Source organism: Oncorhynchus kisutch, linkage group LG22, assembly GCF_002021735.2.
Source record: "Oncorhynchus kisutch isolate 150728-3 linkage group LG22, Okis_V2, whole genome shotgun sequence".
In the NCBI taxonomy this organism is placed as follows: domain Eukaryota; kingdom Metazoa; phylum Chordata; class Actinopteri; order Salmoniformes; family Salmonidae; genus Oncorhynchus; species Oncorhynchus kisutch.
In genome coordinates this window covers 33,147,833-33,249,371 of record NC_034195.2, presented here as the reverse complement: position 1 = coordinate 33,249,371, position 101,539 = coordinate 33,147,833, and the positions used below count along the sequence as shown (strand labels likewise).

The window sequence follows — 101,539 nt, the reverse complement described above, 5'->3', positions numbered from 1 at the left end:
AGAGACAAACTGATATATTCCCGACAGCTAAGATCTAAACCAGGCTAGAACTTGTCCTTGTTGACCAATTTGGTTTCCCAATCTCTCCAAAAGAATATGTTGATCGAGTATCAAAAGCAGCACTAAGGTCTAAACCACTACAGCCAACGCTTGGCAGTTCTTGTACTGACGTTGCTTCCAGAGGCAGTTTTGAACTCGGTAGTGAGTGTTGCAACCGAGGACAGACGATTTTCACTCGCTACACGCTTCAGCACTCAGAGGTCCCTTTCTATGAGCTTGTGTGGCCTACCACTTCACAGCTGAGCCTTTGTTGCTCCTAGATATTTCCACTACACAATAACAGCACTTACAGTTGACTGGGAAGCAGGGCAGAAATTTGACAAATGGACTTATTGGAAAGGTGGCATCTTATGACAGTGCCACATTGACATTGAAAGTCACTGATCTCTTCAGTAAGGCCATTCTACTGCCAATGTTTGTCTATGGAGATTGCATGGCTGTGTGGTCGATTTTATACACCTGTCAGCAACGGTTTGGGCTGAAATAGCCAAATCCACTCATTTGATGGGGTGTCCACATACTTTTGTATATATAGTGTATCATACTAATTTGAGTGTCCCGGATTTACGTTTACTATGTTATATCTAGTCTATGAGACTAGGCTGGGAGGGTAGGCAGTGTGCCGGATGATGCGTTGGACTGACCGCACCACCACGATGGTGCAGCTGTTGAAGTTTGTGCGGGTCTAAAAGAGTATTTACACTTACCGGAGGCTTTCCGAAATGCGATCCGAAGAGGCTCCGTAAAGTGAGTTTGCACTTGCAGAGCCTCCGGAGGCGCAAATCAAGCTCTGTACCGCATCGCTGTGTGCATCCAAAATGTTTTAACAATGTGGAGGGCTCCGTATAGCTCCGGATTGACATGATTGGTTGATGGTAGATTAAGGTGGAAGGTCCTGTTTAAATACAAATGTACTTCCTTGACAGCTTCCTTCACAACAGCTCTACTCTGTTCGCGAAGAAGTTTGAACGCTCTGGCTTCTGTGGAGGCCGCATCACAGTAAATGCTGTGGCAGTACAGCACTGCAGATGTCAGATTGACCATGCAGAGCCTTTACGCCAATTTATGCCTGCTCCGTTTGCAATCCGGAGACTGTGCAGATGGTTAGACGCAATTGCATAGCCTCTAGAGTTTTGTGGAATCCAAATTTACTCCGTACCGCATCACCATGCACCTCCTAAATGTTGTAACAATGTGGAGGGCTCGCTTCGCATTGACATGATTGGTTGGTGGTGGCGGGAGGTGCTGTATAAACACAAACTCACGTTCTTGACAACTTCCTTCATAGCAGCTCTGCTCCGCAAAGTGCAAAAAGTATGAATGTCCTGCCTTCTGCAGAGGCCATACACAGGAAACACTGTACAGCCACTAGGCGTTGCATAGTCAATCCGATGTCTGCATCGGCCATGCAGCCTTTTTGGGCATTCATACTTACTGCACTTCGCTGAGCAGCTCAGAGCTGTTGTGAAGGAATTTGTCAAGGAAATTAGTTTGTGTTTACACAGGACTTTCCACCCTCACCTACCATCAACCAATCATGTCAATGCGGAGTTATGGCGCCCTCTTCATTGTTACAAAATTTGAGAGGCACATGGTGATGCGGTATGGAGCTCAATTTGGCCTCTGGAGGCTCCGCAATTGCGTTACGCCATCCATATGGTGCCTCTGACCACATTTTCAGATCAAACATAAATTGGCTCTTAGCATAGCCTCGGGAAGTAGGGGAGCTGAGGGTGCTGCAACACCCCCTGAAAAAATCTGAATAATTATAATTTAAAAATCATTGTATTTCTTTCACAAAAGTTGTGCACTGGGCCTTTAATTGTCCTGCATTAGCTGACTAATATAGCAGAGCCAACGCAAGTAAAACATTTCAACCTCCCCAGTCTGCCAAAAAAATCGCGGCGCCCTCACCCTCCAACTACTGACTGTAGCGATGACTCTTACGGACCAAGCCGAATTTCTAAAGCATTCTGAGGTTGAAGAGGCGTTATTTCTCCTTCTTCACAACGATCTCGGTGTGGGGGGAGCTTTTCATGTCCTCGGTGATGTGCACGCCGAAGAGGAACATGAAGCGTTTGACCCTCTCTACTGCGGCCCCATCGATGTGGATGGGGCGTGCTCTCTCTGTTGTCTCTTGTAGTCCACGATCAGCTCCTTTGTTTTGTTGAGGGAGAGGTTTCATTTTGGTCTACACATTAGACCTATATTAAAATTAAAACAAATCTACATTTCTAATTTAACTCCCAGGTTGACTTTATCTAGGATTAGGCTAAATTTAGAGAATAAAAATGCATAAATCACGTGAAGATACTCCGGCATTTGTAATTGTACTGCGATATGCCCACACTGCCGCTTTATATATTTTGCAGTGTTACAGATAGGCCTACCGACCAATGTAATAACGATGGTCAAAACAGGCAACTAAACAGCGGTGTATTCATTACGGAAACAGTTTAAGAACGGAAACAAACAGCAAAAAGAGAGTTTCTATTTAACAATTTCAGGTAAATTCCTCACCGTTTGGTTCTGATTGTTTCCGTTTAAGAAACGTTTTGTTACAGAATCGGCGGAATGAATACACCCCTGTGCTCACTGGGGCGGTTCATACAGGGCTGGGCGTGGGCTCCAACAGACTTGACTTCATCCTCTCGGTCTTCGAAGCACATTGTGCGCTATGACTTAACTTCGCGTACAACATTGAACGAATGCTGTAAAAATTGGGCTGAAAAGTATGAGTTCTGGAATAATAACATATTTATGTTGTCGAACACTGTTGTGAGACATTCGTTGAGAAAACGGGCCTACCATTTGTATTTCTATTCTTGGAACACTCAGAAGCTACTGAGTTGAAACATTGTTTCCAGTAGACCAAGTCACGCTCCTGATTATTGGGTAGAGCTCTGCTTGTTGTAAGTATTGCGTGCACGTTTTTCATCTATTACACAAATATAAGCTATTTGAACTGTCGCTCAATGTTATTTTGTGTGCTTGGTCCAGGGAACCCATACAGGGGACCAAAAGTAGTGTTTACAGCTCGAGCTCGTTCACACGGCCACTGCTGCGGCGCACCTTTTTATTTTTTTTAGGACATTCACACGTACATCAGGCTGAATCTCGTTGGCAAGCACAACATTGGGAGGTGTAGCCTGACGTTTTGGCAGACAAAAACTGCTATTCGCGTGATCATTGACCCAAACCATAGGCATATTGGTAGGCCTATTGAATCAGTTTGTGTATATTATTTTCTCAAATATAGGAATTTAGTTCGTAGGCTAAATCCCCTGGTCAGCCCATAAACTTCACGGACAGGGGGTCATCTGCTGCTGATATATAGGCTAAACTAAACCAAGGAAGGCATACTAGAAAATGAACCCCCTGATATTTTCATTGTCAAGAAATTCAAGTATTAAACTGTTGCCATTTTGTATGGCCAGGCTATTCGATGAGCGCTGCAATAGTGGCTGTAGCTTGAAGACCACACAGACAAGGGTGACGCCCCGTCTTGTAGGCTACACCGAATTGTAGCACTGCGGAAGTTGCATTTAATTACTAGGCAGTTGATTAAGAACCCGATTCTACACTGATATGATTGGTCAAGGACCAGAGACAGCCGACTAGTGTCGGCTCACCAGACCACAACGTCGCAAGTTTGTCTATGTCGCATGCCTTACATTCGAAGCTGATGCTTGGAATAACATGCGATTTTGTTGTTGAGTAGCCTGAAGTAAAAAAAAAAAAAAATTAAGAAGAGCATGGGAGGCCTAGTATTTCCGGTAGAATATCTCACATAAGGCTAAATACAAAGCTAATTCAACAGCATTGCTATTTTAGCTACCGATGCCTACCAAGGTGTAGCGACTCTCATTGCTCCTCAGTGGGCTATGACATCATGCATGCGGTGTTGACCAAGAGACAGATCTATGACCCATGATGTAGCCTAAAAGCATAATATATTCTCAGTCTTTATATGCCTCCATTTCATTCATTGCAGGTCAGTTTCACCCATCGTCAGTCATTAGGTGTTTTGATAACTTCATCTATTTGTTTGTTATGATGATGACCATGATTATTAGTAGTACGTAATAATACAGAATAGACCAGTGCTTAGTAATACAGTAGACTATTATGAGTGTATGCCAAATGGAACAACCTAAGTGAAGCATGATTCATGTCAACAATAGCCCATGAGAGCAATACCGTTTTATACAAAAAGTGATCATGCTGATCAAGGTCTCTACAGATTTACACTCAAGCTAGATATACCATTGATTTGGACACTCTTAGATTTAGAAAGGGTTCTATTCGTGTAAAGGGTGGTGGTATATAACACTTGATAATGGTTAGCTGAAGCTACATGAGGGACACGGCACTTCTCTAATTCTTGGGAAGAGTGGCTTTGCGTTGGGGATTGTTTACTAACAGATTCAATGGATGGTCTTCCAGTTGCTTTCTATTGTCATGGAGCTGAATAGAAATAGTCTTTGTCCACTGATGGTCCTGGCTGTATTGTGTGTTTGTGTGTGTGTGATGTTTTGTCTGCAGGTCTCTTCTCAGCCTGTGTTCTTGGGGAGGACTATAGAGCAGAGGATTCTGGGTGGGTTCTTCCTTGTCCAGGAAGGCCTTTGTTTACGCAGCTCTCAGGGATGGCTCTGATTGTTGGTGGGGGTTGTCTGATGAATCATCTCACCTGATCTCTCTCACACACAAACACAAAAACACACTTATTTACTTACCATGAAATGCTTAGTCAGTGTCACAAACCTGACTGTTAACAATATATGTATCTCATATTTCTTGATCAGTTATTTTTTTTGGTTCTCATTTTATGTTGCATTGACACTTAAGTGGACCCTTCCTGCTGCACAGCCTACATGCCAGTGGCCCACAGGTGTCAGAGGCTATCAGGTTGGCAGTGTTTAGTGTGGACATCTGTCCTTTTCATATCACCACCTGGCTCCATCACCTGATCCCTGGTTAACAACCTGAAAGGACAACCCAATGGAAAAATGTCACATTTTGCTAAGAGGCTGTTTTGAAGCTAGGGCCCTCACCTCTTCTCTCCCTCTACACACAGTGTCACTATTGGCGAGAGCAGACGGAGCACTGCACTTCCACCCTTCCTGCTTTCTGATAAGATGCTACATCTCGATTACAAGTCTCTTAATTAGTTGACAAACTGTTTTGTTCTGTGATCCTATTCATATGATGTGCGGGCTTCTATCTTCACATTGTGTTCTGATGGATGAGCCATGGATGTAATGGGGTTAGTCCTGAAGGCCTCGGTATTTACCTTATCTTGTAAATGGATGGATTTTCTGATGCTGAATTGTGTCAAGGCTGGGCTACATTGTGTTGTAGCATTGCAGCTGAGCCTCATGTAGTGATGGTGCACTGGGGGGGCTTGGTCTAGGCTCCATGATGGTTTCTCAGTGTTCGATTGGGATCTTTCCCTAGAGAGGTTTCTCTTACCATCATCGCTCCATTAAAAATCCATCCCTGCTATGGGCTTGTGGCTCTGCCAATATGGATCCTTTAACCTATTAAGTGTTTTAGTTGAGAGAGTGGCGATGCATGAGGTCCACTCTTAAGTTCTTTAACTTCGACAGAGGATGTGTGGCGCCGAGAGCGGGACAGTTATTTGTGTATTCAGGTGGAAAGGTGGTCTACATTTCCTCAAAAGAGTGGCAGGAGTAGCATACTACTAGCAAGTCAATGCTGAATACAATGAGTTGTGTTCTGCCCCAAGGTACAGTATACACTGAGTGTACAAAAAATTGGGAACACCTGCTCTTTCCATGACTGACCAAGCGAAAGCTATGATCCCATATTGATGTCACTTGTTAAATCCCCTTAAATCAGTGTAGATGAAGGGGGGGGACATGTTAAAGAAGGATTTTTAATCCTTGAAGCAATTGAGACATGGATTGTGTATGTGTGCCGTTCAGTGGGTGAATGGGCAATACAAAAGATTTAAGTGCCTTTGAACAGGGTATGGTAGTAGGTGCACCGGTTTGAGTGTGCAAAGAACTACAACACTGCTGGGTTTTCCAGCCTGCGCCCTCAGTAAGATGTCATGTCAGATTATCCTCATGGTCCAGGCAGAGCTCTAGAGTTTCAAAAGGAACTGTTAATTCCCCAGCTCGAAGTGGCCGTGAGCTATATATAACCCTACACATGTTCATGTACCACCCCTTGAGCAAAAGGGCACAACCACACAGAGATTTAGTGGAGTAGGTCATCAGACAGGGCTGTGGCTGAAGACTGAGATTGTTTAAGACTTTTTTAATATGCGTCACCATTTCAAAAGTGCTTACGCAAGGGGTTGACTCCTCCATTCTTGACCTCTGTTATGTTAGAATTCTGGATCAATTCATTCATCAAAAAAAAAAATCCAGATTATGTGTTTACTGTAGTGGTGGGGTTTTGGAAACTGTGTATGACTGCTGTAGCTGTGTGGTGTGCGTTTTCACCGTATGTGTGCACTGTAACCGTGTGTGTGTGTGTGTGTGTGTGTGTGTGTGTGTGTGTGTGTGTGTGTGTGTGTGTGTACACTTAAGGGGCTAATTAAGACTGGTAGAGAGACTCAATGTGCTCTGGCCCTAATTACCAAACAGAGTCAGAAAGAGAGTAGAGGGTATGGCTGGCACCGTGCACTGCCACAGGGAGAACTCTGCCGTTTGTGTGCATCCCATGTGATTGTGTCCTCCTTCAGTAGTAGCTAGACAAACACCACAGGACTGATCCCTACAGACAACAAGTGGTCCTGGAGTCAGCAGGCAGGGCTGCATCAAATATTCATCTCCCTATGTATGTCTGGATTATTAATCAGCCTCTGACAGTCTAGATTGTCAGTGAATGGCACAGCTATGTCTCCCCAAACCCAAAGAGGAGTGTGTAAAAAGCTCCTCTTACCAATAACAATTCAAATCTGCCTAGACTGCCGCTATTGGCTCTTTCCAATGTGGGCACGTCTCAAGGAGATGTCAGATGATGTGACTTACATGTAATGGCACATTAGAGTTGAACTGTTATTCTCATGATAATTCAACCATCCATGATACAACGTGGAAACTATGTACTGTACTTGGTGGTGCTGTTTGAAGCTATTGTCTCAAAGCATTCCTTTCTGTTGAACCCTGACACCTTTCACTTTCACTTCTTCACCACAGAAACTAGTTTCCCTCCCTGGAATCCCAGGGGTTTTCTTTCAAATTGCTCCTACTCTCTTCTGCCCTTGGCTTTGTCAGAGGAAAAAGATGTCCTAGAATATGCCAATTGTAACTGTAAGATATTGATTGATGGGCAGCTGGTGGGGAGACTGGAGAGTCTGGCTACAGGGTCATTCAGATTAGAGGTCGACCAAATATTATTTTTCAACGCCGATACCGATTTATTGGAGGACCAAAAAAAGCACATACCAATTAGTCGGGTGATGTTAAAAAAAATAATAATAAGAATAAGAATTAAAAAATAAATAATTATATGAACAATTATTTTTAACTTCATATAATACATAAATAAAATAATTTTAGCCTCAAATAAAGGGAATTCTCTTCGATTATAATCACAGCCGTATATATTCCCCCCCCAAGCAGACACATCGATGGCTCTGAACGAACTTTATTTGACTCTTTGCAAACTGGAATCCATTTATCCGGAGGCTGCATTCATTGTGGCTGGGGATTTTAACAAGGCTAATCTGAAAACAAGACTCCCTAAATTTTATCAGCATATCGATTGCGCAACCAGGGCTGGAAAAACCTTGAATCACTGCTATTCTAACTTCCGCGACGCATATAAGGCCCTGCCCCGCCCTCCTTTCGGAAAAGCTGACCACGACTCCATTTTGTTGATCCCTGCCTACAGACAGAAACTAAAACAAGAAGCTCCCGCGCTGAGGTCTGTTCAACGCTGGTCCGACCAATCTGATTCCACACTCCAAGACTGCTTCCATCACGTGGACTGGGATATGTTTCGTATTGCGTCAGACAACAACATTGACGAATACGCTGATTCGGTGAGCGAGTTCATTAGAACGTGCGTTGAAGATGTTCCCATAGCAACGATTAAAACATTCCCAAACCAGAAACCGTGGATTGATGGCAGCATTCGCGTGAAACTGAAAGCCCGAACCACTGCTTTTAATCAGGGCAAGGTGACCGGAAACATGACCGAATACAAACAGTGTAACTATTCTCTCTGCAAGGCAATCAAACAAGCTAAGCGTCAGTATAGAGACAAAGTAGAATCTCAATTCAACGGCTCAGACACAAGAGGTATGTGGCAGGGTTTACAGTCAATCACGGATTACAAAAAGAAAACCAGCCCAGTCACGGACCAGGATGTCTTGCTCCCAGGCAGACTAAATAACTTTTTTGCCCGCTTTGAGGACAATACAGTGCCACTGACACGGCCCGCAACTAGAACATGCGGACTCTCCTTCACTGCAGCCGATGTGAGGAAAACATTTAAACGTGTCAACCCTCGCAAGGCTGCAGGCCCAGACGACATCCCCAGCCGCGCCCTCAGAGCATGCGCAGACCAGCTGGCTGGTGTGTTTACGGACAAATTCAATCAATCCCTATCCCAGTCTGTTGTTCCCACATGCTTCAAGAGGGCCACCATTGTTCCTGTTCCCAAGAAAGCTAAGGTAACTGAGCTAAACGACTACCGCCCCGTAGCACTCACTTCCGTCATCATGAAGTGCTTTGAAAGACTAGTCAAGGACCATATCACCTCCACCCTACCTGACACCCTAGACCCACTCCAATTTGCTTACTGCCCAAATAGGTCCACAGACGATGCAATCTCAACCACACTGCATACTTCCCTAACCCATCTGGAATACCTATGTGAGAATGCTGTTCATCGACTACAGCTTGGCATTTAACACCATAGTGCCCTCCAAGCTCGTCATCAAGCTCGAGACCCTGGGTCTCGACCCCGCCCTGTGCAACTGGGTACTGGACTTCCTGACGGGCCGCCCCCAGGTGGTGAGGGTAGGCAACATTTCCACTCCGCTGATCCTCAACACTGGGGCCCCACAAGGGTGCGTTCTGAGCCCTCTCCTGTACTCCCTGTTCACCCACGACTGCGTGGCCACGCACGCCTCCAACTCAATCATCAAGTTTGCGGACGACACAACAGTGGTAGGCTTGATTACCAACAACGACGAGACGGCCTACAGGGAGGAGGTGAGGGCCCTCGGAGTGTGGTGTCAGGAAAATAACCTCACACTCAACGTCAACAAAACTAAGGAGATGATTGTGGACTTCAGGAAACAGTAGAGGGAACACCCCCCTATCCACATTGATGGAACAGTAGTGGAGAGGGTAGTAAGTTTTAAGTTCCTCGGCGTACACATCACAGACGAACTGAATTGGTCCACCCACACAGACAGCATCGTGAAGAAGGCGCAGCAGTGCCTCTTCAACCTCAGGAGTCTGAAGAAATTCGGCTTGTCACCAAAAGCACTCACAAACTTCTACAGATGCACAATCGAGAGCATCCTGTCGGGCTGTATCACCGCCTGGTACGGCAACTGCTCCGCCCACAACCGTAAGGCTCTCCAGAGGGTAGTGAGGTCAGCACAACGCATCACCAGGGGCAAACTACCTGCCCTCCAGGACACCTACACCACCCGATGTCACAGGAAGGCCATAAAGATCATCAAGGACAACAACCACCCGAGCCACTGCCTGTTCACCCCGCTATCATCCAGAAGGCGAGGTCAGTATAGGTGCATCAAAGCTGGGACCGAGAGACAGAAGCTGTTTTTCAATCTCAAGGCCATCAGACTGTTAAACAGCCACCACTAACACACTGACTCAACTCCAGCCACTTTAATAATGGGAATTGATGGGAAATGATGTCAAATATATCACTAGCCACTTTAAACAATGCTACCTAATATAATGTTTACATACCCTACACTATTCATCTCATATCTATATGTATATACTGTACTCTGTATCATCTACTGCATCTTTATGTAATACATGTATCACTAGCCACTTTAACTATGCCACTTTGTTTACATACTCATCTCATATGTATATACTGCACTCAATACTATCTACTGTATCTTGCCTATGCCGCTCTGTACCATCACTCACTCATATATCTTTATGTACATATTCTTTATCCCCTTACACTTGTATCTATAAGGTAGTAGTTTTGGAATTGTTAGCTAGATTACTTGTTGGTTATTACTGCATTGTCGGAACTAGAAACACAAGCATTTCGCTACACTCGCATTAACATCTGCTAACCATGTGTATGTGACAAATAATATTTGATTTGATAATGAAACATGTTCAATTTGGTTTAAATAATGCAAAAACGAAGTGTTGGAGAAGAGAGTAAAAGTGCAATATGTGCCATGTAAGAACGCTATCGTTTAAGTTCCTTGCTCAGAACATGAGAACATATGAAAGCTGGTGGTTCCTTTTAACATGAGTCTTCAATATTCCCAGGTAAGAAGTTTTAGGTTGTAGAATAACTACAGGACTATTTCCCTCTATATCATTTGTATTTCATTAATCTTTGACTATTGGATGTTCTTATAGGCACTTTAGTATTGCCAGTGTAACAGTATAGCCTCAGTCCCGCTCCTCGCTGGGCTCGAACCAGCAACACAAGGACAACAGCCATCACATCGAAGCAGCGTTACCCATGCAGAGCAAGGGAAACAACCACCCAAGGCTCAGAGCGAGTGAAGTTTGAAATGCTATTAGCGCGCGCTAACTAGCCAGCCATTTCACTTCGGTCACACCAGCCTCATCTCGGGAGTTGATAGGCTTGAAGTCATAAACAGTGCAATGCTTGTTGCACAACGAAGAGCTGATGGCAAAATGCACGAAACTTACCTTGGCTTACTGCATTTGCGTAACAGGCAGTCTCCTTGTGGAGTGCAACGAGAGAGAGGCAGGTCGTTATTGCGTTGGACTAGTTAACTGTAAGGTTGCAAGATTAGATCCACGAGCTGATAAGGTGAAAATCTGTCATTCTGCTCCTAAACGAGGTAGTTAACCCACTGTTTCTAAGCCGTCATTGAAAATAAGAATTTTGTTCTTAACTGACTTGCCTCGTTAAATAAAGGTGTAAAAAAAAAAAATGGCCAAATCGGTGTCCTTAAATACCGATTTCCGATTGTTATGAAAAACTTGATATCGGCCCTAATTAATCAGCCATTCCGATTCATCGGTCGACCTCTAATTCAATAGATGGGGAGGTGAAACAGGAGAGGAGGCGCACCAAGGGGATGGAATGGTTTGGACAGGGGAGGAGTAATCGTCACTGTCTCCCGGATTGGCTCACCTTGAGCTGGGCGATATATCGTTTCCAGGTATGGATCCAAATCCCGCCTTTAATTTATATTTTGATACAGTGCTAAATTATAAGTTCTACAGATTGTACTAATTCACTGTCTGTTTTGTTCTAGTTTGGTTGAGTATAAAGCCCTTTGAAACCACTTAGAACTAATTTGTTGCCATTCAAGGGTCATGCTCTATATATTTAGAACTTGAATTATTCAGTAGCAGAAAATACCGCCATACTGTCAAAACATTTGAGAAATATTGTGATATCGCTTCAGCCCACCCTGTCCATTCTGTTGATTTGGTTGTGCCTCTCATTTCCTTTTGATGTTGTCCACCTTTCTTCCAGGACACACAGCCCAGTAAAAATGATCTGCCCCCCACTAAATCTCCATGTTGAAAAGGCAACAACGACCTGTGTGCAAAAAGTCATCTCTCCTGTTTACACAGAGGGATAGAGCAAAGCTGCAGCTTTTCTCTCTCAGACCTCCATCACTGTAGAATGTATCACTGCTTTTTATTCTGTTACAGCCTTCTGCTGCAGGAGATAACACTACAGTAGCCCAGGGTATGTCCAGGCTCAGCCAAGAGACACCTAAAAACATGACCTCTACCTCAGCTGCTCTATTAGCTAGTATATGCCCAGTGTCTGGCTATGTTAGAGCACAGTGTGTGCATAAACGAGAAGTGTGTTTTTTTTTTTTACTGAATTCATTTACTTGGAAGAAGGAAGCTAAATGTTTGCCCACATGATTGAGAGGTTGTGGTAATCCCCTCCTGTAGTGTTAGAATTATAGCCATCGGGTTGTTTTTGACAAGCCTGTGTGTTGACATTGGCGATGGTCTAGCCGATCTAGAGAGCTACCTGTTTCCATGAAACCCCTTGGCAGTCTGGTATAGAGCCTGTTGGAACAGCTGTGCAGGAGAAGCCTTGAGGGGTTTGGAGCGGTGGAGAACAGACCAGAGGGCAGTTGCTCTGTCAGCAAGCAAGAAGCCTTCCTTCAATCATTAACATCAGTGACCCAACAGTCCACTCATCAACAAGGCACTCTGGTCTCTCTCTCTCTCACACACACAGACACACACACACACACACACACACACACACACACACACACACACACACAGGGGCTCTAGATTAGCAGGGGTGCATGCCGTTCAATTAATACACCACCACACCGAGAGACAAATATAGGAGTTTACTTGGAGTGTTTCTGTTGCCTTTGACTCCCTGCCACTGCATTAGCCTTGTAAATGGGGTGGTTTTTTGATGGTGTGTATCCTGCTGTCATCAAACTGTCAAGAGTCCAGTTTGGTGTCACTAGTTACTCCTCTCGGAACACTGCAGCACCTGTGCAGGCATATTAGTGTGTGTGTGTGTGGACTGTACACACAGGGCGTGTGTGTGTACAGTTTTTTTTGTTTTTTTTAGCACATTAAGGAGTAACAGGGCTTCATGGAGCTAAAACGGTAAAGGGGGACAGGAGGTTAGTGTAAGCTAGGGGATGCTGTGTTTGACTGTGTCAGGGAATACAAAAAGCACCTGACCTGTAAGGGATATTTCTGAGAGCAGTGAAGAGGTAGGGTGGGTCAGTCCAGTGGTTGTTTGGTCAAGAAGGTTGTGGTGTAGTGTATTAAAGGAGTAGGATGCTTATATCCGGTAGAAGATCCAGGGTCTGTTTGTTAGCAAGTCATCTGTGTGGGCAATGTTCCCCCTCATTTTTTTTTCCCGGCACTGAGCAAATTTCAGGTCCGCTAAGCGCAAACTTGAACATTGTGACAGTCGCCAAGTAGGTTGCTGTGGCTATTTGATCATGATGTAGGCCTACCACAAACAATGGAGACGAATGCATCCCATAACATTTTAACATGGAAATAGCTGTTCTGTCAGTAGCAGCAAATGTGTGGTGTAAAATGTAAACCTTTATTCCATGAAACATTTGGAAAAAAACATGCAGGGATTGATATTAACTGGTTTATCCACTTGTCCTTCAGACAAGGAGACGACTGAAAATGTTGTGGTGGTTGATGCAAGAAATCACTTTACAAAATAAAGTCGTTATTATTTGCATACCATTATTAGAAACAGACAAGTTATGCCACCCTCTGCCTATTGGCTACTTAGCTTATTTAAGACTGTCTCAATGCAACACTGCCCCTTTAAGACAAAAAAAAGCTCTTTACCTGACTCGCTTTTCAAAGATAGTTAGAAATGCACACATTTTGTGCTCCAGTTGGAAGCAACCAATTGTTGACAAGAAAATGGCTAACTGGACTAATAACTCACTAATTAGCAAACAATTTGAACAAATGTGCACAGGTGTCTACATTCAGCTCTCACTTTATCAATAAAGGTCATCTACTCGTGACCGCTAATGCTTTAAATACAGTCCAGTTCAAAGTGAATGGCACAGATCCATATATGGCCATGGCTATTTGCAAATAGGCCTACTACAGCTCTGATTGGTTATGGTCTGTATAGAGTACGGCAATGCAATACACTCCTCCTCCAATGTGCTCTCTTTGCACAGATAGTTTTGCATACTAAACCTTGTATAGTTTGTTTTCTTTTGGTATGTTACATTGAAAGTGGCTAATATTGTGTTGATACAAGCACAATTCCCACAGTAGAGTGAAATGTTGATCGTCTTAACTAAAGTGGAAAATTCTAGAAAGTTGAGTGAAGTTCATTCTCGTGCTTTTCTGCATTGTCTGATATTTCTTCTGCACAGCAGTCTGAGGGGAGCTGTGCATGCGCGTAGCTTAGAGGAATGTGTGTGTGGGTACAGTAGAAGATAAAGGGTAGGGCAGATCCATACACTGGGTTGCAGTGGGAGGAGGTGTGAGTTGGTTGGCTGTCCCGTATCTTAAAAAAAAAAAAATCTGTTGAGCTATTGGACAAGGGAGGCTCTTCTATAAACCTGTCATGATAAATCACAGGGGCAAAGAATAGTCCTTATTGCGGTCAGTTTACCCCTTCACTGACTCTTCATCACGGTGTCCTGCCGTGGAGAAGTGGTCATGAGAAGGATATGTAGGCTAACTGACTGATGGTAAGCTGCGGAGTGTATACCAACAACATCGCCCTTATGACTCCCCACTGCTGCTGTTTGGCTCATGTCCTTTGTCATTTCACGGGCCATTGTGTGTGGGTGAGTATGTATGGTTCGTGCAGCTTACTTGACAGTTGACACCCTGACCCAGCCTGTCAGCCATGAGAGCGAGAGTACAGTGGCTGGACTTCAGCTGGGTGTCTCTTTTAGCCACGCAACACTACCCAGTTCACTGGGGTAGGGGGTTTTAGCTTGTCAAATCAGAAGCCTACTGGTTGGCTTAGTTTACTGAGGCTATGCATGTGCTGAGATCATATGGGAAAAAGACAAGTTGATAGCTTTCTGTTAGCTGTTTTTGTTTTAGGGCACTGATGTCCTATGAGTGAACCACTGTAGTCTGACACTGTTCTGTAGGTTCAGGTGACACACTAACTGTGTGTTGTGACACATGGAGCAATACCATCACCAGTATGTCCTCTGTGTCATCTAGGCTACATTCAAATCTGATGATCTGTTGGAATAACTTAGTGTCCATGGTTATCTCTGAATCTCTGTCAGACACGCTCCATTCTGCAATCTGTTGCAGTGAGAGACTGGATGTGTCCATACCGTTCAACCCGACACCTTACTGTGTCAGGGTCTCAATACTCTTACATTGCTCCCTCCCTCTCCTTCATCACTGATCGGTGAATGGATTGGAGACAGTAGATTTCCACCATATAGCTCTCACCTGTCATGTTCTGGCCTCTCAGATCAGTGGTCAAAACTGGCTGAAGGATGCATTCTAAAGGATTCACACACACCGCCTGTGTGTTTTGAGTCCCTCTCTCTCCAGTCATGTCAGATACGTGATTTTTATTTTATTTACATGTAACCTTTATTTAGTTAGGCAAGTCCGTTAAGAACAAATTCTTATTTGCAATGACGGTCTACCCCGACCAAACCAGGATGATGCTGGGCCAATTGTTCGCCACCCTGTGGGACTCCCAATCACGGCCAGGTGTGATACAGCTGGGATGGGATGAGGAAAGGATGTGTTCTGGAAGAGAACAGGGCCTGGTCCAACTGGATCATATTCCCTAGGAGACATGTATAAGCAGGCAGGAAAAACAGGGAGGGACCTACCTTGTCCAATAACAAGTGCTCGGTTTTTGTTGAAAACATTTTCCGTTGCAAAACTAATGAATGCGGCCCGAGTTGTTTAATGAGAGCCCCTGATTTATGACAGTAGCCCTGTGTAATTTCTGCGCCGGACCCAACCACTGAGGGGGGTGACTAGGTACACCTGGGAGTCCAAAAACCCTCTGACTGCACTTCTTCCCCTTCTCTGTCCTCTCCTCTGAACTCACTGACCCCAGTGGCTATCACTGCTGCAGTGTCACAAAGTACACTCAACACGGTGTGCAGATATCTATTTTCTATGGGACATATCAGAGAAATTATCAATGTTAGATTTTTGGCATTTGTTTGCCATTAATGCGTCTAGAATTGTTATTTTATTAGGATCCCTATTGGCCGCTGCAAAAGAACCAGCAACTCTTACTGGGGTTCATTGACGTCACCAGGTGCGGGCTTTCAGGGCTTTAACCCAATTGTTCTGATTGTGACATCATGTTGTAAAATTTCTGTGTGAAAATGTTCCTAGTTCAATAATTGCACGTGCGTCTCTTTATGTGGATGGCTGAGCTCGTGTGGATGTTTCATGATTTTCAATCATGTTAGGTGCCTGTATTTGTACATATGCAAAACATAAATTTGTGGTCTAGGCTGACACCCTTTGGATTGTTTTGGAACTGCACAGTGCGCGCAGCATGACTAGCTACACAAACGGGCACTCTTAAGGAGACATTTTATATATTTTGTATTGTAATATGCACTGATTGTATTTGACCTAGATATTGTCTGTATGTACGAATATGTAGGCTGTGTGACATTTAAAATGTATGTAGTTCTGTCCTTGAGCTGTTCTTGTCTATTAATGTTCTGTATTATATAATGTTTCATATTTTGTGTGGATCCCAGCAGGGATGTAACAGAACCTCCGGGGCTCAGCCCTGAAGACCCGGGGCTGACTCTGGGGAAGGGGGGAGTTTGATCCCCGCGCGACCGAAATGAAGCGCCCCCGCATTGCAGGCTAGCCATGAACTAGGCTTGCCATTTCCAGAAACAGAACAATATTGCATATCGCACTGCTTTCTTCCATGCGCTGTGCTCTCCCGATGCCAAATAAACATCACTTAATATTAATTCAATGGGTTGTGGTCAGTAAACCCATTTTAATAATATTTATAAAAATCTATTCTATTAGCAAGTACAAAATACAAGTGCATAACTATATGGTAATTTTCAAGCCTCGTTGTCGGTCACATTACTGCTAACTAATGTGTAGTAAGGTGTTTTATCTGTTTTTATTGCTATCTTGTCTTACATGGGATGGCAGAGTTCCATGTAGTCATGGCTCTATTTAATACTGTGTGTTTCTCAGTCTGTTCTGGACCTGAAGAGACCTCTGGTTGCATGTGATGAGTGTCCAAACTGTGTGCTAAATTTTTGAACAGACAGTTCAGTACCTTCGACACCCCGCACAAAGACCAATTTGAGATGCAGTCATTCTCTCCTCAACTTTCAGGCAGGAGAGGTTGAGATGCAGTCATTCTCTCCTCAACTTTCAGGCAGGAGAGGTTGAGATGCAGTCATTCTCTCCTCAACTTTGAGGCAGGAGAGGTTGAGATGCATGTCGAAGTGCAATACGTGCCGTTTTGTTACGGGCCAACTGCAAATGACCTATGTCCCTCTCCCGCACATGGCCACACAGCTGGGAAGTAGTCCAGGTGCAACAAAACTAAGTCCCGTAGGACATGTCTGGTCGACTGAGATGTGAAGAAGGCAGAGCAATGTCCTATCATGGACAGACCTCTTCCCATTTTAGCAACCGCTGAGTCTATCATTTTTGACCATGACAGCTTGCTATCTAGGGTTACACCCAGCAGTTTAGTCTCTTCAACTTGCTCAATCACAACATTTATTCAAGAATAAATTAGGTTGAGTGAGTGAATTGTCAAAAAAACAATGCCTTTTATTTTTTTTAAATAAATGTAGCACCAGCCTATTGCTAGTTAGCTCTATGTTATGGGTTTCATTTTACTGTTGCAGCCGACGTGTATACTGTTGAGTCGTCAGCGTACATAGACGCCCAGGCTTTATTCAAGGTCAGTGGAAGGTCTTTAGTAAAAACAGAAAACAATAATGGCCCTAGCCAGCTGCCCCGTGGTACACTAGAACAATATTAAAATGTTCGTAATAAAACAAAAGTATTTGCAAGCAAAACTAGCCAAGATTACCGTTTGTACAACAACCGCATTCTCACACATCATGCAACAGACGTCATCAGCACACGCAACAGATCAGTGTACAGTCATGGCCAAAAGTTTTGAGAATGACACAAATATGAATTTCCATGAAGTTTGCTGCTTCAGTGTCTTTAGATATTTTTGCCAGATGTTACTATGGAATACTGAAGTATAATTACAAGCATTTCACAAGTGTCAATGGCTTTTGACAATTACATGAAGTTGATGCAAAGAGTTATTATTTGCAGTGTTGACCCTTCTTTTTCAAGACCTCTGCAATCCACCCTGGCATGCTGTCAATTAACTTCTGGGCCACATCCTGACTGATGGCAGCCCATTCTTGCATTATCAATGCTTGGAGTTTGTCAGAAATTGTGGGTTTTTGTTTGTCCACCCGCCTCTTGAGGATTGATCACAAGTTCTCCATGGGATTAAGGTCTGGGGAGTTTCCTGGCCATGGACCCAAAATATCGATGTTTTGTTCCCCGAGACACTTAGTTATTATCACTTTTGACTTATGGCAAGGTGCTCCATCATGCTGGAAAAGGCATTGTTAATCAACAAACTCTTCCTGGATGGTTGGGAGAAGTTGCTCTCAAAGGATGTGTTGGTACCATTCTTTATTCTTTATTCATGGCTGTGTTCTTAACGAGAGAATCACTGACATGTCAGCTGGTCCTTTTGTGGCAGGGCTGGCAGGTCTGAAATGCAGTGTAAATGTTTTTTGGGGATTCAGTTCATTTGCATGGCTAAGAGGCAGTTAGCTTTTTTTAGCTGGACTGCATGTTTGTGTCCTGGATTCCTGCAAAAAAACACAATAGTTAGCATAATTGCTAACTCCTAGCAGTGCTAGAGTCAACACCGGTGGTATGTGTCTATGTCTGGGCTCAAATGTGCTAGGTGTGAGATCTATGTAAGAGAAACAAAATAAGGTGGAATTGATATATTTTGGAACAGACAATTTGTTAATTTATCATCAAGCAGATTTGGGAAGAGATTCTCTGGCTGCTAGCTGAGCTGTGGGAAAAACAAGATGTACTTTGATGCAGACCAGGCACACACAATTTCAGTTCTGAATGCCTCCAACAGCCAAGGGGTCGATGAGTTGGGCGATACTGACCTACTCCAATCCACTGGACAGATGGTAAGCTCAACTCCGAGGCCAGTGGGAGACTGGACACTGGCAAGGTGGAGGTTGGGTGGGAGGCAGTCTGGTCGGCCTCCATATATTCTAGAAGATCACATCCCGCTATTAAACAGCTTTGCTCTGCTGGTGGCGGACATACCTGCTCCGGGAGTCAGTGCTGATCCTGGGAGTACACCAGCAGCCATCCAGGGGTGCTGACCAAAGGAAACAAGGTCCTTCATCTCCCCGACGATTCCGAAGCCATCCGCTGGTACATGTGTGGTGAGTCAAGCTGGCATGAGGCGAAGCACACCTCCTCCTCCTTGCCCGGGGCAGGCCCGTTCTGTTCCCCTTCTTCCTTCCCCATCGGATTCAATCACGACCACCATCATTGTGGGCAGCTCAATGGTGTGATTTGTTGTTTTTTGGCCTGCTTGTGGGCCCACCAGGGTCTACTGTCACTGCCATTCTTGGGTAGTGGAATGACCTTTGTCTCCCTCCATGTCTGAGGGCACACACTGTTTATCGAGGCTTAAATTGAATATGTGGCAAACAGGAGTCACAATGTATTCCGCTACCAACCTCCGCAATTTACCATCCAGGTTGTTGGTATCAGGTAGTTTTCACCTCTTCCACACCCACTTTGTGGAACTCGACTATAGTGCTCGTCTTTCGTTATTTGGTTCGTTATGCAGGAATATGAAGGCTCAGTATTTGTTGTTTGTATGTCATGCATAAGATAATTTTTTTTTTTGATAGTTGAGAAGTTTGCTAAAGTGGTTGGCAATATGAAAGGGTTTTGTTATCAACAAGCCATCTGCCTCAATGATGACAGTTGGAGCGTAGCTAGGTTTTTTTTTGCCTGGAATTTCATGTGAAGTACTCCAGAGCGTTTTACAATCATTATTTTATATCATTTACCTTTGTTCCATAGTATAGTTTCTTCTTATTTTTGTTTAGTTACATGATTTCTCAATTTACTGTATGTTTGCCAGGCCTCTGTCAGACCTATTTGCTATTCCCTATGCATCATCCCTCTCAGCCATACAGTTTCAACTAATCATCTATCCATGGGTGAATTTGGCAGTTCTAACAGTCAGGCTTGCGCCCATCAAGAAACTATCAGTAACCAGAAGAAGCATCATGCTCAACTGACATTAAGGGGCTATTCAAATGCTCTGCTCACGCGCTACACACATGCTTTCAGAGAAACAGCACCTCTATGCTGTATAAAAAAAAACATGAGGCTTCTGATTTGTGAGGTAGGCATCAATGAGGAGCACTCGGTGTCAAACCTCTCCCTCTCTCACTGTGTCTCTCTCGTGTTGTGTGGGAGTGGATTGGAACATTGAGTACCTTCAGCACATTTGACATTCCTCTGATGGGAACTCAAACTCAGCCGCCCTACATACACATCTCACCTCTGGGCAGAGGTGGTGGTAAACAAAATAGTGAGGTAGGGGTTCGGGGAAGCTAATGTCAAACAGAACACGTGTGAATAAATAGACATCTAAGAACAGAAAACATTGTGAAATGTATGAACCTTTCTCTCCCCCTCCTATCTGCTGCTCTCCTCTCTCTCTCTCTCACAGCAGTGTGTGTGTGGGGAGCAGTGAGGATGACTGAGTACAAGTTGGTGGTGGTGGGGGCTGGAGGTGTGGGGAAGAGTGCACTCACCATCCAGCTCATCCAGAACCACTTTGTGGATGAATATGACCCCACCATAGAGGTATGTACTGTTAATTTTTAAATTTTAACTCGGCAAGTCAGTTGAGAACAAATTCTTATTTACAATGACCGCCTAACCTGGCCAAACCTTATCCCAGACGACGCTGGGCTAATTTTGTGCCACCCTATGGGACTCCCAATCACGGGACTGTTGTGATACACCCTGAAATCAAACCAGGGTCTGTAGTAGGGATTCACCGACATTACATTTTTATTACATAATATTCTCCTTGCCAAAAAAAACAATACCGGTAACCAATATTTCAAATTTTAGTGCCGTTTTTAAGCATTATAGTACAGTTAAATTGTTGAAACACACACACACACACACTGACCAAAAAGTAATTTTGTTGGCATTTACATATGTCCCCATTACAAGTAAAACATAATCAAAACCGATTTCTTTCACTTACTTGCTGTGCTGTTTCGTTGTTCAACAGTTTAATTCTCAACCAAGATTTCATCATACATGTCAAGCAGTGAAGTTTCAGCTCTGTCTGTCCGTAGTCTCGCTTCCCCGGTGCGCACTGTCACTGTCCGTTTCTATCTTGTCCAGCTGTGTCTAACATTTCACGTAATCCACGTTTCTTGTCTGCATCGAAGTAGCAGTCCTTGTACCCAACGACTCGCTGGTTCACAGCCTCTAGTCGAGTACTTTTTCAAGTTTTAACTGCCGACACAGACTGGGTCTTTGTTGAGCAGATGTTTCAATGCCATGACAGAGGGTATCACGCCTGCTGCAGACGCAGTTGAGTAGCTTATTTCTTGAGTCAGTTGTTCAAATAGCGCTAGGAGTGTGTTCATGTTTCAAACATGTTCTCAAATGCCATTGAAATGGCAGCAGTGGTATGAGAACCAGCACATTCTTGAGCATGCAATACTGCTTTCCTCAGTACGAAATCCTCGTAGACCCACTGTGCTGTCAGACTCAGCATGCTCGTGGGGCTGACGTCGCTGGTCCAAATGTCAGTCGGGAAGCTAATAGCAGTGACGCCCATAGCAAGTAGTTCAAGGATGTGCGTTTCTCCGGTAGGGCAACATCTGAAAGATAACGCCTACTAGTGGTAGTGTGTACCGGGGCTCAAGGTGCTCGACCAGTCGGCGAAAGCCAACATCATCCACGACAGAGGACTGTTGATCGTCAAGGGCAATGAATTCCATTATCTTGGTGTTAATGTATTTCGCCTTTGAGTTGTCTCGCTGAAATGTTCTTACTCTTTCAAATGACTGCTTGACTTGAACTTGTTTAGTTGTTGGAAGTGTGCGCTTAGTTTTTTTTCTGCTTTTGTTCTAAGTAGTCGCTGAACGTCTGGGGGTGATGCACTTTCAAATGAGTAATTAGGTTTGTGGTATTGAAAGATTTCACTTTCTCCCCTCTGGAAATAACAGCAGCACAAACATTGCATATGGCCTTTTAGTTATGTTCCTCTGAAACTTCCAGATAGATCCACACAGCAGACATTGTGGGCCAGGTTAGGAATGCTGTGTTGCACGTGTACCTCTGTATTTTTCGTGCCGTCATTGCGTTATATAGGTGTGCACATCAGCTTTGACAGCTTTGGCACGTTGACGTTAAATTAGCCATCGGGCCGATGTTGGCATTTTTAGTTAATATCATCCTATTCCAATATGCTTACCGATATAGCGTGCATCCCTAGTCTAGTGACGCTAGTAGCAGTGATATGCAGTGCCATAGACCACTGCGCTTCTCGGGAGCCCAAGTGCGTTTCCAGAGCTTCTGTCCACATCTGTAGCTGATCACTGTGGTTGATGTCATATGGATGTGGCCTCTCCCCTGGTCTGTAGTTAACGGAGTGAAGTAGGCTAGTGTGACTACTGGCTCACTGGAGAGACCACTTAACTACCAGATCTCATTACCAAACAGGCTACTCATTATCAATTAAATTCTCCAAATGTCAAGTTAAAAATATATATATATATATTTGTAAAAAAAAAACCGCTACTCCTAATTGAGTTCCTCTCAGTTCACTATAAAAGATTTTTAGAGACTGAGAGGGAACAAGAGTCTGCTTTCTCTTCCCTCCCCCTCTCTTTGTCACCACGCCTACCTCTGGCCAGACAATGTCCTTTTTGTGTGTGCATTCCTGGCCCCTATGCACTAGCACAGAAAGACCCTGCACCCTGTGTCTGTGTGTTGGGACGCTAAACCTTGGCCCTGCACTCTGCCCCTTTTGATACCACTACCTCTTCTCTGGCCAGTCACACAGCATGGCCAGTCACACAGCATGGCTAGTCACACAGCACGCATGTGTGCCTGTGTATGAGAGAGACTATCAATCAGGTCCCAGATCCAGACTCCTGCTTTAAGCCTAGTCAAGAGACATGTGTAAATGGTTGGTTAGTATACTGAACACGCATCAATGGATTTCAGCTTATACTTCATTAGCGCATTCGTTACAGATTGTAGGGTGTCCACCCGTAAAAGGATTAATTCATTCAAGGTTCATACAAATGTGTCCATTCCACAGGGAATTCAGAAAATAAATCATCCAAAACCCATGTCTACCTTATGGTTCAAACGCTACAGAAGTTTTACTCTGAGAATATAGCATGTTTAGAGTGAATATAATGTTCTCACTGGAATGATCATGAAGTGCTGACTGCTCAATAGAATGCTGACTGCTCAACAATGACCAGACCGCACACGCGCAATTTGTCCCCCCACACCAGACGTAATCAGGACACAGGTTGAAATATCAAAACAAACTCTGAACCAATTATATTAACTTGGGGACAGGTCGAAAAGCATTAAACATTTATGGCAATTTAGCTAGCTTGCTGTTGCTAGCTAGCTTGCTGTCTAAATTGGATATAAACATTGGGTTGTTATTTTACTTGAAATGCAGAAGGTCTTCAACTCTGACAATTAATCCACAGATAAAAGGATAATCCAACTGTTTCTAGCAAATTCTCCTCCTTCAGGCTGCTTCTTCTTTGGACTTTTATATGGTGGTCGGCAACCAACTTTTCTTTAAGGTGCATTACCACCACAAACTAGACTGTGGACCTCAGTTCATCTTTCATTCACCCACGTGGATATACGCTCCAAAAAACCAATGAGGAGATGGAAGAGGCATGACTTACGTCACAAATAGAAGCAAGTTCTATTTTAGATCCTGGCAACGCAGACGCTCACGAGCAGTGTGGGTGCAATGATTGGATAACGTGTAAAAAAAAAAAAGTATAATAATCTACACTCGTGCATGCGACCCGAGCAGTGTGGCCAGCTTGTAAATGCGCTCAGCTTGTTAGTTGAAGTTACATGCCAACTAGTGGCTGCAGGTTCGCATGTGAAAACAGGCACTTTTTCTAAATGAAATCCGCTGAATAAAAAACAAAATAAGGACTAAATATATATTTAGTTACAATACTAAGAGGCTGAATTTCAGTATCCACCCTCCGCGAAGACAATCTTTTCCTGTTTTTGTCTCTCCCTTTAAATGGCCATCGAAACAACCTCTCTCAACGTAGTTTGATCGCCAATATAGGCAATGAAAGCTGTTGCAGTTGAAAATGACAAGGGTATCAAGTTGATTTTTGATTGGACCAACCAGTGGAAACACCTCCAAATGGTACCACCTCACAACGCCAAATATGGACGAGATACAACCAAGAGCAGCACAGTCTAAACTAGCAACGGTCACAGCAAGTTGACGTTCAAGTTGACGTTCAAGTTGACGTTCAAGTTGACGTTCATTTCATCAACACGGTCAAGTACAAGTATATTAGGTTTATAATATTGTAGAGCACAATCTAATGATTTAGTTCTGTGTAATTTATGACATTGGGCAAAGTAAAATATGTTTTGACATTCATTTCATAGCACCCTCTTGAATTGTCCCGTTTTTCTCTACATTGTACAGCAGGTAGTGCATGACCTACAGATGGTTTGTATGTTAATTTAGTGCACCAGGGGTTGAGTTTGTTAAATTGGTCCACAGCCACAGTTCCCTTTAACTTAACTCACATCCTTACACATCACTTGCTCACTTAAACAGGAGTGAGCAAGTGCACACTTGGGTAGAGAATCAGTCGGCAGTCTGTCTGTAGCAGTGTAACTGGAGGATGTCCCCCCCCTTCAGGACTCATACAGGAAGCAGGTGGTGATTGATGGGGAGACGTGTCTGCTGGACATCCTGGACACTGCAGGTCAGGAGGAGTACAGCGCTATGAGGGACCAGTACATGAGGACAGGGGAGGGCTTCCTCTGTGTCTTCGCCATCAACAACACCAAGTCCTTTGAGGACATCCACCAGTACAGGTGTGTGTGTGTCTGACCGGCCAGGGGGCTGTATGTGACGGTGGGGGGGTCATGGCTGTCTTGTGTGAAAGCTCTCTGCAGCAGCTAGCTGGGTGATGTCATGCCTTAGCATTTAACACAGCTATAGAAAGCTTAGCCTTCCGCCTTGGAGTGATTACAGCACGCTGCCAATGAGATCGATCCTGCCTCAATTAGACCAGAGGAGAGAAGAGCAGAGGAGGAACACTCCCAATGACATGGAGGGAGGAGAGAAGTGCAGGAACACTCCCAATGACATGGAGGGAGGGAGGAGAGTAGAGCAGGAACACTCTCAATGACATGGAGGGAGGGAGGAGAGCAGAGGAGGAACACTCCCAATGACATGGAGGGAGAGAAGAGAGTAGAGCAGGAACACTCCCAATGACATGGAGGGAGGAGAGTAGAGCAGAGGAGGAACACTCCCAATGACATGGAGGGAGAGTAGAGCAGAGGAGGAACACTCCCAATGACATGGAGGGAGAGAGGAGAGTAGAGCAGAGGAGGAACACTCCCAATGACATGGAGGGAGGGAGGAGAGTAGAGCAGAGGAGGAACACTCCCAATGACATGGATGGAGGAGAGTAGAGCAGGGGAGGAACACTCCCAATGACATGGATGGAGGAGAGTAGAGCAGGGGAGGAACACTCCCAATGACGAGAGGGAGGGAGAGAGTAGAGCAGAGGAGGAACACTCCCAATGACATGGAGGGAGGGAGGGGAGCAGAGGAAGAACACTCCCAATGACATGGAGGGAGGGAGGGGAACAGAGGAGGAACACTCCCAGTGACATGGAGGAGGCAAGAATTCCAGACGGAGATGATGGTAATCTATTGTGTCTCCACTCCATTTCTTCACTCCCCGTCTCTCTCTCTCCACTTCCCGCCTCTACTCCCCGTCTCTCTCCATTTCTCCACTAGGCTTGCATTGGGTATATTGAGGGGTTGATGTATAGATCTGACCCAGTCCATTTGGTCCCGTCACAGTCATCTGACTGGCTGCTTGCTTAAGTGATTAGCTCATTCTGTTTGCTGTCTTCCCATCCATCTCCTCATATACACGGCCATAGACATTGGGCATGCACATGCCAGGCACGACAACCTGGAATGCCACCGCTAGAAATCATCTATCCGGTTAACTGTCCTGCTTGACTGTGCTGAGCTCCAAACAGATCTGACCCTCTCCCCTCACACACGCACACTCCCCTGGCCTGCTGGCTATAGATGGATGCTGGAGAGATGAGATCATGCAGTTTGCTGCCCCATCCTTCCTCCAGCAGTACAGCACAGCCATTAGTGTCTGACTGTGGTGTTGTTTATGAAGAGAAGGGGAGGGAGGTAGGATCCTAATACATAAGGCTGAAATGACCCACGAACACCCTGTTCCTTCATTGGGAATTGATCGTGACAACGCTTTACAAAATGCATTAGTTGTGGTATGATGGTGTAACAGGTGGATATGTGCAGAGAAAGCTTATTATAGTTTCTTGTTATTTACATAAATTTTCTGATTGTTATTTGAAGTTCATTTGTTTCCATTTGTTTTCAGACCTGATTTGCTCGTTTTTATTTAGTTGTATAGCAATATTTCTATGTTTTACTGTTTGGGACAGAAAGCATGTGAGGGAGACTAGGAACCATTTGTGCTGTATTGTTTTTTGAGATGTTACTTCTTGCAACTGGGGGGCAGTAATGCATAAGGTGCAAATGGGTCAGGCTATAGGTTAGGTTTAATTTATACATTAAACCATCTCAATGTGACTTGGATTTAAAAGGAATAGCGCTGAGACTTGTGCGAAAAAATATGGTAGAAAGAAGTTATCTTGTCCAGGATTACACCAATCCAATGCTTTTTAACTTTTTTGTGCAAGAATTAAGCTAGATACCTAGCCAATTTTTCCATTTAGCTAGTGATGGTGATGCACAAACTAGGCCTATTTGAAACATCACCACCAATGACCTACTGTATTTACCCACCAGATTCAGGATCTTGAAAGCCCCCTCCAAAGGCTTGAAAATCCCATTTCGTTTTTTAATTCATGTTGTTTTTTATTTTATTTTGGAGTCAGAGATAATAGTTTCAGTACAGTTTTAGTTTTTCAAATGTTTGTTAATTATTTTAATTCAGTTTACTGAATTGTTTGTTCATGATTCGTTTCAATTTACTATAATAAACTTGATGTAGTGGAGGGTAAACGCACTTTGTGAGAAAATTCATTGAAACTATAGTGAGCGTAACTTTTTTTCACAGCGATCAGAGTTTACCCACCTATTTTCACCACCACATCACTGGGTATGTGTACAAGCAGTTACATACTACTACAGTTATTCCAAATGATAGTTACTGTAGTTTAAGGCCCATGTAATGTCGAGTATGGTCCTCATATTTGAAGAAATGGGTTAAACCAAGCAGGGAACTGACCAGTGTCTTTCTGTCCTCCTGTAGGGAACAGATTAAGCGTGTGAAAGACTCTGACGACGTGCCCATGGTCCTGGTGGGTAATAAATGTGACCTCCCATCGCGTACCGTGGACACTCGGCAAGCACAGGAACTAGCCCGCAGCTACGGAATTCCCTACATCGAGACCTCTGCCAAGACACGACAGGTACTCTTACACACACACAAACACACACACAGGGAGAGCAGTGCGTGTCCCTCAGTGCTATGTATGTGTGTGTATATATGTATGTGTGTATATATGTATGTGTGTATATATGTATGTGTGTATATATGTATGTGTGGATATATGTATGTGTGGATATATGTATATGTGTGTATGTATATATATATATGTATGTGTGTATGTATATATATGTATATGTGTATGTATGTATATATATGTGTATGTATGTGTATGTATATATGTGTGTGTGTATATATGTATATGTATATATATATGTGTGTGTGTGTGTATATATGTATATATGTATATATGTATATACGTATGTATGTATATACGTATGTATGTATATATATATATATATATATATATATATATATATATATATATATATATATATATATATATATATATATATATATATATATATATATATACGTATGTGTGTGTGCGTGCAGTGCTGGGAACATTTTCTACAAATACACAGAAGTTAAATTGTTGATGGCCATCAAGTTTACAAACTTGTAAATATGTAATGCACACCTTTTTGCCGATTGTTCTGACTGTGTGTTTGGTTTATTTGCAGGGGGTAGAGGACGCCTTCTACACGCTAGTGAGAGAGATCAGGCAGCACAAGCTGAGGAAGCTCAACCCTCCGGACGAGAGTGGACAGGACTGCATGAGCTGCCGCTGTGTGGTGTCGTGATGGAGGTCGTTCAGAAACTCAGCCCATTATCAACTTTATCCCAAGCATAATTGACAACATCGTTCACAGCAGAGAGACACTGAATCCTTACACAATGTCTTAATCATGTCTGCTTCTCTCCCACAGGTTACCAGTTCGGGGTGAGGAGTGGACCTAGTGGCAGAATGGACTTAAAGAATGATGGTGGAGGATGAAACAACAACTAACTTTGAAACGGAAGAGTACAGTCTAAGAAAAGCAGACGCACCACCAGGCTGACTGTACCATAGACATTTGGGAGAGGGGGATCTTGCCCCTGTCAGGCCAGGCCATACCAGGCTAGACTAGGCTGTCTGTCCCCTCTTTGAGTCCGCCTGCCAGAGCAACACCACTAATGACTGTTTCTCACCAGTGTGATCATGCTGGGCAGCTCCAATAAGTTCCTGCTAAGTTATTGTTTTACAGTCTCAACACTGGTCTTAAAGGGAGGTGTCACCAATCTAATCCCTGGTGAGTCCCCTTCACCAACACCTCAAAACCCTGATTCTACATTTGACCCCCTGGAAAGACTGGACAGTAGTAGCCTAAATCCCCATCCCTAATTTAACCTCCCCCAGCCTCCTTGTTCCTCTCTAGAGGGGCTCTGCAGTAACCTCATTATTACAGATACAAGTATGAGGATGGAGCATGACAAAAGACACGCCAGATAGGATTTCTTTTTTTTACGGTTAGTCTAGCTGTCAAACCTAACTTTCTTTTTTTTAAATACTTTTTTGTGATCGAAGGTTTTGAAGGTGATCATACTTGGCACTGTAAAGTAAGCCAGGATGTTTATTTTGTGTGATGGGCTGTTGCTATTTTAAGACCTGTCACCGTGAGGAAGTCCTTATTCGGGGTCCTTACGTGGGCATGGCTGTGGATCAGACCGATGGACTCATTTTCCCAGAGTGCCATTGCCTTCCCCCACAGAAGTGTGTGTGCGCGCACATGTCAGTGTGCTAAAGAGTTCTCTTTGTGGAGTAATATAGTACTAGATATTGTAGGTTCTGGTGCAATAGGAATGTTTACTGTCTTACTAGGTTTAAGAATTGGGAATAAACCATCTCTCTCATCCCTATTTATTATTTGCTTGTATTTCTTGGGTGGAGAAGGGAGGGGTACATGAGTGATGTTTTACTTGCTGTTGCCTTCAAGGTTTGGCTGAATGTTAGTCTCCCATCCTTCCAACTATCGTCATTCCTTGGTCCATGCAGTGACATTATTTACCATGGGATGGTTATGTAGTGAAAGATTATTCTTGCACAGCCTTTCAGGGAAGTGGAACAAAATACCCTTTGAGATTGTGCTATTTTAAGACACTGGTGGCATCCATTTCTTTCCGATTCCTTTGCTTCGACAACAGTATGTTGCTTAGTATAGTTTGACATTTCTAGATTGCAAGTATCGGTCCTCACTGTGTTTTTAAGGCTCAGGAAACAGGAATGTCTAGAAATGTCTCGCCTTTGTATCTTTATGTTCCAGGATGAAATTGAAATTCTAATGCACAAGACCTGCCTTAAATTACTGGTAATATGTGGGATAAAACTGTTTTGGCCTCATAAAATAACCTTCTCTCTCATTCTACTCGCTACTGCCTCAGTTGGATCTTTGGTTCCCTGAGAAGATAATTTAATTCAAGCTGGTCATGTACGAGCCAACTTAATTTGCAAGAAAAGTCAGAGGAAAACGTTCTTCACTTTAGGGGTTCGCTTGTGATATTTCTCAATGACATTTTAATCATTTAGCAGATGCTCTTATCCAGATATGTCTGGATATTGAATGGTGTAGATAGACCTACTACCTTTTGCGCTCTCTACAACACTAACTGCAGCATAGGGCTGCCAATACAAATGAACACTGCTTGGTCCTGTTTAACTTGCCTTGTTATTTGTTAGCTAGTACTTCATGCCTTAGAGTAGTAAGTTTGCTTGAAGCAGGTGTTTCTGTGGTGGTCTGTCTGCTTTCCTCTGTGGATAACTGTTGTGAATCACTGGTGGTGATTGGAGATCTGCTCCTTCTGGGATTTGTTTATCTTTCCCTTGACTAACAGACATGAGGAAAAACGAACTCTGAAACAGTCCAACCAGATGAGATTCTGTACAGCATGCCCCGTCTGATTAGCTAATGGTTTTTGTGTGTGTTAGTCCAAACTAAGTTTGCCATAATTAAACAATCTTAATTCAATAAGTGTTTTTTTTACCTTATAAGAGCCGCTGGCTTTTTATTTCCCCCTCCTGTTTTTGAAGGTACTTACCCCCACAGTTCAGCCACAGTGACCCATATACTGTCGTACATTGTGATGCCTCATTAGACTTCAGTCAAAGCCAACACCTTGACCTCTTGTCTAGAAGATAGACCTTAACATTGGAAAATAATCACTTTATTCTGTCGCTAGAAATGCTTAATTTCACAGACTTTTTGCTGCTACCATACATGCGAGTGGTGTTCCTTAGTATACGTACAATACGTGCTCTTGTATGTGGTTTTCCAGGAGCTGCCCCCCTCCAAACACTCTTCTGAATTACCCCCATCTTACCTGAACACAATTACACTAGTTGGCATGTAAGAGATTTTTTGACCTGCTCCCTCCACCATGAGGGCCCTGCAGTCAGACAATACTCCCCAAGATCATCTCACCTTTCCTGGGTTGCTACCCCTTCATATGTTGGACCCAGGGGATGAAGGGGTCTGAATATGAAGACACTGCACACAGGCTTGACCGTTACCTCTGACAACAGCCACTATACCTCTTCTGGCTCTGTCTGGGTAGAACACCTCTACTGTGTTGTGTGGACCACAGATTATATTCTGGAGCTCTGAGGGATTCAGGGATGATGTTGGTCTTCTGTGTGTTTTATTCTCAATTTATTGTTGATGATTTTGGGGTCTTAACTGTGAAAAAGTGTGTTTTTAACAGAAAATATTATTTGTGTTGTATTATAGGGCACTCCATAACCATAAAGTAAAGATACTCTGTACCTTGAAAAATAAATAGTCAATCTTAAACAAATGTAGATCTTTGTCCCCATAATGATCTACTGTGTAATGTTAAACAAATCAGACCTGCTATGTAATTTGTTTATCAAGTAGACCTCTGGTGTTAGATGTGAACTGTACAGTTGTCTGAACTATAGTTGGCTGTTATATTCTACATCTCACACAATGTCCCTTGTCTGTCTATACTCTGTGCTTTGACTGACTGACAGTTATGAGCACACATCTAAAGGTAAATGCTTAGAAATTGGACATCAGTTGTCATTGAGGAATATAAGGCCAGCAGGCCATGTCTGAAGGGAGGGGAGACTTTTTTGGGGGTCAAAAACATGGACATTGGGGGTGTTTTCCCCAAGGACTGAAACCAAAAAGGGCTTACTTCTCCCTTGTAAAACTGTAGTGTGAACATGTGAGCGAGGATGTGGGTTTGGAAGTTTGATTGTGAAAATAAACTATTTAAGATGTATTTACTCTTTAACAAAATGGCAAATGTGCAGCAGGGCAGGAATAAAGGTGTCAAGATGAACTTATTCACCTGACTGACTGCAGTTATTTTAGCTACCATCTCTCCCTCAGTCCAGCCCTCTCCAGGCTAAAATATGAATGAATAGTAACAACCCTACATGATTCATTAGAACAGTTAACTATTTATCCAGATAAGTGAGAATGTTTAGTGTTCAGCAGATGAAAATCAGTAACAAACTGAATTGATGGCAAAGTTCATATTTAAAATGCACAAACATATACTACACCATCACAAAAGATATGTCAACTAGATAAATTACAAACTTAATCACCCATGACCACTATTTCTCCACAAGGGGGAGAAGTCCACAGAAGTGGCAATCAGAACTACACAATTTATACACATTGAAACAGTGGTAGCCAGAATATTTAATTTATACAAAACTATCAATTTACATTGGTTTATTGACTATGAACAGCAGTGACGCATTGCATCAAATGGATTTTCAGTGAAAATAATGAGTTAACTTCTCATTGAACACAGACAACTTAAGAGTTGATGGAAGAAATTGAGCTGTTAGCAACAGTGACTTCTTTATCCATTTCTTCCACAGAGGGCCTTTTACCAAAAGAAAGAACATGTCTAACATTTTGTTTTCATTATAGTTCTACAATTAGACTAAATGTTGAGTGACTTAAATTAAAAGGCAACAAAAGAAACCAATCAATCCACAAGAGTCTTGAACTCTTGACCTAATAGTTACAGTGCCTTGCGAAAGTATTCGGCCCCCTTGAACTTTGCGACCTTTTGCCACATTTCAGGCTTCAAACATAAATATATAAAACTGTATTTTTTTGTGGAGAATCAACAACAAGTGGGACACAATCATGAAGTGGAACGACATTTATTGGATATTTCTAACTTTTTTAACAAATCAAAAACTGAAAAATTGGGCGTGCAAAATTATTCAGCCCCCTTAAGTTAATACTTTGTAGCGCCACCTTTTGCTGCGATAACAGCTGTAAATCGCTTGGGGTATGTCTCTATCAGTTTTGCACATCGAGAGACTGACATTTTTTCCCATTCCTCCTTGCAAAACAGCTCGAGCTCAGTGAGGTTGGATGGAGAGCATTTGTGAACAGCAGTTTTCAGTTCTTTCCACAGATTCTCGATTGGATTCAGGTCTGGACTTTGACTTGGCCATTCTAACACCTGGATATGTTTATTTTTGAACCATTCCATTGTAGATTTTGCTTTATGTTTTGGATCATTGTCTTGTTGGAAGACAAATCTCCGTCCCAGTCTCAGGTCTTTTGCAGACTCCATCAGGTTTTCTTCCAGAATGGTCCTGTATTTGGCTCCCTCCATCTTCCCATTAATTTTAACCATCTTCCCTGTCCCTGCTGAAGAAAAGCAGGCCCAAACCATGATGCTGCCACCACCATGTTTGACAGTGGGGATAGGGTGTTCAGGGTGATGGGCTGTGTGGCTTTTACGCCAAACATAACGTTTTGCATTGTTGCCAAAAAGTTCAATTTTGGTTTCATCTGACCAGAGCACCTTCTTCCACATGTTTGGTGTCTCTCCCAGGTGGCTTGTGGCAAACTTTAAACAACACTTTTTATGGATATCTTTAAGAAATGGCTTTCTTCTTGCCACTCTTCCATAAAGGCCAGATTTGTGCAATATACGACTGATTGTTGTCCTATGGACAGAGTCTCCCACCTCAGGTGTAGATCTCTGCAGTTCATCCAGAGTGATCATGGGCCTCTTGGCTGCATCTCTGATCAGTCTTCTCCTTGTATGAGCTGAAAGTTTAGAGGGACGGCCAGGTCTTGGTAAATTTGCAGTGGTCTGATACTCCTTCCATTTCAATATTATCGCTTGCACAGTGCTCCTTGGGATGTTTAAAGCTTGGGAAATCTTTTTGTATCCTCATCCGGCTTTAAACTTCTTCACAACAGTATCTCGGACCTGCCTGGTGTGTTCCTTGTTCTTCATGATGCTCTCTGCGCTTTTAACGGACCTCTGAGACTATCAAGGTGCAGGTGCATTTATACGGAGACTTGATTACACACAGGTGGATTGTATTTATCATCATTAGTCATTTAGGTCAACATTGGATCATTCAGAGATCCTCACTGAACTTCTGGAGAGAGTTTGCTGCACTGAAAGTAAAGGGGCTGAATAATTTTGCACGCCCAATTTTTCAGTTTTTGATTTGTTAAAAAAGTTTGAAATATCCAATAAATGTCGTTCCACTTCATGATTGTGTCCCACTTGTTGTTGATTCTTCACAAAAAAATACAGTTTTATATCTTTGTGTTTGAAGCCTGAAATGTGGCAAAAGGTCGCAAAGTTCAAGGGGGCCGAATACTTTCGCAAGGCACTGTAATTGTACCACAAAAAATTGAACATTGTTATAGTACATTTCAGTGTCGCAAATAACTGTCTGTCCAATTTTGAGTGCAAATGTAAATAAAAGTGTAAAGTCGACAATACTCCATCCAAAATAATGTGCTCTCCTAAACCAGTCCTGGTTCTGTTTCATATGCCCTTCACACAGCACTGTGATTGTTTGCCAGGACTTCGTACTTGATGAGGTAGTAGGGGTAGCACTGGCTGCTGTCAAACACAACAAATACGGTAGGATGCTTCTGATCCGCACTGGAATCGTAGTGATGCCGTCCTGACTTAGTGGGGTTGGGGAGTCGAGGGGGACGGACATAGTCAGGCTTTACCCACAAGCACCTTAGCCAGGAACATGAACCCACAGTCTGTAAAGTCTCCCCCCGGCCCTCTGATGGAGTAGAGGCGGAACCGAAAAGCTTCACAGGTGAAGTGAACGCCACGGCCATAATGATTAGTGGTTTTCGCCACGCAAGGGTCGAAGTTCTGTCGGCAGATGTCCATGGCGGCGCTCTCGCATGTTCCATGGAATAGGTGTCTCTCCAGGACCACGCTACAATTGTCATGCGTGTCCTCCATGTGCTTCTTCTGCCTGGAAAACACAACACAACCCTCCATTGGAATCAATTTGATGTATTTTCGATGTATTTGAAGTTCCGAATGTTATGAGGAAAGTCTTACATTCTATACTTGTCTCAATGGAAGGTGTTCTGGACCTGCTGGTGATCTGGACCTGGCTCTCTGGCATGGTTCTGTGGAACAGGTCGTGAACCGTCCTGTAAACCAGCATCCCAGGAGGAACCTCCAGCATGGAAAAGGGGTTCCCTGGACTCAGGTTCTACATCGGTGGGTACCGGCAGCTGAAATTCTCCATAGGGTCCACCTCAAGACTGGGGAGGGTTACCTGTCCAACTGGGAGTGTCCTAGGAGATTCACATTGTCTTGTTAACACTAAAATTTATTTTCACATCTCAAGGCAATGAAAATAAAAGACAGTATGAACAACATCCACATTGAAATCCAATGCAACGTGTAATGGACTGCATGCTTGTACCTGAGGTGTTGTCTTAGGGAGTCTGGCGAGCGGAAGGTGAGTCTGCATCTGATACGGTGGGTGGAGTCTGATGAAGTTTCTCTCTGTAAGCATCTTGAGATTTACACAGGCCCAGTCTTTAGCCAGCCAGCAACTGTCCTGACCCTTACTAAGACAGTCCAGCATGAGCTCACGGTTCTCCTAGGTGGTACAGGGGAGGAGGATGAAGTCAGCCCCAAACCACAGATCTAGAAACAGATTTCCCTAGCCCTGAATTTAACCAGTAGACATTTGCTTAAATAGCTGATCCAGTATCCATTATTAGAGTCAATCTACTCCAAAGGAGTCATAGGTCACTTCAAAGGTCAGGACATGTTCTAGCAATCCATTTCATCTATCAAGGAAAGGAGGAGAGGAAAGCCATCTACAGACTGAGGGCTAAGAACAACTTCTCTAAACAAATGAAAATTGCTTTGTCAAAATTGAGATGGCCAGTAGGCTTTCACTTCCTCACACCAAACATGAAGTAAAATCCCCACAGTTTGGTGGGTGGGACACACTTCTCCATAGGCTTCCCAGCCATAGTCAGATTCCCAGAAGCGCCACTGTGTTGGGAAGTGAGGGTTCAGCTCTGGGCCAGTGGTGTTGGACAGCCTCCTGACTTGGCTGTACACAGTGGAATTCTCTACCATCAGTGAGACAAAGTTCAGGCAGAGTTGGTCCTTGAGAGTCCTAGAAGAAGAGCTGTCTGAGGGAGTAGTTATTTTCTTTCAAATGTAAATGATTATTAAGAGAGGAAAAACTTCCATTACTTCACATAATATTACCATTACCCATCAGACCTGGGTCAAATACTTCAGCTAGCCATTTTAAAAGGAACCAATGGAATAATCCTAAAGCTGCAAGCTCCAACCCCAAGTAATTAACCCAAGTCTTAACTATACCCACTCTGATAAGGTAGAAGTTGCCCCTTACCATTGATACAGGGTCAGACATTTTCTCATGGTTAGAAATCGGGATATAGGCCAGGGTCATCTGAAGATCTGTGGTGGGGGGCAACATCTATCTCGTGCCACTCACTCACCCATGTGTCAGGTAGACCCTTTCCTTATCAGGGTCACAGAACCAACGTTCTGCTTTCAGCTGGGAGCTGGGTTCCAGGCTGACCCATTCCGGGATGTCAGTCCTCTTCACCTGCCAGTGGAAGGGGTACTGCATGTGGTACAGGTGGCACCTCTCCCTCTTGGGGCAGTACCCCAGCAGGAAGTGATCACAGATCATATTGTTCTCATAGGACTGGGGGGGGGCAAGGAGTCTGGGGGTGGTATCATGGGGGCGGTATCATGGGGGCATGTTTCAGGCTTTGTGCCGGAAATTAGGTTGGCAGTTTTGGGCAAATTAGATTTAGGTGGAATGGAAGGCTTAGGTTTGGTTGAAGGGCAGGTGGGAGTCTTGGTGGAGGATCGAGTTTTGATGGAATAGGGCTGTGGACACTGGGCCAATGGCTGGTGTCTGTGCTGGGACCGTGTATATGGTCTCTGGGGCTGGGATCTCAGTTGGGGCTTGACATTAATGGTCACGGGTTGGACAGAGCCCCCAGGCTTGGGTACTCTGGGCTGCTTCTGCTGGGCACAGGAGGATTTAAGGCATTTAACCTTATGTGGACTGGAAGCCCTCTGGTTCATAGATATGTTTTTGGTTGTTGGAGCCATCTTTGGTTGCCGGACCTGCCTTGTTGTGGGAGACGTATTTGGTTGCCAGACCTGCCTGATTTTTGGAGACGTTTTTGGAGGTCGGACCTGCCTGGTGTTGAGTGGAGGCTGCTGGGAGGATGGAGCCATAGCTGTTTGGGGTCTCCTGGGATAAGCTCTGGTCTTAGGATGGTGGGGTGTCCTGCTTTGGGTATGGAGCCATGTGCTGGGCTGGTGGGAGTTGCCTGGCTGAGGGAGGACAGACATGGATCTGGGGTTTGACCGCTGGGCTATGGTCCCCCCCTTCCTTGGCAGATCACCTGATTGATGGTCTTCCATTAGGCCTGCTTCAATAAGAAACACACTGTCAAAATAGAAAATCATGCAATGGCGGTCATGAAGACATTTCATTTACAGTCGCATTGTTTTATTAAAATACAAAACTAAATTGAGAAAATTGCACTGTCAAAACAGGGATAGCTGTAGCTTTATGACGCACATCCATAAACACACATCCTCATGTTCCTAGGCAACCTCAAATAACACCACAATTAAATAGATGAGTAAGAACGCTAGCAAGCTTAACGTTACCTGACACGTTATCTACGCATAAACAATAAGTAGTAGCACAACAGCATCCATGCGCATTAATATTCACTCAATTCTAGCTACTGGGGGAAATTGTTTTGTTTACATAACATTGAGCGATGTAGTGTAGGCTAAAGTAGCCTACTACATAAAACAATAACACAAACAAATTATAGACATATTACAAACAACAACCTATACCAAATTTGTATCAAATCAACATCACGTGTCTGTCTTTCGGGCAGGTGTTATCAAAAAGACGAGATCCTTTTTGGGGGGTTGAAACGGCGGGAAATTGTCCGAAACAGGGTTGCAATTTCGGCAGTTTTTCTGAAATTGGGCTACATTGAAAACATTGTCGCGGTTGAAAATGTATTGGTTGCGGCCTACTTCTAAGTCACATCACGGCCACCATAGCATTTAACATAAATATATATATATTTCACCGTGACTGTCTGCTGCTGACAATCACTCAGTGAGGCAGGCTGTTGCTAAGAGAGCGAGTGGTGGGGCGGGCCTAAGCCTGCAGTTTATGTCGACCAGGTAGCAGGTCGGAAGTTTCCTAGTTCTGACAAGCATTTGAACGCTGCAAGAGTCCACTGTTTGGTCACGTGAGTGTGGAGACAGCGAAGCACGCGTGCAGGTCTTGGCAACTTTTAAACATTTTTGGCAAGTGATTCTCAACTTCGGGCTCTTTGGCCCTACATGCTTTGATTTGTCTAGAAATAATTTTGGATAATGGCTGCGATCGTACTATTCAGGAATTTATATATTTTTCTCAGACAGCCATAGACACATTTAATTTACATCACGTCATAAACATCAGTGTTAGTTGAAAATGAAATATCATACAACTAATTTATAACACGTCTTATACATTTGTACATTAACTTGCATTGAGTATTATTTTAGTGCTTTTTAAGGTTTTTCGAAAATTAATAATTCAACACAACGACTGAATGTATAAACTTGCCTTTGTGACAGCTGAAAACATTTATTTATCATAAAAAATAAGATATTTCCACCCAGCCTTTTTGAGCGATTATGATAACAACAATATGATTTCCCTATCTAAAATCAATCAATCAATGTAAATGATACATAATATACTAATTTACCTAAAAAATATGGGTGTGGTGGAAATTACATTTATGTATAAAAAAAAACGTATGAAAACAATATTTTATTGCAAACATTTTGAACAACAACCATTGTTAAACATTTCATTAATTAAAGACAAAGTAAAACTCCGAAAGTAGCCGATGGGCAGAGCTCACGGTAGTCTAAGGTTTTTGAGAGAGGTGTCATCCGCCCAGATTGCAGAGGGGTCATCCGCATAGAAGAGCTCAGAGAGCGAAGTGAAACGGCGTTATTTGTGGTATACCCAACTCAGGTGTGGAGGGTCACCTGCTTGTGAGAATCACCAAAGTGCAACTTTATTATAATTTGTTTTATTCAGTCAGATAAACACTCCAAACAGCCTATCCGAACACTCAGAGGCGTCTTCATGGTCCTAAAGCACACCGCTGACATATTTTGTTTCACATTCCAATGATAAAACTGGAGGGGAACAAAAATGCAATTTCAGAATGTGGGGGAGACATCCCCAGCAAAAGTTGCACCCGAGTTCTATGCAAAGTCGATATGCACGATGATCTCCTCTTTCTGCAGATTCTCTTTTAATTCTCTCAGTTTGGAATATTGGTGTCGAATGTTGTACACGTGTTTCCCTAACTTCTCTTTCAATCCTTTGGAGAAGTCCTCCAGTAGAATATGCAGTGTGCCACACACCTTTTCACCGTCAAATGTACAGTGAACTTCTCCACGTTTCCCTCTTTGTTTTCCCTTCTCTCTCTCTTCAGCTTCGTTTTTCCACTCAAACCACCATGTCTGCTCACCAGCATCAAACAATAAACAATAAAATCCTTCTCAAGTTCTTTAGAGTTCCCTTCATTTTCTGTTATGTATTTGTCTTTGGGGAATATTGTCTCTCCATTTTCTTCATCTGTTGATCATACCTTTTTTTTGTATTTCTCAGTTTTCCGTCAAGCTTTATCAAGTTTGACATTTGTCATGCAAAGATCCCTATGTTTTTAAGTGACTTCTTCCAACCTTTTTCCTTCCAACAAGTATTCGACTTCTCATTCCTGTTGCAGATGATGAGGAAGGGGTAACAGGATATGCATCAGGGGCAGGTATGTTAGGGGCAGGTATGATGGCCTCATGTTCTGGCTGCAAGTCCTCTGGTGACTAAGGTGTTGTGTTGCCTGATAGGTAGGTCTCCATTGCAACTCTTTAAAGTCTGTCTTCTATTCCATTGGTTGCATTTCCATTGCCATCTCTTGCTTATTTGTTCTCGCTTTGTAAGCTCAGAGAGATTTCACTTCTCCCTTCTCCCAGTATCTCTCCCTGAACTTTTTGCAGATGTTCCTGGTATCATATAGGATCATGTTTTATTTTGTTTCTTTCTGTGACCTCTGTGCTGTTTCATGTGGCATCTTCTAAAAACCAAGAAAATTGCAAATGGTCTGGGTAGCCATTTGACTAGATGTTCAGGAGTCTTATGGCTTGGGGTAGAAGCTGTTCAGAAGCCTCTTGGACCTAGACTTGATGCTCCGGTACCACATGCCATGCGGTAGCAGAGACAATAGTCTATGACTAGGGTGGCTGGAGTCTTTGACAACTTTTAAGGCCTTCCTCTGACACTGCCTGGTATAGAGGTCCTGGATAGCAGGAAGCTTGGCCCCAGAGATGTACTGGGCTGTACGCACTACCTTCTGTAGTGCCCTGCGGTCGGAAGCCGTGCAGTTGCCATACCAGGCAGTGATGCAACCAGTAAGGATGCTCTCGATGGTGCAGCTGTAGAACCTTTTGAGGATCTGAGGACCCATGCCAAATATTTTCAGTCTCCTGAGGGGGAATAGGTTTTGTCGTGCCCTCTTCACGGCTGTCTTGGTGTGATTGGACCATGTTAGTTTGTTGGTGATGTGGACACCAAGGAATTTGAAGCTCTCAACCTGCTCCACTGCAGCCCTGTCGATGGGAATGGACGTGCTCGGTCCTCCTTTTCCTGTAGTCCACAATCATCTCCTTTGTCTTGATAACGTTGAGGGAGAGGTTGTTATCCTGGCACCACACGGCCAGGTCTCTGACATCCTCCCTATAGACTGTCTCATCGTTGTCGGTGATCAGGCCTACAGCTGTTGTGTCATCAGCAAATTTAATGATGGTGTTGGAGTCGTTCCTGGCCATGCAGGCATGAGTAAACAGGTTGTACAGGAGGGTACTGAGCGCACACACACCTGACGGGCCCCTGTGTTGAGGATTAGCATGGTGGATGTGTTGTTACCTACCTTTACAACCCGGGGGCAGCCCGTCAGGAAGTCCAGGATCCAGTTGCAGAGGGAGGTGTTTAGTCACAGGGTCCTTAGCTTATTGATGAGTTTTGAGGGCACTATGGTGTTGAATGCTGAGCTGTAGTCAATGAATAGCGTTCTCACATAGGTATTCCTTTTTCCTTTTGGTGGGAAAGGGCAGTGTGGAGTGCAGTAGAGATCAAATCATCTGTGGTTCTGTTGGGGCGGTATGCAAATTATGGTGGGTCTAGGGTTTCTGGGATAATAGTGTTGATGTGAGCCATGACCAGCCTTTCAACGCATTTCATGGCTACAGACGTGAGTGCTGCGGGTCGGTTACCTTAGTGTTCTTGGGCACAGGAACTATGGTGGTCTGCTTAAAACATGTTGGTATTACAGACTCGGACAGAGAGAGGTTGGAAATGTCAGTGAAGACACTTGCCAGTTTGTCAGCGCATGCTCGCAGTATACGTCATGGTAATCCATCTGGCCCTGCGGCCTTATGAATGGTAACCTGTTTAAAGGTCTTTCTCACGTCGGCTGTGGAGAGCGTGATCACAAAGTCTTCCGGAACAGCTGATATTCTCTTGCATGTTTCAGTGTTATTTACCTCGAAGCGAGCATAGAAGTAGTTTAGCTCGTCTGGTAGGTTCATGTCACTGGGCAGCTCTCGGCTCTGCTGCCCTTTGTAGTCTGTAATGGTTTGCAAGCCCTGCCACATCCGACGAGCGTCAGAGCCGGTGTAGTTCGATCCGCTCTTAGTCCTGTATTGACGCTTTGCCTGTTTGATGGTTCGTCGGGGGACATTGCGGGACTTCTTATCAGCTTCCGGGTTAGAGTCCCGCTCCTTGAAAGAGACAGCTCAAGCCTTTAGCTCAGTGCGGATGCTGCCTGTAATCCATGGCTTCTAGTTGGGGTATGTATGTACGGTCACTGTGGGGATGACGTCATCGATGATGAAGCCAATGACTGATGTGGTGTTCTCCTCAATGCCATCGGAGGAATCCCGGAACATGTTCCACTCCGTGCTAGCAAAACAGTCCTGTAGCTTTTCATCTGCTTCCTCTGACCACTTTTTTTTATTGATCTAGTCACTGGTGCTTCCTGCTTTAATTTTTGCTTGTAAACTGGAATCAGGAGGATAGAATTATGGTCAGATTTTCCAAATGGAGGGTGAGGGAGAGCTTTGTATGCCTCTCTGTGTGTGGAGTATAGGTGGTATATCTTTTTCCTCTGGTTGCACAATGAACATGCTGATAGAAATTTGTTAAAATGGATTTAAGTTTCCCTGCATTAAAGGCCCTGGCTACTAGGAGCGCCGCCTCTGGGTGAGCGTTTTCTTGTTTGCTTCTGGCGGAATACAGCTCATTCAATGCTGTCTTAGTGCCAGCCTCTGACTGTGGTGGTATGTAAACAGCGACAAAGAATACAGATGAAAACTCTCTCAGCAGGTAGTGTGGTCTCAAATCAAATCGTATTGGTCACATACAATTGGTTAGCAGATGTTAATGCGAGTGTAGTGAAATTCTTGTGCTTCTAGGTCCGACTATGCAGTAATATCTAACAAGTAATCTAACAAATTCACAACAACTACCTTATACACACAAATACACACAATGTAAAGGGATGAATAAGAATATTTGCATATAAATATATGGATGAGCGATGGCGTGCGGCACAGGCAAGATGCAGTAGATGGTGTAGAATACAGTATATACAGTGGGGAGAACAAGTATTTGATACACTGCCGATTTTGCAAGTTTTCCTACTTACAAAGCACGTAGAGGTCTATAATTTTTATCATAGGTACACTTCAACTGTGAGAGACCGAATCTTAAACAAAAATCCAGAAAATCACATTTTTAAGTAATTAATTTGCATTTTATTGCATGACATAAGTATTTGATACATCAGAAAAGCAGAACTTAATATTTGTTATAGAAACCTTTGCTTGCAATTACAGAGATCATACGTTTCCTGTAGTTCTTGACCAGGTTTGCACACACTGCAGCAGGGATTTTGGCCCACTCCTCCATACAGACCTTCTCCAGATCCTTCAGGTTTCGGGGCTGTCACTGGGCAATACAGACTTTCAGCTCCCTCCAAAGAGTTTCTATTGGGTTCAGGTCTGGAGACTGGCTGGGCCACTCCAGGACCTTGAGATGCTTCTTACGGAGCCACTCCTTAGTTGCCCTGGCTGTGTGTTTCGGGTTGTTGTCATGCTGGAAGACCCAGCCACGACCCATCTTCAATGCTCTTACTGAGGGAAGGAGGTTGTTGGCCAAGATCTCGTGATACATGGCCCCATCCATCCTCCCCTCAAAACGGTGCAGTCGTCCTGTCCCCTTTGCAGAAAAGCATCCCCAAATAATGATGTTTCCACCTCCATGCTTCACAGTTGGGATGGTGTTTTTGGTGTTCTACTCATCCTTCTTCTTCCTCCAAACACGGCGAGTGGAGTTTAGACCAAAAAGCTATATTTTTGTCTCATCAGACCACATGACCTTCTCCCATTCCTCCTCTGGATCATCCAGATGGTCATTGGCAAACTTCAGACGGGCCTGGACATGCGCTGGCTTGCGCTGCAGGATTTTAATCCATGACGGCGTAGTGTGTTACTAATGGTTTTCTTTGAGACTGTGGTCCCAGCTCTCTTCAGGTCATTGACCAGGTCCTGCCGTGTAGTTCTGGTCTGATCCCTCACCTTCCTCATGATCATTGATGCCCCACGAGGCAAGATCTTGCATGGAGCCCCAGACCGAGGCTGATTGACCGTCATCTTGAACTTCTTCCATTTTCTAATAATTGCGCCAACAGTTGTTGTCTTCTCACCATGCTGCTTGCCTATTGTCCTGTAGCCCATCCCAGCCTTATGCAGGTCTACAATTTTATCCCTGATGTCCTTACACCCTCTCTGGTCTTGGCCATTGTGGAGAGGTTGGAGTCTGTTTGATTGAGTGTGTGGACAGTTGTCTTTTATACAGGTAACAAGTTCAAATAGGTGCAGTTAATACAGGTAATGAGTGGAGAACAGGAGGGCTTCTTAAAGAAAAACTAACAGGTCTGTGAGAGACGGAATTCTTACTGGTTGGTAGGTGATCAAATACTTATGTCATGCAATAAAATGCAAATTAATTACTTAAAAATCATACAATGGGATTTTCTGGATTTTTAGATTCCGTCTCTCACAGTTGAAGTGTACCTATGATAAAAATGACAGACCTCTACATTCTTTGTAAGTAGGAAAACCTGCAAAATCGGCAGTGTGTCAAATACTTGTTCTCCCCACTGTATATATGAGATGAGTAATGTAGGATGTGTAAACATTCTTTTAAAGTGGTGTTATTTAAAGTGACTAGTGATACCTTTTATTATGTCTCTTTATTTAAGTGGCTAGAGTTGAGTCAGTATGTTGGCAGCAGCCTCTCTATGTTAGTGATGACTGTTTAACAGTCTGATGGCCTTGAGATAGAAGCTGTTTTTCAGTCTCTCGGTCCCAGCGTTGATGCACCTGTACTGACCTCGCCTTCTGGATGATAGTGGGGTGAACAGGCAGTGGCTCGGGTGGTTGTTGTCCTTGATGATCTTTTTGGCCTTCCTGTGACATCGGGTGGTGTAGGTGTCCTGGAGGGCAGGTAGTTTGCCACCGGTTGATGCGTTGTGCAGACCACACTACCTTCTGGAGAGCCTTGCGGTTGAGGGCGGTGCAATTGCCGTACCAGGCGGTGATACAGCCCGACAGGATGCTCTCGATTGTGCATCTGTTTCAGCCTCCTGAGGTTGAAGTGGCGCTGTTACGCCTTCTTCACCACGTTCAGTTTGTCCGTGATTTCAGTTTGTCCGTGATGTGTACGTGATGTGTATGCCGAGGAACTTGTAACTTTCCACCTTCTCCACTACTGTCCCATTGATGTGGATGGGGGGTGCTCCCTCTGTTGTTTCCTTAAGTCCACGATCATCTCCTTTGTTTTGTTGATGTTGAGTGAGTGGTTATTTTCCTGACACCACACTCCGAGGGCCCTCACCTCTTCTCTGTAGGCTGTCTCGTTGTTGTTGGTAATCAGGCCTACCACTGTAGTGTCGTTTGCAAACTTGATGATTTAGTTGGAAGCGTGCATGGCCACGCAGTCATGGGTGAACAGGGAGTACAGGAGAGGGCTGAGAACGCACCCTTGTGGGGCCCCAGTGTTGAGGATCAGCGGGGTGGAGATGTTGTTTCCTACCTTCACCACCAGGGGGCGGCCCGTCAGAAAGTCCAGGACCCAGTTGCACAGGGCGGGGTTGAGACCCAGGGTCTCGAGCTTAATGATGAGTTTGGAGGGTACTATGTTGTTAAATGCTGAGCTGTAGTCAACAAACAGCATTCTTACATAGGTATTCCTCTTGTCCATATGGGATAGGGCAGTGTGCAGTGTAATGGCGATTGCATCATCAGTGGACCTACTGGGGCAGTAAGCAAATTGGAGTGGGTCTAGGGTATCAGGTAGGGTGGAGGGGATATGATCCTTGACTAGTCTCTCAAAGCAATTCATGATGACAGGAGTGAGTGCAATGGGGCGACAGTAATTCAGTTCAGTTACCTTATCTTTTTTGGGAACAGGAACAATGGTGGCCATCTTGAAGCATGTGGGGACAACAGACTGGGATAGGGATTGGTTGAATATGTCCGTGAACACACCAGCCAGCTGGTCTGAGCATTCTCTGAGGACGCGGTAAGGGATGCCGCGTCCCTTCACAGAGTTTGCGCTGTTCTGTGAAGGGAGTAGTACACAGCGTTTGTACAAGATCTTCAGTTGCTTGGCAATTTCCTGCATGGAATAGCTTTAATTTCTCAGAACAAGAATAGACTGATCCATTTCAGAAGAAAGTGCTTTGTTTCTGGCCATTTTGAGCCTGTAATCGAACCCATAAATGCTGATACTCAACTGGTCTAAAGAAGACCCATTTTATTGCTTCTTTAATCAGAACAACAGTTTTCAGCTGTGCTAACATAATTGCAAAAGGGTTTTCTAATGATCAATAAGCCTTTTCAAATAATAAACTCTAAAAGAGTGCAGTGTATAAAGTCAGAACATCTGCTGTCTCAGCCACTGCCTGTCTCCAAGGGTGTACCCCAAGACTCGATCCTAGGCCCCACACTCTTCTCAATTTACATCAACAACATAGATCAGGCAGTAGGAAGCTCTCTCATCCATTTATATGCAGATGATAGTCTTATACTTAGCTGGCCCCTCCTCGGATTTTGTGTTAAACGCTCTACAACAAAGCGTTCTTAGTGTCCAACAAGCTTTCTCTGTCCTTAACCTTGTTCTGAACACCTCCAAAACAAAGGGCATGTGGTTTGGTAAAAAGAATGCCCCGTTTAAAGCTTGAGCTAGTTACCTCATACAAGTACTTGGGAGTATGGCTGGACGGTACACTGTCCTTCTTTCAGCACATATCAAAGCTGCAGGCTTTAGTTAAATCTAGACTTGGTTTCCTCAATCGTAATCGCTCCTCTTTCACCCCAGCTGCCAAACTAACCCTGATTCAGATGACCATCTTACCCATGATAGATTACGGAGACGTAATTTATAGATTGGCAGGTAAGTGTGCTCTCGACCGGCTAGATGTTCTTTACCATTCGGCAATCAGATTTGCATCCAATGCTCCTTATAGGACACATCACTGTACTCTATACTCCTCTGTAAGCTGGTCATCTCTGTATACCCATTGCAAGATCCACTGGTTGATGCTTATTTATAAAACCCTTTTAGGCCTCACACCCCCCTATCTGAGATACCTACTGCAGCCCTCAACCTCCTCACACAACACCCGTTCTGCCAGTCACATTCTGTTAAAAAGTCCCCAAAGCACACACATCCCTGGGTCGCTCATCTTTTCAATTCACTGCATCTAGCGACTGAAACAAGCTGCAACAAACACTCAAACTGGACAGTTTTATCTCAATCTCTTCATTCAAAGACTCAATCATGGACACCCTTACTGACAGTTGTGGTTGCTTTGCGTGATGTATTGTTGTCTCTACCTTCTAGCCCTTTGTGCTGTTGTCTGCCCAATAATGTTTGTAACCTTTTTTGTGCTGCTACAATGTTGTTGTTATGTTGTGTTGCTACCATGCTGTGTTGTCATGTGTTGCTGCATTGTCTTAGGTCTCTCTTTATGTAGTGTTGTATCTCTTGTCGGGATGTGTGTTTTGTCCTATATTTTTATTTAATTTATTTATATTTTTAATCCCAGCCCCAGTCCCCGCAGTAGGCCTTTTGGTCGGCCATCATTGTAAATAATAATTTGTTCTTAACGGAGTTGCCTTGTTGACTTGTCTGATATACCACGGCTGTCAGCCAATCATGATTCAGTCATCTTCTCCTCCAGTCCTAAAGTGCTAAAGGGTGTGTAGGTGTTTGTTTTAGCCCAGCACTAACACACCTTGATTCAACTAATCATCAAGACTTGGGACAATACTGTTCTATCTAATACATTATCTGTCTTGTCTGACTATTCAAGAAAATAAGATGCTGCTGAACCGGAAGCAAATAGCACCACCCTGTGGTTGTGTAGCAAATGGCCGTGATTGAATCTGTATCTTACCTTTATTTAACTAGGCAAGTCAGTTAAGAACAAATTCTTTGCCCATTTTTCCCAGCGATCCCACCACTACTCCGTCAGAGGGTTGAAGGGAGATGAAGACACAGGGTTCCTTGCTAAGGTGATTGTGGGTAAAACCTGCTTAGGCAGGATGGACTACGTCCGTCCCCCTCGAATCTGACACCGAACCAGGTCAGGATGGGATCACTATGATTCCTGTATTATTTTTGTTGTGTATGAGAGCAGCCAGTGCTATCCTTCTACTAAATCATCAAGTAGTAAGTCCAGGCAAACAATGACAGTGCTGTGTGAAGGGCCTAGAAACCAACCAGGACTAGTTTATGAGGGCACATACAATATATATACAAAAGTATGTGGGCACCCCTTCAAATGAGTTGATTCGGCTATTTCAGCAACACTCATTACTGACAAGTTTATTAAATGGAGCACACAGCCATGCAATCTCCATAGATAAACATTGGCAGTACAATGGCCTTATTGAAGATCTCAGTGATTTTTAACGTAGCACCGTCACAGGATTCCACCTTTCCAACAAGAGAGTTCGTAAGATTTCTGCCCTGCTGTTATTGCTGTTATTGTAAAGTGGAAACGTCTAGGAGCATCAATGGCTCAGCCGCGAAGTGGTAGGCCACACAAGTTTACAGAACGGGCCGCCGAGTGCTGAAGCATGTAGTCGAGTGCTGAAGCGTCTACTGTCCTGTAGGTTTTCAGTCCAAGGATGGTAGATCTCCAGGAAGAGGGTTGGGCAGCCCTGGTGTAGCGGGTAAAAATCGTCTGTCCTGGGTTGCAACACTCATTACCGAGTTCCAAACTGCCTCTGGAAGCAACATCAGCACAATAACTGTTTGTTGGGAGCTTCATGAAATGATCAACATGTGCAATGCCAAGTGTCGGATGGAGTGGTGTAAAGCTTGCCTCCATTTGACTCTGGAGCAGTGGAAACGCGTTCTCTGGAGTAATGAATCACGCTTCACCATCTGGCAGTCCGATGGACAAATCTAGGTTTGGTGGATGCCAGGAGAACACTACCTGCCCGAATGCATAGTGCCAATTGTAAAGTTTGGTGGATGAGGAATAATGGTCTGGGGCTCTTTTTCATGGTTCAGGCCAGGCCCCTTAGTTCCAGTGAAGGGTAATCTTAACGCTACAGCATACATTCTAGACAATTCTGTGCTCCCAACTTTGTGGCAACAGTTAGGGGAAGGCCCTTTCCTGTTTTAGCATGACAATGCCACCATGCACAAAGCGAGGTCCATACAGAAATGGTTTGTCAGGATCGGTGTGGAAGAACTTGACTGGCCTGAACAGAGCCCTGACCTCAACCTCATAGAACACCTGTGGGATGAATTGGAACAGCGACTGCGAGCCAGGCCTAATTGCCCAACATCAGTGCCCGACCTCACTAATGCTCTTGTGGCTGAATGGAAGCAAATCCCCGCAGCAATGTTCAAACATTTAGTGGAAAGCCTTCCCAGAAGAGTAGAGGCTGTCATAGCAGCAAGGGGGGGAGCAACGATTTTGAAATTAAATGTTCCACAACAGGTGTCCACATTCTTTTGGTCATGTAGTGTATGAGATGGAGCATCTAGTTTAATTCACTTGTTATTTTCTGCCACACTAGAATATGTAAATGATAATCAACTAGGGGCTATTTGTTCTGTGGAAAATAATGAACGTCGGGGAAGATGTGTTCCATAACTCCCTAGCGGAGTGAGCTAACCTTCCACTGCATTGCATTTTTTTCCAGAGAATGCATAGCGCCCCGAATTGATTACCCCTTTTATTACGCGGCTATAACTTAGCACATTTACCAGTAGAAATGTGTTCATTTGCCGGTAGAAATATGTTCCAGATTCACTGAAGCAGCTAGTAAGTTTAGTAGATAGCGACAGTAGTTGCCTTGGTAAACAAACAAACAGACTTGCTAGTTTAGCTAACCAAACCATTTGTACTAGCTTGCTATTATGAAAGTCGAATTCAGCAATGCCAGTAATATTTCCAATTCGACTTTTGCTTTCAAAAGCAGCTAAACATAGAACATGTAAGAATGAACTACAGCCATTGAATTCTACTGTACAAATATAACCTTTGATTATAGGGAAAAAATGCACGTTTTAAAATGCCATTCAAGTCAATCAGAAACGAGTATACAACAACGCCATGGTATAAACTTAATTAATTATACTGTAATTGTAATAATGTATAATAAACTCTGGCACATTTAGCACCAAGTCCAAATGTTCATTCTTTTAAACGACATTTTCCTGACCTAAAACAAAATATATTCTGAAAAGAATTAATCAATGCCTTGAGTAAGAGACATTTTCTTGGTAAAAGGTGCAAAAGGCCCTCTGTGTGAGGAAGACAGAGATAAAGAAGCCAAACTGAGTTTAACACCGGTTGAGATGCTAACTGCTCAGTTCCTTGCACCATTTATGTTAACTTGTGTCTGTGTTCAATGAGGAGTAATAATCTTCTGAGTCTTTGTTTAATTTAGTGTGCTTTTTCTACAAAAATACGGGCTCTTTTGCATAACATTCTAATTATGTAGGGTATAACGATCTATTCCTGTTACAGTCCATGGCAAGTAGAAAGATAAAAGTTCTAGATTAAAATATGAATTTAAGTTGTCATAGAAAGATGGTTAGAAATATTGAGTTGTGAATTCAATGTAGTCAACAGTTACCATTTTGGAGAGTGCATAATCTATTGCTCTCATCTGCCTCCAGCAATAAGGGAATTAGTGAATATGGACAGGAAAACAAACCATCAACATAAATCAGTCCAACTTTATTTTAATAATAGCTCAAAATAGAATTTAATACATCTCAATCCTATTTGAAAGAGAAGTGGCACACTGGGTAGGAAAACAAGGTAATGTTATGTAAAGGCAATAGGATAGAAGAATAACGCAAGGTGACAGGAAGCCGATGGAATTAGGCGGAGTGAGAAAGGGCTGGTCACATTAACCACTTAGATTTACAAAACCTCAAAGAAGGCAGGGATAGGCTACAATAAAATGACACTTTTTGGAAAATGCCTGTCCCCTTGTGTAAGTGAAGAATACTTCTCTCCTGTAATAGTCCATTTATTTTCTCTATGGCAAGTACCACAGTTTGAGTGTCCTCTTTATACAAACTCAAACCATGTCAATGTGTAGGCCTATGCATACAGTGCACTCGGAAAGTATTCAGACCCCTTCCCTTTTTCCACATTTTGTGGAAAATGTCCGCATCAGTCTATACACAATACCCCATAATGACAAAACAAAAACAGACACTTTTGATAATATATTCTACATAAGGTCCCACAGTTAACAGTGCACGTCAGAGCAAAAACCAAGCCATGAGGTTGAAGAAATTGTCCGTAGAACTCTGAGACAGGATTGTGTCAAGGCACAGATCTGGAGCGTTGACGTGACAGTCCCCAAGAACAAAGCGGCCTCTATCATTCTTAAAGGGAAGAAGTTTGGAACCACCAAGACTCTTCCTAGAGCTGACCGCCTGGCCAAATTGAGCAATCGGGGACACCAGAGTTCCTCTGCAGAGATGGGATAAACTTCCAGAAGGACAACCATCTCTGCAGCACTCCACCAATCAGGCCTTAATGGTGGCCAGACCAAAGTCACTCCTCAGTATAAGGCACATGGGGAGTTTCTCCCATTCTTCTCTGCAGATTCTCTCAGCCTGCTTGGAGTTTGCCAAAAGGCACCTAAAGGACTCTCAGGCCATGAGAAACAAGATTCTCTGGTCTGATGAAACCAACTCTTTGGCCTGAATGCCAAGAATCACGTCTGAAGGAAACCTTGTACCATCCCTACAGTGAAGCATGATAGTGGCAGCATCATGCTGCGGGGATGTTTTTCAACAGCAGGGACTGGGAGAGTAGTCTGGATCGAGGGAAAGATGAATGGAGCAAAGTACAGAGAGATCCTTGATGAAAACCTGCTCCAGAGCACTCATGTACTCAGATTGGGGTGAAGGTTCACCTTCCAACAGGACAACGAGCCTAAGCAGACAGCCAAGACAATGCAGGAGTGGCTTCGTGACAAGTCTCTGAATGTCCTGGCCCGGACTTGAACCCCATCGAATATCTCTGGAGAGAAAATAGCTGAGCAGCAACTCTCCCCATCCAACCCAACAGAGCCTGAGAGAATTCTCAGAGAAGAATGGGAGAAACTCCCCACATACAGGTGTGCCAAGCTTGTAGCAATTACAGACTCAAGGCTGTAGGTGCTTCAACAATTTTTTTTATTTTTTATTTTACCTTTATTCTACAAGGCAAGTCAGTTAAGAACAAATTCTTATTTTCAATGACGGCCTAGGAACAGTGGGTTAACTGCCTGTTCAGGGGCAGAACGACAGATTTGTACCTTGTCAGCTCGGGGATTCGAACTTGCAACCTTTCAACGCTCTAACCACTAGGCTACCCTGTCGCCCCAAAGTACTGAGTAAAGGGTCTGAATACTTATGTAAATGTCATATTTCAGTTGTTGTTTTAATACCTTTTTAAAACTTTCTAAAAAGCTGTTTTTGTTTTGTCATTATGGAGTATTGTGTGTAGATTGATTAGAGAAAAAAACAGTTTCATCAATTTTAGAACAAGGCTGTAACATAACAAAATGTGAAAAAAGTCAAGGGGTCTTAATACTTTCCAAATGTACTATATATATAAAATATTTACGTATCTGACTGTACAACACTGTCGTATGTACTGCCACTGTGTCATATGTCCTATTTACAGGCCCCAATGCTCCCAACCACTCCCACAAGCATCTCCAGATTCAGCCCTAACATGTCCCAACTGCGGCAGGACATGTGCCTCCTGGATTGGGCTTCACAACCACCTACAACCGCAAACCCGCCAAGAGTGGTAGCCATATCTATCCTATAAATCATCCCTGGAAGCGATGTTATCTTTGGAAACGATGTACTGCAAGTATGTGTGTATGTTGTTATGTGTATAATATCATTCATTATTTATATAGCTAGGCTTTACTCATATGTGTGCTGCTCCTCATGCTTGCTGTCTTGACCCTTTCCCTCATGTGACCTCCCTTCCCTCAAAACCCTCTTCTTTAACCCCTATCCTCTACCCTCCAACATCTGTTGCCTCAACCCCTTCCCTGGCCCCTGCACCCCTACAGTCACACTGTGAGTGTCGGCCCCCAGTGTGTTCTCAGCCACACAGGTGTACAGACCCGAATCCCGGGATGTCACCATGACGATCTCCAATGTTCCCTCTGGCAGGAGCCGGTAGGCAGGGGAGGAGAGGAGGGGGGGAGAGGAAGGAGTGAGGCTGGAAAAGAGGACAGAGGCATTACCAGATGCTGGGCTGGGTAAGTGGGAATGGTAAGAGGAGTAGTTGGATGTCTGGCTGGATGCAGGCTTGGAGTTGAGGCTGGAGATAGGCTTGGAGTAGGGTCTGGATGCAGGCTTGGAGTAGGGTCTGGATGCAGGCTTGGAGTAGGGTCTGGATACAGGCTTGGAGTAGGGTCTGGATGCAGGCTTGGAGTAGGGTCTGGATGCAGGCTTGGAGAAGGGTCTGGATGCAGGCTTGGAGAAGGGTCTGGATGCAGGCTTGGAGAAGGGTCTGGATGCAGGCTTGGAGAAGGGTCTGGATGCAGGCTTGGAGAAGGGTCTGGATGCAGGCTTGGAGAAGGGTCTGGATGCAGGCTTGGAGAAGGGTCTGGATGCAGGCTTGGAGTAGGGTCTGGATGCAGGTTTGGAGTTGAGGCTGGATCGAGGCTTGAAGTAGGGTCTGGATGCAGGCTTGGAGTAGGGTCTGGATGCAGGCTTGGAGAAGGGTCTGGATGCAGGCTTGGAGTAGTGTCTGGATGCAGGCTTGTGGCTGTGGGTGTTGTTGGATGATCCCAGTCTCTGTCCAGAAGGAGTGACCCAGTAGATTGTGGGCTGAGGCTCTGCCAGGGCGCGACAGTGCAGGGCCAGCCTCTCCCCCTCTCTCACCCCCACGTAGGGGGGGAGGATGCCAGGGGGGATGAGGGGGAGGCAGGAGGCTGACATCTCTGTGATTGACACCTCCCTCACCCTGCGAGCCCTCAGCTCTGGAGGCTCAGAACACAATGTGGCCTGGGGCTGGATAAACCTCACAGCCTGTGGCATCTGTGTATCTGTGTGTGCGTCAGCATCTGTGTGAGGGTGCTCCTCAGCCACCCAGCGAAACAGGCAGTCACAGCGGAGGGGGTTGGAGTGCAGGCTGACCTCCCTCAGTCTGGGCAGAGACAGGACAGTGTGTTGGTGCAGAGCAGTCAGAGCGTTGGAGTTCAGCATCAGGCTCTCGAGCCTGCCCAGCTGGAAGAAGGCCTGGGGGTGGATGTAGGACAGCCGGGGGTTGTTGGTGATCTCCAACTTGGTGAGCTCAGGCAGGTTCTCCATGGCTGCCCTCTCGATGGCCACCAGCTCCTCCATGTTGTTCAGACCCAGCTCTGTCAGGTGGACCAGGTCCCTGAAGTCCCCTGTCTGAACCAGACTCAGACGGTTCTTATTCAGGTCCAGGAACTTCAGGCCTGGGAGCCTCCTCAGAGCCTGTGTGGGGACAGTGGTGAGGAGGTTGTCGTAGAAGGACAGGCTCTCCAGGCTGTCCAGCCCCTCCAGGGCCCTCTCAGGCAACCCTTTCAGCCCCATGCCCCCCAGCACCAGGCTGCGTAGAGACGCCAGCGCCTGGAAGCCCCGTTCAGGGAGGACCTCCACTGGGTTTCCCCCCAGCATCAGCACCTGGAGGCAGGGCAGGGTGGTGAACCAGAGGGGGTCAATTGAGGTCAGGTGGTTGTTGTTGAGGTGCAGGCGCAGCAGGGAGCCCAAGCCAGAGAAGGCTCTAGGAGCCAGGGAGGCCAGCTGGTTGTGGCTGAGGAAGAGCTCCTGTAGGGCAGGCAGGGAAGAGAAGGCGGCAGGGGGCAGGGACCGGAGCTGGTTCTCCTCCATGTGCAAGGAGAGTAGGGAGCGCAGGGAGGGAGTCTGGGGCTGGGTTGAGGTTAGTGTCCTAACACTGCTGAAGCGGTTCTGAGACAGATCCAGCTCTGTGAGGTTGGGGAGTGTCTGTAACAGTGGTGTCTCCATGGCAGACAGCAGGTTACTCTGCAGACAGAGGGTGTGTGTGTCTAGGGGGAGAGGGGAGGGGAGCTGGGTCAGGAACAGGTTGTTACAGTCCACAGTTGGAACCTCGCAGGACAATGACTGGGGGGAAAACCAGGGCTTGATCTGACACACACACCCTGCCGGGCAGGAGACGCTCCATGGCAGGGAATGGACCACTAGTGCACTGGACACACACACCCACACACACAGGACCAGCTGCCTCTGCAGTAGGACCATTGACACCCTCAGCATCCTCACAGCAGAGAGGAGTTGATTCAGAGGAGTCGATTCAGTGGTGGCAATTCGATTGAGGTGACTCAAGTGTTGTTGCCAAGTTACAGCGCTGTAGGTATCTGCTGTTGCCAGGTTACAATGTCATAGGAATCTAAAGTGTTGTGGACTGTCTAGGTGATGGTCTCCGTGGTCAGACGGTCGCTGTCACATTGTGGCGACAGGTGTACTGGGCATGGCTCTGTACACACTAAGGAGACCTGGCAGAGAGAGAGAAGGAGTGAGCGAGAGCGGTGGAGAGAGACGGGGAAGATAATGTGTTAAGGACAGGTTTTGTAACACATTTAGATAGCCAGAGGACAGGTTGAGAGAGTACCTCCTGTTCTATCAACTCTCAACCATTCCATTTGATTTCCAGTCTCTTTTCATATGCAATGGATTACATTTGATTTGATTTTTATTATTTATTTACTTAATATTTAATATTTGTGCGTGTGAAGTGTGCACTGATGACGACCAGTCACCACCTGGTGGCAGTGTTTACCAGTTAAGATAACAGAGGAAGTCTGAAATAAAACACATACACACACTCACACAATGGAAAGAAAGGGGTAGAGAGACTACTAGACCATGTGTCAAGGAAATGAGAGGAAGAGGAATATATCAAAAGGAGATAGAGGAGATGAGGATACCTAGTCAGTTGTCCAAATGAATGTATTCAACTGAAATGTGTCTTCTGCATTTAACCCAACTCCTCTGAATCAGAGAGGTGTGAGGGGCTGCCTTAATTGACATCCACATCTTCGGCGCCCAGGGAACAGTGGGAACAGTGCCTTGTTCATGGGCAGAACTACACATTTTTACTTTGTCAGCTCGGGGATTCAATTCAACAACCTTTTGATTACTGATCCAACACTCTATCCACACCTGCTGGTGGGAGAGGATGAAAGGAGGAAGAGGAGGAAAGGTGTGAGAGGAGGAAAGGTGTGAGAGGAGGAAAGGTGGGAGAGGAGGAAAGGTGGGCGAGGAGGAAAGGAGAAGACTAGAGGAGGTTGTCTGGCTGTAGCTGAGACTGCAGTAGGAGGGATAAAGGAGTAATCTGCAGTGGAACTAAGCTATCTGTACTAACAGACAGAGGGAGATGGAGGTATGGGAGAGAGTGAGAGCAAAGAAAATGGAATGACAGGGATAAAAGAGAGGCAGGGTTAGAGAGAGGGTGCTGGATGCTGATGCCTCGATCGCTTCAATACACACAAACATGCGGGCACACACACACACACAAAAACACGACAGAGTCTGAGCAGTTAGCACAAATGAGATGACACCACTGTGGCACATCACAGATGGCACTCTTCTCCTTCTACTGCTCTGATTCTGTGTGTGTGTGTGTGTGTGTGTGTGTGCGCGTGTGTCCATGTGTTTACCTCAGTGCCAGTGTATCTGTGTCTAACCCAGACATATGTCCAAGCGAACACAAACACACACATTTGCATCTCACAAAAAAATAATCCTTACCATCGAATGAACAATAATCCTTACCATCGAATGAACAATAATCCTTACCATCGAATGAGTACGGTTGACTGCATGCATCTCTCGATCCGTCCTCTTTCCTTCTGTCCCTCTTTTCCTATCCCACAATCTTTTCAGAGTTGTTTTTCTCCAGGAATGTTCAGTCAGCTTGTCTTTGTCTCGCTTTGTCAATGGCTTGCTCCACAATAAATCATCCTTCCTCTCTCTCCCCTTAAAACATATGTGTTTCCCATTCTGTATTTCTCTCTTTTTTAAATATTCCTCCTTTTCTCTCTCTGAGGCTGTGGGGAGATCTCTACAGGATGAATCTGCGCTCTCCCCAACCCCACTGTATCTCAGTCAGTATGTGTGAGCCTCTCTCTCTCTCTCTCTCTCTCTGTCTCTCTCTCTGTCTCTTTCTCTCAGTAGCCAGTTGTCTTGAGCAGGAAAGCCAAAGATGATTTAATCTGAGTTTCTGTCCCTCTCTACTCCCCCCTCTCTCTCCAAATAAAAAAATATTTTAATACCTCTGAATTGCAGGCTCAGTGAGTTTCCATTTGGCTCACTGGTTTGCTTTTTAAAAGCTGTCTAGTGGAGCATAGTGCTGGCGACATAGAGAATGAACTATTAAAACCAAAAAAGCTTTCAGAGACATCAGCATCTCTTCCGTGCAGAGGAAGAATCCTGGTAGCTATTGTATAAACTTTAATGCACTGTGTGTGTGTGTGTGTGTGTGTGTGTGTGTGTGTGTGTGTGTGTGTGTGTGTGTGTGTGTGTGTGTGTGTGTGTGTGTAAAGCGGCGGATTCCATCTCCCCTTTCTCTCCAACCGTTCCACATCTCCTTCTCTCCCCATATCTTCTCCCTCTCCCTTCTGCATGTGTATAAAAGAAAATGACTGTGTGTTTGTGTCACTGTGTTTATGCCCTCAGCCATTCCTGTGCCACTGCTGACAATTGAGAAGAAAAGACAAAAGGATTGCACAAAAGTTTCCATTCTCTCCCAACAAACCCTAACAAGTCACCTGCATACATAGTTCAACACGGCTCTGAGTTTGAGCAGCAAAGCCTTGTTGAACTATGTACGGTAGGTGTGTGAGTGTCTATTGTATGATAGAGATGCACATCTATAAATACAAATAAAGATATATAAATATATATTTATTTTAATCATCTAACCTAAATCCTAACCCATCTAACCCTAATCCAAGTCAGGATTGAATGTCATGTTTAGTGTTAAATGTTTAAGTTTACCTAGTCTTACCTAATCACATAACGCACAATATGGACAGCAGAGAGAGAGAAAGAGAGAGAGAAGATTGGATGGACGGAAGGATGGAAGCACTCTGAGGAGAAGTGTAACCATTCCTGTTAGGAAAAGTGAGGGGGTTATGGGAGCTGAGCAACTAAGTTTCAGAAAAGCATGTCACAGAGACACACACTCATGCACGCGCCCTGCAGGCTGAAAGGCAGTGAGAATGAGGGATGAGAGGTAGCACAATGAAAAGGAATCTAGTGGAGAGGTCGTCATAGCAACATTGGGAGAGAAAACATTTGAGAGAGAAAACAAGCACTGCTTCCCGTTCTCTCATATTTTTCTCCTGCGTCTTTCCTTTCTTCATGTCTCTCCTCTCTTCACATCTGCTCTCCTTCATATTTTTTATTCTCGTATCCTTCCCTCTAGTGGTTAGAGCGTTGGGCCAGTAACCGAATGGTTGCTGGATCGAATCCCCAAACTGACAAGGTGTCACGACTTCCGCTGAAGTTGGTCCCTCTCCTTGTTCGGTGTTCGGCGGTCGACTTCGCCGACCTTCTATCCATCGCTGATCCACTTTTCATTTTCCATTGGTTTTGTCTTGTCTTCCATTCACACCTGGTTCCAATCCCATCAATTATATGTTGTGTATTTAACCCTCTGTTCCCCCTCATGTCCTTGTTGGTGATCGTTTATTGTAAGTGTATGTGTACGTGTACGTCTGTACTGGTGTGTGGCAGGTTGTTACCCATTGATTTTTATTATGTTTTCCGGTGGGTTTTTGGTAAATAAACTGCGCCGTTGGAAACACAGTTATTTCTCTCCTGCGTCTGACTTCTCTGCCGCCATTTCACAACCTTACACAAGGTAAAAACATGTTGTGCCCCTGAGCAAGGCAGTTAACCCACTGTTCCCCGGGTGTCGAAGATGTGGATGTTGATTAAGGCAGCCCCCCGCACCTCTCTGATTCAGAGGGGTTGGGTTAAATGTGGAAGACACATTTCAGTTGAAGGCATTCAGTTGTACAACTGACTAGGTATCCCCCTTTCCCTTTCCCCTCTCTGTGTATGTGTGTGGTCTACTCACACTGAATCATGGTTGTGAATCATATGCACTGTTATGATAACCTTCAGTTAGGGCTGAGGTGAAGCATGTTGCAGTGTCACATCCATCTGACTTTCTAGGGTTTAATTTCAGTGTAAGCAAACTGTATGTCAGCATCAGCCAAAAGACAATGCATCTCATATTAATGAATGATATGATACAATGACATGATTGATACCATGATCTGATAATGTAGAATCATGATGGGTCTTTCTCACTCTGTTCTTTATATCCCTGTTTCTCTCTATCTCTGTCTCTCTTTCCATGTCTCTCTCACTTTCTATCTGTGTGTCTCTCAATCTTTCTATTCATGCGTGTCTGTCTCTCTGTGTGTGTCTGCCTCTCTTTCTCTCTGTTTCTCTGTCTCTCTAGCTCTCTCTCTCTCTATGTATATCTCTGTCTCTCTCTCTCTCTCTCTCTCTGTGTTTCTCTGTCTCTCTAGCTCTCTCTCTCTCTCTATGTATATCTCTGTCTCTCTCTCTCTCTGTGTTTCTCTGTCTCTCTAGCTCTCTCTCTCTCTCTATGTATATCTCTGTCTCTCTCTCTCTCGCTTTCTCTGCCTCTGTCTCTCTTTCTGTGTGTCTGTCTCTCTGTGTGTGTGTCTGCCTCTCTCTCTCTCTCTCTCTGTGTTTCTCTGTCTCTAGCTCTCTCTCTGTGTTTATCTATGTATGTATATCTCTGTCTCTCTCTCTCTCTCTCTATGTATATCTCTGTCTGTCTCTCTCTCTCTCTATGTATATCTCTGTCTCTCTCTCTCTCTCTATGTATATCTCTGTCTCTCTCTCTCTCTCTCTGTTTCTCTGTCTCTCTAGCTCTCAATTCAATTCAATTCAAGGGCTTTATTGGCATGGGAAACATGTGTTAACATTGCCAAAGCAAGTGAGGTAGACAACATACAAAGTGAATATATAAAGTGAAAAACAACAAAAATTAACAGTAAACATTACACATACAGAAGTTTCAAAACAGTAAAGACATTACAAATGTCATATTATATATATATACAGTGTTCTAACAATGTACAAATGGCTAAAGGACACAAGATAAAATAAATAAGCATAAATATGGGTTGTATTTACAATGGTGTTTGTTCTTCACTGGTTGCCCTTTTCTCGTGGCAACAGGTCACAAATCTTGCTGCTGTGATGGCACACTGTGGAATTTCACCCAGTAGATATGGGAGTTTTTCAAAATTGGATTTGTTTTTGAATTCTCTCTCTCTATGTATATCTCTGTGTCTCTCTCTCTCTGTTTCTCTGTCTCTCTAGCTCTCTCTCTCTCTCTATGTATATCTCTGTGTCTCTCTCTCTCTCTGTGTTTCTCTGTCTCTCTAGCTCTCTCTCGGTGTCTCACTCCCTCTGTGTTTCTCTGCCTCTGTCTCTCTCTTTCTGTGTGTCTGTCTCTCTGTGTGTCTCTCTGTGTCTCTCTGTGTGTGTGTGTGTGCCTCTCTCATTTGAATTCTGTACACAACAGGTGTTCGCTGGACCGGGGAAGGCTCAAGGACTTATGAAACGCTCCCCACAGCACAGCTAAATGGTGCGGTGTGTGTGTGTTGTAACGCTGCAGAGAGAGTGAGAATCTGCTGCCATGGCGACAGGCCCAGCAGTATCTTATAGCAACAGGTTGCTAGGCAGCCTGCATTGGTAGATGAGTTGGAAGCTTTTGTGTGGGCATTTGCATGTGTGCGTTTTGTAACGGATTGTTGAGTTCAGAGGAGTAAATCAAACGCATCAAGTTACATTGAGTTCTCTTTGGCCTTGTAGATTATGGCTGTTGATGCTATTTGACACAGCATTAAATCCAGTAAGGTTTTAATGTCCATAACATTGCAATGGTAGATTTTTCTCTTTAACCTTTTAATCTGAAACCTTAAACTTTAAACCCTCAGACTGTTGACAGCAAGCCCACCTCAGAAACGTTACAATCGGGTTACTTATATTTGCTTGTTGTTTTCTAGAATTAGAATTACATTATTCCATTTACTCTATATATTTTTCAGTGACAGCTAACAATGACCATGTTGCTATAGGAACAAAGTGACTTCATCAGCCAGCAGCAACAGGTAATTGAACAGGTGTTGCTGTAGCTACAGAGTAGGAGAGTTCAGGCTAGTGTGAGAGGGGTGTTACTGTGCAGCAACATGGAGATGAGGTACCCAGGCTTCAAGCCTCGCCTGCAGCATCGTCTGGTCCTGCAGGGCCCCCCGAGAGGTACCGCCCACAAAGCCCAGGTCACCAACTCATTGGCCACTCCCAGGGAAACATTCTACTTGCCCCTCCCACCAACCCAACCTCGACTGGAGTTCTTGCACTGGGTGCAAGTGGAGAACAGCGAAGAGCAGGAGAAAAGGTGGAGGGATAGGGCTGAGAGGGAGCAGCGTAAGCCCCAGAGGGAGGCCAGCCTACCTCCTCCTTCCAGAATGGGCCCCCATACCTTGGCACGTTTCTTCTTCCAGTGGAGGGGGAGACCCAGGCAAGTTCAGCCCCATCCAGAAACAGCCCCTACCCATAGGCACTTCTTGTAGTATTCAGGGGTAGGGGTCGTTTTTGGATAGTTCCGTCAAGTTTATTTGCCAGTTGTTATAAATACATTGGAAATCTCAATGACGAGCTTTCACATAAAAAGAGTGCAGGACAAATATAGGTGTACATCCACAGGAACTGGAGCGGGGCCAGGGGGAGCCAAGCAGACTCACCCCAGGATGTGGACCCTGAGTGGGTGGAGAGAGAGAGGCTGCTCTGGCTCAGTCACCTGAGGGCTCCACCACTGGACAGCAAGGGCAACATACTGCCCCCTAGTGGCTTTAAACGGTAATCTTTGTAGAGATGTACAGTATATGCTGTTGTATATGTGTGGTTCAGACATGCTCAGTCTTAAAACAGTGAATAATTGTAGAATAGTCACAAATTCCTTTCTATATATGTGACTGAGCGGATCGATTCAGTCTTATTTAGCAAAATTAGAAATTGTGTTTTTTACAATGGATAAAAGAAGAGACTCAGAGCTAGAAAATGGTACATCGTACGCTATGGTTGAGGAACAATGGAAAAGTAATTCTGCTTTGAAAGTTGTAAACTTGTATCCTCACTTTTGAGAAAATGTCCATTGAATGTTTTGGTACCTACTGGAGAGCTCTTCTTTGTCTACACCCATTCAGCAACGTTCACAACCTCTTAAGCTTTAGCCCCATCCATCTCTTTAAGGGTTTATCCGAGCGTTCTGTCCTAACAACAGCAGTCAAGCACCCAAGCTAACTACATAATGTTGGCTAGCTTGCTAGCTACTTCCAGACATAAATGAGAGAACAGCTCACTGACCATTTTACTCACCCTATTGAAATGGATACTTGCATAGTGGAGTATTTTGTTAAAACATGTAGCTAGCTAGCTAAACAATGAACCATAATCCCAACTCATGAAGTTACAACCCTGCATGAATCTGCAGGTAGCTAACAAACCAGGTTCAACGTTAGCTAGCTAACATTAGGCTATAACTAGCAAAGCAAATGGCTCTGATATACAAATAATATTACTACACAGATCACACACATAACATTAGCTAGCTAGCTAGCTAATAATACACTTTAACTTGAAATGAAAACAACTTTCTGTCAAAATTAGAAATGTGTAATAACTGAAAATGTAACTAGCTAGTCTATCTTACCCGTATAGATGGAAAGGATGCTTCTCCCTGTCACGGATGCCACTTACTTGCTCTTACTTACTTGCTCTTACTTATGCAGCTCTACTACACTATATATATATATAATATAATATATAATATATATATATAATATATATGTATAACATATAATATAATATGTTTATATATATATATATATATATATATATATATAACACCTGCGTTAGACAGGATTACCTACACATACTGACCAGCTCAAATAGACAGAAGCTGCTACATGGCAGACCAATCCAAACTCATCTCTCGGCATGTCCATTATCTCAGCCAATAATGGCTAGCGGGAAGGTTGCTCCCCCTTTTTCTGTGGCTAAACCAACTAGGCTCGTAATTGGACAAATGTATTTGTATTTCAAATCAAATTGTATTAGTCACATGGGCCGAATACAGTGAAATGCTTACTTACGAGCCCCTAATTAACAATGCAGTTTAAAAAAATACAGATTAGAATAGGAAATAAAAGTAACAAGTAATTAAAGAACAGTAGTAAAATAACAATAGCCCATTTACAAATGGCATACAATTTGTTATTAAGGCACATGAAAGTTCACATGTTCAAGAAGGCATTTCTGCCCCCAAAAAAACATTTTGATAAAAATGTAAAAGTTTATGTTCTCCTGTGAAGTAGTGACGCGCGACATACGCCTAGTTTCCTGGAACAAGTCACATATGCGTTCGTGTGTGTGTTTGTGTGTTGAAGGCGTGGACGATATGGGCCGCAGACAGAGGACCCTCAGACAGGAATGACACACACCTCCACCACCCAAAGCCTGCCCCTGCCGCCTCTCCTCATGCTCCGCAGACACACCCTCTGCTACCGGTTACCTCGGAAACGACCCCCGGAGCACCTGAGTTGCCCCATGAAGGGCAGAGCAAAGACTTCCTGAACACTCACCCTGACAGTAAAGACTACTGACTATCTACATCATTGTCTGTGTTGCAACCTTCTTTTTGTTTAATAGATGGCAGTCCAGTGAACCTTTTCACTGGACTGCCATCCAGTGAGGGGTTGTTCAATGGAAGTTTCAATGGAAATTCAATGGAAGTTACAAAATAAATGTTTGGGCTGTGGGCCTAAATCCTTCATGTGGATGTAATCTGCCTCTCTGTGTGGCTATCATGACTACAGGGTTTACTGTAAACACATATGTCATTATGCCTTTTTCTTTGTGTGTTATGTGTTGAAAATGAACACATACTGGCAGAGTGAAATGGGTCATCAGGGTCACAAACAGACAGTCAAATCTGTCTTCATTTTGGAATGTGGAAGGTCATCATTTTCAAAGTCACCATAGTCATCACTTTGGGATGTGGAAGGTATGTGGGTCCTTAGCATACTGGACAGACCATACCTCTGCTCAGACCCGCCCTTACCCATGTTTTTTTCATACTTTCAAAAGAAGAGGTTATTTAGTTCAGTCACCACAACACCAGTCCAGTTATGGCAGAGAAATCTGAACAGACTGATGCTCCTTCTCCATATAAAGACCTAACCTTACCGGTCATGTTTCCCGAACTGCATACAGAAGATGAGGGTGGTGCTAATACCTTCTCATCGTCGACATGCAACCCCAACCTGTGGAATATGTTGCATGCAGCCGAGACCAGATGGAGCGAGCAGTCTCAACCGTCCAACGGAAACGGGGCCGAGGTGTCCGTTGGGGCGGGAGAGACAGTGATCGAAGCGCTAAATATGGAGAGGGTGAGGATAAATCAATGACCTAGACTCGTGTCTTATCCTACTTTTACTGTGGGGGTTTGGGTTTTAACTTCAGTAGGCTACTACATGTGCTAGAAGGCTCATTCAACAGTTTGAGTTGCTCAATCAATGCAACTTTAGTTGGATAGTGTCCTACCATCTTGGCTGTGACAGCGAATCAATGTGTGATACGTCAAGGTTTGAAAGATGAAGGCAGTATCTGCTCAGATCTCAATTGCGACGATTAAAAGCATTATCAAATGCAAATTCGTCTGCGCCATGACATGCGCCAGCGTTAGACACCACCACGGCATATAATGTTGATCAAAATAAATGTCGCGACCGCATGTTTCTGCAATGACGCGCGCAGATCCGAACAGAGCGTCTGTAAATCTTGATGGTACTGTGACTGAAGTACATATAATGATAAATGTAAATGAGAAACGCGTTTAATATGTAGGGGGTTAGTTAGGCTATTGCTGGGACTAGAATACAAGGCTGTATACCAGGAGTTTCTAAAGTTATGACCCAAAAGGAACCAATCCACCTTGTGAAATATAGCTTGCAACCTGGTCTCAGCGAATTTAATAATTTTTCTGTACAAAAATCCGAGATACTCCAGTATGATATTATACGTTTCGTATTGGTATGTATTATTTTGTGGATTGTCATCACCATCATTTCGTATGATGTGTTACGAATTACAATTTGTATTATAAATGTATACATATGTTACAAATTAGCAAAACATACAATATGTTACACATTTTCTAAACTATATATGATGAATTCTAGCTATGCCATTAATGTTAGCTAGCTCTATAATGGAAGCTGGGCTAGGGGTTAGGGTTAAGGTTAGGGCTAAATTTAGGAGTTAGATTAAAGGGTTAGGGAAGGGTTAGCTAACATGGTAAGTAGTTGCAAAGTAACTGAAAAGTAGCAAGTAGTTGAAAAGTTGCTAATTAGCTGAAGTTGTCTGTGATGAGATTCAAACTCACAACCTTTGGGTTGCTAGACATTTGTCATAAGCCCATCCATCTAACCAAACCAGACCTAATTTAGTTTTTGCCTTAAGTAACCATCTGTCTTTTGTAACCTTACCGAACATAACATATCATATTAAATGGAGAATCTTGGCTTTATGTACAGAATAATATGAAATGCTCAGAGACCAGGTTGATATCAAGAATATTATGAATGGGGTGGCCAAGGTGGGGCACAGAACCAGTTTAGGGGGCCCATAGCATTTGGAACCTTAATCGATGCAAGGTGGATTTGTTCAATATGTACTGAACAAAAATATAAATACAACATGCAAATAATTTCAAAGATTTTACTGAGTTACAGTTCATATAAGGAAATCAGTCAATAGAAATAAATAAATTAGGCCCTAAATCTATGGATATCACATGACTGGGAATACAGATATGCATCGGTTGGTCACAGATACCTTTTTTTTTAAAGGTAGGGGCGTGGATCAGAAAACCAGTCAATATCTGGTTTGATCACCATTTGCCTCATGCAGCGCGACACATCTCCTTTGGATGGAGTTGGTCAGGCTGTAATTTGTGGCCTGTGGAATATTGTCGAGCTCCTCTTCAATGGCTGTGTGAAGTTTCTGGATATTGGTGGGAACTGGAACACGCTGTCAAACACGTTGATCCAGAGCATCCCTAACATGCTCAATGGGTGACATAACTAGTGAGTTTGCAGGCCATGGAAGAACTGGGACATTTTCAGCTTCCAGAAATTGTGTACAGATCCTTGCGACATGGGGCTGTGCATTACCATGCTGAAACATGAGGTGATGGCAGCAGATGAATGGCACGACAACTGGTCTCAGGATCTCGTCACAGTGTCTCTGTGCTTTCAAATGGCCATCAATAAAACACAATTGAGTTTGTTGTCAATAACTTATGCCTTCCCATACCATAAGCCCACCGCAACCATGGGGCACTCTGTTCACAACGTTGACATCAGCAAACCGCTCGCCCACAAGACTGCATACACGTGGTCTGCAGTTGCGAGGCCGGTTGGACGTGCTGCAAAATTCTCAGAAAAAATGTTGGAGGTGGCTTATCGTAGAGAAATTAACATTAAATTATCCGGCAACTGCTCAGGTGGACTTTCCTGCAGTCAGCAAACTATCCCTCAAAACTTGAAACATCTGTGGCATTGTGTTCTGTGACAAAACTGCACATTTTAGGGTGCTCTTTTATTGTCCCCAGCACATGAGGCACCCTTGTTATGATCATGCTGTTTAACCCGCTATGGTCGATGTCCGCTCCCCTGGGGAAATCTATTTTGCATAATAATAAAATCTGCATAAAAATCTGTTAATTTTAGCTAGAGATATGTATTTTTTGCGTTGGATACATCTTAATCCACTGCATCCGCCTGTGTTGCACGTATGCATCTGTGGTGAAAGGTAACACAACTAGAGTGGTGTTTGTCAGACCATGAGACATTCCGAAAATCGGCTTCTCTCAAAATGGTCTGTAGCGTCAGAACAGTTTGAGCTACACACTAATATGACCCCTCTATGGAAAGGATAGACACTCACGAACACGTACATGTCGGTTTCGCTCACATTACTTGTCTGAAGGTCCCACTGTACAAATGGAAAAAATCTATGGAAGTATATACTGTATTCTGACCCCTTCACTTTTTCCACATTTTGTTACATTACAGCCTTATCCTAAAATGGATTCAATTGTTTTTCCCCTCGTCAGTCTACACACAATACCCCATAATGACTTAAGCAAACAGAGGTTTTTAGATTTTTTTTTACAAATCTATTAAATAGAAAAACATTTAATATTATATTTACACAAGTATTCAGAGTACTCAGTACTTTGTTGAAGCACCTTTGGCAGCGATTACAGCCTCAAGTCTTCTTGGGTATGATGCTACAAGCCTGGCACACCGGTATTTGGGGAGTTCCTCCCATTCTTCTCTGTAGATCCTCACAAGCTCTGTCAAGTTGAATGGGGAGCATTCTTGGGGACCTTCAATGCTGCAGAAATGTTTTGGTACCCTTCCCCAGATCTGTGCCTTACTAACACTATCCTGTCTCGGAGTTCTACGGAGACTTCCTTTGACCTCATGGCTTGGTTTTTGCTCTGACATACACTGTCAACTGTGGGACCTTACATAGAAAGGTGTGTACCTTTCCAAATCATGTCCAATCAATTGAATGGACTCCAATCAAATTGTAGAAACATCTCAAGAATGATCAATGGAAACAGGATGCACCTGAGCTCAATTTAGAGTCTCATAGCAAAGAGTGAATAGTTATGTAAATAAAGTATTTCTGTTTTTAATTTTTAATACATTTTTAATACATGTTTTCACTTTGTCACTATGGGGAATTGTGTGGAGATTGCTTAGAATTGTTATTTATTTAATACTTTTTTTAATGAGGCTGTACCGTAACAAAATGTGGGAAAAGTCAAGGGGTCTGAATACTTTCCGAAGGCACTGTATATAGAGACAGTTTAGTGCCAAAAATAAGGGGTTAAATACACGTACAAAAAAAATAACAAATGTTTCCTGAGCTTTCTTATATCGCTCAGATATAGGACAGACACTTTAGGACAAACTTCCTTGACATTTTGTGGGTGGACTATCTTTTCCATGTAGTGAATCTGTTATTCAATGTGTTTAAATGGTCTAGTAGCACTAGGTGTACTAGGTTAGTAAGGCCAAAAATTCCTTTTCATCAATACATTTTTTATATATAGTTTTTATACTTCAAGGCGTCTTCAAATTCCAAATCAAATAGCAAAATTATCATTGGTATGACCTTCTTAAAACAATTCCATATAGTTTAGTAGAACCCCCAGGCTTAGACAGGGCTTAGACTCTTATGGGTAATCAGTTTCTTGATATGCTCCACCTGTCAGGTGGATGGATTACGCTCACTAACAGGGATGTAAACAAATTTGTGCACAAAATTTGAGAGAAATAAGCTTTTTGTGTGTTTGGAACATTTCTGGGATCTTTTAGTTCAGCTCATGAACCATGGGACCTACACTGCATGTTGTGTTTATATTTTTGTTCAGTGTAGCAAATATTTGATTTAATTTATTTTATTTGACCTTTATTTAACTAGGCAACCTTTAACTAGGCAAGTCAATCTATGGGGGACATACATTTTTAAGCCTATATTCATTATAAGCCTTCAATGAGAGGCAAGGTGATGTTGCACAGAGAATATTCATAAGCTGGCATAGAAAGGTTGTTTAAAGGTTGTGAACATGTACTAGGTTAGTTTGGTGACATTCAGAGGGTGCGAGAGTGACCAACTTCATGAGGTAAACACACCACACCCACACTTCATTAGGTAAGCTATACTGAGAGTCTGGGCCTTCAGAAAAACAGGTTCACTCTGAAAACTTTGAAGGTCAGAGTGTGCAGCTATTGTCACCTACACCTTATTTATATAGGCTTTATTTGTGTGCGTGTTCAGGTCAGTTACAGTTTCTCCATCTACTAAGCTCTACCAAAATAAAGTGTGCTGCTGTTCTCCACACTGACATGATTTTCTCTACCTGTCCTGAGCACTCTCTCTACTGGTTCAGTCCCACACTGGTAGCAGCCGTGCATCTGCATTAGTGGAGGCTGTTGAGGGGAGGACGGCTCATAATAATGGCTGGAACAGAGCAAATGGAATGGCATCAAACCATAGCTGTGTTTGAATACTCATACTAACCATACTATTTGTGACGTAAATGGAGTAAATAGTATGCTTATTGGTCAATGTATGGGTATAGTTAGTATGGCAAGTTCCCAGATGTCGTACTGCATTAGCCAAAATACGAAGTATACGAGCAGTGGATACTATTTCCATACTTTTAGGGCCCATAATGCAATTCTTCAGAAAGTGGGCGTGGCTTCATATCATTTTCAGATTTGAAGAAAATGGCAGAATATATGCAGCCTAAGTCCAATGAGAGCGGATACAAATTAATTGCTTTAACTAATTATGACAAATGTTAAGAAAATGTTGTGCAATGTAATAAAGTAATGACTTTTCAAGTAAGTTACCTTACACGTTATGTTGGCTGACAATTTGTTAGCTATGCTATCCTTACGAACTACATAGCATATCATTACAGCAGTATGTACCCGTATGTTAGCTATCTACCTAACGTTAGTTGGCTACTAATACAACAAACTTGACACTATATTAAATACAGTAGCAAGAAAAAGTAAGTGAACCCTTTGGAATTACTTGGATTTCTGCATAAATTGGTCATCAAATTTGTTCTGATCTTCATCATATCACAACAATAGACAAACATAGTGTGCTTAAACTAACGACACAAATTATTGTATTTTTCTTGTCTATATTGAATACATAATTTAAACATTCACCGTGTAGGTGGGAAAAAGTATGTGAACCCCTAGGCTAAGGACTTCTCCAAAAGCTAATTGGAGTCAAGAGTCAGCTAACCTGGAGTCCAATCAATGAGACAAGATTGGAGATGTTGGTTAGAGCTGCCGTGCCCTATAAAAAACTCACTAAATGTGAGTTTACTATTCACAAGAAGCATTGCCTGATGTGAACCATGCCTCAAACAAAAGAGATCTCAGAAGACCTAAGATTAATAATTGAAGACTTGTATAAAGCTGGAAAGGGTTACAAAAGTATCTATAAAAGCCTTGCTGTTCATCACAAATTGTCTATAAATGGAGAAAGTTCAGCACTGTTGCTACTCTCCCCAGGAGTGGCCGTTCTGCAAAGGTGACTGCAAGAGCACAGCGCAGAATGTTCAATGAGGTTAAGAAAAATCCTAGTGTCAGCTAAAGACTTACAGAAATCTCTGGAACATGCTAACATCTCTGTTGATGAGTCTACGATACGTAAAACACTAAACAAGAATGGTGTTCATGGGAGGACACCACGGAAGAAGCCACTGCTGTCCATAAAAAACATTGCTGCACATCTGAAGTTTGCAAAAGTTCATCTGGATGTTCCACAGTGCTACTGGCAAAATATTCGGTGGACAGATGAAACTACAGTTGAATAGTTTGGAAGGAACACACAACACTATGTGTGGAGAAAAAAAGGCACATCACACCAACATCAAAACCTCATGCCAACGGTAAAGTATGTTGGAGGGAGCATCATGTTTTGGGGCTGCTTTGCTGCCTCAGGGCCTGGACAGCTTGCTATCATCGATGGAAAAATGAATTCCCAAGTTTATCAAAACTTTTTGCAGGAGAATGTTAGGCTGTCTGCCAATTGAAACTCAACAGAAGTTGGGTGATGCAACAGGACAACGACCCAAAACACAGAAGTAAATCAACAAGAGAATGGCTTCAACAGAAGAAAATACGCCTTCTGGAGTGGTCCAATCAGAGTCCTGACCTCAACCTGATTGAGATGCTGTGGCATGACCTCAACAGAGCAGTTCACACCAGACATCCCAATAATATTTCTGAACTGAAACAGTTTTGTAAAGAGGAATGGTCCAAAATTCCTCCTGACTGTTGTGCAGGTCTGCAACTACAGAAAAAGTTAATTTGAAGTTATTGCTTCCGAAGGTGGGTCACCAGTTATTAAATCCAAGGGTTCACATATTTTTTCCCACCCTGCACTGTGAATGTTTACATGGTGTGTTCAATAAAGACATGAAGATGTCTAATTGTTTGTGTGTTATTTGTTTAAACAGACTGTGTTTGTCTATTGTTGTGACCAAGATGAAGATCAGATCACATTTTATGAACAATCTATGCAGAAATCCAGGTATTTCCAAAGGGTTCACATACTTTTTCTTGCCACTCTATATGCTATCTAGCTAACTATCCAATGTGTATTGACCTGATTAACCCCGTAATTCTTAGTTTATCTAAGTGGTATAGTCGTTGTGTGTTCTCAATGGACATTCTGTTGCTTTCGTAAATTTGCTATGGCTATCTACTCCGATTTCAGAGCACTCTCGTCTGAGTGTACTAGAGCGCAGAATAACTGATGAATTTATGAACACTCAACACCTGTTGAATATGGCCGGTGTCAGTAATCATCAGCATAATAAAGTAATTAAATTGTTGCCAGCAGCACAGTTACAGTCACCAACGCTCTGGATAACATGAAAACTACCTAACCATCTCTGCTAGGGCGAGTAAAATGGTAAGAGGGAGGTGTTCTCTTATTTGTGTCTGGAAGTAGCTAGGCAACATTAGCCTGTTAGCTTGGGTGCTTGACTGCCGTTGTGAGGTCCAGTGTGTGCTCTGAACGCTCCGAGAGCGAAACGCTCTGAATTTACAAACGGACAATCTGACAATGCTCTGAATTTACGAATGCCTAGAGGGCCTTCTGGTACTCCAGATTAAGAACACACCCAAAGTCATAAAATGTCTAGCTAGTAATTTGTTATGCTAAAAAGCTAGCTAGAGGTTTCATAGCAACAGCATCAACTACTGGTAAACAGGCGAAGCTCTAGTACGCTCAACTGAAAGGATACAGTTTGTTTACAGTATACTAAAATGTATTATTATATAGTATGTAGTATATTCTCATTAAGTATGTAGTATACAGAATGTTAGTATTGGTATTCGAACACAGCTCTACTGTTTGATGTATTTGATACCATTCCATCTATTCTGCTCCAGCCTTTACCACGAGCCCGGCCTCCCCAATTAAGGTACCACCAACCTCCTGTGATTTGCATACCCTTATTCTGTTCATCATTGCCCTGCCAGTAGCCAGTGTTGTATATATACCAGGTTGTACCTTTCGTACCGCATGGCTAACTTTAGTTGTATGCACAAAACATCATGGGAGTTTTGTGTTTAAATGATCAGGTTCATATAAATGGTTGAACTGAATTCCTCTTTCCCGTCTCATCATTACTGAATTGTTATAAAGACGTGGCTATGAAACCCACAAGACATAACAAAATATTGGCAACAAATAAGTCTGAACCGACAGTGGTTATTCTGTCCAGAAGAAGTCGGTTTTAACATGTTTAAAACAAAAAAAATTATGCGGTACAGTCTAGACTAGTGGTAGCACCGTGTATCGCTAGCAGATGCAAGCTAGCTAAGAGAGAGAGTTAGCATCGTCAGGTACGGCAGAAAATCATTTGAGACGAGCGTTGGAGCGAGAAAACAACGTGCTTAAAAAGGGATGAATATACAGTGGGTAAAGGAAAGGACATTTATTCAACTTTGAAGATGAACTTTGGAATTAAAAACTGGTAAACAAGCAAACTTGAGGAGGAAATGTCAGTGAGTGAAGTGAATGCATATCACGTGACTGAGGAAAACAGAACGTTGCCGTGGTTGAGGACAATATTAAAGTGAGTGACAATCAGGAAGGATTATTGAGAAACAAAAAATGTCTGGAATTGTTGGAAACATTGTACAGTTGGATGAAAGCATTGAACACCGGAACTTATATCAAGAACGGTTGGAATATTTTGTTCTTGCAAATTACATTGATGAGGACAAAATTGTGCCAAATGTGTTTTGTGTAATTTATTTATTTATTTATTTTACCTTTATTTAACCAGGTAGGCAAGTTGAGAACAAGTTCTCATTTACAATTGCGACCTGGCCAAGATAAAGCAAAGCAGTTCGACAGATAAAACGGGGTCGAAGGCATTTAATTTATTAGTAGCCTGCTACAGACAGGCCAGGTAATAAGACATATGGGGACATCGTAGAAATACTGAAAGGACACTTTTCACCAAAACCACTAGTTATTGCTGAAAGGTTAACGTTCCACAGAATAAATCAGGAAGAGGGAAAATCAGTGACAATGTTTGCTGACAGAGCACTGTGAGTTTAATGATGTCCTAAATGACACCATTAGAGACAGACTAGTATGTAGGCTACGCAGTGAAGTTACACAAAAGGGACTATTGACTGAAAGTAATCTGACCTTGGCAAAGGTCATTGAATTCAGTGTGTGCAAAGGGTATTGAATTCAGTACCTTCAGAAAGTATTCATACCCCTTGACTTATTCCACATGTTTTTGAGTTACAGCTTGATTTCAAAATATGTAAAAGATAATACAAAAATTATCCAGCTATACACATTACCCCATAATGACAGTCCATGTTTTAAACATTTTAGAAAATGTATTGAAAATGAAATACAGAAATACTTACTTACTTAAATTTACATAAGTGTTGACACCGCTAATTCAATACTTTGTAGAAGCACCTTTGGTGGTTATTACAGATTTTAGTTGTTTTGGGGATTTTCTCCCATTCTTCCTAGATTTTCTCAAACTGTTAAATTAGATGGGAAGTGGCGGTGAACAGCAATCTTCAAGGCTTTCCACAGATTTTCAATGGGATTCAAGTCTGGGCTTTGGCTGGGCTACTCAAGGACTTTAATATTCTTGTTCTGAAGCCATTCCAGCATTGCTTTGGCTGTATGCTTAGGATCGTTTTCCTGTTGGAACATAAATCTTCACCCCCAGTCTAAGGTCGTTTGCACTAAAAAGCAGGTTCTCATAAAGGATTTGCATGTATTTGGTTCCATTCATTGTTCCTCCACTGAAAAGCATCCCCATAGCATGATGCTCCACCGCCCTGTTTCACGTTAGGGATGGTGTTAGATGGGTGATTAGCTCTGCCTGGTTTTCTCAGGCCAAAGAGTTAAATTTTGTCTCATCTCATCACAGAATATTTTGTCTTATGTTCTCGGAGTCGTTCACATGCCTTTTTTCATTTTGTTATTGACCAAATACTTATTTTCCACCATAATTTGCAAATAAATTCATAAAAAATCCTACAATGTGATTTTCTGGATTTTTTTTCTCATTTTGTCTGTCATAGTTGAAGTGTACCTATGATGAAAATTACAGGCCTCTCTCATCTTTTTAAGTGGGAACTTAACTTAAGAACTTGCACAATTGGTGGCTGACAATACTTTTTTGCCCCACTGTATATGCCTTATCACAATTATTTTACAGCCAGTTACTGGGACGTCATGGTATAGTTTCTGCTTTGACATGCACTGTCAACTGTGGGACCTTATATGAACAGGTGTGTTTTTTCTAAATCATGTCCAAACAATTGATTTGGCCATAGGTGAACGCCAATCAAGTTGTAGTGACATCTCAAGGATGATCAAAGGAAATTGGATGCACCTGAGCTCAATTTGGAGTGTCATCGAAAAGGGGTGGGTATACTTATGTAAATTAGATATTTCTGCATTTCATACTTTTTTTTACATCAAAACTGTCTAAAACATCCCCAAAACATTCCTTACCCCAGGATACTGTCGTGGAAATTTCCTCTATTTACCAAATCATAGGAGCAAACCACACACACAAGTCAGACAGCATAGACATAATTCATCGTTCAGCTTTGTCTCCTTTCTCAAACCCCAGAACCATAAACCAATCCTCCATATCAACAGGCATATATCAAATTGTCATTTAGATACAACCAACCCTAAATACAACCAATCCTGGACAAACTCACAGAGAGGAGAATGAGGCTATAGGTTAAGATAGAAACAACATTAGAGGGAGCATAGAATGATTCCAGACACTGCCACCCTCCTTTCCCCACTGGGAAAGGTAGGGAGTAAAAGATATGTTTACACATGATGACACTTTGACCTCTCCCCTCTCTGCGGCCCATGCAACTTAGTTTTGACATAGAACAGATAACTGCAACCTCGCCACAGTATTATACAAAAATACCATTCTGATGAGAAGTAACTTACACACATTTGATGAATATAAAACATCTTACAAATGTTACCAACAAATTCTGAATCTTCCACGACAATACTTCAACTGGTGACTATCCAGGAGAATAAAAAAAAGGATCACTGTTTCTGCATAAATCTGGTAGATTCTTTGACGGGACAAGTAAAGAATCGCCTTGCTCAGAGCTTTGTCGAAAAGCAGGTTTGGATTTTGTCATTATGGGGTGTTGTGTAGATGGGTGAGAATTATTATTATTTGTAATCTATTTTGAATTCAAGCTGTATGACTACTTTCTGAAGGCATTATAGCTGAAAAAGAGGCTCAGCAGTTGAGTTCATCAGGGCGAGTGTACGGAGTTGCAACTGAAAATCAGCGACTGGGGAATAGGGACACACTTCCGCTGAGGGAAGTTTCAGGTTTCAAGTTCTATTAGTCGTATGTACAGGGTACACATATTATACACCGACCAACAAGCTCATCACCAAGCTCAGGGCCCTGGGTCTGAAACCCTCCCTGTACAACTGGGTCCTGGACTTCCTGATGGGCCAACCCCAAGTGGTGAATGTAGGCAACAACATCTCCGCCATGCTGATCCTCAACACGAGGGCCCCACAAGGGGGTGCATGCTCAGCCGCCTCCTGTACTCCCTGTTCACCCATGACTGCGTGTCCACGTACGTTTCCAATCTCAATCATCAAGTTTGCTGATGACACAGCAGTGGTAGGCCTGATTACCAACAATAATGAGACAGCCTACAGGGAGGAGGTGAGAGCCGTGGCAGAGTGGTGCCAGGAAAATAGCCTCTCCTTCAAATGTCAACACAATGAAGGAGCTGATCGTGGACTACAGGAGACATCAGAGAGAGCACACCCCCATCCACATTGAAGGGCTTCAAGTTCCTTGGTGTGCACATCACTGATGACCTGAAATGGTCCCTTCATTCAGACAGTGACGTGAAGAAGGTGCAACAGCCCCTCTTCAACCTCAGGAGGCTGAAGAAATTTGGCTTGGCCTTTAAGGCCCTCACAAACTTCTACAAATGCACCATTGAGAGCATCCTGTCTGTCTATATCACCACCTGGCACAGCAATTGGACCTTCTGCAACTGTAGGGCTCTCCAGAGAGTAGTGCCGTTAGCCCAACGCATCATCAGGGGCAGTCAGCACAACTCATCATCAGGAGCATACTGCCTGCCCTCACAGGAAGACCAGGAAGATCATCAATGACCTCAGCCACCCGAGCCATGGCCTGTTCACCCCGCTACCATCTAGAAGGAGGAGACAGTACAGGTGCATCAAAGCTGACCGAGAGACTAATAACAGCTTTTATCTCCAGGCTATCAGACTGTTAAAAAGGCCCCAATAGCCGCCTTCCACCCAGTACCCAGCCCTGCACATTAGAGCCGGCTTTACCCTATGTACAGAGTCATTGAACACTGGTCACTTTAATTATGTTTACATACTGCTTTACCCACTTTGTATGTACTGAGTATTCGGAAAGTATTCCGATTTTGTAACGTTACAGCCTTATTCTAAAATCTATTAAATAGTTTTTTTTCCCTCATCAATCTATGCACAATAACCCATAATGACAAAGCAAAAAAACGTTTTTTAGAAATGTTTGCAAATATACTAATAATAAAACTGAAATATCACATTTACATAAGTTTTCAGACACATTACTCAGTACTTTGTTGAAGCACCTTTGGCAGCAATTACAGCCTTGAGTCTTTTGGGGGGCAGGTTTAGGGTGATTAAATATGAAGAGCGGGTGGGTGGTGGGCGGGTTGAATAAAGAGAAAACAATACTTTAAAAAATCCATAAATGTAGCCTATCATTCTTGTGCGATTTATATCGATAGGCCACATAGAAGTTTTTTGTTTAATTATTTTAGGCTATCTGGCGTTAGTGTGTAAACCTAAGCTTTAGGGCCTAACTGTAAGCGTGCCAAATAGCTACACGCAAATCGCCAAATAATTTTTGGAATGGCCAGAAATCCATGGATATCTATCCATGGAGCCAAAAATGACAATGTCAGAGTTTAATTCAATAAGAGAAAAGCTACGAAATGGAGAGTTGAAAATAAAGAGAAGGGAGGGCTAGAAAAGTAATGTTTGGGAAATATTTGGTGAAGTGGTAAAAGATGATAGCAGTGTTACGTGTGATGATTGTGAGGCGCTGTAGGCCCACAAATTTGTCAGTCGCATTTCTTGCAGTAAAGGGAAATTCCAAATGTAGGCAAAATTTTGACTGGAACAGGAGTGAAGAAATATGATTTCTTTCTTTCAGCATTTTGAGAGAATTCGAATGCGCAGTTAGATACCGTCTGTAGAGATCCTATCTTTATTAGCATCATAAAAGCTGATACTAGGCTATTTCAACCACAAAAATATAACATTTTATCAGAAACGTGTTGCGTCTTTTTCACAGCTGTCGTTTTCACAGCTTTCAGCAAAATGAACCTCTGCCAAGCCTATTTTTGCACAGAAAATCTTTCAAATTATTTTTTTGCCCTGTCCGTAAAACTCTTTGCTTCACGAAAGAAGCAGAGATGACAGGGAAAACTTTACCGATGTCAACTAGATGGAAGCATTAATTCTATCGATTTATGTCATTCTGGTGAGCAAGGGTTTAGCCTATTTAGTCTTCTAGGGCAACATGTAGGCCTTAGACAGAAGAGAAGCTGCTTGTATCCAATTATAGACTACTTGACTAACAAATAGCCTACCAAAATGTATGCAGATAAATATATAAATCAGGCCCAAAAAAATCTTGCACCCCCTGTCAAATCATTCTACCTTCCCCGACTAGCCCACAGCTCATTTTCTGTATTAGCGGGTTAAAGTCGAGTGCAGGCCTCAGATTTTCACTTTATCACATATAGGCCTAGTAAGCAGTTGTGGGTGGGTTGTTAGCAATTCCGGGCGGTTGCGGGTGTACAAACAGCTGACCCACACACCACTAATCTTGTGTAAGACACAGTCTACAAAAATACACTGAAACACCGACTTCAGCCAGTCCACATCGTGTTAAAGACTTACACAGGTGAATCTGTCACTGTGAGAGGCATCACTGATGTCACAGTTCAGTTAAATGGAAAACTGAAAAGCTGCCACTATGTCGTGAAAGGAGACTATCCATCACTACGGGGACGTTTGTGGCTGGAGAAAAATCACAATAAACATCAGTGCGTACAATGACATATGAAGACACAGGTCTACCCGCCTAGAAACATGGAGATGTATTTAATGGAGTGCTGGGTAGCATGAAAGACATTACAGTGAAGCAAACTAACATTTCTGAAAGCACAACTGACTTGGACACTTTAGTCAAGACAAAGTCCTGGAGCCAATCAGTATGGGTGAATGGGCAACACTCATCGTACGAAGGATGGTGGAATCAGGATATGTGGAGACTTTAATTACACAGTTAACCCTGTGTTGTCCGCTGAGCAGTATCTTCTACCACACATCATTGACCTTTTCCCAGGTTTAGCTGGGGGTCAAAGTTCAGCAAAATCAACCTCTGTCAAGCCTACTTGCAGATGTATGCGGAAGAAAAGTCAAAGGAGTACAATGCTACCTTAATGACATCCTCGTTACTGGAAAGGACGAAGAGGACCATCTCCTGAACTTGGATGTGACCTTACAGAGACTTAAGGACTATGGACTGCGAGTTTGTAAGGACAAATGTGCATTCGTCTAATCATTGGTTGAATCCCTCGGACACGTCATCGACGCCACGGGCCTTCATACGCCTCCGTCCAAGGTCAAGGCTATCTTGGACGCCCCAGCTCCACAGAACATGAGCAAACTACCTTTTTTTTCCTGGGGTTACTGATTTTCAACGGACGCTTTCTCCCAAACTTAGCAACAAAGCTGAAGCTGCTGCATCAGTTGCTTTGTCAGGACCAAACATGGAAATCAACAGAACAATGTGAGGAAGCATTTTTGAAAACCAAGGAAACTCTCCTAAAATCTGAGCCACTGACGCACTTTGAACCGTCATTGCCCATCCAACTACCTTGTGATGCTAGTCCATATGGTGTAGGTGCAGTCGTGTGCCATATCATGCCTTCCGGTGAAGAGATACCGACCACTTTCTCATCATGGACATTGAACAAAGGAGAAAGTAACTAAGCACAGACAGATCGGAAAGTCCTAGACGTTGTTTTTGTAGTGCGTAAAATTCGCACGTATCTGTACGGGAGGAAGTTCATCCTTTTTCCAGATCATCGTCTGCTGACGAGCATCTTTGGACTGCATACTGTGATTCCGTCACTTGCTGCAAGCAGGATGCAAAGTTCCTCATGTCAGAAGGTTCCCAATATACCTCAACTTGCACCTCTTTATCAGTGGGATTGGCCGGAGGAGGCATGGTAATGCATACACTGTTTGTGGTTGTGGATGTACATAGCAAGTGTCCAGAGGTTTCCATCATAAGGTCTGCTACTGTCGGTTCGGATCGCCACTCCAACTCGTTAGTGACAATGGTCCGCAGCTTGTGCCACAAGAAATGGCCACATTCCTAAAGGTGAAAGGCGTACAGCACATCAGATCCCAGCAGATTTCCCCGTGGGGCTCACTGTCACCTTCACAGACTGTTGTTCATAATGGGGAAAATGAATGTAAGAGGAGATGTACATTAAGGTTAAACCTTTCGCACCTCCTTACTTACCTTAGTTGGTATGAGCAAAGCATCATGGAAATTATGTGTGTAGATGGTTGAATTCTTGGGAGAGAGAGTTTTGAGTAAAAAAAAAACTTTATTGAGTCTGGAAACCCACAACACAATTAACACTCAAATGAGCAAATCATGGTTAAACATCAATTAAACACACAACACCAAATCTTCTTCTACAGTAACTAAACACAACAGCCTCTGAATACCACATATACTCATAAACAGCCCAATGCTATTAACCATTCTGTAATAGGCAAACTCAAACCTCAGTCTCGCTGCCAACATCCCCTCCAGCAATCCCACCACATCCACAGACCCCTGTCTCCGAATACTGTTCTTTCGTGTCTTCCAAATTGCTAATTTAACTGTCCCTGACACAAAGTTAAGCAAGATAACTATACCCCTTTGACTAAACCTGGACTTTGGCCCAAATATAAACAATTGGGAAGAGAAAACTTCTCCCAGAGCTGAGAACCAACTAGTGATCAGGTCAATCATCCCAACCAACCTGAGTTTTAGACTCAGCACAGAATGGAAACCCCTCCCCAACAGTAGGATCCAGGTGTACCAGATGAATATTGGTGGCTATAGCTCCATGTATTATCCTCAATTGGAGGTCAGCTGTCCTCTTATCAATAGGCAGTTTAAATTAAGACCGCCAACAGCCTTTTGGGGAGACACCTGGACCAAACCCACCTGCCCACCTCATAGATTTGACCCCTTCCAGGGTAGAAGCACGGGACACTTTTACCCATTATGTACATGGCCTTCTTTCCCACTGCTTTGAACGCCCCATCTCCAGGATATCTCCTCATCAATGTGTAGGCTGAGTCGACCCAGCTAGAACCATCACTGTACAACAGTCCCTGGGCTGCTTGAAGCCTGAATGCCATGATCCTAGAAGAAATGTCCACCAGGCCTCGCCAACCTTCGTGGCAGGTACAGGGCTGAAACCTTAATCAAATGTTGTCCAGACCAGAAAAAAATTGACATGGGTCCTCTGAAGCTCTTGTATTAGACCCCACAGTGGCTGTAAAATCATTAGTCTGTGCCACAGGGTAGAGGTAGCTAGGTTATTGGATGCCAGCACCCCTCCCCTATAAGACAGCTGGGGTATCAGCTCCACCACACACTTCAAGTTCTTTTTTTGAAAGACCTCAGAGCCTAGAAAGAAAGAAAAAAAGTCTTCATGCAGTCTCTGCCCCACTGGAGCCCCCCGGCTAACCGTGGAGCGGACCCTATCTGAAAATGACCTGCCCACAGCAATTCACTCTTTTCCCAATTAACTCTAGACGAGGAGGCCCCCTCATACACCTTTAAAGCGTTTGAGAGAACCTTAAAATCCTCACCCCCTGTAATAAAAACTGTCATGTCATCGGCATATGCAGACAGTGCTATCGTGGGACCCTTCATAACCCCTGGCACAGAGAAACCAGTAAGCCTCGCTCTTAAAAATGTATCATTGGTTCAATTGCCAGACAATATAACTAACCTGAAATTGGGCATACCTGCCTTATACCCCTTTGGTTGAGGATGCGGCAGCTCAAACCACCCCCCACCTCCCCCATACATGAGGCCCCAGCATACAGTAAGCAAAACATCTCTTATTAGAAACAAGTCATCAACAATAGAGCAGTCAGGTACACAGTAAGACTGGTCTTTGTGGACCAACAGCCCCAGATATTCTTTCAACCTGTTTGAGAGACACTTAGATATAATTGTATATTCTGTACACAGCAATGCAACAGGTCGGCAGTTTTTTAAAAGAGCCAAATCACCCTTTTTTTGGCAACAATGAAAACACAGCACATTGACATCATACAGGAAGAAAACCCTCATGAAAAGATTCACACACCACTTCATACAAATCCCCCCCAACTCTGACGAGAGTTGCATAACTGCAGCGGACAGCTCCTGCAGAGTAATGTCAGAGTCCAAAGCAGCTCTCTGCTCATGTAACAACTCTTCAGTCCACAGAGGATCACAATCCACTGACTTATAGAGGGCAGAGTAGAAATCCACGGCATGTTGGCGCATCTCACCGTCATCCGTGGTCACCTTGCCAACAGGGAGACGAAGGCAGACCATCTGTTTGCGTTGCAATGTGTTACGGTTTTCTAGGTGTGAAGGAGAGTCGGACCAAACTGCAGCGTGTAGATTGCGATCCATGTTTAATGAACAACGTACAACACGAATAAACACAAACACTACAAAACAAAGAACGTAACGAAAACCGAAACAGCCTATACTGGTGCTAACTAACATAGAGGACACTAAGGACAATCACCCACGACAAACTCAAAGAATATGGCTGCCTAAATATGGTTCCCAATCAGAGACAACGATAAACACCTGCCTCTGATTGAGAACCACTCCAGACAGCCATAGACTTTGCTAGATAACCCCACTAGCTACAATCCCAATACATACACACCAAAACCCCAAGACAAAACACACCACAATACAAAAACCCCATGCCACACCCTGGCCTGACCCAATACATGAAGAAAAACACAAAATACTTAGACCAGGGCGTGACACAATGACGACAGTCCTAGTGGTTAAAAGAATAGTGCTAGCAGCATCCCTATCCTTGAGGGTAGCAAAGTGAGACCTAATCAAGACACCCTTCACTCTTTCATGTAAAAACGACCTCAGTTCATGTCTCTTGTCCTGTAAGTTCATAACTAGTCCGGGGTCATTCTGAGTGAGCAACTTCAATTCAATAGATTTGATGTCCTGTTCAAGGGCCCTGGTAGTCTCTTTAGCTTCAATACTAGACAGAGCAGTATACTGTCGACAAAACACACATATTTGGGCTTTCCCAACCTCCCACCATTGTCTCAAGGTCTCAAAATTCAATGTAATAACCCTCCATTTTTCCCAAAACAACAAACACATTTCACAAGACTTGGCATCATGTAATAACTTAATATGAAAATACCAATAAGGTGATGACCTTCGTGGACAGGACAATATCAACAGTAACAATATGGTGATCAAAAAAACCCACAGGAGTAATGTCACACCTTACAACCCTACCACAGTACTGCTCAGATACAATCTGTCTAACCTTGCTGCACTGACACAACCTTGATTAACTTTTAGCCATGTGTACTGCCTAACTTTTGTATGTCTTACTCTCCACACATCAGAAAGCTCAAACTCAGTTAGTAGACCAGACAGACAAATTGCTGACCGCTGGTGAGGTTCCTCAGCAGTGCAATCAACAGTCAAATCTACAGTACAGTTCCAGTCCCCCCCTAAAACCATACCCCCCTCTTGGTCACACTGTCTTAAGGTTTTCTTTATTTGATCAAATACAGCAATACGCTCTGTACCCTCATTAGGAGCATAAACATAAAACATTTGAAAAATCTCTGTTGTAGATACCACAGTCATCCCTAAGCCTGAGGAAAACAAAATTGCCATCCTAGCAATGAAATTAGTACCATGACTGAGTATATGCGGCCCCTCCCACCACATACCACCGTCAACCTCATTATAGCCTCATCACTATGTGTCTCCTGTAGGAAAACTACATTAAGCCTTTTCTGTTTTATTACTTCTAATACCCAAACCCTCTTATTCCTGTCCCTTCCCCCATTCATATTGAGAGAACCTACCCTTAGTACCAACATATAGAAAAGAGAAAGGAAAAACAGAGAAACCACAGAGAAACCAGACAAAGAGAAATAAGCACCCTATGAGGCATGATAATTATCATTGTTTTAAGTTTCTCTTAGCCTTACCACATTTCCCACTACCTTTTGTTGCCGTGACAGCAGTAACAAATTCCCTCAAGTGGAAACGCTTCTTCACACTCAACTGGTCTAACCCCACTGTCTTCTGTAACACCACAGCTGACCTCACAAACTTATCAACAACAACAAAAAATCTGGCAATTAACAGATTCCCCAAAAGTCTGGTCCAGGAACCCATTTACCTCATCTAGATTGTAAATTGAGTCTGTGCTAGCAGGGATATCAGAAATGTCCATATACTTCTCCTGATCCTCCTCAACTAAGGCCACAGACCCCTGACTCCCCTCTGCCACACCCCTCTCCATTATGAGCAATGAGGTACAGGAGGAGGTTCAGGCTAGTTTCCCAGGCAGTGGAGTAGATGCCCGGTACGAGTGATAGGGTGCAAGAAAACTAACTCCAGACACCACTCGTACTCGCTCATACAATTCCCAGCATGCACCAAACACTCCCAACATGCAGAGAGAGAGTGAGAGAGAGAGAGAGCGCTCCCCTTCCAATGCTAGCAAGAATAAGAGTAGTCGCCGGGACAAGTGAGCTCTCACAGTTTATGTGTGTTTTTATTTGTCCATGGTTTCCGTGTTTGAACATGCTTGTGTTTGTTTTTCCACACCTTTCCTTTAGACACACACAGACACAACCCAGGTAGCACATAATGTTCTGAGAATCATATTTTGAGCTTGGTAAGAGCATGGTTGTCCTATGCTTTTTTTTCTGGGAATGGTGCAGGATAGTTGCTTGGCTTTGGAACATTCTGAGAAAATCTTAGAAAATGGTCAACAACAAAAAAATAATCTTGGTATTTCATTACTTTAACAGAACGTTTCCTAAAAGTTCAAACATGGATACATTTCATTTGACAAATTATAATGTTCTAGGAACATTCTCCAACTGGTCTGACATTGGGAATGTTCTCAAATAGTTCAGAAAATGTTAAGAAACAACATTCTTCTGGGGAATTTCAGTACTTCAGCATAACATTTCCCACAGGTTTCCTCATGGTTCTATGAGTACCCACAAGTTCCATGGTAGTAAATATGCTAGCTGGGAATTATGATACACTCAGAGACACACACAAACTCACATGCACACACACTTCTGTGTTTTTTATGTTTATGCTTGGGAATCAGAGAACACTCCAAACGTTATTCATATTCATTACAGGCTTCAAGTGATCCTGTATGAACTCTCTCCCTTCCTCCATACCTCCCCCTCCTTCTCTCGTTATTTCCCAGCCCTCCATCCTGGAACCGCTCCTCTCGTCTTCTCAATTCACAAAGGCTCTTTTCTTCTTTGGAACACTCCTTTTTCTCTCTTCTGTCTCTCCTCTCACCTGCCTCCTCTAACAGGTGTAGGATCTTAATTTGAGAATTTCCCTGCACGGCAGGAAATGCAAACTTGTAGTGTATTCACAGTTTAGAAAGGCTTTTTAAGTTTGTAATTTCCACTTTGTCAAGGACAAAATATGGACTTGATTTTCCCTAATGAAAAATGTATCAACCCCTAAAAAAAAAAGTCAATTCATTATAATCCTCATAATAATTCACATTTCCTGTTGCTGCATGATTATTTTCCTGCTGTAGCAAACTGGATCAAATTAAGGTCCTACATACTGTGTGTACCAGTAACCTGGGCCTGAGAGCATATGGTGTAGCGCCTCTCAGTGTGTTAGCTTAGCAAGCCTTTATCCCTGAACCTTCTCATCAAACGCGGTCAGGTCACAGTCGAGCACGGTCAGTCCACGGTTAAATACAGTCTTTGTGTGGTGGAAAGCATTTGTTCTGACAGCATGAAGAAGGTGTACAGCCTGGTCAACTTGAACAAAACCAAGGAACAGAAGGCAGTTCAGTCCATCTGTATCAAGGTATCTCTGTTGTATTCTATATTATCTGTAGTTCTGTCAATCTTTATCAAGGTATCTCTGTTCTAGACTCTGTCACTAGTCTTTTTATTACAGTCAATCTGTATCAAGGCACACTGAATGACCAAAAGTATGTGGACACCTACTTGTCAAACATCTCATTCCAAAATCATGGGCATTACAATGGAGTTGGTCCACCCTTTGCTGCTATAACAGCCTCCACTCTTCTGGGAAGGCTTTCCACTAGATGTTGGAACATTGCTGCGGAACTTCGATTCAGCAACAAGAGTATTAGTGAAGTCGGGCACTGATGTTGGGCGATTAGGACTGGCTTGCAGTCGGCGTTCCAATTCATCCCAAAGGTGTTCGATGTGGTTGAGTTCAGGGCTCTATGCAGGCCAGTCAAGTTCTTCCACACCGATCTCGACAAATTATTTCTGTATGGACCTTGCTTTGTGTACGGGGGAATTGTCATGCTGAAACAGGAAAGGGCTTTCACCAAACTGTTGCCACAAATTTAGAAGCACATAATCATCTAGAATGTCATTGTATACTGTAGCATTAAGATTTCCCTTCACTGGAACTAAGGGGCCTAGCCAGATCCATAAAAAAACAGCCCCAGACCATTATTCCTCCTCCACCAATCTTAACAGTTGGCACTTTTCATTGTGGCAAGTAGCAGTCTTCTGGCATTTGCCAATCCCAGATTCGTCCGTCGGACTGCCAGATGGTGAAGTGTGATTCATCCACTGAATGCGTTTACACTGCTCCAGAGTCCAATGGCGGCAAGCTTTACACCACTCCATCCGACACTTGGTATTGTGCATGTTGATCTTAGGCTTTTGTGCGGCTGCTCGGCCATGGAAACCCCTTTCATTAAGCTCCCGAAGAACAGTTATTGTGCTGAAGTTGCTTCCAGAGGCAGTTTGTAACTCGATAGTGAGTGTTGCAACCCAGGGCAGATGATTTTTACACGCTATGCGCTTCAGCACTCGTTGGTCCCATTCTATGAGCTTGTGTGGCCTACAACCATCGCGGCTGAGCCGTTGTTGCTCCAAGACTTTCCACTTCACAATAACAGCACTTACAGTTGACCGGGGCAGCTCTAGCAGGGCAGAATAACAGCATTTACAGTTGACCGGGGCAGCTCTAGCAGGGCAGAATAACAGCACTTACAGTTGACTGGGGCAGCTCTAGCAGGGCAGAATAACAGCACTTACAGTTGACCGGGGAAGCTCTAACAGGGCAGAATAACAGCACTTACAGTTGACCGGGGCAGCTCTAGCAGGGCAGAATAACAACACTTACAGTTGAGCGGGGCAGCTCTAGCAGGGCAGAATAACAGCACTTACAGTTGACTGGGGCAGCTCTAGCAGGGCAGAATAACAGCACTTACAGTTGAGCGGGGCAGCTCCGGCAGGGCAGAATAACAGCACTTACAGTTGACTGGGGCAGCTCTAGCAGGGCAGAATAACAGCACTTACAGTTGACTGGGGCAGCTCTAGCAGGGCAGAATAACAGCACTTACAGTTGACCGGGGCAGCTCTAGCAGGGCAGAATAACAGCACTTACAGTTGACCGGGGCAGCTCTAGCAGGGCAGAATAACAGCACTTACAGTTGAGCAGGGCAGCTCTAGCAGGGCAGAATAACAGCACTTACAGTTGACTGGGGCAGCTCTAGCAGGGCAGAATAACAGCACTTACAGTTGACTGGGGCAGCTCAAGCAGGGCAGAATAACAGCACTTACAGTTGAGCGGGGCAGCTCTAGCAGGGCAGAATAACAGCACTTACAGTTGACTGGGGCAGCTCTAGCAGGGCAGACATCTGATGAACTGACTCGTTGGAAAGGTGACATGCTATGACGGTGCCACATTGAAAGTTACTGAGCTCTCCAGTAAGGCCATTCTACTGCCAATGTTTGTCTATGGAAATTGCATTGTTGTGGGCTCGATGTTATACACCTGTCAGCAACAGGTGTGGCTGAAATAGGAACGTATTCAGACACCTTGACCTTTTCCACATTTTGTTACGTTACAGCCTTATTCTAAAATGGATTAAATTGTTTTTTCCTCTCATCAATCTACACACGATACCCCATAATGACAATGCAAAAACTGTTTTTTAGAATTTTTTGCAAATGCATAAAAATAAAGAAACGGAAATATCACATTTACACAAGTATTCAGACCCTTTACTCAGTACTTTGATGAAGCACCTTTGGCAGCAGTTACAGCCTTGAGTCTTCTTTTGTATGGCACTACAAGCCTGGCACACCTGAATTTGGGGACTTTCTCCCATTCTTCCCTGCAGATTCTCTTAAGCTCTGTCAGGTTGGATCGGGAGCGTCGCTGCACAGCTATTTTCAGGTGTCTCCAGAGATGTTCAACCTCTGTTCAAAGGACATTCAGAGACTTGTCCTGAAGCCACTCCTTAGTTGTCTTGGTTGTGTGCTTAGGGTCGTTGTCCTGTTGGAAGGTGAACCTTCGCCCCAGTTTAGGTCCTGAGCGCTCTGAGGAAGGGTTTTCATCAAGGATCTCTCTGTTATAGTCTCTGGTATCTCTAGTTCAGTCAATCTGTATCAAGGTATCTGCATCCTCACCAGGTTGAATTACTTCTACCTCTCTGTGGGGAAGGTACCTCTGCTGTATGTGATTTAGTTATTTGAGAGTGGATTAGTTGCATCCAGAGTGTGGATCCAAATTTCTCCTGGCCCATAGAGTACATTCAAGGTAAGGAAACACATAAGAAATTTCATAATTTGCGGTGAACTACACTTTTAAATCAGAGCCTTTAATTAAATAACATGTATCTGTCCGTCCATCTTTAATCACAGTGGCTCAGATCATCCCTCTCTTGGGACTGTGTCGTCATTCAGTTAACTCGTGCTCTCTTCTGATTTGAGGCCATTCAGTTCGGTATCCTTCCTTGTGTGTGAAAGATCAAGCAGCAGTTTGAGTTCTGAGTATACTCAGCTATGCACCTTTTCTCAGGGGAAAGGCTACTGGTGTTATAAAAATGTGTCGGGTTGATGTGGTCCTTTGAATCAGATCAGCTCATTTAAGTGCAGGCAGTATTTACCTTTCTGTTCAATGTCAGTAAGTCAGTGAGTGAGTGTATTCTGCTTCAACAGCCACTGTTAGTACAGTCATGGCCAAAAGTTTTGAGAATGACACAAATATTAATTTCCACAAAGTTTGCTGTCTCAGTGTCTTTAGATATTTTTGTCAGATGTTACTATGGAATACTGAAGTATAATTACAAGCATTTTGTACGTGTCAAAGACTTTTATTGACAATTACATGAAGTTGATGCAAAGAGTCAATATTTGCAGTGTTGACCCTTCTTTTTCAAGACCTCTGCAATCCGCCCTGGCATGCTGTCAAATAACTTCTGGGCCACATCCTGACTGATGGCAACCCATTGTTGCATAATCAATGCTTGGAATTTGTCAGAATTTGTGGGGTTTTGTTTGTCCACCTGCCTCTTGAGGATTGACCACAAGTTCTCAATGGGATTAAGGTCTGGGGAGTTTCCTGGCCATGGACCCAAAATATTGATGTTTTGTTCCCCGGCAACTTAGTTATCACATTTGCCTTAAGGCAAGGTGCTCCATCATGCTGGAAAAGGCATTGTTCGTCACCAAACTGTTCCTGGATGGTTGGGAGAAGTTGCTCTCAGAGGATGTGTTGGTACCATTCTTTATTCATGGCTGTGTTCTAGTCAAAATTGGCTGAGAAGCAACCCCACACATGAATGGTCTCAGGATGCCTTACTGTTGGCATGACACAGGACTGATGGTAGCGCTCACCTTGTCTTTTCCGGACAAGCTTTTATCCAAATGCCCCAAGCGATCGGAAAGGGGATTCCTCAGAGAAAATGACTTTACCCCAGTCCTCAGCAGTCCAATCCCTGTACCTTTTGCAGAATATCAGTCTGTTCCTGATGTTTTTCCTGGAGAGAAGTGGCTTCTTTGCTGCCCTTCTTTACACCAGGCCATCCTCCAAAAGTCTTCACCTCTCTGTGCGTGCAGATGCACTCACACCTGCCTGCTGCCATTCCTGAGCAAGCTCTGTACTGGGGGTGCCCCAATCCCGCAGCTGAATCAACTTTAGGACACGGTCCTGGCGCTTGCTGGACTTTCTTGGGCGCCCTGAATCCTTTTTCACAACAATTGAACCGCTCTCCTTGAAGTTCTTGATGATCCGATAAATGGTTGATTTAGGTGCAATCTTACTGGCAGCAATATCCTTGCCTGTGAAGCCCTTTTTGTGCAAAGCAATGATGACCGCACATGTTTCCTTGCAAGTAACCACGGTTGACAGAGGAAAAACAATGATTCCAAGCACCATCCTCCTTTTGAAGCTTCCAGTCTGTTATTCGAACTAAATCAGCATGACAGAGAAATCTCCAGCCTTGTCCTCATCAACACTCACACCTGTGTTAACGAGAGAATCACGGACATGATGTCAGCTGGTCCTTTTGTGGCAGGGCTGAAATGCAGTGGAAATGTTTTTGGGGGATTCAGTTCATTCACATGGCAAAGAGAGACTTTGCAATTAATTGCAATTCATCACTCTTCATAACATTCTGAAGTATTTGCAAATGACCATCATACAAACTGAGGCAGCAGACTTTGTGAAATATTTTATTTGTGTTATTCTCAAAACTTTTGGCCACGACTGTACATAGGATCAGTGATTTCTACAGTCTTTCTATAGTTTGTACAGAGTTCTACCTCCGATATCCATCCCCTCCCTTTCCCTAACAATGTTAACTCATCCTGTATGGTTTGTGTTCTTATCATGCTATAGCTGTTATTATTATTGTTTACTATGGGGTCTCACATGTTTCTATGTTTACCCCACAGGCTGACCAGAAACAACCCCAAGCCCCTTCCCAAAGGCTCTACCTTCCTGTTGTATTCACACCTGAAGGGATCAGATAGGGCAGAGCTGCTGTATGGATCTAGTGGAAGGGAATAGGGGCGGTTCAGGGTCAGGGCTGTTTTGTCATCAAATCAAAGTTTATTTGTCACGTGCGCCGAATACAACAGGTGTAGACCTTACAGTGAAATGCTTACTTACAAGCTCTAACCAACGGTGCAATTTTTAAGTAAAAAATAGGTATTAGGTAAACAATAGATAAGTAAAGAGAAAAAAGGAAAATAACAGTGAAAACAACAGTAGCTATATAGGGGGGTACTAGTACAGAGTACATTAGTACATTTTGGACCTAGACTTGGCACTCCGGTACCGCTTGCCATGCGGTAGCAGAGAGAACAGTCTATGACTTGGGTGGCTGGGGTCATTGACAATTTTTAGGGCCTTCCTCGGACACCGCCTGGTGTAGAGGTCCTGGATGGCAGGCAGCTTAGCTCCAGTGATGTACTGGGCCGTACGCACTACCCTCTGTCGTGCCGAGCAGTTGCTGTACCAGGCAGTGATGCAACCAGTGTTGCAGCTGTAAAACCTTTTGAGGATCTGTGGACCCATGCCAAATCTTTTCAGACTCCTGAGGGGAAATAGGAGAAGGTTAATGGGAAGGTGGTGCCCTGTGTGAGTTTGTGAACAAATGAGCTCTGTCGAAAACACTGGCCTAGATGAGCCATCCCACGTCTCAGTTCAGCTGCTCAGACAGGGCAGCAATACAGTACAAATACATGTAGGCTACAATCCAGTAAATAGCATACAAATAGTTTATAACTGAAATATCTCTGATTAGAGTTACACATTGGGCTTGTTTGACATTCTGTAACTCTCTATGTGCATCTCTCTCTGAGTGCTCACCATGCGCAAGGAATAGGACAGGACAGAAATGTGAGCTATTCATGTGAGAATCTCTCTTGAGGAAGTACAGTAATTTACCATGAGAAACTGCTTCTTAGCCTGCGTTTACACAAGCAGCCCAATTCTGATATTTTTTTCCATTAATTGGTCTTTTGACCAATAAGGTCAGCTCTGAAAAAGATCTAATGTGATTGGTCAAAAGACCAATTTGTCGAAAAAAGAAAAAAATTGGGCTGCCTGTGTAAACGCAGTCATATTGACCCTCATTATAAACCATTAGAAAGACTGTGAGGTTAATTACCTTTAATGAGGCAACTCTTAACGAGGCAGCTCTTAACGAGGTAGTAAGTGGACAGTTTGATCCTGAGCAGCACATATGGCCTTTATGAGTCTTATGATCCACCTGTTAACCATTGGAGGGTGATTGAGGGTGATTCAGGCAGGGTATGTTTCTGATTTAAAAATAAGTAGTATTGTGCAGCCCTCACCAAACGATACATTCTGGTGAAGGGAAAGGGTCTATGGGTAGAAATGGAAAGTGTCAACAAATCAGAAACAGACCCAGATTAGATGGGAAGGATGAAAACCAGCAGTGCTGCGAACCTCAAGGTTTGAATAGCCCTGGGCTAGGGGAAGGGTGCTAACGGTAATAATGGAATGTCCTTGAGTGGGGGATCTGAAGTCAGCATTGTTGTAGAATTGGAATGTGGCCCGGTGTGGGGGATCTGAAGTCAGGAATTCAGCTCCACAGACTTCTAACTGACCTACGACCCTTATCAGCTAATCCTATTAAGAGCTGCCAACTCGGCTCCACTCGGACCGCATAAGACAAGGGGTGTACCCACGGCCTAACACCAGTGTGTGGGTGTGCATGTGTGAGGGGGGAGTATTAGACTGTAAATGTGTGTGTGTGTGTGTGTGTGTGTGTGTGTGTGTGTGTGTGTGTGTGTGTGTGTGTGTGTGTGTGTGTGTGTGTGTGTGTGTGTGTGTGTGTGTGTGTGTGTGAGAGAGAGAGAGAGAGAGTGCAACCCAGGTCTCAGAGAATTTTGTATTATTCTGTATGTAAATCCGAGACACTCAATTTAGTAGGACATGTTCCGTTTCGTATGATATGTATTCATTTGTGGATGTCCATCACCCATTTTGTATGATATGTCACGAATTACAATTCATGTTATATGTTACAAATTTGAAAAACGTACAATATGTTACAAATTTGAAAAACATATGATATGTTACGAATTACAATTCATTGTTTATGTTACAAATTTGAAAAACGTACAATATGTTACAAATTTGAAAAACATATGATATGTTACGAATTCTAGCTAGATGGCTAACATTAGCTCGGCTAGTGTTAGGAGTTATGGTTAAGTTTAGGAGTTAGGTTAAAGGGTTAAGGTTAGGAGTTAGGTTAAAAGGTTAAGGTTAGTGGAAGGGTTAGCTAAAAGGGTTAAGGATAGGGGAAGGTTTAGCTAAAAGGGTTAAGGTTAGGGGAAGGGTTAGCTAAAAGGGTTAAGGATAGGGGAAGGGTTAGCTAACAGGGTTAAGGATGGGGAAGGGTTAGCTAAAAGGGTTAAGGATAGGGGAAGGGTTAGCTAAAAAGGTTAAGGGATAGGGCAAGAGTTAGCTAAAAGGGTTAAGATAGGCAAAGGGTTAGCTAAAAGGGTTAAGGTTAGGGGAAGGGTTAGCTAAAATGGTTAAGGTTAGGGGAAGGGTTAGCTAAAAGGGTTAAGGATAGGGGAAGGGTTAGCTAAAAGGGTTAAGGATAGGGGAAGGGTTAGCTAAAAGGGTTAAGGTTAGGGGAAGGGTTAGCTAAAAGGGTTAAGGATAGAGTTATGGTTTGGTTTGGGGAAGGGTTAGCTAAAAGGGTTAAGGATAGGGGAAGGGTTAGCTAAAAGGGTTAAGGATAGAGTTATGGTTTGGTTTGGGGAAGGGTTAGCTAAAAGGGTTAAGGTTAGGGGAAGGATTAGCTAAAAGGGTTAAGGATAGAGTTATGGTTTGGTTTGGGGAAGGGTTAGCTAAAAGGGTTAAGGATAGGGGAAGGATTAGCTAAAAGGGTTAAGGATAGAGTTATGGTTTGGTTTGGGGAAGGGTTAGCTAACATGGTAAATAGCTGCAAAGTAGCAAGTACTTGAAGGGTGCTAATTAGTTCAAATGTTGTCCGTGATGCGTTGCTAGACATTCACGTTATACTCCAGACCAACCACCCTACTTAAATTTTTTCCTTAAGTAACCATCTGTTTCATGTAACCATACCAAACGTAGCATATAATACTAATTTGAGTATCCCGGAATTCCATGTACTATGTTACGTTTAGTATATGAGACCAGGATGATGTGTGTGTGTCACTTTGGAATGGAGTATTAGGTAGAACAGAGCCCGGTGGGCGGGGAGTTTTAGGGAGAGTGGTGCACGACTTTAAAAAGAAGAGTCCTAGCACCTAACCTAACCAGACTATGCTACCAGGCTGGATGAGATTGGACTGGATTGGTCTAGGCTGTACCAAGTGGGAATAAGAGGCAGAGACGGGGGCAGACTGGACTGAACCTGGCTTAACTGAACTAGACTGAGTGGGTAAAAGAAGCATAGACTGTGTCAGAGGGAGCAGACAGCAGGCATGGCGAAGTGGGAACCCTCCACCAGCCCTGCCTTCCAACCACCACACTGGATGGTGAGACGGAGAGAGGGGGAGAGTGATGGAGAGAAAAAGGGGACTATGAAAAGAAAGAGGCATGGATAAGGGAAAGAGAATGAAAGTGGGTTAGTGAGAGACGGTGAGCATGTTATGAAGAGTGTGTTAGGGAGAGAGGGAAGGTGTGTGAGTGTGAGCTATGGTGAGAGAGTGAGAGAACTATGTGAACCTCTTGAACCTCCTGAATCATCTGTGCCTCCTTTGTGTGTTTTGTTCCTTATGTTGAGTAAAAAAAGGAGGTTTATATAATGCCTTGGACAATGCGGTGGATATAACCCTGGCGTCCTTCTAACCTTGTCTGTTTCTCTTGCCTCAAAAGTAACTCTCTCTCTCTCTCTCTCTCTCTCTCTCTCTCTCTCTCTCTCTGCAGCAAATCCAGTTTGCTGATCAGAAGCAGGAGTTTAACAAACGTCTCACTAAGACCGGTCGTCGCTCCCTGTCCCGCTCCCTCTCCCATTCCTCCACAGACAGCTACAGCTCAGGTATCCACACATGCACCCACTGCATTTAACCCTTCTTCAGCATGGTGTGTTTTGTCTCTGTGTACAGCCGACTCATGTAGCTGGATGTGGTCACAGCATCTGGGGAACAGAGGGCTGGTTACATATAGATTAGTCCAAGGCATTGCTCCTTAGGAGATAAAGTCTTCAGAGGAATTACCATTTTTCATTTACTCCTAATCTGTCCCCTGGGGATGGGGGGGGGGGGGGGGGGGGGGGTAATCCAGACTGGACGTAGCATGGGGGGGGGGGGGGGTAATCCAGACTGTACGTAGCATGGGGGGGGGGGGGGGGGGGGGGGGTAATCCAGACTGGACGTAGCATGGGGGGGGGGGGGGGTAATCCAGACTGGACGTAGCATGGGGGATGGGGGGGGGGGTAATCCAGACTGGACGTAGCATGGGGGGGGGGGGTAATCCAGACTGGACGTAGCATGGGGGGGGGGGTAATCCAGACTGTACGTAGCATGTAGTTAAACCTCAGACCTGAAAGATCACACAGCTGTTAACTTTAGACTCTTTGGTAAAATGAGAGCTTTCGTGAGGCCTAGATAATTTATCTCGTTCATACTGTTTCATTGTGCCTGATGTTGATCACCCCCTTACCTCCCCTCACACACAAACCCTTAGCTGCGTCGTACACAGACAGTTCAGAGGATGAGATGTCTCCTAGAGACAGGCAGCAGAGGAGCTCTAAGGGACATCAAGACTTCTGCATCAAGAACATCAAACAGGCTGACTTCGGACGCAGGGAGATCGAGATTGCTGAACAAGGTGAGAGGGAATGGAGGGTGTGCGTGTGTGTGTGTGTGTGTGTGTGTGTGTGTGTGTGTGTGTGTGTGTGTGTGTGTGTGTGTGTGTGTGTGTGTGTGTGTGTGTGTGTGTGTGTGTGTGTGTGTGTGTGTGTGTGTGTGTGTGTGTGTGTGTGCGCGTGTGTGGTAAAGAGTAAGGTAAGAAAGAGGTTGGAAACATGACTCAAGGTCTGTCAGGTTCTCTCCCTCTTTCTCTCTGTCTCTCACTCTCTCTTTCCCCCATTCCTCCTATTTCTCCTTCTCCCTTCTCTGTCTTTGTAGAGATGCCAGCTCTGATGGCCCTGAGAAATAGATCAGGGGGCGAAAAGCCACTGGTTGGTGCTAAAGTAGTGGGCTGCACTCACATCACCGCTCAGACCGCTGTGAGTATGCATGCACGCACACACACACATGCACACACAAACAGACACTGAATCACGCACGCACATACACACACAGACACATACTGAATTGGACTGCGTGTGTGCGTGTGTGTATACGTGTGCATACCTGTAGGTCTTGATGGAGACTTTGTCTGCGTTGGGGGCTCAGTGTCGCTGGGCAGCCTGTAACATCTACTCTACCCAGAATGCTGTGGCTGCAGCTCTGGCTGAGGGAGGTGAGAGACACGCAGTATTTCGCTCGCTCGCTCTCTCTCTCTCTCTCTCTCTCTCTCTCTCAAATCAATTCAATTCAAGAGGCTTTATTGGCATGGGAAACATGTATTAACATTGCCAAAGCAAGTGAGGTAGATAATATACAAAAGTGAAATAAACATAAAAAATTAACAGTAAACAGTACACATACAGAAGTTTCAAAACAATAAAGAGATTAAAAATGTCATATATATGTATATACAGTGTTGTAACAATGTACAAATGGTTAAAGTACACAAGGGAAAATAAATAAGCATAACTATGGGTTGTATTTACAATGGTGTTTGTTCTTCACTCTCTCTCGCTCTCTCACTCTCTCTCTCTCTGTCTCTCTGTCTTCTCTCTCTCTCTTCTCTCTTTCTCTCTCTCTCTCATATTCTCTTTCTCTCTCTGTCTTCTCTCTCTCTCTCTCTCTCATATTCTCTCTCTCTCTGTCTTCTCTCTCTTTCTCTCTCTCTGTCTTCTCTCTCTCTCTTTCTCTCTCTCTCTCTCTCTCTCTCTCTCTCTCTCTCTCTCTCATATTCTCTCTGTCTTCTCTCTCTCTCTCTCTCTGTGTGTCTTTCTCTCTCTCTCTCTCTCTCTCATATTCTCTCTCTCTCTGTCTTCTCTCTCTCTATCTGTCTTCTCTCTCTGTCTTCTCTCTCTCGCTCATATTCTCTCTCATATTCTCTTTCTCTCTGTCTTCTTTCTCTCTGTCTTCTCTCTCTCTCATATTCTCTCTCTGTCTCTCTCAGGCTTCTCTGTGTTTGCATGGAAGGGGGAGTCGGAGGATGACTTCTGGTGGTGTATTGACCGCTGTGTCAGCCTGGAGGCCTGGCAGCCCAATATGGTACAGTACAGTATAGGCCTACCTACCTGTCTCTCTCTTAATGTGGTACAGTACAGGCCTAGCTCTCACATTAGACAGCTATGATCCGGATGGATACAGTCATGGGGAGATTCTGTTTTTCTCAGATCCTGGATGATGGGGGAGACCTGACCCACTGGATCTTTAAGAAATACCCCAACATGTTCAAGATGATCAAGGGAATCGTGGAAGAGAGTGTCACAGGGGTTCACAGGTGGGATTGGAGCACACGTGTCTCTGATTGTTGTGAAATACCTTTTAGATTAGAAGACACTCTTATCTAAAACAATGGATATTTCAGGTATGATAAGCCTATTGTTTGCCTTAGTCATTACAACTTGTGTGACTCGTGTGAGTCACCTGTGTGAATAAGGACAGCTCATTAAAGCATGTGGCAATATAAATTGAATGAAAGAAGCTAACACTTGTGACATCATTATACTGGTATACTTTGTCTGTGTCCCAATTTACACAATATTCCCTTAAGGGCCCTGGTCAAAAGTAGTGCGCTACATAGTTAAAAGGGGACATTTAGGACACAGCCTATGTGTAGTGCTAAGGTAGCAGTGTTCCCCTTCTTCCGAAGGCTGTACCAGCTGTCCAAGGCAGGGAGACTGTGTGTCCCTGCTATGAACGTCAATGACTCCATTACTAAGCAGAAGTTTGACAACCTCTACTGCTGCAGGGAGTCCATACTGGATGGGTACGTATATGAAAACACACAGGCGCAGAATCAACATGCGTGTTTGTGTGTGTGACCTTTGAACTTTTGAGTGTGTAACCTTTGGCCTCCCATCCCTCCCCCAGATTGAAACGCTCTACAGATGTGATGTTTGGGGGAAAGCAGGTGGTGGTGTGTGGCTATGGAGAGGTCAGTATTTTATTATCACCTATTAAACACCGAGGTGTAAAGTGTTCTCTCTGTGTATTTATTCCATCTGTGTGTACGTATGTTTTCCCCCCCTCTCTCCCTCTGGCCAGGTTGGTAAAGGTTGCTCTGCCGCTCTGAAGGCCATGGGCTCAGTAGTGTATGTCACGGAGGTGGACCCCATATGTGCCCTGCAGGCCTGGTATGACGTGTGTGTGTGTGTGTGTGTGTGTGTGTGTGTGTGTGTGTGTGTGTGTGTGTGTGTGTGTGTGTGTGTGTGTGTGTGTGTGTGTGTGTGTGTGTGTGTGTGTGTGTGTGTGTGTGTGTGTGTGTGTGTGTGTGTGTGTGTGTACTGTAGGTGACAGAAGACGTGTACTGTAGGTGACAGAAGCAGGTCTTGAACTATTTGTGTATATCTCTCCTCTCCCTGCCCCAGCATGGATGGCTTCAGACTGGTCAAGCTCAATGAGGTCATCAGACAGGTGGACCTGGTCATCACCTGCACAGGTAAGACATGATGTCATCACCCACAGAGGTTTATGTGAATGGTCCAGTAGAGAGACTGTAGGCTGAGAAAGCCTTTACTCTCACACACTACAGCTCTGAAGAGTTAGCTATAGAATGACATTTACATTCCTTTTAATGCCAAAAATGTACCTGTAAATGTATACTCTCCAGTAGGAGTGTTTCTCAGGTTACCAACCCTCTCAGTGGTCCTGTAATGTGACTGTGATAAGTTATAACAGGCAATGATAGGTTATGACCAGTGATTAAATTGAGCTGGAGCTTCCCGGAACTGGTCAAAGGGAGAGCCAGAACCTTACTGGTTCAAAGTAAATAAAAATAAGAATTACAAATTTGATAAAAGGACACTAAACTGGAATCCTTATCTTTATACCTTATGTACGCAATGCAACAATACAACAATGCTAAGCAAATTGCCGATTCTGCGAGTTATGAATTAACTGCATTGCAATGCCATTTTGCATAGCTACTTGTAGTTCTTCCATGCCTACGTAGGGTATAAATCAGGCTGTAGAGGTTAGGGTTGAGGCTCCGGTTAGGGTAGAACTGAATGTGGACATGAAGCTAGGGTTAGGGTTGGGGTTATGGTCAGGGTTCAGAAACTAGCCCTAACCCTAGTTCTAACCCTAACACCATCTCCAACCCTAATCCTAACCCCTATATAATAACTTAGAATAAGCTATTTAAGCTTGTTGTTACCTTTATTTTACCAGACAGGTCAATAAGAACTAATTCTTATTTACAATGAAGGCTAGCTATGTTATGATAGGCTATGGTAGTTTATGGAATGCTATGATAGGTTATAACAGGCTATGACAGTATATGACTGACTATGAAAGCCTCAGTGTTTGTCTTCAGGCAACAAGAATGTGGTAGCAAGAGAGTACCTGGACAGGATGAAGAACGGCTGCATCGTCTGTAACATGGGACACTCCAACACTGAGATAGACGTGGTGAGACGTATGTGCGTGTGCGTGTGTGTACAAATGTAGGATCTTGATATGATCACTCTTGTTGCTGAGGATTTTCCTGCACAGCATTATTCAAGGTATGAAAAGGCTTCTAAACTTTGTCATTTCCTATTTTAAATAGCAGACTTCATTTGCCCCTAAGGAAAATGTATCAACCCCTACAAAAATGTAAATGAATTATAATCCATATAATAATTTCCTGTTGATGCAGGATACTTTTCCTGTTGTAGAAAACTGGCTCAAATGAACATCCTACATCTGTATGTGTCTGCATTTATGTCTGTGTGTGTTTGAGGTTGATAGACTGTTTCTCCTCTGTAAGGTGAGTCTGCGGACCCCAGAGTTGACCTGGGAGAAAGTGAGATCACAGGTGGACCATGTCATCTGGCCCGATGGCAAGAGAATAATCTTACTGGCTGAAGTGAGTGTCTCTGTGTGTGTGTATGCTTGTTGCCTGAGTGTGTGTCAGGTGTGTGATCACTGGTATGTGTATGTGTGTGTTTTCTCAGGGTCGTCTGTTGAATCTGAGCTGCTCCACAGTGCACCCATTCGTCCTCTCCATCACCGCCACCACACAGGTCTGTCTGTTTCACACACAGCAGGGGAACTCATGGTCGCAGCAAACACACAAGCTGTACTGCTGTTTTGTGGAGTGCTACATGTATGCATTATGAAAAGGGACAGGCCTTTGTATCCACAGTCTCTTTGTAATTGAAATGTTTTCTATGTATACTATTTCTATAACGTAACGTAACATAATGCACTCAGGCACTGGCTCTGATAGAGATTTACAACGCCCCAGAGGGACGATATAAACAAGACGTCTACCTTCTGCCCAAAAAGATGGGTAAGACACACCACCTCACCTACCTACTGCCTTGTTACATAGGTTTTGACAGGGTCGACTGTGACTGTGTGTGTGTGGTTGTGTGTGTGTTTTCAGATGAGTTTGTGGCCAGTCTCCACCTGCCAACGTTTGATGCCCACCTCACAGAGCTGACGGATGAGCAGGGCAAATACCTGGGCCTCAGCAAGACCGGACCCTTTAAACCGAACTACTACAGGTGGGGAAACTCTCACACACATACACTCACATCTGCATTTGCATACTCTCACGCATATAATACACATATACACACTAAAATCAGGAATGAACATAAACAGTAAAGTAATTTGGTGTTACAGTATGTTCCTGTAAGTGACAGTGAGTGTGTTCATTGCAGATACTAATCTATGGTAGTGAAGACCAAAGACGTACCATACCATCGCAAAGACATATGTGGCTCAGAGGGAAGGAGGACCAGGAGACCTGGCTCAGATTTGTGTTTGTGGGGGAACTATAGCCCAGCACTGACGGGTAACACCACAACCATGATGTCTGACTGACCTTTAACCCCTGTCCTCTGACCTCTGCTGAGCCATCTGACCTCACTGGAGGGCCGTCATTGGTCTGAGAGAATTGATATGCTGAGAAGCTCTTTTTTTAATGTACATAAAGTATTATTGTGAACAGAAGCAGAAATGATCATTTCCCACCAGATTCATATCCTAAGGCCAGACTCAGTTGCCGGGTTTGAGTTTTCTATTTTCCATTATTTTTATCTGTTGTCTGAAGTGGCGGGGTTTGGAGGAGGTGTATGTTATTTAGCAGAATCTTACAAAAAGATCAAGTTGTAACAGAGGAACACAGATGATCTAATAAAAATATAAATACATCTTCTTTTCAATCTTTCCAAAGATATCAAAATAATGTTTCAACTTTCTTAATGTAAACAAAGCAGATAAGTAATAACAAATAGGTTCAAGTTGACCAAATGTTACATTTTACCATGTTTTTTTCTGCGTCTTTTCCAAAGATAAAGTTGTGACTCACCTGCTAGTCAGTCTCATTAACTCTGCTCTCCTCAAACAGCGTCTCTGTGTCTGTAGTTCTAACTATGCCCAATAGGTGGTGCAATGAAGCTAGTCAAAGAAGTGTAGCGGCTGTTCTGTGGATGTTTCTGGAGTTTGGTTACTCACACACACACACACACACACACACACACACACACACACTTACAGGATACAGTGGTAGATGGACCTGTGTGTTTGTTTAGGTCTTCCCTCCTGACCTGTAGATAATATGTGGGGTGAGGAGATAGACTGATCCAGAGTCATTACTTTACTGTAAGTGCCCTTCTGGATGGGAGAGGTGATAGCAGGGCCAATGTTATGACCTGTCCTGTCTTACCATACCTCCTGGCCCGTCCTAATAAAATACATAGTTGAATTAAACTTTATTTTTTACAAACTTTTTGTTTGTTATAACACTGATTTATGTATGACATTAAGGCCATTTAAAGTTTAAATTACCTATAAAAAAGAATTGTCTTGTTAAATGAAATATTGCTCAAGTAATTATGACTGACAGGGTTGTATACCTATCATGTGCATCATGGAGTCACGTCTCTTTTTTTACCGCCATTTCGAATTAGTAGTGGGTGGAGCGTTAGTGAAACACAACAGTGTGCCTCGGTGATCAGTAGGCCTGGATCCCTTCAAAATAGATATTAGAAATTTGTTTAAAAAGAATGTATCATCTGCTGCAACAAGTGCCGCTCAAATTCCACTCGTCCAAGCCACTGCTACGGTTGCTGGCGATCACGGCAAGAGTTCATTTTATTAGTATTATAATGTTTCTTAGGACGAATGAATAATGGATTTCTTTGTGATGGTGTATATTAAATTGATTTATTTTTTTAAAAGACGCCCACCCACGTCCCACACTCCCACTCGTCAATTGTGGCATTAGCGCATGGGAGGTGTAAAAGACTTATGCCGGCAATATGTGGTAAAAATGTTGCCGTTTTTTACATGCAGCATACGGAAATTCTTCTGTGAACTAGAGGCAAATC

At 43.6% G+C, this 101,539-nt stretch overlaps 4 protein-coding genes across 9 annotated transcripts; 3 read left to right on the top strand and 1 right to left on the bottom strand.

Moving 5' to 3' along the window:
* Positions 1-2,667: 2,667 nt before the first annotated feature.
* Positions 2,668-31,802, top strand: LOC109867777 (GTPase HRas). Of its 4 annotated transcripts, none has more exons than XM_031801223.1 (7): positions 2,681-2,972; positions 20,506-20,639; positions 24,742-24,920; positions 27,185-27,226; positions 27,380-27,539; positions 28,141-28,265; positions 28,387-31,802. In XM_031801223.1, exons 2-6 carry the CDS (start codon positions 20,529-20,531, stop codon positions 28,258-28,260), a joined length of 612 nt encoding a protein of 203 aa, XP_031657083.1. In that variant the 5' UTR covers positions 2,681-2,972; positions 20,506-20,528; the 3' UTR covers positions 28,261-28,265; positions 28,387-31,802. The 4 variants fall into 4 exon arrangements, with proteins under 4 accessions (XP_020312648.1, XP_031657083.1, XP_031657082.1 ...); XM_031801222.1 differs by having other exon boundaries at positions 2,682-2,972; positions 20,503-20,639; XM_020457059.2 differs by lacking the exon at positions 27,185-27,226 and having other exon boundaries at positions 2,668-2,972; positions 20,503-20,639.
* An 18,393-nt stretch (positions 31,803-50,195) lies between these two features.
* On the bottom strand, positions 50,196-56,835 carry LOC109866980 (leucine-rich repeat neuronal protein 2-like). Its single transcript, XM_031801221.1, has 2 exons — positions 56,313-56,835; positions 50,196-55,009 (listed from the first exon to the last, which is right to left on the bottom strand). Exon 2 carries the CDS (start codon positions 54,768-54,770, stop codon positions 52,509-52,511), a length of 2,262 nt encoding a protein of 753 aa, XP_031657081.1. The 5' UTR covers positions 54,771-55,009; positions 56,313-56,835; the 3' UTR covers positions 50,196-52,508.
* A 3,922-nt stretch (positions 56,836-60,757) lies between these two features.
* LOC116356297 (testis-expressed protein 52) lies at positions 60,758-63,309 on the top strand. The gene is made up of 3 exons (XM_031801432.1): positions 60,758-61,089; positions 61,275-61,427; positions 63,017-63,309. The coding sequence occupies exons 1-3, from the start codon at positions 60,758-60,760 to the stop codon at positions 63,201-63,203; spliced, it is 672 nt and encodes a 223-aa protein (XP_031657292.1). The 3' UTR covers positions 63,204-63,309.
* A 417-nt stretch (positions 63,310-63,726) lies between these two features.
* LOC109867386 (putative adenosylhomocysteinase 3) lies at positions 63,727-100,360 on the top strand. 3 transcript variants are annotated; one of them, XM_031801220.1, is made up of 17 exons: positions 63,727-64,018; positions 93,859-93,970; positions 94,618-94,761; positions 95,061-95,161; positions 95,295-95,397; positions 96,169-96,263; positions 96,389-96,495; positions 96,868-96,984; positions 97,089-97,152; positions 97,263-97,351; positions 97,586-97,656; positions 98,533-98,627; positions 98,968-99,066; positions 99,155-99,223; positions 99,414-99,492; positions 99,589-99,709; positions 99,869-100,360. In XM_031801220.1, the coding sequence occupies exons 1-17, from the start codon at positions 63,758-63,760 to the stop codon at positions 99,873-99,875; spliced, it is 1,734 nt and encodes a 577-aa protein (XP_031657080.1). In that variant the 5' UTR covers positions 63,727-63,757; the 3' UTR covers positions 99,876-100,360. The 3 variants fall into 3 exon arrangements, 1 of the variants encoding a protein (XP_031657080.1); XR_004204793.1 differs by having other exon boundaries at positions 98,968-99,492; XR_004204794.1 differs by lacking the exon at positions 63,727-64,018 and adding an exon at positions 93,214-93,467 and having other exon boundaries at positions 98,968-99,492.
* Positions 100,361-101,539: the final 1,179 nt, after the last annotated feature.

Coding starts and splice junctions, on each gene's coding strand:
- LOC109867777 (XM_031801223.1), top strand. CDS start 20,529: ATGACTGAGTACAAGTTGGTGGTGGTGGGGGCTGGAGGTGTGGGGAAG. Junction 20,640..24,741: donor AATATGACCCCACCATAGAG/GTATGTACTGTT, acceptor CCCCCCCTTCAG/GACTCATACAGGAAGCAGGT. Junction 27,540..28,140: donor CCTCTGCCAAGACACGACAG/GTACTCTTACAC, acceptor GTTTATTTGCAG/GGGGTAGAGGACGCCTTCTA.
- LOC109866980 (XM_031801221.1), bottom strand. CDS start 54,770: ATGCTGAGGGTGTCAATGGTCCTACTGCAGAGGCAGCTGGTCCTGTGT.
- LOC116356297 (XM_031801432.1), top strand. CDS start 60,758: ATGGAGATGAGGTACCCAGGCTTCAAGCCTCGCCTGCAGCATCGTCTG. Junction 61,090..61,274: donor CAGTGGAGGGGGAGACCCAG/GCAAGTTCAGCC, acceptor GTACATCCACAG/GAACTGGAGCGGGGCCAGGG. Junction 61,428..63,016: donor CCCCCTAGTGGCTTTAAACG/GTAATCTTTGTA, acceptor TGTGTGTTGAAG/GCGTGGACGATATGGGCCGC.
- LOC109867386 (XM_031801220.1), top strand. CDS start 63,758: ATGGCAGAGAAATCTGAACAGACTGATGCTCCTTCTCCATATAAAGAC. Junction 64,019..93,858: donor AAGCGCTAAATATGGAGAGG/GTGAGGATAAAT, acceptor CTCTCTCTGCAG/CAAATCCAGTTTGCTGATCA. Junction 98,628..98,967: donor CCAACACTGAGATAGACGTG/GTGAGACGTATG, acceptor CTCCTCTGTAAG/GTGAGTCTGCGGACCCCAGA.